The sequence below is a fragment of the Homalodisca vitripennis genome, chromosome 5 (genome assembly GCF_021130785.1).
Source record: "Homalodisca vitripennis isolate AUS2020 chromosome 5, UT_GWSS_2.1, whole genome shotgun sequence".
Classification (NCBI taxonomy): domain Eukaryota; kingdom Metazoa; phylum Arthropoda; class Insecta; order Hemiptera; family Cicadellidae; genus Homalodisca; species Homalodisca vitripennis.
The window spans coordinates 147,337,883-147,482,061 of NC_060211.1; the positions used below are offsets into that span (position 1 = coordinate 147,337,883).

The following is a 144,179-nucleotide window of genomic DNA, read 5'->3' on the forward strand; positions in this document are numbered from 1 at the left end:
TATAAACGAACATCTTAATGTAAAGCCTAAAATGCAGATAAATAATAAGTGCAATAACAAGGATAATTTGTGGTTGTTAATTAATGATTTGCCATTAGCGTTTAAAGATTTAGAAAAATATCAACTTCAAGATAAAGAAACTCAGCGAAATCATTCAATCTGTTAAAAAGCAATAGTAACAATTTATGTTATTTTATAAAAAACAATTTACTGATGTACAAAAGGAATGTTAAAAAGTAAGAGTAAGATATTTTTGCCTGTACAGTTAATTGATTTAGTATATGAATTCTTCCACAGTTCTTTAATAGGAGGTCATTTAGGCATTGCTAGAACGCAAAGAAAAATTAATCAGTATTTTTATAGACCTGATTTAGACGAAATTATAAAGGCAAAAGTCAAAGAATGTAATGTTTGTAAAATGAGTAAAGTGTGCCAAAGAAAATATGAAGGCGAATTAGTAATCTGTGCCATTTAAGAACAATATGGATTGTTTATTCATAGATCTTTTGGGTCCCTTAGTGAGAACTAGAAACAGTAATGTATATTTACTTGTAGTTGTAGATGCCGCCAGTAAATTTCTATGGCTAATCCCTTTGAGGGAATGTAAGAGTGCTGAAATATGTAATAAATTAGACCGCATGATTTTTAACAACTTTTCTGTACCTAAAATAATAGTGTCAGACAATGCCGCATATTTTACATCACTGCATTTTAAGAAGTTCTTATTTAAGAATTTTATTGAACACCGTAGTTAGACTAGCGCCTTACAGGGCTAATGGAAATCAATCAGAAAGGCATATTAGAAACATATCTACATTATTACGTAGTTTCTATCACAACTGTCATAGTAATTGGGATAATGACCTAGGCTATATACAATTAAGTTTAAACACCGCCCATAATGAAAGCACTGGTTTTGCTGCCTTTGATTTAATGTTTAATCATTCCTGTAATAATGCTTTATCTAATTTATGGAAGCTAAATGACCTAATTGGTGAGAATTTGTCCAAGGAAAACTGTTGTAAAACAATTTAAAGAGAGCTGTGGTCAATGTAAAAAGGAGTATAGCACATAACAGTAATAGACAAAAGTACTCAGAGCAAAATGTAAAACATCCCTTTAAGTTGCATTCCTTAGTATGGATAAGAACCCACTATTTAAGCAATAAGGTAGAAAAGTTTTGTGCAAAATTAGCACCAAAATATGTAGGAATTTATAGAATTTTATATATTTTAAGCCCTGTAACTTGTATTGTACAACACACTGAAAATGTTTTGAATGTAAAAAAAGTTCATATTGTAGATCTAAAACCAAATTAAGACCTGTTCTGTATAAAAAAAAAACTTTGTAGCATCCCTAGCTTAAGGAACGCACTTGCAGCCAAATTTAAAATAAAACATAAAACCCAGGAAGTTAATTGTTTGATGATACTAATCGAATGATCGAGTGGAAATAAAATATGTAAAACAAATTTGTAGGTAGTACTTAATATAAAGAAATGAGACAAAGTTGATCCTGACTGTTTGTAATGAGGGAATCAAATATGAAAAATTGTCTGTGTTTTGTATGTATGCCGAAATGTTGAATTTTGTAGATATTTTTGAAGTGTTAAAATTCATGTAGATGTAAGATGTATAGGATGTTGTATGTAAATATGTTATTAAGAGTAATGCAGTATTAATAAGGAATGTGAGACTTAGCTTCTCGTGAGGGGACGTTTCATTCCAAAGTATTCGATCCATATTGGTAACTTGTCCGCAAGTCTCAGGGTATTTAATGGTAAAACACTATACACAAAACACTGGTATGAATGCAAAAAGGAAGTATGAAATGTGGCGCCTATATAACAAAACACTACACTACACTTGTTTACGATTTTAATCGCCTTAAATGCCCTTATTCTTGCAACAACCCGCAAATTCTAAAAACGCTGCAACGTGCACTGCATGAAAATAGTTTGCCTAAATTGATTTTTCTATTTTTGGTCCCTAAGCGAGCAGTCATAGAACTGCATTGGCATGCGATCTAGGCGGATTTCATAGGAAACTTTTGAAAACCCCGCGCTATCGTATTGTTATGGTTGAATTTGAATTTATGTAATGAATAAAAGGTTGAATTAAGTTTGTTATTTAGAATATGTTTAAAGTAAAGCGACTAACTAGGTTGCGAAATCAAAACAGGGGGGATATTCTGTACCGTAAATTAGTTAATTAAATTTCATACAATGTAAATTTCGCAACCTAATCAGCCAGTATAATATTAATATTATTTTACATCCAATGTTCCGGAACTAAATTATTGGGCGGAGTAAACTACCTAATTGGCACGCGTATGAATTTTTTTCTTCTAACCCTTGGTAGCAGCCCAACTACGTAACCGATCAGACCTCGCGCGCTTTGTCCGCGAGTTTACGTAGCTGATTGTATCTCACGTGTTGTTTGAATAGATGGCTACCACTTCCCAACTCTACTCCTCTTCTAGAAATATACCGTTCTTAGACTACAGCTTCAATGTCTCGTGCCAAGACGCCGGACACCCGGGTTGTGAGTCTACCTATTGCGAAGGGAAGTGAAATATTATTGTTTTGTAAAATAAAACGTCGTACGCATAATTCAATAGAACATTGGATATTTTAGGCCCACCTAGAAGATATACTTTTTAGTTATTATATTCTAATTGGCAGCAACGTGGGCATTACATAACTTTTCCTTTACCATCTAAAAGTGGTGCTTTTAAGTTTTCGTAATTAAACTGAACTTATAAGTAAACTTTATATTTCTAGTATTTATTACTACGACCTCAGAAGTCACCACCCCCATGTGTTATCGTCATACGGTACAGGTGAAACAAGGAAACTCGAAATATGGCACTAGAAATACCTTACATCGGAGAGATTTACAAGGGTCTTAAGTATTATTTGCCGATATAGACTTTACAGAACGGTCATGATACATATTCTTGATCATGTCAACACAACAAACTCAACAATGATGTCGGAAATATAATTTATGCGAATCAGAAGTGCAGAAAAACCATTCGAAATTTAGCTTAAACATCTGAAGCTCCTAACAATGAACACAAAAACCATATGCGTAATTCTGCTTTAAAACTACACCGAACCCTACCATATATTTACATTGTAAGTGCGCTAGCTCAAAAACTAAAAAAAACTAAGGATTTCCAATTTAGGAAACCTCTACGAGTACAGAGGCCTAAAATAAATCAATTGTAACTGAAATTGATTCCAAATCAATCATTGAACGAATTTTCGTTCAACGGTTGGACGGACGCCAGTGTGCCGTCGTTCCAATTTATTAAAGTATGCTAGCAATTCTTTTACACGATTCATACCAACCCTTCCGTTAACGAGTGCCCATCGGAGGCGATATTGAGGCGGTGTCTTTAGGTAATCACACCAGAGCTGCAGAGAAGGCCTCCTGTAGGCATGAAGATTCGATGGTGGATATTTCTTTTTGGATTAATTGTTTCTTTTCACTCCATGCCTGTGAAAGGGTGTGATAGCAGAGGACCCACTGTGACGTCTAGTCGGTATTACGTGAGTAACTAATGACGTAACACAGTAGCGGCTTCCTCTTGGTGGGGAAAAAACCCCCCAAACCGAACTCGCACTAGGAAACATTGGCCAGAATCCAACATGGGCCGTTTTGATACGGATTTTTTTTTTTCCACCTTTTTCGATATGTAATCAAAGGATTATTAGCTAGACAGGTAGCCTTATTGTACAGGTAAGTTTAAAACGTTTGACTGCAGGCAAGACCGCCCTCAGCACGGCAAAACCAGATTGAGAGTAGCCCGTGTCCTAAACCAGTATTTTTTTTTTTTTATAGTTGCAGTGAAGATGTTAACTACACGTAAATAGATAGGTAGAGCAAGATATTGTACCAGAAGTTTGAAGTACGGAGGAAACCAGCAACTGTGTTATCCTTTAGCAGGACTACAATGAGTACTTGAATATAATATTTGCCGAGTACTCCTCACCTTAAATATATACATTTAAGTACAAAACACCTGATCAGGGGTTGTAATTTCGAATAATTACAACTTTGCTCATAAGAAGGAAAATTCACCTGATTCGTAAATACATAACATAATGAAATGTGATTATAAAATCAAATATAAACACAAGTTTAACAAGATCCAAACATGGGGGTTGAGTCGTATTTAACAAGAAACATTCAAGTTTTCTAAATTTCCAAGTTTTCTTAACAAAGGTAAGGTATTATCACGGACCTACTTCAAAACTAATAATTGCTTTCCTTTATGATATAGACGTTTACTTGATTGTATATAGTTTTTAAAAATCGTTTAAAAGTAAGCTAGATAAAAAACCATCTAGTGTTGGAGATGTTTCAACTCAGGTAGAACACAAGTCCGTAGCAATGGCGGCAAGGTTTCTTCCTTCGACAAAATGGGGATGACCAATAAAGATGAATTTGAATAGAATGTAAAATTTTGAGGTAAATTACTTTTGTCGAATGAGTTCGTGGTGGGATGTATTACTTTATAGTCTTGTTTTTAATTGTCAATTTGGGGGGGGGTGTGGACAGCTTATTACTGTTTGAAAAAGTAATTATTAATTAAAATTAGTGTATAAAGCATGAAGTAAAAGATCAAAAGTGTATATTCTCTGATGATATGAGGATTTCAAGATTATGCTTCGGAACTACTTAGTTATTCGTCTGATTCCCATTATTGCAAATAAACGAATCTCAAATTACCAGGTTTTTTTTTTTCCCCCAAATGTGTGGTTAGTTAAAATTATCACGATTTTTATTGTGTCTCAGAGCTCTTTTCTCCTGGAACGCATTTAATAACTAAGAGGATTTTCTCCAATTAAAAGCCTTTTGTTAAGTTTCACGTAAACAGCTTTTGAAACGGAATTCAAGAAATACTCAGCTGCTGTTATGTGCAAATGTACTGAAAAGTGCCTTTCGTTCAGCTTGCAGACTAACGGGTTGAGCGATTGGGAACGAGGTTTGTTGTGTTTTAAGACAAGATACAATACACGACATTATGGGACCCCCCCACCCCCCCCCCCCCCCACCCCCCCCCCCCCCCACCCCCCCCCCCCCCCACCCCCCCCCCCCCCCACCCCCCCCCCCCCCCACCCCCCCCCCCCAATCATTAAAGCAATAGAAACCGAGATATAATCATGAAAAAAACTATTTTTATTTACCAAGCAACTTTTAGAACGCAAAAATGTAGGTATATACAAATCTTCAGCTTATCATCTCCCATTCCAAAAAAATTCATTCATCATTCTCCATCGCTAAAATTACTGGACTAAAGTTTTTAACAATTTTGTAATAATACATTATTACCTTTTTCATTTCAAACAATGGTAATGGCTTTTTTAGTATTTAATTTTTATTTTGTTACATAATACCATATTAAAATGGTAAAGCAAAAGCTCTAAGGCATTTTAGAATGTTAAACTTCTTGACTGTTACAAAACCAAAACAAGACACTCATGACTAAGTCTGTGCTCAAATCTTCAGTTACACAATTTCTTAAGGAACAGAAACTACAACATAACGCTTTGTTTATTTTAGTTAATTGTCTTTACCACCTAGACAAAGAGGAATTATCAATGTAAACTCAACTGCAGCTTACGAACCAGATGTCATTCAAGCAATTTAAATTCATTAAGTCAAAGTCAAAATGTTCTTTATTCATATACATCAAGTACAGAGATAGTGTCAAAAATTAATAAACCTAATTGGTGACATAAAACATTTAGAGTAGAATATTAATGTCCATGATTGGTCATTTGGTAAAATTCTTCAAGTGTGTAGATGGCCTGGTGTGAGAGCAGTTTATGGAGTTCAGTCTTTAGCTGTTTCCCCTTCTTCGTTCTTATTTCTATCGGTAGACAGTTGCTCAGCTTTCTTCCTATGTAGGATGGTGTTTATTCATACTGTGCTAAGTGGTGAATGGGCAGTGGATACATAGTTGAGTTGCGGGTGTTGTAGTAGTGCAGGTCTTCAAGCCTTGATAGGTTTTCTCTGTCAACATATAAAATAACTTCTTGTATGTAGAGAGCGGTCACGGTCAAGATCTTTAATGTTGTAAAGACCTCTCTGCAGCTTTCCCGGAAATGAAGGTTTGCAAGTATTCTTATTGCCTTTTTTTGAAGGATTAGAATTCTGGTCATGTTAGCATTTGATGTCCCTCCCCATACAGCTAGACCGTATCTTACATGTGCCTCAAATAGAGCAAAATAGGCAATACATGCTGTAGTCAGATCACCAATTTCTTTAATCTGTTTGAGTGCATATAGGCTTGAGTTTAGTCTATTGCATAGCTGGTCAATATGGGATGTCCAGGATAAGCTTGAGTCAATTGTAATTCTGAGGAATTGTTTGTTCAACCAAGTTAAACTTCTGGTGAGCAATTAAATTGTCTTGTTCTTCTCCCAAACCCTAGTTGGGTAGTTTTAGAGGGGGTTAACCACTAAGTCATTTCCATCACAATATTGATATGCCATGTTGACCACAATAAAAGCATTTACACTAAGGTTTTCGGGTGCATTGTTGTCAAGGATTAAGGTTGTATCGTCAGCGTACATCAAAGTTTTAACATATTCATGTAAGTATTCTGGAAGGTCATTAGTAAAAAGAATAAAAAGCACTGGACCCAGCACGGATCCCTGTGGCACACCTCTATGTATAGGACGGGGTTGTGATCGGAAAGCTTTAGTCAACCCTTTTTCAGTAGACTTTAGTTCGACTATTTGACTTCTGTCTTTGAGGTAGCTTTCGAACCATTTCAGAGCTGTTTCCGTTACACCAAGTGCTTTTAGTTTCTTCTGTATGAGGTCATGACCCAGGCAGTCGAAAGCCTTGCTCAAATCCAAGAAGATAGCTGTAGTCAGGTTGCCTTTTTCTATGCTGTCAGTCACTGATTCTATCAAGCTAATCACTGCTGTAGTTGTTGACTTGCCATTGACGAAGCCATGCTGAGAGCTGCTTAACAGGTTGTTCAACCTGCAATGTTCTAATAGCCTAACAAGAACAATTCTCTCACAAAGTTTTGAGACAGTTGGTAGTAATGAAATGGGTCTGTTATTAGTTAATTCTAATTTACTGCCAGTCTTAAATTTAGGATAGATTTTTATATTTTAAGTGCTGAGGGAAAGTGTCCTTCGTTGAAAAATTTATTGAAGATATCAGTAAGGGGATAGATAAGTTCTTCTGCACAGTGCTTTAGTATTTTTGTGGATATGTCATCAATACTGGCTGAGTTTTTTGATTTAAAGTTTTTAATAATTAATCTTAATTCCTCTTGAGTTGTGGGTCTTAATGAACTAAGTTCATTAATTTGAGTGCCTATGCGTTCAGCTGGTTCGACTGGTTTTCTATGAGAGTTTTTATTAAGGTTAGTTGTGTTTTTTGTCATGTTGGCAAAGTAGTTATTGAATTGTTCAGCGACTATAGATGTATCTTCAATAAGCTTTCCATCAATGGTTAGTTAGTTCATGTGAGCAGTTTTGTTTTTTTGATCAGACAGTATTTATTGTTTCCCAAATTGTTTTAAATTTGTTTTCTGAGTTGGAAATTTTACTAGCAATAAATAGCTTGGCTTCTCAGAGTTTTCAGTTTTTGGTCATAGGTTTTTTTGAGATCCATTGCTTTTGTTTTTATCCTCAAGATTTCCTTTAGTTTCATACTTGTTAAGATGAGTTAGGAATTCATTCTTGAGCACTAGTGCTTCTGCATCAGCGAAGTGCTTTAGTGTTCTCTTTTTGATACCAGCTGTCATAAGGGGACATGCAGCATCTAGGGCAGCTGTCATTAGCTTTCTAAAGTTGTTGTAGGCTTCTTCTGAGTTCAAAGAAGTATACACAGTTTCCCATTTTTCGTTTGTTAGCAAACCTTTCAGTTCATGTAAGTTTCTACTCCCAATAAGCTCTATGCACTGATTTAGGCAAACTTGTTCTCTTCAGGTTGGTAATAGTGCACATCTGGGCAGTGTGGTCAGAGAGCCCAGTATGAAAAACTGTTGTGTCAAGTGCATCAGTGGTGCTATTTGATACAATCCAGTCTATAGATGACTTTGTTGTAGGAGTAATTCTTGTAGCTGGCAAGTTGGACTCTCTGAACATTGTGGTAAGCAAGCATTTCATTTAATTTTTGTAGTATTTCTGTCTGGGTTGAGTATGTCGACATTTATATCACCCCATTATTAAAAGAGGTTTGTTCTCAATTTTTTGTCATCTATTAGATGAGATAATGTAGCCATTGCAACATCCAGATTACTGTCTGGCGATCTGTACTTACCCATAATATAAGTAATATAATTGTTGAGATTGATCTTCATAAGTGCGACCTCACATACAAGTTCTTGGCAGTATTGAGACACATCAATTTTCTCAACTTGATTTTGGAGTGCATTGTCTACAAAAATAGCTACTCCTCCAAGCTTGTGGTTAGCACGGCTGTAGTGGGTAACTAGGATATAGCCGGGTAACCATTGTATGGACTCTATCTGATTTTGTCCGAGGCCATGCTCTGTTAAGATGATGACATCGGGCTTTTTCAACTCAGCTAAGTAAAGGAGGCGATTTGATATATTTACTAGCCCTCTTATATTTTGGTGCAGGGACTGCAAGTTTTCCTTTTATTGAGTTTTTTGTCTCCCTTTCCTTGAAATGTTCAATTCTAAAAAAGGAGCCTCTTCTTCGTCACTGCTATTAAAATCTGTAATTGTTTCTCTGCTTTGGTGGTTACTGGTGATAATTTGCTTATAGTAGTCAATATTTTTGTCAAAGAATTACTCTATAGTTTCATTGTGTGGTCTTGGTTTTGAATTTTCAGGGGGGTGAAGTGATCCCAACTTCAAAGGAGGCGGCTGCTGCTTATTTTTATGGTTAGGTTCTATTTTAGAATTATGTTGTTTTTGATGGTTAATTTTACTTTTTTCAACTTGCAGTGACACACTAAATTGATTTTTCCCCTTTATTACTTTTGGTTTATTCTTTTTGTTGGTGGTAGTAAGGCTTCTAGAGGGTGTCATCTGGACACGCTCTAAAGTAGGAGAAGCTTCTCTAAATTTGTTGTTTGCCAAAGTTGCTGAATGGCTTTGGTCAAGGATTTTTCCAGTACATTCCTTGACCATAAGTTCCAGTTGCTCCTGTCTGTTTTTTAATTGTGCTATGTCCAGCAATAGAGCAGAGGAACTAAATAGTGTGCCAGTATGTGGAGCATTTGATGGAGGCTGATCAGGTGTAGGGGTTGTTTGTGTCTCAGTGTCTACATATTCTTGAGAAGAGGATGCTCTGCAGTGACCTTCCCGTCTCTTTAGCAGCATCGATTTCTCTAACTCCCTATTTTTTAGTACTAGCTCATTGATAATCTCCTCCTGTTTCCTGTCATGTTCTTCAAAAGTGTATTGGATGTCTAAATTAAGCTTTTTCTGGTTGTCAAGTTGTACTTCTAGTTCAGATATCTTTTGAAGAAGATTTTCAATTTTCCTCAGGTAGCTTTCTTCCTCAATACTCATTTCATCTATGTTTGCTTCAGCACTGGTGAGTTTGGATTGTAGAAGTGCAAGTTTTCCTTCTATCAGCTGGTTTTTTTTTAATGGAGCAGCACCAATTTTTGCAGCCATTTCCAATTTATCTTCGTTTTTATCATTTTTTACTAAAAGTTCATTTTCAAGCAAACTATCTTCTAAGATTTTTATTGATTTGTTTAAATTGTCATAATCATTTTGAATAGCATATGAACTCAGAGGATTCTCCTTTGTATTGCAATTGGATTCTAATCTGAGTTAAAGTATTTTCTAGCTGTAAAGAATTCACTCCATGATGTTTTACCGCTTCAATAGTAATGTCGATAGATTTGCACTTAGTGCATTGCCAAGATTCAATGTCACTCTTGGATAGATTTTTAAATTTCTTATCTGACCATTCTAGGCATTTAGAATGAAACCACTGGTTGCAGGATCCTGTACATAAAATACCTTTGTGCTTCATGCCAACAGTGCACACACCACAAGGATACCTGGACATTTTTATTTATATTTTATATTTTTTGTTATGGTGTAAGATCAGTTTTTTATTGGAGGGTTTGGCTGGTTCCTCAAATAAATTAATAGATGGTCAGTTTGAATAATGGGCAGTTTTTTCTGCAGTGTTTGGCTGATTCACTATGTCTGTGGATTTAAAAATATACAGTTTTTTCTGCAGTGTTTGGCTGATTCACTATGTCTGTGGATTTAAAAGTATACAGTTTTTTATTCAGTGTTTGGCTGTTTCACTAAGTCTGTAGAATTTAAAGCCAGCTGCTAGTGTCAATTTATTAATGTACCAGTTTATGAAGAATTTATTAAAAGTTAGAAAAAGTCCAATTATTTAAAGTTTAATCCGATGTGTAGACACAGGTGTTTGGGAGTAGCAGAATGTATGAGGTTAGTTTGATATGTGTTAGCAAGCAGATGCCTGAAGTCAGCTATCAACAGACGCACTGTCAGCGTCAGCGCTGGAGGTTAGTGCTCCCGGCTGCCTGACACACTTGCTCCAGCTGTCTGTCTGTCACCTTGCTGATCAACTGGTATAGTGTTGGAAGTGACGTATTTAGCAGCAATGGATGAGTTGGCTGTGACGTCACACCAGATGTGGTGGTTTTCAATAGTTTTTTAATGTTGGTGTTAAAACTAGTTGTAAATTGTTTTAATTTCTTACTAAAGAGTGTTTGTATGTTATTGAAAAACTTTTAAGAGTGCTTGTATATAAAAAGAAGAGCTTGATGGTTGACAATTGACATTAATCTTGAAGAGTCTTCAACCTTGCGTGAGAAGGTTTTGTTTTTTATGTTCTTTTGAGTAATTATATTATCATTTATTATATTGGAATAGACTTACAAATTCTTAGTTGAGATGTGAGTATTTTCATGAATATTTGTTGGTTAAAAACACTACTAATACATTTACAAAGAGTTAATAAACAAAAATCATAAAAACACTTCAAATAAATCATTCAAACATTTTTTCAGGAATTAGAAATATAAGGAAAAAATATAAGAACTTGGTCCAAGCTGCAAAGCACTTGATGTCTCCAAATCAATTATATCTCTTCAAAAAAACATTTCAAAAAGAACTTGGTGCAACATAAACAAAAGCACAAAAACAAATCAAAATTAAAATTGGGGATAGGTTTAAGGAGGATGAGACTGAGATTGCCAGTCGGTTTAATGGATTTTTCGCATCCGTTGCTGACGGGCAAGGTCCTCGACCATCTGACCCTAAAATACACCCCCTCGTGAAGGCAGAGCCCAGCAGCATCAGTGGTGTTGGGGCCTGTTGCTGAGAATGAACTTCACTTAATTATTCAGCAGCTATTAATAAATAAGTCTTTTCCTTTATTTATTTATTAACTTGTTCTTTGCCCTTGCTTAACTAGCTACTGATATAAATAAATAAACGTTTGATTTACAATTATTATTGAGTTTATTTGTCACATGTATGATACAGGGTTTCGTGAATTATACTGCCATGGGCACATAAAAAAATTATATCCAACATAGAAAAGGTTGTGGTGCATGTTAGATTTGAATTTATACAAAAATAGGTCCGAATTTTGAAAGATTTGGAATCATAAATTGGGTACATCTTACTTGAGTTCAAGTCCAGTTTTACTTTGTGTGTTCCATTGACATTTATTCATCTTCCAATCATCCTTGTCGGTTTAGTATGGATTTAGTACTGGCAATGTTGATCCTTGAAGATTTGAGAGTTCTGGTTGCCATCCAATATTCAAGTGGTCATCATCTAGTAAATGTCTATTCTGTTCTTTTACAAAAATCAAGATTCGCCAATTTAAACACAAATAATAAAATGTATGACTGTATTTAATAACTCAAATGTTGATTAACTTAGTATTTTTTAATATATTTCTTGATGAAAAAAGGTTCTTCTCAGTCTCATATTAAGTCATGATTCAAAAGAATAAATTCTCCATTATTGTAAAATCACCAGCTGATCTAAATTCACTTTATAACTCCAGGTGTTGTAAACTTACTTTGCGTAACAATCTCCTTGTTTTTTATATTAAGATTTAATGTATTCTGTGGTATTTGGTCTAAAGAAATTATTTTATTTTGTCTGATGATTCAATTTTACAATAGTTTATGTATTTCTATCTTATATGTATGATAATTTGTTTTATATTAATTTTTGACTCTAAAATAGGTTGCTAGTTTATCTTTATTTTAAGTTATCAAAATTGTATGGATGTATGTTCTTCTTCTTGTATGGATTCCTGTGTGTGTGTACCTATGTGGTATATACTCCTTTAGTTATTTATTAATCTTTTATAAACAAACATAAATTAATATGAACTATTAACTTTTCAAAACAAAACTGTAATACAGCTCCCAGCCAAAAACATAAAACAAACCTACATCTGATGCCCCTGTGGCTCATTAAAAAATGCTACAAACATTTAGTGAAACCCCTTAACTCAATTAGTAATTATTCATTCCAAACAGAAGTGTTTACTCTGTCCTGAAAATTACAAAAGTTATCCCAAATTTTAAGAATGACGACCCAGCTTCTATAAATAACTACTGGCCTGTTTCTTATTTGCCAGTATTCAGCAGTGTTTTAAAAGCTTTTTCTTATAAGAATGCTTCATGCACTTTTTTTACAGATACGATTCAGCTCTCAAATGCACGGTTTGGGTTCATAAAAGGGTAATTGACAGCCTAGCAGTTGTTTAGTATTGTTGATATAGTTGTAAAGGGGATTGAATGTCGGAACCACACAATGAGTGTGTTTCTGAACCTGTCCAAAGCAATCAACTGCCTTTTAAATGGCTTAGCTCATTTCTAAGCCACAGATCCTAAGTTTCCATGTACCAAATAAATCATTCAAGTCAATAGATCTGATCTATGGAGTTCCTCAGAGGTTTATCTTCAATCTTGTGCTTTTCCTGCCATATGCCAACGTCATAGAATTATTGCCTCTGCATGTAAGAACAGTGCAGTTTGCAGAAGATACGTCTCTCTTTTTCAATGCAAGATCAAGCAAAGTTTTGGAACGACAGGCTGTTTTACATATTAACAACTGTGTCCAATATTTCCACAGCCTCAATTTCACAATAAACTCTTCAAAAACCAACGTTTGAAATTTTTCTTTGTGCACTGCGGGCAACCAATGTGGACCTGCCATCTTGATGGCTGACTCCACACCGGAAGAAGTCAGCTCTTTGAAATTCCTAGGAATGTACCTTGATCGAGGACTGACATGGAATGAGCACATTGACCATGTTTGCACCAAAATCTGTTCAGGCTCTTTTTTCTGAGGTCTTTAGCAAAATACTGCCCAAGTCAGGTATTGATTACGGCGTATTACGGTTTGATCTATCCCCATCTAGCCTATGGAGTGGTCCTTTGCCATACTATGTAATATTGTAACAGCAATAAAAAATATTTGATTTGAATTTGAAAAGAGCCTCGTATACTCATGACAGTGTGATCAAATACTTAAGAAAGAAACCAGAAAAATGTGGTTTATTCACTTGGATAAATCTCAACAACAAAGTGATTATTTGAGAAAATTTGTGGGCCAAACCTGAAATGGTTGAAATGATACAAAAAGAATAGACCAAACAAAAAAGCTAGTGTTGACTAAAGTAACATAAATTAGCTGCGAGACGTCAATGAAAGGCTAGATACACTTCACAGATGATGTTTGCAAGTAAGTGACCGGTGACAAAGAGGAAAACAATTTGTTGTAAATGATGATGCCGTAATACAGAATGTGATCTCAGTAGAACAGAATGAATAAGGCATATATGTGATAACAGCTGTTCAAACAGTATTGCAAAACACAGTCATTGGTTCTTTTGCTATGTGCAATCACCTAGGAAGAAGAAATGATGCATTTATAGTCCAAGAGCCGAGAGTCAATGTTTATTGTATTAGCATACAACCTGGGTTTTTCTAATCATCACCCACCTCTAATTTTGTTGGAGGTTGAAATGAAAGAGTTATAAAATGAGTATAATATGAAATAATATTTTTTTCTCATATATTTATTTATCTTGGTACAATTCAAATTAACTGTCACATACATAAATGAATGTTAAATCAGGATCAACGTATTTGGCTTAAAATGACGATGTTCAATCTCTGTACCTAGTTTCTGGTGGTGCTATAGCTATTATTTCTTACGATAAATTCCTCTATCAATTTCAATAAAAACATTAACAACCAGGTTGTGTTCTTATACAATGCAAACTGGCTATCCACTTCTGGACGAATTGAAAAACAAGATGGTGTCATTATGAAAATGTCATTTGGAGTGAAAAAATCAGAATAAAAGTAACCATTTTATACCTTATTCAATTGAATAGTGAAAGTTTTCAATTTAAGATAGCCTATTAGGTCCATTTTACCCTATACTGACTACAGCTATATGTGGGTGTCATCCTCGTAATCGTCAAAACAACACTACAAAGCCGGCTGCAATAAAACAATATTTAACACAATTAAACCAACCAGGAACACTAAATATATGATTAGGAAGAGTACAGAACCTGTTCAGTACTGCTATCTAGCAGATAACAGTACAGCTATATTAAAATTTCAAGGTAAGACTGTCTCATGACGGCATCATGATTTTGGTATTGCTAATTACGGCAGACAACATGCTTGTCATAGACGCTAATGGGTTAAATGCCTTGGTCAGGTTCATGAATACTTTACATTTCCTGGTAAAAGATTATCTGAATGAAATTCACTGCAGCTGTCTTTATAATCCTTTCTGTTGCCAATTAATCGATTTCCCACCAGAACATCTACAATTCCTCTTTGAACATACAAATTTGTTCAAGTGGGAATTCAAAAATTGGTATAACTTATATCTTGGCTTGAACTGAATTAACAGAACTATTGAGATGGAATGAAACATTTCCAAGTACAACAAAAAGCTGGTTACATAGTAGATGTGTCATCGCCATTCCGTTTCATTTACAATTTTTAGAAGGGTTCTATGTTAAATATACCTTAAATGTTAATAGAAATTAAAATCATTCGATCTGTAAGTTTCCAGAGCCTCGATATGACTCCATATCATAAATAAAAAACACCTCTTATAAGATTGTTTTTATCTATGTCCTATGTATTCTTGCTGTCTCCACATTATTTCAGTACAGAAAGATATTATATTAATTTCTAGGCTTTTTGTGTAATATAGTAAACTGTTTACTGTATTTTTTTTATCTTAACTCAATAAACCAGTTAAATAGTGTTGCAGTTTGATGAATTTAGCATAGCTTTACTGACAGACTAAAATGGTTTTTATGTTTTTCTACTGATACTGAACCAAACGTACCTGAAACTACAATTGCCCAATTGGCCGTTTCACTTATTTTGTTTTTTATAATCATTTAGAGGACATTTGTCTGTAGTGAGCATTCTATAATTGACTGTTATAACTCTTGTGTAACGGTAAATAACCAGACTGCCAACTTTTGCTAACCCACAGTAAACAAAGTATGTTACAACCTAAAAAATTTTATTTATTCCTTCCAATACAAACAAATTGTATACATTTTTATACAAACCTGGTCAATATTACGATTAGTGTGACCAGGTTGAGCCCAGTCCACTTAAATATTATCATTTGTGCCAACTGTATCAAATAACTACCAAAATAATGTCATCTCAACTCTTTGGTACCTACTACACTACTTATGATACTTATATAAAAGTTTACAAAATTTTTTTATCATATTTATACAATAATGTAGTCAGAAAGCACATTCACAGAATTTCAAAATAACAAAAACCAAGATCAGTCAAAAACCAGAAATTTTTATAGATTAAGGTTGAAATAAAAATAAAATAATCATGAAAGTACAGGATAAAGGAGAATTAAAATTTACTTTATTAAAACTACTTTTCAATCACAAACCAGATAATTCACGTAATTATACTTTGTGCTTCTAGTTCTTTCGATAGGCCTACATGGTTTTCTTATTAGACTAAGTTAAAATATTTTTGAACCATAGAAATTCATGATGTATACACAACCAATTTAGAACCGACTTGAAGAATGATTGGAGTGGAGGATTATCCGTTATACGAATGAAATATTTTGGTCCAACATATTGAAATAAATGCCTAAAAAGGTTTTATTTCCTTTAAGTGAACAATATTCTGTTGTTTATTTTTTCTGTTATAAAGGGGTTTTTGGTGCCATTGTTTACTCTTCTACAGCTACAGTAGAACAATTTAAGAACTTTATACACATATAAATGTTGCACCTGTACAAGTTTGGAAATTACTAATTTTTAAAAGGGCTTACACTTTTTGGTTGATTTAGTGTAACTCTTTATTAAATTATTTTGAGTTGTCCTTACCTGATCAATACAATTTTTAAAAGTTTATCAGCATTTTAGTCATTATACACCTCATAATTTAAAATAATATCAGTATACGCAAAAAACCGTGTAATTTATGACAAAGTTGAATGTATTCTTTTAAACTTTGTCTTTGACTTGTACTATTTACCATATGTATGTTTATTTTTATATACTATTGTATATATGTTTATTGTTATATTGTATATATGTATAACCCTTCTGCTATAAGGACTTTGTCATTACAATATATTTGTGGAACAACAATAAATATTCTTGATTCTTGAACCATGTCAACAAACATATTACCAACAGTTAGTGACTTGTGTAATAGAAAAATTTAGTCTGAGTTTACAAAAATATGTCATGCTGCTGCATTGAGACCTGACCACAAATACACAAGTTCACAACCTTAATTACATTACACATAGCTGCAAGTATTAGACATAATTAATATTTTATTTTAACTGGATGATAACAGGATGTGAGATAAGGTACAGATGAAAAATATAAATGAGACAACAATTTGCTACAACAACTTGTTTTATTAATCACAGAAGGTGCTTTGTGAAAAAATTACAACAAAAACCATAAAATAACAAAATAGCACCAACTAGAACCTGTTTGTTGGTGTATAAAATCTAAATAAACAAATACTGAGTAAAATTCTTTGGTTTTAGTTTAAAGAAAAAGGTAAACAAAATTGCAAGTTACGTATAATAATCCAAGGCATACAAAGTATAGTGCAACACTGGAATGGTGTGAATTATAAAGAGATCCTCTTCTAAAAAAGTCAACATTTTCTTTTTTTTTACTTATCTTTTTTAACAGTACAATATTTAAAGACAAAAAAATATCTGGTTAGCTTTAGAAGCAACACTTAAGTGATGTAATAACAGAAAGTTGATAGTATAATAACATATGCAGGGGGATAAACAATGGTCCTGCAGCTACAGAGTGAGTACTGGGGCGAGTTAGGACTTGAACTCCTTGTCGAAGATGTAGATGCCAAGGCCATCCTTGCCAACACGACGGATGTTGGTCAGCAAGTCTCCAATTGACTTGATGGAGTCGACCTGCTCCTGTAGGAACTCGGACTCCAAGTAGTCGCAGAGGTTGGCATCATTGTGTATGGTTCCAATCTGATGCAATGACAGCAAGCTCTGCAACATCAAATGACATTATAAATCAGCAAGTCTCTGATGAACTCAACCTGCTCCAGTAGGAACTCAAGACTTCAGGTACTTGCAGAGGTTGGCGTCATTGTGTGGTGTATTAAAAGATTCTATCAGCATTTGGAGTTTTTCGATAATATTAATAGCATTGGAAAGTGATGATGATAGCATCTACTTATACATGCTATCAAAGATAATGCACTTCCAAACTTGACTGTATTATGCTATCGTAATATGGAAGAGCTAATGGTTCATCAGACATTAAGAGCACTGAAAATCTAAATCTAAATTATGCTTAATCAAAATAATACAGTATCCCTAAGTTGCAAATATGACAATATCTTTTCTTTTATTTTGTAAATTTCGTAACACAACACATTTAGGATTATGATTTTGAGCATAAACAACTCAACACAATAATTGCCATTTAGGAGAAATTGTTGCCCTTAACAAATTTTACTGATCTAGAAGTACTGTAAAACTATGAATAGTAAAAATAATAAAAATGTTTTTAAACACTTATTTTATTTTCTTAATAGTGTAATTCATTATCTGTATAGTAATGTATTAAACATTGAATTGTCATTACACTTTTCATACTATTATTAAAATTAATAATTAAGTCTTTCGATAATAATTTACTAACTAACCATGACAAAACTTCATCCAGAGGAACAAATAACTTTTTCAATTAAAATGTGTTTATGTTATACCATAAATTTATTCATTTTGTTGTTTTTATAAAGTTTGGTACCTATCTCTAAGAAATTCCATATCAATTTAAATATATAAAATAGGTTTCCTGATATTTAAACAAAGACTAAAATCACTTACTTTTCAATATTTATTAAATCAGCATTAGCAAGTTCCTCCACTCTATTTGTAGACCACCCAGATAAATTCAAATTAGAATAATCTACAGGAATTGTCCTTTAGCATCATTGAGAATGCTATAGCTACATTTTTTAAGTAACATAAGTGAAACAAAAGGGCTGCAATTTATCCCTGAGATATTCCAAGTTGAATGGGTTTTACATTTTTATTGAATACATACAAGATTTCTATATATTGGAATGTGCAATACAAACATGATACAAATTATCCTAACTATTTCTAACTATTTCAATATTACTTAATACTTTCCAGATTAGCAAGTAAGTTATTGAAATTTGCCCTGTGGTAACATGACTCAAGAGTTTAAAATGTTTGGATTCATATAAGGGTTGTGCAGTTATCCAACCATTAGATACTGGTAGCTTTTATAACAAGATCCATTTAAGGTCGATGGAACCTGTACATTAATTGCTCTATCCACTCACTACCATTATGGAGGTTTGAGTTTTCAGATAAAATGAAAGACATCTTTTTAACCATATCAAATTGGTGAGCATCCTTCATACGTCCTAAACAGAGACACTGCATAATCTTTTTTAAGACACCAACTATGATATTTTTTCAAACGACAATAAAGCAATTAATATAATTTCTGCCCTACATTTTGCCACTGTAGGCTTAGAAAGAACCTTCCTTCAGTTCGTTTCAATTCGTCCAAATTTGGATCTATAATCTGTAGTGTCAAAAGTAAGGGATTTATTTTTCAACCTCTTACCAAAAATATCACAAAACACAAAGGAAGGAACAGGCTCAGCTCATTGAGTTTTAGGATAGGTATAATGTGGGTTGTACATTGGAGTTAAGGACCTGGAAAACAAAAGACAATTTGATTTACAAATACAGTGCATACAACTGGATATGAACATCATTGTTTTATCTATTAATAAATAACTCTAAACGGACAAAAAATGTATTAATAGTATACAGGTTTTTGCAGCCTTTCCTTGCACAAAAAACTGAATTTTAATTGTTTATCAGTTAAGTCATGCCAGTTTTTGCACTATTAATAAGAGCAACAGTACACTACATTTTACTTGTGACTTGCTGATTAGAACATAATTAAGAGTTTAAAAATAATTAGGTAAAACTACCAAGTTTCCTCAAGGTCAGTAAGTTTACTACTTATATTTTGAAATTAATGCCTAAGTTGTCATTAGAAACATAAACCATACAGTTATGACATTTCAAACACTTGTTACCAAAGAAGTGGCATAATTTCAAGGTTAGCGTGTGTTTTTGTGTGTGAGCAGTTTGGTAGCAGCAGGCCAAGGTCAAGTCAGGTCTGGACTTCCTTGTATATATTGTCACAACAGTTGGTTGATTCCTAGTCAGCTGTTTCCAAGAAGTGACTCATGGTCAGCTGTGGCAAATCACAACAGGAAATGTGATTGTGACAAACAAGTTCATCATTCTTGACTGGTATAAAAACACATTCTTAAAAGACAAACAAAATGTTTAAATTTAATTACGATTTAAACATAACTTATTGTACTAAATGTAATCTATATTTTTACAGACACAAATAATACATTTTATTTTGAGCTTTATATGTAGGTTTTTTTTAGAACAATCAGTTTGTGTGTCCACAAATCTAATTTCGAGTTAGCATATACAACACATGATTAATTCCCTGAAGGAGTATGTTATCATGCAGATTCACATCAGAGACCTGAATGCAAAATGCAGTGTTGAAGTTAACATAGATGATTACTGAAATAGTGACAAAGAAATGTTGAACTGCTAAAACAGTTTTAGACTGTGAAAATAGTCTATGTTTTCAGAATAACATACCAGACTTGTAAACTGATAAATCACATTTTTTGTTTTATAGTTGATTTTCACAAGTATTCTGAGAATTACTACTAATAAACTACTTGGCAAATTTTATAATTTTGCAAATAGTACAATGCCTTTAGAGCTGACCTAAAATTTACTTTAATTGAATATTCTACTTTTACCAAGTAGCAATTTGGGCCTTTTAGGTTTTTGCTTGTCTCTTTTGTACAAGCTAAAAAATAATTTAATTATAAATTTTAAAAAAAGTCTTCCTCTGATTTAAAAACGTGGGTCTTTAATTTTTATTGTGTATAGACGTATGAGAATGTTTTCTTCATGAAATAAAAGGTTTCTATTTTTTTAACATAGAATAGTAGTAAAATCATTGCTATGCAAGACAAAATCATTCTGGATACAGCAATATGTAACAACATGGCAAGTACAACACTCTTATACAGGTGTGTTTATGTGTCATGTAGTTTTAGAAGAAATTAATTACAAATTCACTATTTGCATGGGTTTTATATTTGATTTGTATTATAAAAAACAATGGTATAGGGGATATTTTTTAAATTCTTTGGACCATTATTTTTAAATTATTGAAAAAATTTAACCAAAACATTAGTTTCTTTTTTACATAGATGTTAAGCCCATGCACCATATGACAGAGTTATATTTAGAGCAAATTCTATAACTGTAATCTCCAACAATAATACTGAATACATTTTAAATTTTAACATTAAAATCGTTTTTTAGTTCTCATTCAAAATGTGTTAGAGATAAGAATAGAGTTTAAATGTAAAAACATGCCTCTTTCAAAAACATTTAAAATGTCAAGATACATCATACAACCTTCCATTTAAATTGTTTGAATCATGCCAGTTTTAAACTTTTTCAAAATACTCATTTTTGTGGTGAGCAGACTTTTTGTAAATATGTTCACATATATTAATTCCAGAATAAGAATTGGCTAGTTTTTTTTTTTTTTTTTCTTTTTAGAAAATATAGTTTTATTTAAAACACCAATTTTATAATATTTGTCCGCCATTTAGAAACAGCAAAAACTTTTGAGAACAAACTTCACTATAATGTTTCTGTCTAATACAGCTTTTAAAACAATGTGCCCTACGTCACTGGTTATGCAATAGAGGGCTTGTTATTTATTTCATTGTTACAGCTCTAATCGTTCTCCTACTATACGTTAAGGATACTTTAGCTGGCTCACCTAATATCACTTGCAAAGTGGTAAATATGGTCCGTAAATCCACAAATATGGACTTTTTGATTGCCAGATTAGGGTTAAAGCTAAAGCAGAAACTGGCTTAACTCATTCAAAAAAATATTAAATTAACTTGCATTACACATTCACAACATCAGTGTTTTTCCAGACTTTTTTATTTTGTCATTGAATTTTTCAATAATAATGGCAAAAAAACTGTAACCGGTTTTTTTAAGTCAAACGTCTAAGTATAACGAGAAAGGTATGTAGGCTTCACAATTTTGCACAAAAACAATTATGTTTTTCAATTTTTCATCAAGTACCCCAAGGGATACCTAAAAAAATTAAGCAATCATGCTGTACATGATAGTCAGGAATTTATTTAAGCATCAAATTTTACAAACCACCAAGACAGGGCAAACAGTAAAAACACAATAATGAAATGCATAGCAACATGTAACCCATCGGCCACACAACACACTTTACAAAACCCCAGCGTGTACCCGATCAGGTACACAACAGCAGTTGTGAAAGATCCCATATACCCAATGGGGTGCACGTCGTCATGAACGTGTTAGTTATATAAAATATTCTTCTGTCCTAAAATGATTCGCAATATTGGACCAAAACATATTTTTAAATATTTAAAAATGTATATCAAAATTTCTTTTCAATTAGCAGCAGTATTCAAGCTAGTAATAAAGTTTAATTTAGATTTTTATTAGCAAAATATTAAAAAGTTCTTATCAAAATCTGTACCATAGGTAAAGTGAATTCCATTAAAACTTTTGAAAAGTCCTACTCAAAATGACCTTAAATATTAATACCAGTGAAAATTGAATTTCTTTTTACTGAGTATTTCGGAATAATTTTGTTTCTGTCTCATAAAAAATATTCTTTATAACATATTTAAAAATATGGAGTAAAACATTGGAGGGTCTCTTGTTGTTTCCACATAGCCTAACTAACTTTACAAGAGCAAATTTAACTGTCTTATCAATGTTTGTTTGATAAAGGCGTTATCAACTAGTCACAGCTTGGCGTCAACAATAATTACTGAACCAACCAATCCAAGTATATTGTAATAATTTCTATTATTGAAACACATCATTAATCTGTTCTTGAGATTATAAATAATCTTAATAATGAAAACAATACACTTAAGTGTCTACGGCTATTGAACACACCATAATATACTTTAATCTCACTAGAACCATAAAAACATATCCTTTAGGCTACACTGTGTTTTTATGAATTTCTGCATGTTTCAGGGATAGGATTCAAATCTCAAAATGAACAGAGAACGACTCTGTGTTTTGTTTTGTTTGTCTTACATTAAAACAATTAGTAAAACCTTCATAAATGAAATATTAAACAGTAATGTCTTCACGAATCAAAAGGTTCTTAGATTTTTACTTTAAGATGGTTTTACTAAAATAAGTGAAAAATTTGTATGCCAACAAAAATAATGTCTAGTATATTTCCTAAACATAACAGAATATAAAACACAACTTCCATTTCTAAATAAAAAGTTATTAACACGAAAATAAATTTAAAAAAGAAAATAAGAAAAAATTGAGATACTGAACAACAAAACAACAGTTTTAATAATCTATATCTTAATACTCTGTTATTATAAAAACAACTGTTCAGTAGATGTAATTTGGATGGGTGTTTGCAAGTGGGGGGGGGCATTTAAAAAAAAACATCAAGATTTGTACTTTTTATAATATTGTTTAAGGCAAAACTCGATGTCCAGCATGGAGCTAACATTTCTAAATGTGTTACATTTTTATGTCCTTGAAATATAAAGTATTTTTAATTGTTACTTCAAGACTACAACTTGAACTTTTTAACTGGTGTAAAATACAGTGGAAATTTTATATCTCGTAACTTTAACCAATAGTGACGTATCGTATCTTTATGCAGAGGTCAAAGAAGTCTTAGTGCAGTGTGCAACAATGACCTTGCCCACACGTATCTGTTGTTATTTCTCACAAACACATGACTCATTTGTGGTAACTGAACCTAATCATTCATCATTGACAGCTCTTATCATAACAGTAAACAGGCGTTAGTTTTATATGATAAAAATGCCACGAGGCTTTATCAAGAATACCAAGAATGACACTATCGGGATATCCATCCTCTCAGCGTTAATCTCATTAATCTTGCACAATGTTCAGTCGCAATAACAGTGATAACATTTTATCAGCCCCTTTTTAAATATTTACTATATTACCAATGAACAGGAATGTCTGCGGTTAAAAAAAAATATATATATATATAACACACAAACAGCAATAATGATTGTGAAAATCATAAAAAAGACATAATAAAGTACACTAAAAAAGCCTTGTTATATTCTTGGTTTAATCCTAGATCTGGTGACCCAGTATAATCGCCTTATTTCATTAGGCTACCTTATTAAAATTCCAAAAATATAAAAGCCCTGTTTTGATCATATATATATATATATATATATATATATATATATAATGTATATATCAAAAAATAAAAATTCCAACTTTAGCAGCCCCTTTATAGGTAATAAATATTTTATTTTATTTTTTAAAACATAAAAATTTGTGCATTTATAGAAACTGTTTACAGATATTTATTTAGATGTAAAGAAGTGCCACCATTTATGCCACAAGAATTAAGTTTACATAAAATACAAACCACTTTTTATATAGCCAACAAGGTACAGCTATGGTATGGCTAAGCTAATCTTATCAAGATTTCTTTAAAAAAATTTACAATCATAAACTCTTATAGCATATTGTTACTGAAACAATGACTGTAACATTTCTTCCAAACTATAAAAACCTTTATGAACTATCTTGTTTTAGAAATAAAAGCTTGTCGAAACATTCATGTAAAAAAGTTGTAACCTATGTAAGTGTCATAAGTCATCTATTGCACATTAAAATACATTCATACAGAACAGCAGCATTGTCAATAAATAGGTATATGCTAAAATATAAATATAAATTAAGTTTATAGCAAGGAGATTTAACTAAATAAATAAAATATACTGGCTATATATTGGCAATGTAATCTTATCTGATTGAGCTTAAGCCTACACTAATTTCAATATAAATTTCAATTTTGAAACAGGTTAGAAAACAACATTTTTAAATTCAATTTTCATAGTTTTGATCTAGGATAACAAATGTGTCAAAAAGAATCCATATTATCAGCATTTAATTGTATGCATATGTATAGAAAAGATAAGAGTTGGTACAAATATTTTACTTTTGAAGACAGATTTTTGTACTCATATTAGGTGGCAAAACTATTTTTTCACTATGAAGCTATTCCAAGTCCAGTGAAACTGAAACAATCACAGCTGACAAACTTACCATAAAATTATTATATTATATAATTATTATAGTTTATTGATCATTGGTGCAATCTAAATTTAAAATTAGGCAATAGCTTCTTCTATGCAATCTGCATTACAATACTGATCAAGCACTTTACAATAATAATTTTCAAAATTTTAAATGTAAACAAATGTTTCTGCCTCTTTGATGAACTTCAGCTGAAAGTATTAACAGCTGTTAAGTATCAGTTCGCTTGTCTTTGTATTACGTGTTGTAGCGCAATCTGCCGGATCGAAGGTAAAACATTCCAAAATCAACAACAATTTATAAATAAAACATTAATTAAATAAACAATTTAAATTGGACAGAGTTGTAAATCTAAACCATTCTCGATTCCCCTTCAACACAAACAAAAAATTTCATCAAAATCGGTCGTCGTTTAGGAGGAGTTTAGTCACATACACACGAACACAAGAAATATATATACATATATATATATAATTTCAATAAACATTGAATCGCAAAAAGTACTTGCTCCGCCGGGAGTCGAACCCGGATCTCTCACTTGCCGGGTGAATGTGCTACCATTACACCACAGAGCGCTTACTTTTTCCGATTCAATTATTTTGTATTTGGCCGTATCTGTCACATATGCGTTTAAATAAGCAAACTAACATATGATCGGAAGACCAAACACCTGTCAAACGACTTTTATTTACGTTAAATTGTATAAATGGCAATAGCCTTATTTAATTTCAATAAACATTGAATCGCAAAAAGTACTTGCTCCGCCGGGAGTCGAACCCGGATCTCACACTTGCCGGGTGAATGTGCTACCATTACACCACAGAGCGCTTACTTTTTCCGATTCAATTATTTTGTATTTGGCCGTATCTGTCACATATGCGTTTAAATAAGCAAACTAACATATGATCGGAAGACCAAACACACATATATATATATATATATATATATATATATATATATATATATATAAAACGATAAAGTAACCAAACATGTTTTTACTGCATCACATAATTCATATTTTAGATTGCTATTATTTTTGGCAATTTATTCTTAGCAGATATTAAGTCATCATGTAACGGTTAATGTGTAATTTGGGAAAGGTTCATATATCACTGTAACACATAATGACAAAATGGCAGACGGCCGTTGTACTTACAGTGTTGACATCTTTCTCAAGATGAAGTGCAGCAGTGAAAGCCTCTTCAGCATTGCCCCAATCATTCCTCGGTGGCTGCTTCACATCAAACAATACGATTCTTCCGCCTCGCTTGTTGAGGTACTTCATCAGTTTCTGGGCATGCTCCCGTTCCTCGTCTGATGACTTCCGGAAGTACTCACTGATTCCATGCAGTGCTACATCATCACGATCAAAGTAATATGCCTGGAAAACATCAATTCTAAAAACAAACTTCTACATTATACATAATACGCCATATTATGTTTTTGATCACAAGAAGACCGCAACTCTCTGCGGACCACGGACAATAGCCAATTGAACATAATTATGATGTATGACTGTCTGACGTTTACTGATCATTTCTCTGCACTGCACTTTGATTTCCATCTGTTTAAATATACGAGTTTTTAAACTCATACAAATTCATCAAGGGCACGAAATATATAACAGTGCATCTGGATCTGGGTACAAAACTTGAGCTCCTCCAAGGTCTATCTCACATAAATTATTCACACAAAAAATGATTTTATAGTATAAAGATGTTTTAGTAAACAAATTCATTTCCTACTCCAAATGTGTTGTTGAAAAGAAAAAATGTTAAATAGCCTATTTTTTACAAAATTAAACAAAAGTAAAATCGTAAAAAAACTCCTTACTATATTCTCTCAAACTTAACTATATTTAAGTTTATTTCTCCAAATTAAAATTTTTAAATATTTAATAAAAAGTAATTCCAGGATTTCAATTATAATCCGTCTTTTAAATGCAACCTCTTCCGAATGTCATCTTGAATAATTTATTCAATAATTTCCAAAGTAGGAAAAGGGTAAAAAACATGGCATGTACGAGAGAATGAAACTGAAACCTATCCTGATCAAGCAGAAACTACACTGGGTCTCTTACTCTTACAGAGCTCAGGAATGGACTAATTTTGTACCCTTTCTAATTGGTGGACTCCATTAACTATGGACTTATCTGGACACTTGTATTTCATAAATCGCATAACTCTGGACTTATCTAGACACTTTTGTTCCATTAATAATTAACCTAATTGATCATGTACAAACCAAGTAAAAATCACTTACTTTATTGCACGATAACATGATGTGTTTATCAATAAATTGCTTTTAAACTTAAAAGTGTAAAATTATATATTTTTTAGGTTAGATACTGTATATATCAAAATGAGTTTGTTAACTGGTGAGTATTGTATATGTTTATATCTGCCTACTTATTTAATCTCACATTTCATTGATTACACAAAAAACCAAAACCCAATATATTGGTCTCAGATCTTCTTTTTGCATTTGATACAATAAAAGGAACATATCCAATTATTAGTTTATTTTTTTTAATTGGAACTTGATATAATATGAAAATCCAAACACATATTTATACATAACCCACGTTTACAATAAAAAAATATTAAAATTAATATATGAACATACCTAATCCAAATTTTAAAACATAATCCATGAAATTTAACCAAACTTTAGTTAACTAACTCTTTACCTGGACAGAATCTATGAATAAACCAGCTTAGTCGAGTTTGCATATCAAACTTAGAAATGGTTACCATTTAAAATATTTAAACTTAAAATATCTAAGTATTTTGAAAATGTTAATCTATTAATGTTACTCTGTTCCATTGTGAAAAAACTTTAAATTTGACATCCATGGTCAAACTAAACTTGATGTCCAATATTTGTTATCTGATTTCAACACTTAAAAGTGTTATTTGAAAAATGTTCTACAAATATTATTTTTGTCACTTGTTTACAAAATGAGTACTTTTAAAGTTATTTTTGTCTGTCTATCTTTGTTTTTTATTTAAAAAACTAATCAATCAACATTATTCTAAATTCATCTAATCTGAGTAAACTCCTCATGTTGATGGGATCTATCAATAAAAAAAGTTTGGTTGAATTTAATTCCAAAATTCCAGACATTTTAACTATAACATCTTAAAAAGTGATAACTTTAGAAGAAAGTGATAAAAATAACTTTTTCTAGAAAATTCACCAATAAATGTAGAAACCACATATCTAATTGACTTATTACAAGTTTAATCCCACCATGCATGTCCGCTGAAACTAAATATCAAACAACTAACTTATTGTATGTTCAACCCCACCATGCATGTCCATTAACAAGTTTCTTCTGTGAGGGTAACATGCACTTCAATAATGAAACAGTGTAGGCTAAATAAGTTGACACATTCAAATAATTTGTTATCTCTGTTATTTTTTACGTTGTGAAAATGTATCTTATTGTGAAGGAATTTAAGATTGGACACGCATGGTCATATTAAATTGGCAATAAGTCAGTTGTATTCATTCGGGTTGTAAAAACGCATATTATGTAAGGAAACAAGAGTATGCTCTTGCATGTGAGCTACTGGAAGCGAGATGATATCACAATCAGTTTGCAGATTTAAATAATACACCACACGGACTATTCCATTCCATTTTATGCAGTCTCTATTTAATATAATTATGGCTTAGTTCTTTTGATTTAGTGATAATATTTAATTGGAAATAAATGTACTTAAAACTTATAATGTCTGGAATGCAGTGTTTAGTCATAATTTGTACAGCTTACATTACAACAAGAACTCATTCAAAGGTTCATGAAAAATTAAAATTTTGCGAGATAATGTATTTAGGATTGTTGGAGGACATGAAATATCGAAAGTAAGGGTTTGTTGAATTCAAATTAATAAAAATTTTTTATCCACCATTTAAAAATGTACTGTATTGCAATGATCTCTTATAAAATCTACACTGTTAAAGGGTTTTACTCAATTAAAAATATTTTGCATTAACTGACGTTTATACCTGGAAGAGATAAAAACAATACATTTTTTATACTTTTTCTTATGGAAATAAGCGGGTTTTTGCTAATAGAAAATGTGGCTTGGCAGTTTCACCGATGTCAAATCTGATAGGCCCATTCAGATTACATTTTTTTTTTTATTGATAAACATTACAAGTTGTATTCAAAATCAAGAGAGTAACTTGAAACAAATATAAAGATGAGATTTTAAACTTAAAACAAATACATGAAAGATTTTTGATTTCCGTTTACTGTAAACTAAGGATTTTTTACAATAAAAATGTTATTATCCATTACAGTGAAATTTTGAGTAAAGTATTTTCTCCTGATAATATAAAGGAGAGAATAAAAAAAAGTAAACAAAGGCACACAAATAATTGTTGCCCACTAGCATTACGGATTATATACACAATAGTCAGCCTCCTTATGAATAAACTAGTGTTTCAAAGTTTTCAAAACCAATGAAATATTAAAGAAATTATAAGATAGGCCTAACTATTATGCTGAATAAGACCTAACGTATTTTTTCATATAAAAGAGCATGACTAGTCTAGGGGACATCACTGAAACTAGGCAATTATTTGTTTTTTATAACAAGGGTAGGCTAGCCTATGAAAATTTAGTCTAGTTTTTAACCTTATTCATGCTTAGAAAGTTTTCTCACCCCTAATAACTTATGCCTGGGCTACTCTAATATAACTAAAGTGTGTAAGGCACTTTAAAACCATTAGCCTATAACCTAACTTTTTCTAACCAATGAAACTCTTGTTTCCTTTTGAGAAATGCATAAATTTTTATTTTATTACTAAATAAACATTAATAAGGTGTTTTACTCTAAAGAATTAGACAATCATATAAAGGCTGCCTATTTATTACTGGAAGGTGTTGGCACCATCCAAACCAAGTTTTAGTTTTCACTAAGTATTCTAAGCCAAATGAGAATACTTTAAGGAACATATTCAAATTGTGGTACATAAATGAAAGGTGGTACAGGCTTGCCTACTCTGTACTAAGCTAAGTTTACTAAACTGCTAGACTAGGTGTAAGGACAATCCTGACTATATTATTTCAGACTTTTTCATGAGAAAACAAAAATGGGCTATCTTGGTTCAAACTTGAAGAATAAAACCACTTTTTGGAAATGATAAATATACTAAATCATACAAATAATGGGACAGGCTAGTTAAATAAACATTTAAAATTGCTTGTAGAATTTTTACTCACAATGTAACTTTTTGATTCTAGAATTAAATTTTAAAACTGGATGTAAGTAAGTGCTATTAGTAGCTTTTGTTGTTCGTAAAGCATACAAATGAACTTTATATTTACTCGGATATTGCCACCTAACAGATGTTCATAAAACAAAGCAGTAGTTTATCTTTACACCAAGAACTTACCATAGACAAATATACATAACTTGCGTAGAGTTCCATGTTAATCTGCTTGTTGATGCCATTTTCAGAATCTTCATGGAAGTTTTGACGAACTTGATTTACTGACATGTTGAAATATTCGAAATTGTAGACCTCACTGGGTGCTGACAATTTCTTAGTGATCACTAAAGAAAACCTAAACTGAGAAGAAACAGTAAGACTGGTTGAAAACAATCTGCTCCACGAATTTATACCACTCGCACATACTCCATTACGTCACCGTCACATTGGTGTGTCGTGATAGGTCAACAATTTAATCAGCTGTCTGAGTATCGTCTACAGTTGTTTCATACAGTTAATAAGCAACAGTATAACAAAAATAGTATTTTATTTTACCTTTCTTACGCGTAAAACTACGTAATTAGATATGAGGCGCTAAGCGGACAAGTGGCCTAACCCCAAAACAGCTGTATTGAGTTTATTAGCGTTTAAAGATTTGTCACTTTTTTTAACATTTTTTAAACACATTAAAAACTCAAGCTTTCTAGTTTTAATTGTTACTGTTATATAAGAACATAACCCTTGTATGCATGGTAACCTTTTTATTTAATTATTTTCATTAATTTAAAAAATAAAAGTGGGTTGGGCCACTTGAAAATTGGCATATTTTATACATTAAGTAAATTTATGTGGGTTGGGCCAATATATTAATATAAGTACTGTACAACTTTACTGTCAATTAACATTTTATTACATCACTTAATGATACCATTAAGCTTGTACTTGATATGAAACAAATTGTACACTACTTTAAAACAGGATATAGTAAAAAATTAAACATTAATACAAAAGATACAAAATTTAAACAAGTTCATCTTCTTCCTCATCGACTGGAACGGGTTGACGGAATATCTCCAGAACTTAAAATTGATGTGTAAAATGAGTGTTTGATTGGTGGTATGTATTCTAAAAAGAGACATCAAGTCCTTCTTTTTCGGCTCATCTATTTTTCTTCCATTGGGGTAGAGAACATCTAACTGCATTACTTCCGTTGTTGTCCTTTTTTTGATGTTGACAATGGAAAAGGGGACCTCTTCGTTGTTAGAGTATTTGTAATGTAAGAGCAGAGGCTCTGACTGCTTAAAATTAATCCACTGTATTTTAAGCCCACTCAACCTTTTGATCATTTCCCACATCCCCAGTTTTGACAACTTTGCGGTTTGTAATATTGTTCATAAGCTTTTCAAATGAAAAGTCATCTTTTTCAATTTTTTTTACTTTAAATGGTGGCTTTTTTGCTGACAAGATCACCTTGATCCAATCATCTGGTACATAAACTTCAGAGTGATACTTTTTTTCTTTTTCAATAAGACCAAAATCTTGGTCACAGGCCAAATATGTATGTACCTGAGACTAAAAATTTGTGGTCAATCTCAGTACAAAAATATTTAGGAGACGTTAGCAATGTAATCACATAGTGCAGCTACTTTTATATTGCGGTTTTGACACGCCACATTGGTCACTGTACATGATCAGTTTTGAAGTTTTAACATGGTTTTCCACAAAATGTAAAATACATGATCCCACTTCCTCAGGGCCACGGGAGGCTACAGCCTCATTCCACACATACATGTCTGTCTTTAGTGGACAAATTGTGTATTCCTAAACAATACGTCCACAACTGCCGTTTGTAATAAACTGGCCTGTGGATAGCACAGGTGTTGGCAATGTTTTCATTAAATCAAACGCAATCACGCTAACGTCATTTGAAGGATCCTTCCCTTTTTCAGCATCTACCCTGTAACCCGTTCGTGCTGATTCAGCTAAGCGCCAGTGTAATTCTTGTTCAATTTTTACAGGCCTTTGTTCAGTTTCTGGTAATGATTTAAGTTTGATGTTATATGCATCACACTTACGGCAGCTGTCTGTGACTGGAGCATGAAAGTGATAATTAAAATCATTATTAAAAACCTTTCTAAAGGCAAAGGGTGAAACATGATCAACCTGATTTTCTTCAACATACATTTTGTACATGATTGAGATATTTAAGTTGGGCGAAAGATACTTTCGATTTGGATTTTTTTACCCTAGAGTAGTGGGAATCATAAGCTGGAAACTTAGTAATGAAGTCCTTTACCTTTTGCAGCCTATGATCAGGGGTTTTATTTTTAGGGGCTTTTCCTTGTCCTCTCTTGTCTTTTGGTGGGGTTATGGCGTTGTCTTTATTTTTAATGGCCCGTGAAATTCTGCCATCACTTACTCCTAAAAAACTTTTTAAAAAATACTCCTTACAACCCTGCTTCTTCTCCACTTTCCTTTTTTAAGTTATAACTCCTTGTAAACATTCGTTTCTCTGAATTAGATTTTTGTATAAAACTCTTTGTTTTTTGACAACTGTTACTAAGTTATTTATAAAGGAGGTTTGTAGATTATGGTCCGCTAGGTCATAATAGGAATAAAATATTTTTTTACAGTGTTCAGTCGGCAATTTAAGGTGACACTTACGAGGTGACACTTAAGTAAACAAACAAATGGCTCAAGCCACAACAATGGAACAGAATGTGGGTTAGGCCACACGGCTGTGGCTTGGGCCACTATTCAGTTTGCAGCTGACTCAAAGACCAATAATAAACAAACAAACTAGTGCTGCTATCTATCAGAAAAATGGAAAAGGTGGCTTGGGTCGATATGCAAGTATTTAGAATAGAGTGTTAGAGATATTCTAAGGCTCATATCTCAATATTGCTATTTTGTGGGTTAGGCCACTTGTCCGCTTAGCGCCTCATATGTGAGTACAAATACAATCGAATAATCACTTTGCCCTTAAATTATTTTTTCAATGCCTCTATGATGCTATTAACAGTACTAATCTCAAAAAATTAAATTACATACTTAATGAATATAGGTCCTATTTAAATTTAGTATATTATTTTCAACAGTGAATAAATCATCTCGTTATTTTAAAGGAATAGTGACACAATCCTACTATTGAATTTAATTTTGTGACCAAGTTTGAGAGCTTGTGCTTCAGTGCGTTTACCTATTAGTGAAAGAATTACATTGCATGTAGGGCCTATCCAGATAGTTATATTGTCTTGAAACTTAGAAACAGAAATGCCCAATCGAAATTCTATTCGTTGCGTTACGGTAAATGCACAGCCTTAAAGTTGAAATGCCTCGCCGCTTAAATATATAGGCATAAGAGCTTCTCCTATTTAATGATCTTCTAGATCCAAATCCAAAAAAAATTGACGAAGACATTTCAAAAGCGGCTGAAACTTCCTTTTGAAGTTTAAGAGTAGGATTTTGAAGTTTAAATTCAATAGTAGGATTGTGTCACTATTCCTTTAAAATAACGAGATGATTTATTCACTGTTGAAAATAATATACTAAATTTAAATAGGACCGTATATTCATTAAGTATGTAATTTAAGAGTGTGTGGATAGAAATGAAACCAGTTGACCAGGGAATAATAGGTAGTCCAATGTCTTAAGCTTAGGAAAAAGCAACAAAAGCATGCAATCCAATCTGCTGTTTTTATAGTGCTCTTTTAAAGAAACGGACCCTATAATGTTTAAAGGAATTTACGCTGATTAAAGCTTGCCCTATAATAAAAATACTGAAAACGTTTGCTCTAAAGCGGTGGTTCTTAATATAGGGTTATCAAACCCCCAGGAGTTCGCCTGTAGCTACAAGATGTCATCAACAGATCAATTTATATTGGCGGAGAAATAAATAGCTGCAAAGTGTAGTTTCCTTATATAACATTCTCTAGAATATCAATAAGGTAAATCTGAGCCTTCAGTTTAGTTCTATTAGCATTTTCAGAGTATAGACGAAAATATAACCTATGATACCAGTAGTCACTTTTGGGCTTCTTATATAATGAGGGGCCAGATATACGTATTTGACACTATGGGTGAGATTTGGGGAAATGAGTTTCTAATATTCCGTGATGTCAAAGTTAAAATATGTCAAACATAGTCTTGGTAAGTGAGGTGTAATTGGAATAGAAAGCAAGGATGGGATTGCAGTAGAGCATGAAAAAACAAATGAGTAATTAAGTTTATTGCAATGAAGCTCATTCTTGACATGGTTTCAAGTGCTAAACTGAAGAGAAAGGCCTATATTGAAACCTGAAGCATACAATTGCCTAAAAATTAAATAGATTTATCGGGCCAAATGCCCAGTTATTTTACTCCCCTGCAACTTGAGATAGTTTTATATGGCTGCATATGAATTAATGTTGGGCACATTGATGTGGTAAGTAAATACATTGATTATATATTATTGATTAAAAATAAGATTCCATTGGTATCGTGAGTTCAAAGACTGACTGAAATGGCCACAGGTTCTTCAAGCCCACGCTCAATAGCAACATTGAGGAAACTGCTCAACAGATACTAAAATTTGGGGAATAGTAAAGGTATTTAAATATTTAATTTATGTTAGAGATGTAGCCTCAAAAAGTGTTTTATAATAATTAACATAATATAAATAAACTTTTAACACTTTAACTTTTTATTTTTATTACACTATGTACATTTCGGAATCATTGATTCCATCTTCAGGTACGAATGAGGTTAAGTTAATTATAAAATAAATAATTAAAATCAATTTGTCATGTGTTTTTTACTACCTTGGTGGCTAAATTTGTTGTATTTAATTTTATGTGAGATTATTGTATATTGTTTAAGAGTCTATCGAATAATAAATTTTTTGTTAGAAAGTCTTTGTCATTTAATAATATATTATGATTAATTTTGGCACTTTTGTAAATTTCAAAATGTTCTAAAGTGGATAATAAGCAACTTTTTTTGCTTGTGTGTAAAATTTCAAGATTGTTTTCGATGTTAGTGTATGTATGGCCGGTGTTATTTAAATGGTCTGCATATTTTGAATTTGATGATGTTTTCAATGCTTTTATCTGTTCATTAAATCTAATTTTGAATGATCGGCCGGTTTGTCCAATATAGTGGGATTGACAATCGTTGCAATTTAATTTGTATACTCCACTATTGTTGAATTTTAATTTTTGATTTTGGTTTGTTGAATTGCTTTTGTTTTTGATTAAAAGTCCAAGGTTGTTCGATGTTTTAAATGCCAATTGATATCCTTGTTTATAAAATGATTTGTTAATTTTGTGACAATGTTTACCAAGGTAGTCTGATTGAATGTATTTGATATCTCTTTCTTCTTTCTTCTTATTTTCTTTCTTTTTGTAGTTCTTGAAATTTACAAAAGTGCCAAAATTAATCATAATATATTATTAAATGACAAAGACTTTCTAACAAAAAATTTATTATTCGATAGACTCTTAAACAATATACAATGATCTCACATAAAATTAAATACAACAAATTTAGCCACCAAGGTAGTAAAAAACACATGACAAATTGATTTTAATTATTTATTTTATAATTAACTTAACCTCATTCGTACCTGAAGATGGAATCAATGATTCCGAAATGTACATAGTGTAATAAAAATAAAAAGTTAAAAAGTGTTAAAAGTTTATTTATATTATGTTAATTATTTAATTTATTTGTATATTGCTATTTATATGTACTATTTATTTTAGATATGTATTTATTTTTTGCTTGTTGTCAGTTGTTAAATGTTTATTTACAATGCTTGCTTGTTATCTAGCATATTGTTAATTTAAGATTAGTGCTACAATTTAATTGGATGTTTCTATCTGTTTTGTGGCAATACAAATTGTATAATAAATAAATAAATACTAATGACATCTGACATTACACCTGATAATAACAGACTAAAATGAAGATGTTGCTATTCTCTCTTAAACAAGCAAATACGCTTCCCTATGCTAAGAAATATCCAAAGCAGGTTTTAACATTCTGTGACTGATGTGAGGGAAATTCCAACATTTGTGAAAAGTGTTTCAACAATACCCAAAAATGACAAAAATGTTGAGTGTTAATTGTCAAACTAAACATACTTCTTTACGTGTTGTGTGTACTTTACCTTAAATAAAGTTAAAGTTTATCTAATTTGTGAACCATTCTGAACATAGCTTGTACAACTCATGAGAGTCACAGGTAGAGCCCAATTGAGTGCAACATATCTGCCAGAGCATACATTTTCTTAAAAAAAGTGGCTCAGTTAATTTTAAAGTTATTTTATAAAAATAATGCGTATTATCAGTTATACCCAAGAGACGGAAGATGTAAAATACACCCAACGTGATATTAATAGATAGTACAGTATCAATATCGATATATCATAATATAAGTAGTTATGTGCATTAAGCAAAGAGAAAGACTTTGACTTAGGAAGAGACTGCCTTACTCTTTACTCGATAATAAAATGGAAAAGCAAAACTAAAATATTAAACTAAAATATTAATTTGCTACCTCATTAATTTAGATTTCGTGGTAACAATTCAACAATACGTGTAGAAACTGTTTTACAGTTGTAGTTGTATAAGGTAGGATTTAGTACTGCTCAGCAACCTTTCTTACAATGCATCAGGCACTTGATAGTGTGGCACGAGGGTCACTCATTCAAAATCAAAACTTTATTCCTCTTCATTCCAATTCCCAACCTCTTACCTTTATAAGACATTTCCATATAAATCACTAAAGTAGTTATTTTAACTTCTAAGAAATTGGCCTTGATTGATGCTACTCAGGACAATGTATTGGGCCCAATTCTTATACCCTATATACGGCTCACATTACTTTAAGGCGGGATAAGAAGTGCTGCATTTGTAAACGATACTGCTCTATTGACTTCTCGTCGCAATACTGCTAAAGCGACGTATCAAATTATATGAAAATAAATCTGATTATCTTGCTTGCATTTTGAGGAGCAAAACTTGTCCTCCGGTTGTTTGGAATAAATTTCCAAATTCCGCAAATAACCGAAGATGAGCAGATACATGTATATATATAAAAATGTTTAACATGGTGTTCCATGTATGGGATAGACTTATTTAGCTGAACCTGACACTTAGACGGTTAGCTTAGCTTCAGATTGCACCCTTCAACAAACTTTTACTAAACAAAGTGGTTCTGAAGCTAGTACCTATGAACCTACGACTTAAAACTGAGGGAAAATTCAGCAAACTTTAGAAATTTCAATATAATCTATATATGTATTTCCTAATTTCAATAACATGTTCGCTGAGACACGAATCATGTACCAACTTTAGGACATCCAGGATAGTGGTAGGCTGCGTCAACCGCAGTCAACGTATTAATACAGTACTACACTATAATGCCAACATTTATTTTATAATTGGATTAATTTCTGATACCAGTTGAAACAACAATCAGCCCAGCCTGACTGTATTTTATAGGACAACAGTGACTACATATGCCTAGGTCCGTTTAGAAAGAACCTTGACCATATTATATAGCAAAGACAGTATTTTGAACCTAACAGTTCGATGAAGACAATGATGTTACTCTTCAACAAAACCTGTTAGTTGAATCTATGGGTGTAAATAAACTCAATATGTTTTTCTGTCTGTATTATTAATTGTCATATTATTTACTTATTGTTGAACTCCGAAATAATTGTAAATAAAAGTTTGCTTGTTGAGTTTCGTATGTTGGCTATAAGTGTAGTCTAATTTGTATTTGTCACGTTGGTTAACACTGAACTGAGATCTTATTGGTTGATGAAAAGAGAGAGCAGTGAGAGAATAGTGAAGGCAATGAGGGCATGTTGTCTGTTATGATGAAGTGAATACACTGTGTAAACATTCGAATAAACATGTTACTGTAATAGGGTATATAGACATTCTTAATTAAGGTGTAATAATGTTGGAATTCAGACATTGGGAATTGATTTTAGTGCTTCTTAATTTGTGGCTAGGGACTTCGGCTTCTACTCACTGGGTTGTCACTGAAAATGGGAAAATTCAACCACAGGTGGGTATAGTATTCTCGATAAAAACGTTAAATAGCTACCTCTTAATCTTGTCTTCGTTAAAACTACAGTACTTTTAAAATGATGTTTATCTAGTTGGTGATATGCTTTCTCTAATTTAAATGTAAAATATGGGTTATTTGTGCTAAGAACCAATGTCTAGTCCTAGGTATATAGGTGAGTAATTATAGAATAAATATTTACTTTAGCCACTTCACAACAATTGTTGTTCTTCCAAAAGGAATATGTTTACAAATTAAATTTAAAAAACAATTAAATTTTGAAAAGATTTAACAGCTGTATAAGTGATATACCTAACACATACAGTAACCATGATCTATTAGTGTAGCTGATTGGTAGGCCGAGGCATGGCCAGCGCTGAGCTGATCGTTCAATGTGTGATCGTGGGTGTCAATGCGCAGTGTCAACAACTGCTTATACTTAGAATAAAAATGGTTTCTGTATGTACATTTTAATTAAAAATTAAAAGTGTTATATCGTACTGTTGGAACTTCCCATCATCTTGCAATGACTAGGTATTTGAGATGTGTAACTTTGAATTGGGTTCTCCAACAAATTGTCTTATTTCACTTTCATTATTTTGACTGTTGGCCATAATTAATTAGGTCACACGCCAAAGAATCAAATCATAAAAATCTTCACACATGGAATATAGCTGTTGGTGTTAGTAATGGGATAGAGTACGATAAGCGGAACCAGATCCCCAAAGATAGTACCGATCAGTAAAATATAAAAGGGGAGACTTTAATTTGCGGCCTACACTCGTTATTTGATTGTTATTGTTATTATCGAACCATTCAATATGTTATCCAACTTCGATGTTGTATATTAATCGTTTAGTAGGCAATGCAAAAAGAATTATAATACATTAACATTAAGAATAACTTGGTACATTTTTTGTTGTTTTTGTTCTCTTAGAACAATAACTTGGTTTTTTCCTCTTAGGACAATAACTTGGTTTTTTCCTCTTAGGACAAGAAGCTTATAAATTTCACCTAGTCCTATAAGGACCTAGTTGCGCTGCTTTCAGAGTGCCATGATATTCTGGATGGGTAAGGTGGGGGAAGGGGCTGCCTCCTGTCGAGATCCATGAGTAAGAATTTAGGGCACTAATCTCAAGTTATGTCCCCTTGAAAGAACGGGAAGCCAGCTTTAAACCAGCTTCATCAGTCAAACCACGCAGGGGGTGGTACACAAGAACCTCTGAAGTTACGGAACGAACCCCACCAACTCCAACAGTCATCTCCCACAGTAGGCTAGACCTATCGAACTGCCCTTGCACCCCAGAATCTCTACATTTGCAGTTAGTGATGTGCCGCTCCTGGACATCCATAAGGTTTGCCCAGATATAAGTAACCCGTTGGTTTTTGCTGTGCACAATAGTAGGTTCAACTGGAAGGTAAAAACCAGCCAGAAGTGATCCCTGATGGGTGAACTTAATACATTTAACCATAATTTTTGTAATAAAATAAATTTAAAATTGCATTAAGAATAAAAATACCACTTTGTCCTAGTCTGTGTATCGGAGAAACTTTATAATATTATAGCTGGTCTAGATAGCAGTGAGCAACTACTTTTGTGAGATAGAGGATAAGGGTTCCCTCATGGGTTAACAGAAGCAAAATTCACATCTGGAAACCACTAGAAACAAATCTCGTCACTTAAGGAGACATCTCATATAATTTCCTGATATTCATCGCAATTTTCAAATCCTCCAAAAATTGGTTACCTTTTGGTTACTATATAGTTTTAAATTACAAATTATTGTAATTAATAATTTGGTATCATATTTTAAGTGAAATAAGTTATATGGAAATTATGTAGATACTTTCGTATTATCCGAAGGCCACTATTATTCTAACAGTTTTTCTTACCTGGGATTAAAAAAATTACAATATTATAAAAAACTTTACCTACTGTGTACCTACTGTGAAAATTACATGTCATTATGATGATCGGCTCATGTTTTCTGCCTCCCAAAAAGAAACAATGTCGACAAGAAGTATACTACTCTGTCCCTATCTACTTCTTGTTATTATGCGTTATAAACAGGTTTAGATTAGGTTATCATAAATATGTTACTAGTAGTGCGAAAGTTAAAGATAACCTTTACAAGCGCTCAGGTGATCTGAGCTTGAATTTGGGTACTATCTCAAGGGATGATTTTCTTTTTCTGCCAGAAGTGTGGGATGGTGCCAAATGTGCCCACCGAAGCCTGCACTGATGGCTAGGGACATTTCTGATCAGTACTTTTTCGATCTCAGACCACTTCCCAGATCGTCCAAAACTTTCCTGATGTCAGATCACATTGGGCGATCTGTTACGTGATTTTAAGTCAGGAAAGTATTAATTGAAAATGGCCCTGGCCATCAGTGCGGGCTTAGGTGGTGCCTCCCCGCATTCTGGTGAAAAAAAGAAAAACATCCATTGAGATAGTTCCTAAATTCAAGCTTAGATCACGTGAACAATTGTAAATGTCAACTTTTTTATATTTATAATATGTATATAAAGCCTATAACAAATAGTAGATAAGGTCAGAGTGGCCACCTTCTCGCTGACATCACTTCCTTTCCACATTTTTCTGCTACTGGCCAAGATAAAAGACCATGTGATGTAGTTGGGGGTTCAATGAAGAGACTTGATGAGAGAACAAGCCTACAACGTCCACACGAAGACCAAATTTTAACTGCTTTCCCACTGGAATGGGTAGATGGAAATTTATCTGGAATTAATTTGACTTTCATTTAAAGAGCATTTAAAACTGAGTAAAATTACAAACCACTCTCAATTAGGAGAAAAGCTATTTCAAAATGTGTTTTTTCCAGTTTTTTGGTGGATTTTGAGAAACTTTATGTAGCAGTAAACCATTTCAAATATTTAAGGAAATCTGCAATTTTCCTAATCTATATGAGGACTACCTTCATACCAAATCTCATCAAATTCTGAGGTGGTCATCTTATATCCTGTTTTGATTTGATATGAAACGGCCCTAAGATATGTTATGACAATAAATGTTTATTCTTTGTTCATTTATTCTTAAGAACCATGTATTGTGAATAAGCTTTATTGGGGAAAACACTACTCTGATGAGACCAGTTGATAGGCTAAATCAGAGATTTGCAAACTTTTTAGACCAGCGGCTCCCTTAGTATACATATTATTGTCAGTTGCACCATGAATACAAACTAAATAGTACCATCACTTTATGCTAGTATACACTATAAAACATGGAAACTAAAAATGTGAATTAAAAACAATATTGTTTGTTGTTGTTGTTAATTTTAATTACTATTTTATGAGACTAGATTTCATATAGACTATACATTACCAATATTTACTATAGTAAATATTATATTTATAAAAATATTAATACCTAAAAAAAGAAATCTTACTAAAATTCAGAACCAAAATACTGTTAAAGAAAAAATTCTAAGAATGTGATATTTAATTATTGGATAAATAACAAACAATATATGTCTGATAATACTTTTTAAATTGAATTAAATCAAAATAATATCTTTTTCAAAGCATTTTTCTGCCCTAGTGGGAGGGATAGGTTTGGTTATCATTGATCATTTCATCAAATCTAGGTGTTAATTTTGATAGAACAACACGAATTTCTATTTCAATCTTATATGTAGACTGTAGCTACTTTATATAAAAACTGGCATATAGTATCATTGCTCGAAGTGCCTTCTTACTTTCTACTGGATACACATCTTCTATGCTGCACCAAAATTTAAATAACTTTGACTGAAACTTGGATTTGTGAAAAGTCTGTAGAAATATCAATGAGCTGTTCAGCTTTCTCGTTAGTGAAGGTCTCCGCATTCATAAGGTTATTATTACCCTTGATTTTACTTCATCCCTTGGAAAGTATTGTTGAAAATAGAGTTCCAATTTGGATTAGTAGTAGATGAACACACTTTTCAATTCACATTTCACTATCAGTACATTATTTTACAGTAACTGATTTAAAGAAGAAAATATTGTATTATCGCCTTTTATAAAGTTGTTCATCCATAGTAGAAGCTTCAACTTTATTGAAGAGTTGGAAAATGTTATTGTTATTACCTTGGTAGGAACTGTTCCGGATATTTAGCCTTTCAAACAGCTCAGTTAAAAAAGCCAATTCAGCCAAGAAATCTATATCAATAAACATATTAGCAAGTACATGTTTTTCGTCATGCAAAAATGGATAAATTTTGTTTCTGAGTTCATACCTTAGCGAGGACTTGCCCAGAGACAACCACGGAATAATCACCATTTTTTGGCAAAAAATCTATCTTTGCTGGGTTTGCTTTTAGTAAAGTTCACACCTAGGATCACTGATTTTTGTTTCAATTCATTTCTTTCAGCTGCCAATTTCTCTCTGAGTATAATACAACAAGTCCAAAAAGCATTAGGTGCTTTGGACTGAGTGCTTGATTTTAGACACTGACATTGACAGCGCACCATCGGTACATACATCAACATACTTTTTCCATTTAATTTCGTTCTTTGTCAACAATCTCAAACAAGTCTTTGCCAGTTCCTTCCTGAGTATAATTTTACATAAATAAACTCTTCTGCTATTTTATGAGGCTTCTTACATTGGGCAGCTTTTAGGCCACTTTATGGGAAGCTAAAAGTACATTACTGTTAAGATGAGAATGTCTTGAAAATGCAGCCTTTTGTTTGTGTACTGCTGTTAATTTTCTTGTGAAAAAGTCCCTTGGTTTTCCTGCCATACTCGGGTGAAGAGTTTCCAAGTTTCGTTTAACTTTACATGGAAGCATAGATTCTAAAGATAAAACCTTCATACAAATAACACATTAAGCATGTTCTTCCTTATTTATTTCCGTGCAAGTAAAACCATAGTCTAAATATTTATCATCATACTTTCTGCATTTGGTTTTACTTGTCCCCAACGTAGCACCTACCAAACCCGGCTACACGTCCTTCTTTAGATAATGATGCTGGCACTAAAAATCTGTTCGTTTTGAACACAATGACAGCACTCAGCACTTCACAGTGTAGTTACACACTGATATCTCATTGTGGCTGAGCGTTTTGATACAGAAATAGGAATCACTCTGAAAGAGCATGACACTTCTACACAATTCAACAAAAATAGAACGCTCATTGGTTAATAAAAAGAAGACATGCACTGTTGCCTAGCAACCACTGTTCTTCGTGGAACTGGACTCTACCCTACACTCACACATGAGTTGGCCATGGCCTTTTATTTTGAACAAGTGTTGTTGTCTTTGCCTTAACAGCTTTCTACTATTATCTTCAAATTTTAATATTTGCAGTAATTTACAACAATTAATAGGAGTACAATTTATTTTCAATAAATAATTGTTCAATGCACTAAACATTTTATGTTAATCATAATAAGATATAGTTTGATAATATGTAACTATTATTATTTATTTCACGGTGCCCCTTGTATCCACGGCTCACACTTTAGAAACGTATGGGCTAAAGGGTTGGGAATAACTCTTGTCATTTGAATTATTTAGGTCTACCAAGTCTAGCTTTCAACATTTATGTTTTACTGAACAACAGATTGTGTGAAATTTAGGTTGGAATAGTAGTTGGGGACAGATCTTGATGACAAAGAATACACATATAAAAAAGAAATGTTAATAACTGACAGTTCCAGAATGCCTATGGCCTAGGAGTACTTCCCAGGATTTCTCTGAGTTAGTAGTAGTAATTTCTCTAATGCCCTAGTCCAGATAAATTGTTCAGAATTCTCTAGAATCTATACATTTTATGTGAGAAACCTTTTGCAAGTCAAGGTAGTAATTTATTTCTCTTTACTATTATAATAATCATTATACAAACTAGTAAGTACTAACAATTATGGATGACTTGTTGACAGTTGGACTCTCCTTTCCACATGCGGCGGCCGTACGACCTCCTGTCCTTGCTGGAGCAGGAGAAGCGGGCGATGGAGATAGAGCGACTCTACCACGAAATGGTACAGCGCAAGGTGGCTATAGACGAGGAGTGGGCAGGGCTAGAGAGTGCCACGGAGCTTGAGAACCGCCTCTACACAACTGATCCTGATTGTCTACAAGCAGGCAAGCCCCTGTCGGACATTGATCTGTACACCAGCATAGCAGCAGATGGTCTGGGCAGAGAGGGCATTCAGTGAGTATTGAAATGTAATAAACATTGTTTGTTGTTAGTGAATCACTTAACTGAATGAGCTAACTTTTGGTGAAAATATTTTCCTTTCTTTTATCGCTTTCACACAGCATCTACTATTGATCACATGTCAGATTTGGATGTCTGTTATCCATTAGCAAAATTCTCAACATAAATCCTCTGAAGGTGACATTTTTATTGGTACAGATTTATTCTTAGTTAAATACATAGATATATTTGGATTTCTATTTTTTACCATTAAATAAATTTTAAACCAATTTTATCATACTATAAAAACCACTGTTTTATTACTATCTCACTGAAAATACATGGCGTTTAATTCACTAGGAGCACATTGAAAATCTTTTTGAGTTAAATTTTAAGATTAATTACCATTTTACTTACATGTTCTAACAGATAAAAGTAGTACAATTTAATGAGGAGATGACAAGATGGACCGATTATAGATTTGTTACAAGTACACAAATTTGTTTTTATTCCTAAACTTTAACTCAATAAATGTTAACTAGGTTTGATGGGCCATTTTCATTGTCTTGCAAATTTATTTTACTAACTAGGATAAAAAATACTAAACAGTATCCAACTCTACATTATTATAAATAATTATTTTAATAAAATCTTCTAGTTTTTGGTAAAATATATTTTATATAAATTATTTTCATTGAAAAACAGGTTACAAATAAATAATTTTGTTGAATTTACTTTTACACACTTTTGTTTTTATTTTGATGAAGATTTTCATTATTGCAGTAACATGTAATAATGGAACAGTTGTATCTTTTTATGCTTGAAACTGAAATTTGCAATAAAACACTAGATGTACAAAAGTAAGGAGATGGCATTATATATTTTTTTTAATCATTCCAGATAAATCAGTCAAACTTTACACATTGATACTTTGCATACATACGAGGGTCGTCCACAAAGTAACCTCCGTTTTGAAATAAAAAATAAACTAGTTGAGATACAAAAATTTTATTATATAAATGTTAAAACTGCAGCTTTTCTCTACTTTTCTACATATTCACCATACAAATTCAAGCACTTGTAATGGTCGTACCACGCTCCATAAATTCAACGAGCAAGATGCCCTTAGCATCCCAAAAAACTGTAGCCATCAATTTTCTCGCTGAAAAAGATTGGCGAGCTTTCTTCGGCTTGCTTGGCGAAGCGGTATGACCCCATTGCATTGACGGACTACACCTTCGCTCATAATGTTTGGGCCATACACCGCACTCAATTCACGACGAATTTCAGCTGCCGTGTAACTTTTCGACCACAGAAATCTTATTACACCACGCACTTCACACGTGGCGGGATTTTCTATCACGGCGCTCACGTTTTTACGTTGTACCAAAAGAACGCGCGATCGCACGATGCTCTCTCTTGCACAGCTAGAAGCGTACTGAACGGCTGCGCACACCGATGTGAGAATGGCGGCGCTACCCCCACTACTTATCGCGCCACGCCCAAACAGCGGTTACTTTATGGACGACCCTCGTATTTACTTTATGCAGCAAATATCTTACTATTCATCTTATCAGGTAATGGCATTTAATGAGTCGGAAGAAAATCTTAAATGAGAGCAACTCCTGTAGTTTAAATGTGTAAGCGAGAGAAGTCCAAAAGATTAAAAAGATTAAGTAGAAATCTGACAACACAGTCTCAGCTGAAATTATTCTAATTACAACTGCAGCCAAGAATTGGTCTCCACTAACATATCTCTGCTACTGTCTTTATTTTATAGAATCATGTCCCTCAATTTTGCACCCACCATAGTTATCGCTGTTACATCTATGGCTAGATTATTAAAAGTAATTGTTATAACGACATCTTGTCTGTTTATTTCAAGAAGCTCTTTAAAAAAGTCAGTACTTTTGTGTCTGGTGGTTTGTGGAAATTGATCCTTCTATATTTCTCCCCACACATTTTGCAGTAATATTTGCCTAGTCTGTCCACCAACGTAGCATTCTCCCACATTCGCTGTCATGTCTTTATCAAGCTTCAGTGCCAATCCTTTGATCAATTCACATCATCTCTTCTTCCAGTTATCTGTTATTAACATATACTTCAATTACTTTTCTATGAAATATAATTCTTGCAAGTCGGTAAGATTTGATTTTTACGTTTATTTTAACCCTGCAACTGGCTTTAAGCGATTATCATAGCATTAACTACATTTTCAAATGGCACTAAGCTATTTTTGTTGTATTAACTATGTTGTAATAATGTCTCTCATAGCAAGTCTATTTTTATTTTTTTTTTTAAACTAAAATTAATTTAATGCTTGAGATCCAAGCTTAATATTATACCATAAAACATTTTTTAGTTCAATTAAAAAGTTCAAAAAAATTTTTAACTTGGAGGTTCACATTTCAGATTGCAATTTGTTCACGTAATTTCTGAATACGGAAAAATTACCGCATGTTTTCAAAATTCTGTTGAGAGTTTTGTTTTACATGATCGTGTATATCGTTATTGAAATGGGTATATTCTTGTCTTTCAGAAAGGTCGTTTCAATAGCCTGTAAGCAAATAAATGTTTAGACAATAGTTGTTTAAAAAGATTATGTTTTGTAAAATTTCAAAATGTTTAATGTGTCGAAAAGAGCTCTATTAAATGTTATTATTTTTTTACTCTATCGTTGTCTGGAAGTAGTGAAAATCATATCAAAACAAAGAACTTGTTGCAGCAGTATTGTCACTGAAGATGATGAACTATTATTTTATTTTTGTTCTGTTGCACAATCACAGACTCACTTAGTAGATAAGAAGTATGCATCATGTGGTATAGTGATTTCTCGGTTGTTTTTACACCATTTGTCAATATTGTTTGCTATTTATTTGTATCTTTTAGATTTTTAATTGTTTAATGTGTATAAATAAATGTTTGTGTAGTGTTTTATAAATTATTTTAGTAAAAAACTTGAAAATTAGTGTAAGATTTTACCTGCAGGTTGGCCTATGTTCATAATGGTTAAATATTTTGATTACTGGATAAATAATTTATCGTACATTTCACAATGAGTGTTAATTTGAATCATACATAGGAATGTACTGAGTAGTGAATCAGAAGACAATGTTAGTGTGATAGATATCGATGAAGTTTTATCTGTCTTGGATGAACCATTCCTGTATTTTCTGTAGGCCTATAAATAAATTTTAATGAAAACAAAATTGTTACGCCACCTAAAAAGATTAGGCCTTTATTTCACAGCTATTACTTTTGTAAAAATTTAACAAAAATGTTGCCGTAGAAAAAAGTGTATATAACATAAACTTCTATAAGTATAATTTTTTTCTTCCACACATATTTAAATTTTAGTAAAAACATTAGTTCATCCAATAGAATCCAAACTGTCATAATTATATGCAAAATAGTGCAATAAGAGAATTTTGCTGATTTTATAGATATATTATTAAAAAGTACCGACAAACTTCTTTCACTGAAGTGTTTTTGATAATTTGTGAGTTAGATATATAACAAAACTTTTTATATTTTGGATTTATTCAAATAAATTTCATGTTGGCTGTGAGGGTGCTACACATTTGGGAAAAATGTATTTATTCTTTTTTACTTTAATCAATTTATTTTTAAAAGTCAAATTTCAAATTTAATTAAATTCAATATTTAATTCTTTTGTTATAAAACACATGTTGTATTTCTAAAAATACTGATATTATTAAAATGTCTGTATCTTGAAAATAGATGAACAGTGTTTAAAATTTAAAAGAACCTTACAAAATCGCAAAAAGTGCCTACTGTTTTGGGAGAAATGATGGCCAGTTCCAGGGTTAAAATCATGTTGTTTCTTATCAAACATTGTGTTACAGCTGTATGAATGTTTGTATTTGTTATAATGCATAAATTTAAGCGTATTGCAGTGGTAAGGATACTGTTGTGTTTGTTCAGTCATAAGCTAACCTTAGTCACCCTTAGATATGTATTTTCTTCTCTTTGTAATTGTGGTGTGATCAGATTTTGACAATTCTCTTAATCCCATTATTGTTACAATATATATCGTTATTGTTTTTAATACAATTTCCTTTTTATTATTATTAAATTCAAATATATAAAATTATCTTTATCAGTAAATATTTTCGCCGCAACATTTTCCCAAATGTTATCTTAGACGAGTTCAATAGACACTGTAAGTAATCATACTTCATTGCAATACATGATAAGATTGTTTGTATCTACTTGTTGTCACAACATGAGTTCTGTTCTGCATAAACAACTTAGTATTTTTAGAAACTGTGCTACATAAAATGTTCAAATATTATATAGAAAAATCATTGTTTCCAAAGCATTATTCTTCCTTTTTTATAATATTTCTAACACATTTAGAAATAAACAGAATATAAAGGACATGTTTTAATAGATTAAATACTAGATTTTTTCAAAATTATAAGGATAATTTAATTAAGGAAAACATGTACATATAATTTCTATTTTAATTATGTAATTATTATTTGTTTTATCAGTTATTTGAACCTAATCACATTTTTATTTATCACTCTTCTATGGTTCTACTAAACAATGCAACTACATACATTTTAGCAGGTAGTGACTATGTCAAATTGTTAATTTTCTTAAAAAAATGTATTTTTTTGCACCTCTGATTTTAAATTATTTTGTTTACGAATTTGCGAACAAACTAAACCAATTGATTGGTGGAGGATTAGCGAAGCCTGGCACTAGGGGGCAGGGGATTTCCTCTCTGCCCACCTGTCTGTCCACAAGATGTTTCAAGACTAATTAATGTATAGGCTTCAAATTTTGCATGAAGCTTCATTACAACATAGGCAAAATCGAGTTCGATTATGATTCAAGAAAGTTGATTGAGTGTTAGCAAAGCTATCTCTCAGGGAAGCATATCATACATGAATTGAGCTACAGACCTAAATTTTGTATATAGTTTCATTTCTTTACAAGCAAGGTTGAGTTGGATGATGATGCGTGTCGCCCAATGGGGTTTTGCAGATTATTAACGAAGCCTAACTTGAGAGAGAATTAAGATATAGACTTCATATTTTGCTGTCACTCAGAGGGCTGACAGAATTCCTTTCCTGTCTGCCTCTGTTTTCCACAAGATATCTGAAGAACAAATTGAGCTATAGACTTGAAATTTAGAATGAATAATATTTTCAATTCATTTCTGAAAATAATGATAACTGACGTAATTTGTTGCTATTTTTCCCAAAAAGAGTGCAATGCTGCCATGTAGCTTAATCTACTAGAGGTATAACACATTTAAGTCTCACAGCTATGTGATTCTTATTGGTTTATATTTAAATTATTATTAAAAAAAATAATTTTACACAATGATCAGAAATGGTGCACGAACAATAAATGTAATGATTTTGTAAAGGAGGCTCCAAACCTGGATTTACAATTTATTGTTCATACTCTCGAGAAGGACAAGAATGAATTATTGTGATATAAATCTTACTACTCTAAGCAAAATCTGTTGTTAAAATGTGTTCTTTACACAAGCCACCCACTGCGTGTGGGCAGCTGACAGTCACTAACTCAGGAAGTCAGTCTGACAACTGTTATCAGGGCATATCTCCTCCACAGCGTAGGAACACAGTATTGGTGACTAATTGCATTGCCGACAAGTCTTACTCAATAACTTCCAACATTATGTTTTAGAAAACACTATAAACTGATAAAATTCTGATTCATTATTATTTTTTTTTTTTTTTAGACTGGTTTTTATTCAATATGACAGTGCAACAACTGATTAGGCTATTTAATAACATCCTTGAGAATAAGAAAAGTTATAACTAAAGTCCTTTATACTTCTAAACAATTTTTGAAGAAAATTAAATCTATTAATATTACTTTATACAGTTGAAGTGTATAATAAAATTTTTAGTTTTTAAGATATTTTCTTAGTGTAACTATAATGGGGTACCCATTAAAAATGTATTATTTGATGTATAAAATATGATTAGATTCTTTTTTAATTCTTATAAAATTAGATCCGTCATATTGTAATTATTAATTATAATATGATGTTTATTTAAGAGAAAATGAATTCAGTACTTCTGTTCGTACATGAAAAATAATACTAAATAAATTATAGATAAATATTTTACAAATAAAATCAATTTTATACATTTTTCTTAACACAAAATATGTTTTGGTAGTTTATAACAATCACTTAATTGTGAAGTAGTATTACAATCTCAATTCTTAGGAATACGTGGCCAGTGTCTTAACCATTATCAAGGTGCTAGTTTTTGGTCAACCATTTTTGACTGAAAATGGCTCTTCACAATGAGCTAAAATATTTGAATTGTGTTCTGCGATTGTTACACGCTGTTTGAACCGGAAAACTTTGATGATATATTACAACCACTTAACTTTTTTATGAGTGACTGAACATTCATTGAGTCTTTAAAGCTACTGAAGGAGCAGTCAGGGATTCTTAAAAACATTTATGAGTTTTTGTAGTAATCTGAGGAGAATCTTAAAATATAAAATCTTTTGGTGAATTTCGAGAACAGCCAGCCTACCATAAAATTATACCAGAGTTTCTAATTATGTTCTTTCCTAGGTGTGAAAATGAAACTCAGTGCCAGTATATGTAAACATAGGCAGACATTTAAAGTTATTTTTATGATTAAACCAAACAAGATGATTTTACATAAAAATCTGATATAAAACATGAGTTATCAATTTGTCTTTGTAAAAGATGTGATATTAATTGATGCTGACTACAAGTGATACTGTCTTTCTTAATCACATTTATAGTCTAGGGTCAGTGAAGTTACTAATAACAACTATAAATAGCTATTCTTTTATTTCTTTATACATTATTGTTATATAAACTATCTTAATGCATACCCAAAGGGAAAATTTTCAGAATGACGGTCTATAGTAAATTGAGGTATTATTTTACAGCCTGGAAGAGTTGGTGCCTAGAGAGGTTCCTCAGGACACTCCAGAACAACCGGACTGTGGACTCCTGGATCTAGGCTTTACTATGCGGACGTTTCCTCATCTCCAGGTAACTATGAATGAGACACATAGTGACAACTGAGGGCTCCATTCATTTCCACTTTGTAATCTCCGTAATCCAATCATCCATTACACACATTCTGGATGATATCTTCGTTCTCCGTGCTGTAATTAGTCCATAATACTTTTTTATATCTCATCTTCAGGTTCAAATAGGCTGAATGAGATTTAGATAATTTAATGACTTGAATGTTTGAAGTTATTATTTCTTTCTTTTTTCCAAAAACGTAGAGGCTAATTCTCTCTTATGCCTTATTTAGTCCATCCTCGTGGGGGACTGGCCTGTGCGATGATCTTATCAAATGAAATAAGGAACAGGTTGGTTCAGTACAAAGTTGATGGCACTGACAAAAAGTGCTACAGTCACAGACAGGATTTGTGCAGCCATCGGCTCTCCATAAACTCCATGGTTGGCATTGAATGTTGCAAAGCCTGAGTTGTTTAATATTGAGAAAAATGGTGATGAGATGTTTTGTTATTTACAGGAACAGTGGGTTTTGCATTATGTGTTATAAGTTGTGTTGCGAGAGTTTCTGATGGGCTCTTTTGTCTCTCAAATTAGTAATACTCGTGTTTTTATTTTGTTATCTGATTATTAATTATATAATTTTGTCACTTCGTCTTTTTTTTGTGAAGAAGAGTTATAATCGATCAATACACCAAATGCATATCACATATTATGGTCCCACCAAATTCACCTTTCCTAAGTAAATTATTAATCAATGGAGCAATAAGGCGTTTAATCTTGTGGTAGCTCACGTCCATTTTATTTCTTTTAAAATGTTTTGAGCTTAGTGTCTAAAAAGCATAAGTTTAAAAACAGATTTATTAATGGGTGACATTTTTCTCTCTCTCACTATTATACTATTATGTTAGCACACTGTTGTATTATCCAAGTATAATAAGAGAGACCTTAGATCAAAATTGAAAATAATGTCAACAAAGAAGATAATAACTGAAAATAATAAAAATTGGCTCTTTTCGATAAAGAACCTTTAATGTTCATTGATTGGTCATATTTATTGCTGAGTAGCAGTTACCCGCGGCTTAGCACACAATTCTGTAGGGTTTTCATCTGTATGAGTACTTCCTGTTGAGGGAATTATATGTCCCACACCAATGTTGAGCTTGCCTTCTTGCCACGGCCAAGAAAATATGTTATGAAGAAAGTCTATATTTATGACATAGTCCTAGGGTCAAATCCTCTCTCTTTAACACCTAGACTAAATTCACTTGTGGAAAAATACCATTGAGGCTAGGAAAAACTTGAGAGAACTAACACTAGTCTGTGCCTGTTAGTTAAGTTTGTTATATGATGATGTGTTTGTGACAGGTGTTGTCGTGGAACCTTACAACAGAGCCAGAGCTGTTGGAAGGAGTGGGGGAACTAAGTGGTCCGCACATAGCTGCCGGTCTAGGCCGCAACCACAGTTCCTGGTTCCTACACAACCTTGCAGCATTGTACTGGCGCTCGCGGGGCGATGCCGGCCGGGCACTACAGTGTGTCAAGCGTGCCGTGCATCTGGCACCTCGCCAGTACCGGGATCTGCCACTGCTCAACCTGGGCTGTCTGGTCCAGCAGGCACGCTGCCCCGCCGAGGCCGCCATACTACTACATGCCGCTGTCGACCACGCACCCCATGCAGCGGCCTCACACCTCGCACTTGCCAATGTCTACGCAATCCTTGGTGACTACAACAGGTACCTGCACATATTGTCTTTTTTTCTTAAAAATTTGGTATTCAAAATAATGTGATTATGTGAGAAATGCTTTTACGAGATTCCATAATGATAAAACTCAACTAAATAGTGAATTATGTTTTTACTTTTAGTTAACTTCTGTTTTAATCTTTTATTCCACTAATCTGCATTTACAGAAATAGATCAAGTAAAAAACTAAATAGGTGTGATAAATTAATACAAGGTATGTTCAAAAAGTAATGGGAGTTTGTAGTAAAATATATGTATTTATTCATTTACATTAATTTTGTCACCTTCAAAATAGTCCTCATTAGATATTATGCACATTTGCCATTGCTTCTTCCAATCCTTTAAACACTTCTCAAACCCCATCTTAGGGATAGCCTTTATATCTTTTGGCAAAAGCACTTTAATGTCATGTATGCTTGTAAAATGAAGACCCTTTGAGGTTCTCTTTATATTTGAGAATAAAAAGGTCACGTGGAGCTATGTCTGGAGAATATGGAGACTGGGGGATCGTTATAGTACTGTTTTTTTTTGTTAATAATTCATGAACAGGCAATGCAGTGGGAGCAGGTGTATTGTTAAAGCCATTAATTGTTTTGCCACAAATCTGAGCTTTGAATTGCTTCACCCAAACTGCGCTGAACTTGTTAGGTAGTGCTCCTTATTGACCTTGTGGCAAGAATTCATATGAACTATGCTATAAAAATCGAAGAACCTTCATGTTTCTGCACTCTTAAAGCCTTTTTTGGTCTTGGCCTTCACTGCGATGATTTGAGCCTTAGTTTCAACGTCATATCCGTGAACCCAAGTTTCGTTGCCTATTATAACATGTTTCTGTAATTGTGCATCATTGTTTACTTAATTTCGTGACTCCTGTGCAACTTCCGTTTGCTGGTGGTTTTGTTCAAAATTTTTGAACAAATTTTTCTCTTACATGTCATACCCAAAACATTCAAAAAAATGTATAGCATGAGACATTTGATATACCAACATTATCAGCGGCTTCTTTGATTGTAATAATCAATCGTACTTAACCATTTATTCCAATTTTTTCATGTTTTCATTGGTTGTTGATGTGCTGGGACATCCGGAGCATAAGCATTCATCGTCTTGAAGGCCATCTTTGAAATGTTTATATCACTTGTAAACCGTTGTTTTACTCATAGCTGACTCACCTTTGTTAACATTTCCCACACTTTGTTATACTTTATTTCATTTTTCACCCAAAATTTTATATGTATAACCTTAGCAGCTGCCACTGGAAAAGTAAACAATGGATACAGCTGAAACTTGTGTTATACTTCAGAAGCATGAATACCAATATAATAAAAATAGTCTTGACAGTCAAACTTGTGAAAATTAAAAGTTCCGGTTACTTTTAAAAAACACCTCATACACTGTGCTGTTATATTCAATAACTGTATAGATTTACAATTATTCCAATCATATTGTACATTACATCAATTATGTCAAATTTTCTCTCAATTAGCTTATTTGTTATATTAATTCAAATTCTAACATATTATTTACATTAATTTATTTAATATATTCTAATAATATTGATTAACACTTTGTTCCTAAAATAGTCATTTTATAACATTGCTGGCCGTCTGGGTGAATTTAGAAAAAATTGTAACTCCAAACATACATACATAACATGCTTGGGATTTTTTACTAGTTAAAGTAAAAAATTCTTTATTTATAAAATTCTTGTGTTTTCTTCTTTATTGTGACCTAGAAATTCATATATCATATTTTAAATTAATATGAAAATAAAAAACAGTTGATATCACTTTTTTGAACAAAAAATTAAAATGCATCAACAAAGTTTTTATACAAAGAAAGCAAACCAATTTCTTTACAATATTTTTAATGTTTATTTACGCATAAAACAATAAAGTGTCATAATAATACAATGTTATCGAAGTAGTAAGTTTTTCTCTAAATCCAAGACATCAGCCTGAGCAGGCGTCTTGCCCATGAAAATAAACAAACAGTGCAGGTCGACTGCTGTTGCTTTGTAAACAAACTGACAACTGACATAATACAGCACACATGTTATTAACAACACAAGATGTCAAATTACATAATATGTTATTACAACATAAAATTTATGTTGTGAAATATGCTAAAATTAAAAACATTGATTTTGTAAAATTACATGATTCACATTCTTGTAAAGTAAAAGAATTGATTCTCACAAATTCTCTACAATATCAAATCATTAAAAAAATCAATCATATGACTATGCATATTTGTTTATCTGTTTTGTTTACAAGACCTGTGTGGTTCGTTTTATATGAATAAAATTATAGTTTTTCTCATTAATTATTTTATTTACAGGGAACAATGAATGAAAATTTTAGAACTAGATCAAGTGACTCCGAATAGAGTTGCACTTCTTCACTTGTTTATATTGTACTTATTATAAATACAGGTTGGTTGTATAAATTCATTTATAATACATTAAATAGTTTTAGTTAATTTTTCAACAAAACAATAAATAGCTGTAGAGTTTTACTATTTATTTATTGTATGGTTCATAAAAAAGAAAAAAATAAATTAATACATTTTTATTGAAACAAATACTAAATTTTTCAGGACAAGTTTTTCAAACTATAATGTTTTGAATAAAATGTTTATTTTGGATTTGTTGCTATACACACTTCAATTTATGGTATAGAATTTAGACAAAAATATATATCTTTTAGTTGTTTCCAAAGATTTTAGAAAAATTTAAAATTTTATAAGTAAATAAATACACTAAAATTCCTAAATGTACAAATGATGTACTAATGTTTAAAATGTAATATTTAGAATAGGAAAAACGTCACATAATAGTATTTACATAAAAAACTAAACTGAACAGTGACAATAACCAAGTCCCATTGGGAAAAATTAGTAATAATTTAGACTGTCTCATCATATACCTTGTACAGAGAACATTATTTCCAAATAAATTATTTTCAGACTACTTGGGTTATAATAATATAAGAAAACAAGAGCTAAATAATACCTGTTACAATACAAAATATGCAGAAAAAAAGCTATAATATACAACAACAAAATGTGTCGCAGTTACCTAGCATTTGTCACAAGACAAATTGAACGAACTATAGCACACTAACAGCTGACTAAATCAGCTCACTGTTATTACTGCAAATTTTCAGAATTTTCAAAATAGAACTTCATATTTTGTCAGGGGAAAGATAAATCTTCCTATGTACTTGTAAACAAAGTACAGATTTATTTAGTAAACCATTTGGTCACAATTTGACGAAAACGAACGCATTGCACATGCACTTGGAAGGTTAAGTTTTTGGCCAAACGCATTTCTGTTCCATAAGACATCTCAAGTTTAGTGATCTTTGTAGTGGTGCCCTCTAAACCAACACCCAAAGGACTGGAGCTTGGCCAGATAAGGAAAAGTTTGGTTTGAACAAAAATCACTATTACACACATAAAATATTGTCATTCAGCCTACAGTTATTAAAGTTTTAACCCATTAGCCACTCAATATTCTTGCGCTCAACCTCCTTCTATAAATCCAATTAAATATACAAAAAATGCAAGAGTTTAGTAAAACTCAAAAACACATTCAATTTTATTGCTATTTGGTTGACTGAGCCATTGTTTTTAGCTAAAACAGGTTATAATATACTGTAATTTATGAGCACTAAAGTATATCAAATATTTTTAATTTCGAAGAATAATATTTTAAAATTTTATTTGTTTTGTAAATTTTGAAAGCAAGAAATTATTTTTAGTACAAAACACTGTTATAATCTATGATGTTTGATGTAATTTTATAGGAAATTTAATTTTAAGTGGAAAATTTTATTTTTCAAAGATTTTTTGTAAAATGCGACATTTGGCCAAAACCAAATCCTAGCACAAATCCTAGCAAACAGGAAAAAAGTGCAAGGTATAGTATTATACATTAATTCACATTCTTTTTCTGGGGTTAATACATATTTATATGTATAGTACATGTTCTTTAGTTGAATTTTAATATATAAACTTTCATATTTGAGCCTACACTATCACTTAAACAAATATTTAATAACGTGTGTGTGTTGTCATCACTGTATCGTCTCGTGATCAGTGTTTTGGTACCATGTCGGCCATCACGAGATGGTACCGTGATAAGTGGTCAATGGGTTAATTGTACTGACCAAGGACTTAGTTGTTAACAAAAAGCAGTTTAGGTGCGGTATGTGTTTGAAAAAAAAAAAAAAACATCTAAAATACTATCACAGTCATGCATTTTATTTATCTAATATACAATTAACACAGAAAAATATTATATTCAATAGTGTATTCTATATAATATTTTTCTGTGTTATTTATTTATCAACTATATATATAATATTCAACATAGTTTATTGTAAACAGTTTGTAATTGGTAACCTTTTGGCTGTTTAGTTCAATTAATATTTTGTGTGTATAAGCACACTACTAATTCAATAAATAATATTTCAACAGAAGTCCAATCTCTTTTTAGTTGTAAGTACGATGCTATCCCATCTGTGTAGATCATTGTTTCTTCTTTACTCGTATGGACAAATATTTCCCTTCATGTACTTTTAACCATATTGCAGTATCAACGCTTTCATGTGCATTGTTAAGTAATTGTTCTAAAACCACATGGTACTGAAGATAACCTGACTGTTGTGTTGCCAGGTCTGTTGCCTGCTATGACAACGCTCTCAAGCTGAATGCCCACTGGTCACTAGCAGAGAGGAACAGGTTTGCAGTCCTCTGTCACCACAAGCTGGAGAATTCTCTGTATCAGCTGCACAGGTATTCTTCCATGCAAGTACTTAGGGCTACCATATCCAGAAATTAACCTTCATCCACACAACTCTTGGGCTGTCCAAAAATTAAACCTCCATGTACTTAACTAGAATTATTAGGAAATAATTCTACGGACTTGACAAGAGCTTGTCCACAAAGAAGTCATATTATATGTGTAGCTAGCCTTTTTTAAGGCAATAGTATTTGCTACTTTTTAATTTATATGTTTAATAAATGTTTGGGAGCGCTTGTAGGTATTTAAATGAGGCATAGTGTGGGTGTCTATAGTTTTTTATATTTTTTTCATTGAGTGTCTAAATCTTATTTTACGTTTCTTTAAAATTTTGATATTTTTCAATATATTATTATAATAAATATTATGATAATAATCATAAATTAGTAATCAATGTAAACAACCTCCTTATAATCCTTGAAGCACCAGGAGCAGCTTATGTACCTTCAGGCTCCTCTGGAAGTCAAGCTACTGATCTTCCAACATGAGCCACTTCTGCTTCTTTTTTCTATCAATAATGTAATATAATGTGTTGTAGGTCTCTTCGGGGTATCCTGAGTCAGCTGCATGACTATCACAGTCTCCAAGAGCAGTGGTTGAAGCACCAGAAACAGCTTATGTACCTTCAGGCTCCTCTGGAAGTCACGCTACAGATCTTCCAACATGAGCCACTTCTGCTTCTTTTTTCTATCAATAATGTAATATATATATGTGTTGTAGTCTCTTCAGGGTATCCTGAGTCAGCTGCATGACTATCACAGTCTACAAGAGCAGTGGTTGAAGCACCAGAAACAGCTTATGTACCTTCAGGCTCCTCTGGAAGTCACGCTACAGATCTTCCAACATGAGCCACTTCTGCTTCTTTTTTCTATCAATAATGTAATATATATATGTGTTGTAGGTCTCTTCAGGGTATCCTGAGTCAGCTGCATGACTATCACAGTCTACAAGAGCAGTGGTTGAAGCACCAGAAACAGCTTATGTACCTTCAGGCTCCTCTGGAAGTCACGCTACAGATCTTCCAACATGAGCCACTTCTGCTTCTTTTTTTCTATCAATAATGTAATATATATATGTGTTGTAGGTCTCTTCAGGGTATCCTGAGTCAGCTGCATGACTATCACAGTCTACAAGAGCAGTGGTTGAAGCACCAGGAGCAGCTTATGTACCTTCAGGCTCCTCTGGAAGTCAAGCTACAGTTCTTCCAACATGAGCCACTTCTGCTTCTTTTTTCTATCAATAATGTAATATAATGTGTTGTAGGTCTCTTCGGGGTATCCTGAGTCAGCTGCATGACTATCACAGTCTACAAGAGCAGTGGTTGAAGCACCAGAAACAGCTTATGTACCTTCAGGCTCCTCTGGAAGTCACGCTACAGATCTTCCAACATGAGCCACTTCTGCTTCTTTTTTCTATCAATAATGTAATATAATGTGTTGTAGGTCTCTTCAGGGTATCCTGAGTCAGCTGCATGACTATCACAGTCTACAAGAGCAGTGGTTGAAGCACCAGAAACAGCTTATGTACCTTCAGGCTCCTCTGGAAGTCACGCTACAGATCTTCCAACATGAGCCACTTCTGCTTCTTTTTTCTATCAATAATGTAATATATATATGTGTTGTAGTCTCTTCAGGGTATCCTGAGTCAGCTGCATGACTATCACAGTCTACAAGAGCAGTGGTTGAAGCACCAGAAACAGCTTATGTACCTTCAGGCTCCTCTGGAAGTCACGCTACAGATCTTCCAACATGAGCCACTTCTGCTTCTTTTTTCTATCAATAATGTAATATAATGTGTTGTAGGTCTCTTCAGGGTATCCTGAGTCAGCTGCATGACTATCACAGTCTACAAGAGCAGTGGTTGAAGCACCAGAAACAGCTTATGTACCTTCAGGCTCCTCTGGAAGTCACGCTACAGATCTTCCAACATGAGCCACTTCTGCTTCTTTTTTCTATCAATAATGTAATATATATATGTGTTGTAGGTCTCTTCAGGGTATCCTGAGTCAGCTGCATGACTATCACAGTCTACAAGAGCAGTGGTTGAAGCACCAGGAGCAGCTTATGTACCTTCAGGCTCCTCTGGAAGTCAAGCTACAGATCTTCCAACATGAGCCACTTCTGCTTCTTTTTTCTATCAATAATGTAATATAATGTGTTGTAGGTCTCTTCAGGGTATCCTGAGTCAGCTGCATGACTATCACAGTCTACAAGAACAGTGGTTGAAGCACCAGGAGCAGCTTATGTACCAGCAGGCTCCTCTGGAAGTCAAGCTACAGAGCTTCCAACATGAGCCTCTTTCTGCTCTTCTTAGCCACAGAGGTAAGAGGTATATCATGTGTATTTCCTGCACGTTCACTGTTTGAGATACAGTGATAGTTTTAAAAATATTTATATTTTGTGTTTGGTTTTAACCTATCAAATAGAAGTTTTTGCACCAAACAAATTGATTGCTATGTTCATTATTATTTTATTTTAAACAAATATGGTGTACTTAACCCTTAAAGTGGTGCACATACTCCTTCTAATGGCAATATGTTTAAGGCCAACAAATAGAAGGTTACTTAAACTACAACAACTAAAGCTTCAAATGTAATGTGTTATACATAATTTTACTTATTAAAGAATACAAAAAAAAAATTGTTAAAACACTCCAAAGTTTATTTTGTTCTTAACTTGTAGTGTATGAAAATATCCAGCACATGTATTTTTCTAGCTTTTATGCTGAATTCAGAGAAATATGGTGTAAATAACTTTGGTGTAGTATATTGATGTATATTATTTATGTGGAACTATGAACTATGTAAAAAATAACCCATTTCCAAATGTTGTTTAGTTCATAACTTTAAAAATTTAAATAAAGAACCAACACTTACAGTTTATCTAATATTTTATTATTTCTTGACCCTTTTAGGAGTGCAGAAAAACTACCCCAATAAGGATGAGAAATTTGATCAATTTTTTCCGTTTAACCAATTTGAAATTAATTGAATTAAATTCAAATTTGAAATAAATTTGGTGTCCAATAACTTGCAGATGAGTTTTAAATAAATAGAACAATTTAGTGGCTCTTTACTTTGGATGAAGCACAGGTTGTGGTTTTCATTGAAACAGACACGAATGAAATGAATCAGAATGTCAAACTAAGATTGTATCCTGGTGAAAACTTTAAACATAATTCTGTAAGACTAGTGTTCTTGGTAAAGTTTTTGGGTGTCATATTGGATAGACAGCCTGTACATTTAAAATTATAGCTATCCATCATTAAATTTAGGAGAATCCTAAACATCATCTAATGCCCAAAACTATTATAACTGTACTGTTTTGGGTCAGACTAGGCTATTTTAGCTGTTTAATGTAATATCAAAATTGTATATAAGCTGATTTTACGGTTTTTGGTATTTTTGAGTGTATTATACAGAGTGCTTCAGATAATCAAATCTATGATTCTCTGTGGTAACATTTGTGCAATGGGTGAAATGTAAATGGCCACCAGAGGTGAGGGTGCAGGTAATCTGTTCATCTCTTCTAAGAATGGGGGTTTAATATATTGAACAGGGATCAGCTAGCAGCCAACATCTTATCATTCCTTATATATTTACATCCTTGTTTACCTTAGTTTTTGTTGTTGGCAGCAGACAAGTGTGTGCCCCAGATCCAGGACGGTAGCTCAGTACTCAGCTGTGACAGCCGACTGGTGGCCCACCACCTTCAGATTGACATCACTCTCTCACTGCAAATGCTGTTGAAAAATGTCGAAACTCAGGTCAGAATTAGAGATTCTTAAACACACAAAATATTGACCTCAAACTATATACAATACTAGCTGTTCCCCGCGGCTTCGCATGCTTTTTGTAAGCTTTTCTCGTGTATGAGCACTTCTGGTTCAAGTGAATTATATTTTCAACGCCGATGTAGAGTTTACCTTGTTGACACTATCAAGAAAATCTGCCAAAAGTGTATGTTTATAGCCAATGTACACGTACATGTACTTAATAATAAAGTGGTATAACATTCAAGCTATAAAGCCAAACAGAAATTCATTTGAAAGACAAATATCCATAAAAACTTAGCGCCTTCACATAGTGTGTGGTTATTATACACAACTATCTCGTAATTGTAGTTTACAATGTGCAGGCGCTTTGATAACTTATATATTTTGCAGCGCCTCCTGGTGGTGAGTTACATCAATGGGCATAGCATATAAACCTTCTACGCGGAAAAATACATATACATACAAATTTTCATAATGATCGGTCAAATAGTTTCTGAGTCTATAAAGGACAAACACACAAACATTCATTTTTATATATATATAGATGTTATATTATTGTTTGGGTTCAACGTCATGCAATTAATTCAACTTAAATAAACTGCTGTATTCATTGTAAATCCCATAACAGTCAGAGGAGGAATTCAAATACTGGTTAGACTTATTTTTGTATGTTATGCTATTACTTTCTGATTGTAAAGCAAATATGTATATACAAATGAAGTTAAATATTATTTATTTCATAAAACTATAACTTACTCGACACCAACATTCCCTCACACCTGCTTATGGCCTTGTCATAGAGGTCAGAACTCAATTAACCCTTTAATTTAGGATCAGATCAATGTTTGCTTTCATTAACAAATTTTGTTATGTTTTTGAGCTTTTAGGACCAAATTGATATCTACAAAACTTTAGACTCAGCAGTTTGGTTTTAAACTTATCATGTTTATACTAAAATGATTTATTGATGGAAATAGATTACTGCCATTATAAAATGTAAAACCCTTTAAAAAATGACTGAGAAATTTTGACATCCAAACACATAAGTTCTATTTTTAATATCCATTAAAAATAATCGATTTTTGCTTGTAGAAATGCTTTATAAGATTTGGCATATAATTATGTATAAATGTGTAAAATTTTGGAACTACAGAAATATATATGACACACAAATCTGTAAATAAATAAAGTTTTCAAAGTTTGTTAAAACACACGTGTCAGCATCAGTCTAACTGCAGATAGAACCTTTTACTGAATTATGGAACTAAATGTAAACTTATCCTCATGAAAATGTATCAGTTCTTCAGTCATAATAGTATAAATACTTTTTATTGTAACAATTGCTATTTTTTGTGCTGATTACAAAATTGTGAGACTTCTTTGAGCTAGGTTTATAATTTTTACATTTATTTTACAATAATTTAACAACATTTTTTCTATGCTGCGACAGTTTGAAATACCTTTAACCCTCAGGCTATAGGGTTAACTAATTTTTAAAGTAGTAGCACAGTGGTTCTTTTGGTAATTTATTTTTAAGTTTTGCTTGTTATTAGGCCCAAAAGATCAGTGAACAGATGTCCCGGAGACTGATGACGTCCAATGGGGTGGAGCCTCACAGGTCTGAAGAGGAGGAGGAGGAGGACAAGAGGGACCTGGACGAGGGTGAGGGAGGGTTAGAGATATTTGTGGAAGGGGCCGAAGAGGAACCAGAGCCTACCGTGCAGTACCGCCAGCATAGACTGCAAGCACTAAAGAGAATGGGAGTGAAACTGCAGGGCTCCGTGTTGAACTTCATTGAAGATCTCATGAAGAGCCGAAAGATTGACCAACAGGCAGGTTTAATGGACATATTATTTCAGTTGAAAGAAACTGTAGTAAAGTTTGTTTGGAAAAAGTAAAATGGATGTCATAATTCAGGGTGGCCACCCGACCGGGAAACCGGGAATAAGCTGGGAATTTTCCTGAGAATCAGAAAATTGTGAGTGAAAATCGACATATGTTCGTGAGCTCCATCTGACACCGGTTGATCAAGGTTACCTCCACTAGTGTAGTGGAGTTTATCTTGGTTAGTTCTACTCCTGTGCTGCGGCAAGGCCCCTCCCCCCCTAAAAAAACGTAATAATGCATTGGACAATTAAAATCGGCCGACCGATCATTTCGGACTTTGGCACTAAATAAGTGGTATGTTTTAAACTGTAAAGCGGCAGAGTGGTAGTGACCGCGATACAAAAAGGATTCTTCTACTTAAGTGTTACTCAGTTGCCGAAGTAGGGTCTCTGGACGAAGTTGTCCAACTCTTATTCTTGAGTGAAAATAGTATTTTGAAAAGACGCATTTCTAGATTGATAGCACAGGCGTATAATGTACAGTGTTATAAACAGGCTTAAGGGTTTGGTTTGTTGAATAATATGTTTGACGGTGTTATAAGAGGTGCAGCCTGGTTTTTTGAGTACACCAGAATGTCAGTTGGATTTTTACCAATCCTGATAAGATATCTTTTGAAAAAGAAAGTTTTGGGTTAGCTACAACAAGTTACGCTGAGAATTGGGCACTTGCGTTCTGTTGCCCAGCAATGACAGAATGAGCTGAGGGTTGAGGCGCAGGAAAATATTTAATGTCTAGAATTGGCGGCGTATAAGCACCATCGTGTGGTACTGCCCTGCCACTCACGGCTGCAATGACTTGTGTTGAGTATTCCCTATGCGTACAACATAAACATTAAACTTTAAGTTGCCGCTCGATCCAGCGCTCAGAGTTTACCGCTCGTATCGAGGCCGAGGCTTCGGTTGGTCTATGAACAATTGCTCCTTGTACACGTTCCGATTGTCATCAAATGACATAGGTTGAAAAGAATGGATTTTGGTTATGAGAACCGTGAAATAAGATTTTAGAGGCTCGATTAAGAAGGACCACTTCACACTAGGCAGTGAAGACGCCGAACACACTGATTTTAACAAGAGTTCACCAGGTTACACATAATGAGTTTATGAACAGTGCTTATTCAAATAAAGTGCAGAAAATAAACAGTTACCTTTGTTTTCATGAGGGGTAACCGTAGTCTGCTGTTGTTGAGGGCCAGGTAGTGATCAGGAAGCGTGGAAATAGGCTGCTGTCTTGTAGGCAGGCGTGAAGAGGGAAGATGTCCTTCACGGATTCACTCACGCACAATACGACCGCAAACGAATAGTTCATAACACTGTGGCCAGTCTTGTAGAGCACGGTAGACGCGGGTGTCCGGGAACAGAGACGTTCTGGTAGAGATTGCCAATCCAGAGCACTGACTTTAATGTTAATGTAAATGTACAACAAATAGAGATAAACTAATATTTAAGTGAGAGAGTAACACATGGGGCATAAAGTCACGTGTTGAGTAAGTATGGTCAGCAGTGGCTAGAGTGCTATATAAGTGCCCCAGGCGGGACTGAGCGTACACTGAGCAAGCGTGCAGTCGCTTGCAAGGTGGGCAATTGATAAGTCAACCGTTGTGATTGGTTGATGAGTGTACAGTAAACAGCTGATTCGTGAAACAATGGTTCATTGGTCTGTCACTGTACGTGAATATTTTAATCCAGTAAGGAATGGTATTGTAGGCACTAGGCCGCAGAAAGAGATATAGAATTAATGCAGTATATACAGTTTAGTAAAATAAAGGCAAATATAGAGTATAAATTGCCCAAAAGAAATATACAAAATTATTGTTCAATAAAAGTAGCCTTTTCATATTAGGCAATAAAAAACAAGTTATTCAACGCAATAATACTTAACATAGGTTAAAACAATGATGTTATGTTTTGTCACATCCAAATCTCGACTTAACTGCATTTAAACCAGCAAGCCATTGCGCAAGTTTTGTGTCCGACTGTAAAATTCGCTAGTATAAACAGGCGCAAGAGCTTTTCGCGAGTGCTGCTGCAACCAGTGTCGGACAGTTGTTTGCAAGAACTAGAGAACAGTCTCAGTTATTAAAATTTCAATTATAAACATTGTCGAGATACCACTGCCATGTGTGAACAGACTTTGTATTGACTCTCTCTCGGAACAACCAGCGTTACAACTATTTTTTTATATTTATTTTGGCGCATCGTCGAGAGTCTGCACTGTCTGTCTATTTGTGGATAAAAACGTAGTCGTAAGTAAATATATTCTCTATAAATACGGTTTTACATAATATATTCTGGAACATACCATTTCTATTACTTAAAAGGAGAAATGACTTGTAATTTTAAATATGTTCATTTCCCTGCATCCCTGCCGAATTTCTCGCATATCGATAGCGACGAAATGCTAGAGCACCGCAGCTTTGTGGCATTTCTTGCAAATACTGCTAGTGACATAAACCGCCATCGGCGTAAGGGTTAAATATAGTACTAGAGATGTCTATTTGGTTTAAAAATAGGCTGGAGAATCGGAAATTTTCGATTGGGAAAAACCGGGAATTTGAAGAGAGGTTTTGAGTGGCCACCCTGTAATTATTGTCTTGGAGCATCTAATAGTGCAGGTACTGTACAGAGTGGGCTAGTTCATCTGTCTGTCCTACATACTTTGATGTTGGTTGATTGGTGCATTGCAGATATTTTCAATCAAAAACAATTAATGGAATTTCTCTTAGTCACAATAAAAATATTATTAACACACGACTTAATTATGTTTTCCTTAAGGAAGCACAATTTGTAAAAATACTGCTAAAGTAAAATTAACAATATTTACGGATTTAATTGTGTTACAGATGCTAATGCCAAAGCAACAGTGCACTTCAACTAGTTTTAACGCAGGTAAGTGTCGACATATTATGAATAATGGGTGTGACTGGTCTTTTGTGTAGGTAGGAGAGGGGGGAACGGAAATTGATTCTTAATAATTAACTTATGACTTATTAAGAGTATAGTAATTCAGTTTTAATACTATACTACGGACCTTTAGAGAAAATCTAATTTGAGTTTCTTATTAATCACTAGCAAAATTACGTTTTTTGTCTTATACAACTGCTTAAATAATATAACTAATTGTATAACATTATAATTATGAAAGAAACAAGACAGCAAGAAAAACCTTAAATCATGTAGACACAGATATTTACTAAATCTTTATAGTGTGTGTTTATTTTAGTGATGAATTGAAGCTGAATCTCTAATCCACCAATCTTCAACAAAGATTCAAATTCGAGAATCGATCAATGGGATTCGACATTTGAATCGATGGAGATCTGCCGGAGGTGAAATCAAAAGTACAGAACCTTGAAACGCTGAATGGACCTGACCTAGAAACTTCACTAACCGTAAATATAGAAGTGGAAAAGCATTATTGCATGAAATAATGCATTAACCCTAAGACCGCCAAAAGCCGATCGGTTCTGCAGTTCGATCATAAAACTGTAGAGAGCTGATATGATTGGCCCGCGTATATGGACTAAAATGTGCTGAGGGCTGATGTGATCGGCTTATTATTATAATTAGACTTTGTTCGGTTACTATGGGTATTAAAATAAATTTGTATATTTTAATTTGAATTTTTGTCTTACTATTTAATGTTTTAAACTGTTATAAAAAGTAACTAGAACTGCAATATATGTAACCGGTGTCAAAGGACAGATTTTCTTATATAGAATATTTTGTGAAGAAATTAATAATTTCAATAAAAGTGTTATATATAAACAAATCATTTTTAATGTTTTTAGACTGAAATTATCAAGAAAGGTTGTTTAGATGGTACCCTTCAACAAAATGCATAAGCTTATTAGGGTAATGGATATTTTAACATATTTTTTCTAATTATAAAAATAAAAACTGTATAATAAATAAAAACAGTTAAGTATATTAGGATTTAAATTTTGTATTATTGAAATATAATACATAATTTAGTGCAGAATTTAATTGCCTTCAATACCAAAAAAATTATGCAGATATCTCAATTATTAGCAGAATAATTGACATTTAACCTGTGCAAGCTGTCAATTTTGGCTTTGGCGGTTTTGACGTCTAGTGGATGTAATGGCGGCGGCAGTTTTTAGTGACGCACTACAAAATGCGCACAGCAACTCCTGGCACAAATCGGCGAAATTACTCTGGCGATAGGGTTAAGACAAGATATTGAAAATATTCTAAAAATAAATCTACCTTTGGAGTCAACCTTACTAGTATAGAGGGCTCAAATTGAAAATATTCTATCTAGCAAATGAGGAAAAGTTCATAAATAACTACAACTTGGCACAATTAAGAACAAAAAACAAACAGAACTATGTCAGATCTTTGAAGATCATGACCACACCCAAAGCCAACTGCTTACGAAATATTTACTTAAGATACAAATTTAGAGAAAAAAACTCTTGAGGCTAACAGTAACACTTTTGTCCAAACCACAGTAGACACAATAAACCAAAACCCAAGTGCCAGACAACCACCAATTTTAGAAAACCCTAAGAAACGCCACATAGAGAATATTTTTTTAGTATTTCTCCGCGAGTAGAAAAAAGCAATAGTGCAAACCATAATAATTTATCTTAAATTGAATTTCAACTTTAGTAGTGTAAAGCACGGTGCCCACTGCAACCGGCCCGGCCTGGGTCGGCTCTTGGGGCAACTGTGCCGGTGCCGTGTAGGTCGAGTCTGCCCGGGCCGGGCCGCTCGCAGTGGGTGTCCATTTGATCGTATGCATTTTGACAGAGTATAAAAGGCCGGACCGGGCTGGGCTGGGCCGGGCCGGTTGCAGTTGGCGGGTGTCCATTTGATTGCGTGTATTTCAACTTCACAAAAAGACCGGGCCGGGCCGGTTGCAGTGCGCGCCGTGCTTAAATTGTAAATGTTCTTGTTCCAGATGGGTGTACTGAAGACTTGAACCACTGGTTGACATCTAATTCTGCGGAGGAAGAGGCTCGGCAAGTGAGTGTTTTACTTTTAATCCAAATTGTATTTATCGAAGTAGTTTTAATTGTGTTAGACAATCTAGACTAAGTTTTGTTCTAGTTACAATTAGACTTTAAATAATACCATTAGCACACAGCTATGTTTTGGACACACCTTACATGTAATGTTTTAGATTATAGGACTCAGCATAACCTGTAAGAGTGTCTTTAATTCAGGTCTTTAACAACCACTGGATAGGAAATTCAATCCTTCCCTGGTAGTCATTCAGTGTTGTTACCATTCGAAACAGATGAGAATTACAAGTGTAAATGAAACATTAAACAGATTTTTATTTTTAAACTCCATAGGTGAAGTGAGTGATGTGATGTATTCATCTACGTTGGGTGCTGTTGTCAAGATGAGGGGAGAGAATGGTGCGGCTCACCATATCAGATGGCTATTAGTACCATCATGTCTGAGCAAGAGGTGTGCACCTCTTTTGTTGAGCAATGCACTATTATCACATGTTTGATATTTGAATTATCCTCATAGAATGTTAGGAAAGTTGGAATTGGTGTGGTGAGAGAGCCAATAGATTATACTGCATCAACAGTGGCTGAATCATCAGCTACATTTGGTGAAGACTTCTCTACCTTCAGTCCAAGTATTCTTATACAGTGCCATGACGTTTTCCACATACGTTCAGGCTTGTAAAAGGTGCTAGTCAGATTAAGGGCTTGGCACAACATGATACCCCTGCAATCACAAGTCAGGTTGTCAGAAGATATTGAGCGCTCAGGGTATTTATACAACAATAATTTCCTGTTTTATGTCCATACAATGAAAACAGGAATGGTTTTGGGCACTTTTCAACCAAACTACAATTTTGAGAATTCATATTTCAGACTAGCACCGTTCACCGTATCAAAATAATCAGAGCCCTCAATATCTTCTGATAACCTGACTTGTGATTGGGGAGGCATCATGCTGTTCCAAGCACTTAATCTGACTAGCACCTTTTACCATGTAAAATTCCCAAAGCGCTCAATATCTTCTGACAACCTGACTTGTGGTTGGGGAGTCATCATGCTGTGCCAAGCACTTAATCTGACTAGCACCTTTCAGTGTGGAAATACCCTGAGCGGTTTAATCCATTTGCTTCAGTTGTATAAATACAGAAATAAACAAGCTAAATTTTAATGTTAGTCTTGTTATTGTGGCTTTACTGATTAGTTTGTAGTTAACTTTCAAACTTTATAGTAAACTTTTTGATGTGAGAGCATGATGTGTAGCACTGTACTAGACTTCATGAATAATATTTACATCTTCTGTTTCAGTTCCAAGTGTTGCCGATTGCCCAGTCTCTGGGTATTGTAGAAGAAGGCAGTTGGTTACAAAATACATCTTCACATGTTATTGGTAATCATTGTTGTTGTTTATACTTTCATCTATTCCATATGTAAAAAAAATATTTTAACATTGATATTAGAGATAAATCAGTATAATTACAATAGAAAGCTATTTGTATTTTTGTAGGATTATTTTTTGTAACAACACAAACATAGTTTGTATCATCAGTGTTGTACATTAGAAAAATCATACATACATTTTGACATAATTACAACATACTTAACCCTTAAATCACTGAAGGAAATTTGGCCTCAATTCAATTAGCGTGGATTTTGAGATTTTTAAAAATTAAATTTTTGCCAATGTGAAGAAGAAATTAACAAACAAACAATTTTTTTTTTAAAGAGCTCTATTGTTTTACACATAGATGCACTGTATATATCGGCACGCACCACAGTTATAACTGCATGCCGCATCTCGCTTCATAAGACGAAACTTAAGTGAAAGAATAGCACAACATTTTTATTGATTTTTTACATAACACACAATCCAATTTGGTTTTCGATAGTCATAAATCAATACATTTACGCATTCCTTCACGTTCGCAACATTTTCGTGAATTATAATGTACACAATAAACTTAAAATAAGACAATAGGGATATTCCCATATGCTGCATTAAGCGCAATTCCAATTGTACAGGAACATTACAAATTTTGAAACTATAATTATATTGTATTATTATAATCTAATCATAGTTGGGAAATTTGTAATGTTTAACTCTATATATAAAACAAACATAAATATTCAGATCCAAAAATGGGATCAATCAGCACTCAGATCACAGGGCCCTTAAGGCCCTCCTGGTTAAGCACTCCCTTACCCTTGTCTTGAATAATTTAATACTATTGACTGTTTTATAAGTTAATGCTGGTGAGGTGGAAAAGCATTAAAGATTTTTGGCCCAAAATTAAAAACTGAATTTTGTAGCAATCAAAAGCATTTCTTACAGCTATTCGTCTGACCCAGGCACCAGACGATCTCTAGAGATCTATTCTGAATGAAAAAATCCAATTTATTTATTTATGAATGGATCCATCATTTACAATTTGTGGGTATAGTTTCATTCAATGTGCTTGCGCTTTAGAAACCCCAGATTGACATGTCTTACATAGCTGCCGTTCAGAAAGGCCAGTAAGCCAGTTCGTCTCCACTGAAGTATAATTGGAGACAAAGCTCAGGGCAAATACATCAGAATTGAGTCTCTTCACTAAAACATTCACACTTGTTTCCCAGTCCAAGTGAGAATCCTGATGGACTTCTAGGAACCTAATGAAAGATGCTCGAAACTTCATAGTTAAAAATATAGACTTAGGGAAAGCTATAGATTCTTTTGGAGTGAAACTCTGTGACATAGGGTTTTTAAACTTTACTCATCTTAGTTCAGATTAATGATGTCCACCAATGTGGAACTAGATAACTAAGACTAATAAGCTCCCTGAAGAGATCAGACTGTCAATGACCCTAAACAATTTCAGTCTCGACTAAAACCCTTCCTGGTCTTTTATTCTGTTGATGAGTTTGCAATGGGTGGCTAGAAATGGCATTAGTAACAATGTAAAAAATAAATTTTCCTTTGATTCCCCTTCTGATATCAAAAAGAAAATCGATGACAGTCACTATACCAACATACACATGACAAAATGTAATCTTAACCGGAATAGAGAATATTATTACTATTTTGCTGTAGGATGCAAGCATCCCTTAACTTAATTTATTCACTACATTGAGAATACACCAACCAATACTAATAACTTTTTATTTTTGTAAGGCTTTTCGATAGCAAGGTCTCACAAAAATAAAAAGTTATTAGTATTGGTTGGTGCGTTCTCAATGTATTGAATAAAGTAAGAACAGCCAATACAAGCTCCATCTTCAACATCCCTTAACTTATCACCACTGTATAGCACCTCCTTGTTGAGCCATTTAGATTTACCTGATTTTGTCAAAACCCTTTTAACAAGTGGTAATGAGGCATTGAAGTGATTTGTAAGCACATTAGAAAAAGAGAAAAACATTGACTTTATTGAATTGTTATGAAATACTCTATCCATCCCATGTTTCAGAAGAAAGAAGAGGTGGAATTTTTTCTTGTTCCGGGCATTACAATTTATTACGGGTTAATGTAACTTTTTGTAGTGATTGTTGGGTTTGGCAAGAAGTTGAAAAAGTTTTCTGCTCCTCATGATAGTATTAGAGGAGTGAGTGAGAAATTATAAGATTAGTGCATTCAAGTAAAATATCTAAAGTACTTTTAAAAACTAATTTCTTCAATGATCCTTCTATACCACTCAGTCATGGTAATGAAAATTTAATAGTTAGTTGTGGTTATGCTCTGTGGTTCTTTTTATAAAACGTTGCCAAAGGTCAAAACTTGGTTATAAATAAGTATTTGTGACAATCCAAAATTCGTTTACCTCAGAAACTTAGATTTATGTATATCATTGCTAATACACATTTAAATATTTATCTGTTAATTCATTGGTTTATAATTTTAATTTAATTGTTTTCCTTTATGACTATCTAAAATTAGTATCTATTAAATAAATATTATAATGTATTAGAACTCAGTGTTTATACAATTGATCATTACAAATAGCTTAATGTGTTTTATTTTACAGCCACACTCATCATCACATGCATCCAGCTCAGTCAGTGGGACTCGTCAGAAATACCTGCTACCAAGTAAGTGTAACAGTTTTTTATTTGAGCTGTAACAGATCATTTTGAATAAGTTTGTGATAATGGAAGCACGGAGTCTATCAATATGACATCTTTTAAAACCGACATGAAGATCCACAGTAAATGTTAGGAAACGTTACTGCAGCCAAATACTGACCTTGAATCCACTCCTTACCAGAGTGTAGTCAATCTATTCTCTATCTTACATGACTTATATAACAAGCCTTCTCCCCAAGTTCCTCAGTATCGTCATCCCTAATGCAACTTCTAAAATGTAAATATTATTTTAAGTACTTACAAAATAGATTCCTATATTGCATACCAATCATACTCATGAGTTCATGTAGTCTATGATAATAAAGTCTTGAATGTGAACAGAGAGAGGTTTGAAAATGTTTTTAGTTTTGCAGAGTTCTAAAATTTTCTATTCAAATTGTGTGAGAAACTCAAACATAAATATGGATTTTAGGTACTTACAAAAGCGTTGCAACTACAGCAATTTTTAATTTCACATCAACAGTACACATGGTTTATGTATTACTAGATTCTTTTGAGTTAGCATAAATACATGTGCTAAAAATTTTATACACACTGAAGGGATCATGGAAATTATTAGAGATACAGCCAAGATTAAAAGGACAACGTTGTGTGTTATAAGACTTAACAAATCAATTGGTAAAGTTAATTGATTGCATCGTTCACTCGCTGAGCTCAAAAAACCATTTTTGGTCAAAACTTTCACTTTGTTACAGCTCTCTTATAGTACTGTCAATATGAAACTTGTTTTACATGAAATCTGTATGAATTTTTTTCTAGCATTTAAATACTATAATGAACATTATTCAAGACCAGCAAGCAGGTGGTGTAGATTTCATCAATTGTTTTAATGCAACAACCCATTTTTTTTACTTTAATACAAAAAAGGACTGATTTCAAAAAATACCATTTGTTATAGTTTTTTTGATGGTTTTATTATATAATTCATAAAACCTGTTTTTGTATGGTTATTAAAGGGAATGTTTACTATACTATTTGGATTGTTGGTAAACCTGACCAATATTTCCCCCTGCATTTAGTGTTGGAATCAGCTGTTTAGTGAAATACAAAAAATAAATGACGAAGTCAGTCTAAAATGACTGTTACTGACGCTTCTGTAAACTGATTAGCAAAAACATAAATATTAGTTTGAAATTGTATCATGTTTTATAATCTTATAAAAAATAACAATCGTCATATAAAATGATTGAACAATCTAAATAAATGTTTAACTAAACTTTTTTACTCTTAACTAAAATGTCTCTTGGCCCTCACGTTCGTAAGACTTGACTCAAGTGGGTTTTTATTAGGAAAAAATCACTAAGAAAGTATATATATTCATAGAGCAACATGCAGTGTTGAAATTGTAGGATTTGCGTGATGCAGAGAAGGGGCTATATTGAAAATCTTTTGCAAATTGAAAGCTACTAAAAAACTGAGTGTTTAACGTTTACATTCCTATGACATAAAATAATTTTATTCTTTTTTAGACTGGATAAAATAAGTTGTGTTAAACATTTATTTATGGTCAGTACCTTGTCATATAATTTCTGTTTATGTAAACAGCTGGTTCCAACACTATGTGCAGTGAAATATTATTCGATTTACCAACCATCCGAATAATATAATACAAATTCTCTTTAAACACAACCTTACAAAATGGGTTTTTATGAATTATCTGACAAAACCCACAAGGAAAGTATAACATATAAGGTACGAGAGGTGATCAAAGAGTTCCAGAACTTTTTATATAGTATGAGAATGAAATGTCGCATAGCAATTTGGTTGGCAGCAGTGTGTTTTCTGACTCAACAGTAACACAGCTTGTGTTACAGATCAATCATAACGTCATTGAAACAAAAATAAGCAGTTTGTTAGAGATGGATTTTGGCTATTTCTTGATTAATAAAAATGAATGTGAAGAAGAGCAACGTGATTGTGTGAATTTTTGTTTGAAATGGAACAAAATTTTTTATGGTGTTACAAGATGCTTTTGGTGAAGAATGTTTAAGCCGATCATGTTGTCATCAGTGGTAGAAGAGGTTTAAAGATGACCTTAACTGTAAAAAAGGTCATTTTAATATTTATAGTAGGTGATGCTCATTGGACGCCATTGAACATCAGTCAATGATGACAATGTTGCTAAAGTGAACGCTCTCTTACGTTCAGACTGTTGATTAACAATCTTTGAAATGGCAGAACAATGTAACATTTCATTTAGTTCATGTCAATAAATTTTAAATGAAAAACTTAAAATGCATTGTGTTGTAATAACATTTGTTCCAAAACTGCTGGTTACAAACCACCGATTTCAGGTTTTGGAGGAACTTCTTGAAATGGCAAATGACGACGATCTTTTCTTGAAATATGTCATCACAGGAGATGAGACATCGGTTTTTGATTATGACGTGGAAACAAAAGCCTGATCATCAGATCAATGGACATCAAAAGGCTTTTTTTCCTTCTTGTCCCCGTGCTTAGTCCTAAAAGGACCTTTGCGCCTCCCTTACTTTAATTTTGTGTCCTCAAAGTCCGAGGCTTTTGCAAAAGCCGATCAGATTCGAGGGCTCCTGTTCTCTGATTTCCTTAGGGCTCCCAGGAATCTTTTCCGAGTTTCTAAGATGGCAGGACAATCTAACCAAATATGCTCTGCTGATTCCTCTTCTCCACAGAGTCTACATTCGTTAGTCTGGCTAAGGCCTACCCTCATAAGATGTTTTCTTAGGGGGCCATGTCCTGTCAACATTCCTAATATAGCCTTATATCCTCCTTAATCTGATCTAAGAGCTATCCACTCTTTAACATAAGGAGAGATAAACATTTTGGATAGTCTTAATCCTGAGGCTCTACTCCAATCAATGTTTCTTATCCTCTTTTACCAGAGCTTTACTGTTGGAAATACTATCCCGCAACCTGGCTCAGGCCCCACCATTATGGATTACGCTCCCTTTTTGGCGAGGATGTCTGCTTTTTCATTTCTATGAATGCTACTATGTTATTCATTGCCAGCTGAGCTAGAGCATATCAAAAGGCTTTCCAAGACCTAAGAAAGCTTGTCAAGTCAAATCTAATTTGAGGGTCATGCTTACTCATTCTACATCAGCCACTCTTGGCCAGTCCCGCACTAAGCAGCCATTAAGTCTCACGTCTCTGCCATTAAGTCTCATTTCTCTGCTGGTATTAGTTGTATGGTTATACTACTTTGTTTGTTGCCATGTCAATCATTAGTCTTGCCGATTGTAAAGTGCACTCAGTAATTCGGCTTTTAAATACAAAAACAGTTCGTCCTGCTGAAATTCACCAGCATCTTGTTGATGTTTATAGTGAGGGTGGAATGAACTATTGAAATGTGCGAAAATGATGTAGGATTTTTAATGAAGGAAGGACAAATGTTCATGATGAAGAATAATCTGGACGGCCTATTATCATGAATGAAGACAACACAAAAAGCTGATGAGGAAATTTGCCAAAACAGGCGATTCACTATTGACGAACATCATCCGTAGTTTCAAGTTCTGTAGTTAATAATATTGTTATTAATACACTTTGTTACAAAAAAATATGTGCTGCAAAATGGATGCCAAAAATGTTAACAGAAGATCATAAAGCAAAGCGTATGGCAAATTCTTTGCCCTTTTTAGAGCGCTATCACTAGGATAGTGATGAGTTTTTAAGTCACATTGTGACTGGTGATGAGACGTGGGTTGCGCACTTCACTCCAGAGATTAACTAATCATGTTCCACTATGGCAACATTATAAATTTATAAATCATGCCAAACTATCCCATGAATAAAGAAGAAGCCAATGATGAATTATATTTATCCCTTTATTTACTGTAAAGCAAATTTATACTGTTAAATATATTTTTACAGAATCAAGTACATCTAGATGGGTTACAAATTGAACGTAATGATTCTGATTAGTCAAATTAATTGTAAAAAAGGTCATTTTAATATTCATAGGTAGCTTGCAAAAATAGATTGAACATTTTCATTCAAAAATTAAATGTGCATTTAAGAATAAAAATTGTATTTACAGAGAGGTACCACAGTGCGCCAGCGTACCTGGCCCTCTGACAGAACTGTCTCCCGATAAGTTTCATCACATGGCACCTGAGCCCAGACTACACACAGTGTTCCACTCTTTACTGCTGGATAGTGAGGTCACCCTGACAGACTTCTCCGCCCATCTCTCACACGCACTCAAGGTAATGAACATCTTCTCCACCGGATACCACAGATAAAACTATCCTCAGACAAGTTTCATCACATGGCTCCTGAGCCCAGACTACACACAGTGTTCCACTGTTTACTGATGGATAGTGAAGTCACCCTGACAGACTTCTCTGCCCATCTCTCACACGCACTCAAGGTAATGAACATCTTCTCCACCGGATACCACAGATAAAACTAACCTCAGACAAGTTTCATCATATGGCTCCTGAGCCCAGACTACACACAGTGTTCCACTCTTTACTGCTGGATAGTGAGGTCACCCTGACAGACTTCCCTGCCCATCTCTCACACACGCACTCAAGGTAATGAACATCTTCTCCACCGGATACCACAGATAAAACTAACCTCAGACAAGTTTCATCACATGGCTCCTGAGCCCAGACTACACACAGTGTTCCACTCTTTACTGCTGGATAGTGAGGTCACCCTGACAGACTTCTCTGCCCATCTCTCACACGCACTCAAGGTAATGAACATCTTCTCCACCGGATACCACAGATAAAACTAACCTCAGACAAGTTTCATCATATGGCTCCTGAGCCCAGACTACACACAGTGTTCCACTCTTTACTGATGGATAGTGAGGTCACCCTGGCAGACTTCTCTGCCCATCTCTGACATGCACTCAAGGTAATGAACATTACTCCATCGGGTACCACAGATAAAACTATCCTCGGACAAGTTTCATCATATGGCTCCTGAGCCCAGACTACACACAGTGTTCCACTCTTTACTGATGGATAGTGAAGTCACCCTGGCAAACTTCTCCACCCATCTCTCACACGCACTCAAGGCAATGAACATCTTCTCCATCGGGTACCACAGATAAAACTATCCTCGGACAAGTTTCATCATATGGCTCCTGAGCCCAGACTACACACAGTGTTCCACTCTTTACTGATGGATAGTGAAGTCACCCTGGCAAACTTCTCCACCCATCTCCCACACGCACTCAAGGCAATGAAAATCTACTCCATCGGGTACCACAGATAAAACTATCCTCGGACAAGTTTCATCATATGGCTCCTGAGCCCAGACTACACACAGTGTTCCACTCTTTACTGATGGATAGTGAAGTCACCCTGGCAAACTTCTCCACCCATCTCTCACACGCACTCAAGGCAATGAACATCTTCTCCATCGGGTACCACAGATAAAACTATCCTCGGACAAGTTTTACCATATGAGATTTGAGCCTAGGTTGCTCCATGTTCTAATCTCTGTGTTGGACTGTGTTGTCACTCCTACAGACCTATCTGCCATCTTCCTCTGACATCATTACCTACTTTATCTTTTATGTTAAAAAATGTAAGCACTTCACTCAGAGAAAGTCTATTGTACTTAAGGCCATTAATTTGGACTCAATTCAGAACAATAATCTACACAATATTTATAACAATTTTTGGGAAAACAATTAATATATTTCATTTAAAGCCTGAATGTTGTAAATGTGTTGTGTGAGCCAATGTTATCTGATTATTACTGCAGATCTCTACCACCAGTTCCTTTTTTGGTGTGAGGAACTAACAGTAGTAATAAATACACAAATATTTGTATCAGTTGATACATAAATATCCATCAGAAGGTACAGCACATATAGCCTGTTCAGCTTGAAACCCCCCTTTTGTGCAGGTTTCATTCTAATCATTTATACTATTTAAGTATTACTGTACAAGTGTAGTTGCATACAACAGTGTTAGTTTTGGAATTATTAATGATTAAGAGTTAGTTAAAATCACGTGTTGTTGATTTCAGTGGTTTTTCAAACATTAGGCATATGGATGTTTTCTTTTACATTTGAATGATTTAAATTATAAAAATTAAAACCATCATTAGTAATAATTGTGTGTTGTTTCTAAAATTTTCCAGGAAATTCTAGCTTCAAAAACATTGTAAAAATACATTACAAAACTAATATACTACAATGAAAGGTGCATTGTGGAAGATATAACGCTTGAAATGTATACTTTTTGTAGGCCTAGTTGCCTATCATGAGTGTGTTACAACATCCTCCTGCTCCTTCTCTGTCCTTATGTGCATCATAATTTATCCTACTGACAGTTGTTGAATGGCTAGTAAGCTTAAAACCTGCCGTTGTTGAAGATGTAAATGTGTAAATAATACTTGACTGATATTTGTGAGTAAATCACACTTTGGAACAGGTTAACGAATTGGGCTTTATTACTTATTGTGTAAAATAATTTCAATTTATCTTTTGTTAAAACAGTAAATTTACTTTAATTCCTGATTTAGAATTTATATTTATAATTAAGTTAAAGATGTTTGTGGTACAGGACAAGTCGAGACACGATCCTTCCTCTGCGTGGCTTCTAGAGACTGCTGCTGCCATCTACTGGCGACGGGTGGGTGACACTCATCAGATGGTCTCTTGCCTGCAAGCCGCGGTGCACAAGGCTCCTGCTGACCTCCGAGACATTCCACTACATCATGTAGCACACATGTTGCTCACGTGAGTATCCTGTCCATGTATTTTAGCAACATTTAGACATGTACTAAAATCAGTTTTAAAAATCCAAACTTGATTTTGAAACTTGAGTCTGAGTAGGAGGTACCTAAGGTCTAAATTCTGACCTTTTTGTCAATGTGGTTGACTTGTACTGTCAGTCTCGCCCTTTATTTTGTTTTGACAAAGCCCTTGCACTAGCTTGTGTGTCTATGAGGCAAAATATGGCTTAAAAGAACCAACATATTTTTTAAAAAATTTTAGAAGTTAAAGCTAACTTTTAAAAGTAGTAATGCTTCAAAATATTTAATCATTTAAAAATACTCTGCTGCTGTAGAAATACTTAACAGACCATCACCTGAAATTTCACCTGGCTGAATTTTCAAGGCAAATAACACCAAAGAAGGCTACTCACACCGGCATATAGATTTTGTGTCAGATAAGCCATAGAACTGTCTAAAACTGCTTTGCACCCTTCAGCAGCATTGACTTAATGTATGTAATGTTATGTTCACTTAGGCTAAGAAGATGAGGAAACTCCTCATTGCACTTGTCTTAAAAAGACCTTAGCACTGCTTCCGGGTGACAAGATGTTCAGGATGGGTAAGGTTGGGAGTAGGCCTCACCGCTTGTCAAGATCCCATGAGGAGGAATATCAGGCTCTTTATCAGTTTTACGTCTTGGAAGGGAAGGCCTAGCTGTTTTCCAGCTTCATCCAGTCAAAGGTGGACAGGAGAACTGAATAATCCTTTTATTTAGATTTGAAAAAGCCTTTATTGGGAGCCTCACCCACTCAAACAGTTATCCTCCGCAGTAAACAATACATATGGACCAGCTGTTTTTACCCCAATATCTCAAAATTGCTGTTAATGATGTGCCACTCCTGGACATCCGTTGGGTTGCCCATATTTAAGTAATACATCGGTTTTTGATGTACCCAGGGTCACCTCCTGAGTTACTCCATGTTGAACAACTGTCTGAATCTTTAAGAAAACTTAATATATAACTGCAACCACTTGAAGGAACAAAATTAGGAATTTATATTTCTTATCTTTTTATAAAATAACATTAAAATCAGTTTCGTTTTTTATTACAGAGTAGCAGTTGCTTGCGGCTTGACATGGAATTTTCAAAATCTAAGGCCATAGCATATTCTTAGTGAAAGCATGAATGATGTAATATGGTGGAGCCCTACAATTTTTTTAAACTGAAGTAGATATATCAGTTACATATCATTTCAGTATCCATGGTTGAGGGATTAAAAACTTAAATACAATTTTGACCGATCCTATTTTAGGTTTTGTTGTATGAATAAATAAGTATATACACATAAGTCTCATATACCTAATTTGACCAAACAGTGGTGGTAACTTCTGTCTGTTTAGATTAATTTTCTATCCAAGGTATTTCAAGTGCCTTAGTTGAGTTTGATGATCAAGAAAAACCAACTGTGATTAAAAAGCTACTTTTGGCTTTCTTAAGTTAATTTCTGTCTATGATATTTCAAGCGCCATAGTGATGTTTTGTTTTTTTTGTTCCGATAGAGAAAATGTATGACTAAAAAGTTACTATGGACCAAAAAAGTCGTATACGAACGATTAAATTCACTTCCACTCTAATTTGTTTACGTTCCATAGTTGAGTTTATGTTGTTGAACTCACCAAGAAAATAAACACATATATGGGTTTTGAAATCCAACTTATATTTAAATGCGTTTATTTTCAGTCTGATGGTGCTATAAGTAATACTGATTTTTATCCCGATCAAGGCAAAATGTGAATACAAAAGCTTAAAAAGACTACTTTAGTCAAAATGCATCTACTTCCGTCGCTTGTATTCTGTTTCTATTATAAGGGAAAGAGTGTGCCATCCCTTTGCTTTTCCTTTAACTACAGTAAAATTTTAAATCGAGACAACCAGTTTCAGTAACCTTATGTGCAAAAACATTCACAGCGTTGTTCATCAAGGTAGGTTTTAGAACACTGCTGAAATATTATTTTCAATGCATTAGATGGTTTATTCGTCACTGGTGCAATCTAAAATAAAAATTAGATAGTAACTTTGTCTTTGAAATCTGCATAACACTACTGATCAAGCACTATATCATTATTTAATATTTTCTAAAACTGAAATATAAACAAATGTTTTTGCCACTTTGGTGAACTTCAGCTGAAAGTGTCAACAACTGTTTAGGGTCAGTTAACTTAAGATTACATGCCGTAAACATAATAATTGTTTTCCAGAATTATCAAATTATAGACACTTTTCCATTGTTTCTCACCTTTTAAACCTGCCTTATATTTCTACAAATATTTCAAAACCAAAATTAGCCAAATCGGTCCATCCGTTCTCAAGTTTATGTGAGACTATCAAACGCCATTTAATTTTTATGTATAGATATATCTAATTATTTTAGAATGCTTCAAAATATTATTGTGAGATTCATTATCAAAATGGTCTAGTCCACTAAGATACCTACAGCTTTCTCTTCCTAATCCACTTAATCTTTTAACAAATGGATCAATTCCACCTGAAATATTTGATTTTGCATATTGAAATCAGTGTGTTTGCCTAGCAAATTTGGAAATAATCAAAAATCTAAATTTCTGTGTTCACTAACTATATTTATGTACCGATTTGGCTAAAATATTTTGTTTTTTGGTCACATTTGATACCAGTTATACTGATGGACTTTCCTACTGGTAGTGATAAAAACTGCTCAGTGACAGAGTTTTTTGTGGAACAATAGTATTTTTCAAAAACTAAGAAAATGCTGTTTGTCACTTGATATAGCCACAAGTATATTTTTTAATTAGCTGAAATGTAAAATAAATTTTAAAATTATGAAATATATACATCCAGTGCAGTTTAGTTATCAGGCTCAGTTTAATAATCGATTAAATTTATCAGTGTTCTTTAGATTTCACTTACTTTAGTATACTATAACAATTGATAGTAATAAATTAAATTCTTTTAATTTTATTTTTCTAATTTGCTAAAAGTAATGTAATTTTGAAAATTTCTGAAATTGGCACTGGTGAAAGATTTTTTGCTATAGATGGTTGAAGCCAGTCTAGTGTGAAATACTTGGGAGACCTTAAAATGGATTTTTTTTTTAAAACTAATATAACTTTTTTATCATTGCATTCTTTTTTCCTGACACTGTGAGGGAAGGAAGCAAAAGTGAAGTAGCCTCACCAGTTTTAAATAAAAACACGATACATAGTGATACCATTGGTGTGTTACAGGTTGGGTCACCGTCACGAGGCTCTCTTGTTGGCCAGTTTGGCTCTCCAAGTGTCTCCTCGCTCTATCAATGCTCACATGGTGCTGTTCCACACATACCTGGCTCTGGTGAGTACTACACTTGCCCCCATTAGTATTAGTTTCAATTGTATCAAACCCTCAGACCCTGACATAATTTTCATGAAATCTATAGAGGAATTTCTCCAAAAAAGGTAATGATCATCAGCTGTGTTAATTTTGTGGGTGTTGAAGTGGAATAGTTAAGAGATAGATACATTTATCTGTCTTTAAACCAATAAAGGCAGTCAGTATTATAATTATACTAATACATAGCCGCGGATTCGCCCAAAATTTGCATGCAGCTTTGTGCGTGTATTTGATTGAATAGCTCATTTCAGTAATACTTAAAACTATTTTAGAACGATCTAGAGGAACTCCAGTCGAATTTCATAGCCTTCCATACTGACGACAGCTAAAATCTATCCAAAACAGAAACTGACGGGAGTATTTACATACAGACAGAAAAAGAGAATGCGAGAAAACGTATTTAGAATTATGGCAAGTTTAGGTGACAGACAATTGCAGAGAATATTAACCCTTTGGCCTCAGCAGATCACTAAGTATGGCCTTTAATGACTTGCAGAGTTCTAGTGAGATCACAGTTATCCTCTCAGCTCGGCAGGCCACCGACACAGCAATTGCACAACCACGTACTGACTAGGATTTAAATGTGATTCTGAAACACTTGCAGTGTTTCCTAGCTTTAAGTTTCAAATTTTGTTTATTGGTTATTAATTCTTGTGTTAGAAACATATCAAGTAGTATGTAGTTTTATGTTATGGTTTTACCTAATTTAAAAGGAGTTTTTATTTGCAAGAGAAAAATCCAATTAGTGCCAAGTAGATCTCTTATATGAACAGAATATAAACTTATTTCAATATTTTGATGTCTTGCTCCACGAAATGCACTAGTATCTCTTAAATCGATAGGATATGCTACAACAGAAACAGTGGTACTGAAACTCAGATAAGAAACAACTTCTGCTATTGTATGCGCTTCATATAATGAAATGTTCATTTATTTCCTTATTAGGATAAGAGATTACAGCACTTTGCAGTCACACCTGGATAAGGATTGAAAGTTATAATAGCATAATAAAGTAGTTCACACGTATTAGGCCACATGTAGTGGCCTGTCAAGCTGAACTGGAAGATCGCAAAGGGCCACTAAGTGACAATTGGCTGGCTGAGGGACGTGATCACAATTTTCCGTTCTGACACAAAAAATTGCCATTGCCACACATAATGGTCTTCCAAGCTAGAGGACATGTGAGTGCAAAGAGTTATCCGAGCTTACTGATAGTTTCTTCCATCTACGTCCTGGAAACCATCCTGTACTGTTTGACCAAATATCCCCCAAAACAAAGTGATGTTCATGGAACTACAGAAAATTATATACAGCCAGTCCACAGAAAAGCTATTTTCAGTTAGGTATATGTGGTTATTTGGCTGTAAAGATGGGTAACAATCTATCAGATGATTTGAAATTTAAACCCTTTGACCATGAAGGAGGTGCTAAGAAATTTACTGCAATACAAGGTTTTCTGCACCATACATAATTTTTTTCTTTGGAGAACAATTAAGTATGTTTAACTATTATCCGGTTAACATAGCATATGTTTGATAAGTTGTGTTCCTGTGTTCATTCCGGTAATTGTTGGTTATTCTAGGGTGAACCAGAGAATGCTCTGAAGTATGGAAAGGCTTCACTGGCCCTCTACCAACAAGCTCACAGTACTTCTCCCTGACCTCCCTGTCCTGTCTCACAGGATGTTTCATCTCTGCTACTTAGTCCAGTAGCTCTTGTTTGTCATCTTCACTCCATTTATGATTAAGTTTTATCCTTTGCACAGTAATTTATTCAAGGTCTTTTTTAAAAATATAGGGCCATTGGCTAACGTGAGTACGAAGATTTTATTCGATAGTCTGGTCATCAGATGGATCAAACTTCCTTTCTTTGGATTTTTTGTATGTATACTCATTTGGAGTTCATTATAAAATGCACTTAAATATACATAAAATAATTTGTCCAATCTTAAAATTATACAACGGAAAGAAGAAGAAAAGTATAACCAATTAGCGTGAAATATATTCTGAATATACTTATCTACAACACTTGATATATCATCAGTTTTTAGTTTACTTCATTACTATGATTTATTATAGCTAACAATAAATCAATTAAATAATGGTAAATTAAAAAAAAAACCCGTTAACATTTACAACCATACACAAGAGAACACTAGCTGCTGAACATTCACAGATCAGCGGAACTGAATAACATGCATCTTTTATAAATTTTAAAATCAACAAACTGACGCTTTTATAGTCAGTATAATTATATGAAAACAGTGTATTAAAAAAAAATGTGAAGTCGGCCTCAGCGTTTTCTGCACTTATTGACTTAATTTATGAATCAGTAATCTAAAAAGGTTAAGAAAACTGAATAATACTTTTGACTCACAATTTTTTATATCCTGTATGTGTATTAAAAAAGGGGTGTTTAATTGTGTCGAAAAATTTACATAATTGAAACTTCTTGCTATTTTTTTACACCTAAATACCTTAGAAAATGTAGTTTTTTGTCAAAAAGTAAAAAGTTATAGAGAGAAATATTATTTCTAGAAAACAGTTCTCAATTTAATAACTGAAAAGCAGTTTGTGGCCTTGTTATCTTTCATTAGGAATGATAGGAACAGTTTTTCATTTTTATTATATTTCCAAGAGGGACATGGGCGAAATTCTCCTCTTGAGTAACACTAAAAAATCTGTTTACATGATAAGGGCTCATAGATTGTTATATGGAAGTTTGTTAGAAACAGCACTTTTACTTACAATAATATTGCATTTACTTAACTATTTGTTGAGTTAAAAATTACAATTTTCTAAGGTATTTGTAAAAAATCCTAAAGATTTTTTTAACTTGAAATTAATTAAATTAAATTTTATTTCTAAATCAGATATTTTAAATGTTTTTAGTATATTTTGACGTATTTAAAAATTTAAACCTGGTAGACAGTTGAAACTTTAAAAAACATTGAAACTTGATATTTTTATTTTCAGTGTTTTTGCCAGTTACCTAATGTGTCTCCCCCTTTTAAGACAATGTATGCCATAAATTACATGTATTTATTCAGCTTTTATTAAATTATATCACAAGAAATAGCTAAAACATGGTTACATTTACACTTTTACACATGGTTATCTAGATAAACATTGTATATAATTAACGACTGACTAATTAATTTAATTCTAATAATGCGTAATTTTACTTTATTTATTTGAAATTTGTTTTCAAAGACATAAAGTCATGAATTTATTTGTATATTTATAAGAAAAGAAACAAAAATGACTCAATAAAAACCTTTAACAGTTACCTTCATCTAAGCAAAGAATGGGTGAGATTTTGTGCTGACTAGACTTAACCTTATTTCTATTTTTAAAACCATTACGGTTGTAACTTGACAATATTCAATGCCTTAATGTCACATCTCTGTACTTAAAAACTGCAAAGAAAACCCTTTTCGTAACACACTTGTAAGCGTTGTTTCCAAAAAACGTTAAACTTATTTTCCACCTTTGAGTGATATTTGTGTTTTGTAGCTGTCATAAATCTAATCTTCAATTTACATTAGAAAAAATGTTAAGACGTGTTAATATATTTGTGTGAGACAAATTGTTTTTCTTTGCGAACATCCTCTCAGACATTCCTGTGACCCATGTATCTAATGTACTTAAAAAGTGTTATTTTCACAATTTACCATACTGGACTCATTGTTTTAGCTGTAAGTTTTAGTCATTTTAGTTTATTCTAGTTTACTTTTTGTTATTACTCTTTAGTTGTTATTTATTAGTTTATGTCTGCCACTACATCGATTTATACTTTGTATTTATATATATTTTAATTTTATTATCCAGTCGTAATACAAGAAGCATTTTTATTTATGTTCAAAGTGAAGTATTTTTCTTTATGGTATATACAGTAACTACAATCTATTATAGAAAGTTCAAAGGTATAATATCTACTATTTTTATTTTTCTCTGTTTTATTAAAATGTTGATATTATGGATAATATAAAAGCCTAAATTGTTATTGTCAGAATAAGATTACCAATTTATTTTCCATACGATTTGAAAATATAATTTAAAGCAACTTGCTCGTGGCAGAATTAGTGCCACCTCCATTTGTTTAGTATTTTCTTTTTTTCCTCTCTCATTTCTTCTCATGATATGGTTTAGTTTTAATTATCCTTTGTATACCTATCTTCAAGATTATTATTTAGATGGATATGTTTTATTTGTACCATAATTATTTGTTTTTACATATTTAAATTTATGAACAATATCTAAAAAAAGAGTACTAGGTTTGAAGACAGACTCTTTTGTTTTTGAGAATATGCAAAAATTGATTTTCATTTTGTTTTTTTTTTTTTTTTCGTCAAATAATTTAACCCTTTGATGAGTTTTGACTCACCCATTACGTACACAGCTTTCTGTGCGTTTTGACATACTTGGTTATGTTCTGTAACCTTCGATAGAATTTTGTACATTTTCGTAGTAATTATTTGGATTGCATACTAAATTGTTCTGAATTAAATGAGTAATTGATTTCTAGTACTGATACACGTAAGTAAATTCAATGTATTTCATCTATGTATTCTGTCAACCTCTGTCTCCATCCAGCTGAGAGCTGCTGACGTTGCCGTTGCTCATGAATCACCTGGCCGGTTATTGAATTGTTCCATTCATATTTACATCGTCTTTGCATCGATTTTAGTTTGGATGGAACATCTTTTTCCAGGTGTTACAATTGAAATAATTATGTGGTGATTAGTTTTTGTTGTGTAATCCAGAATTTTGAGTGTTTATATGAACTAGACTACTGTCAGTGGCCAGTCTACATTCCGGTTTTGTTTGATTCTTGTTTCTCTGGATTTGACTAAACATAAATATTTTACGTCGTTCTAAATTTATGGCTGGAAAAAGTAATAAGGGACTGTTAAATTGACAGGACATAATAGACATTCAGATTATGACAGTGAATTTGAAATTGAAGTGACTATTTATGATTTAGATTGTGAGGATGCAAAGAGTAGGCCTAAATGATGATCCTATTTATAGGAATTGAAACAGGCCTAGGCCTCTATTTATAAAAATAATAAACCTTAAATATCAGAAATAATACACAACATAAATTATAATACCATATCATCAAGCCCATACTCAGACTGGTTTTTTCGGACAATTTTTACTGGGGTCCAGGACCTCAGCGGACCGTGGGCCAGGACCCACGACACGACTACCGGGTGACAGGAGCATGGTGGCGGTACATAAAGAGGCCCGTCTGAATATCTTTTGTGGAGCCCGCCAAAGCTGAGTACAGCCCTGTATATCATAACACTAGAGTACATATTATATGATAATGAGTCCAGCCAGTTTTTGAAATAAGTAACACAAGGAGGTGGGTATAAATGAGATAAGACACATCAAAGGGTTAATACTCACTTGTAACATGGAGCCTACCTACTATAAAAACTTGATCAGTAAATTGGAATTTTGAAATATTCAATGTTTAAGCAGTGGTGGGCAGAGTATCAGTTTCACTTTTTCTTTGAGGATAATTCAATGTATCAATTGTTAAAGCAGCAACAGCATTTCAATTAACGATCTTAGTAATTCTGCAAAGTGAAGAAGTTATATATTTTGGAATCTGCTTATCATTCATTTAAATACTCCTTATAAATGTTTATTATTCTTCATCAACGTATGATGTGTAGTTTTAGATTACCATATAGTATTTTATTGCAAGGCTTCTTATTGTATACCTTGCATTGCTGTGTCTTGGCTCTTGGTACATATCATGCGAGAATCTTCTGTTTTTAGTTTCTTCAGATGAGTTCAGTAAGGTAACACAAAACGAAGACTTCAATTTAGTTTTTAACCATTGAAAATTCTTAGTTTACTATTATTTTATACTAGCTTATGATCTAGCCAACATGTTTCTTTACGAATTGTAACATTTTTATTAAAAAACTTTCTTGATGACAGTGTTTGTGTTCTCTATCCTTGCCATTACATCTTTGTGTAGGTAAATATTTAATGTGTTGGTTCAAATATTCTGATTGAGAATTCATGAACGTATTAGTTCTCTGCAGAATAGTTCATAGGTCCAAAAATAAATATCAGACCTAATAATGAATAGTACAGAAGCATATTGTATTTTTGTTTATAGCTCACCATTAGTGAGGGGTGGTTTGAATGAACACCAGAAATGCAAGTATGGTATCTAATTGTTTAATATTTAACAATTATTTTAATATTAATACAATGTAATTTCTTAATTTAAAAATATATAACAACTTTGTCTAGATCATGTAGTGATAAAATAGCAAGTAATTAACAGAGTAACTGAAACATCAACATCACTGCTACTTAAGGTGTTCCACATAGCTCTGAACTGAGTTCTGTGTTATTTATTCTAAGCACCAATGACCTTACTCTTTTCTAACTTTTTTCTATGCTGATGACACTGTTTAAACAAACCATCTATAGTCAAATACATTCAATTAAATTAAAACTCTTTATTCATAATAAACATTAATTTGCAAAGCAGTAGACCTCTTAGTTTTTATTCCTCTAGCTGAAGCTATTTAATAAGGGAAATCTAAACAAAAACTTGTAAATATTTATTAAAACAAGTTTTTACTAACACATGTGGAGCTGAAATCGTTTGACATCTTATATCTATTTAGCACATTTATTGTGTTGCTATACATTATTAAGTTTATAAATAAATAGCATGTAATTTAAGATATACATATTCAGTATGTACAATTTTATATACTCGCTATAATATTTAACTACAAATGTATGCAGAAAACAAGGAGACATCTAGTAGTTAATACAGATACTTAAAAAAAATAACAGTTGTTTCAATATATCATATAAGTATTTTTCTTATTAATGAGCTTAAACTATAATAAACTCATATATGACAAAAATATTCATATTGCCATAAATCTAGTAAAGAACATTTGTAGAAAATTTGTATTTAATATGAAAAGTTTATTAAATAAATTGGTCTGTCTTAAAATGATTCAAAACTGTATCATTTATTCAAAAGATTAACATACATATATGGTTCAGTATTTTAGAATAAAATATTGAAAAAAATAATAACATAAGGAATGTACCATTCCATTGTCCAATAACATCATTCACCACACTTATTTTATTTATTTATCTATTTTAGTTAGGGCATTGGAAATAAAACTGTAAAAATGCTCTACACAATAGAAAAATTGCCCATTTTCTATCTCCATAAATATATATACATTAAATTAAACAGACAAAACACTGTACCTGTAACATTAAAAAAATCAGACACACAAAACAGCACATACACAAATCATGACAGTAAATACACAAATGTGATACACATGATTATTATTTAATTACTAAATAGACAAAGTAACTAAGTAATTGTACGGCATAAAGGCTTTGAAATTTAAGCCATCCAAGCACAGTCTTTAAAATGGGAAATGTTGCATTCACTGAAGGATATATTTGTTTTTCAGTGAAAGCAGTTGGTTACCTGTGAGACGGTCGCTCCCATCAAAATCCAACCGAGATAATGCCTATTAACTATTCAAATTTTAAACTCATTATCTGTGTATTCGTTTGGTTTTATTAACCGTCTCATTAACTCTATCTGTGTAGTAATTGTATTAATGTGTAATCTTTTCTGTGTCCCTTATTTGAGTTTTGTGTTTTCCTTACATGGTTTTTTTCACTAAGTGAAACGAAGTGTCCCTTTTAATTTTGTTATAAGTGTGATATCTGGAGTTTGCCTGCTATTGATATGTATTAGTTTTTTCCCATTCCATTTCTCTGTGTATTTGTGTGTTCTGAAATGGATTAATCAGAACATTGTTTTGAAACATCCTATTATAATTTGTGGTTCAATACTGTTAGCCTTTGTTCTTGTTGTTGTTTGTTGGTCTTTGTTCTGTATATAGAAAATGTTCTTGTTTTTAATAGTGAAAAACTAAACATACATTTGGAAATAAACAAGGAATAGCACACACAAAATCCACATGACTCAAATTTCTTACTCTAGAGTTTTTTTTATTTTACATCTATAAACACAAAATAGACACTTTCATGACACAGCATGTGTTGCCAACTACCAGCTCATCATCTCTCCCAGTACGAAAAGAAACCCTCCTACACAGGCACGAAGCTGCACAATGTTCAGCCAGGATTGAGATGCCTCACCAAACTGAAGACTCCACGTACTGGTTGGCTGGTCAGCAATTCCTTTTAGACACTTAACGAGTTCATTGAAAAAAGACACAGCTTGAAAAACCTAAATATTATATTTAACTTATATAAATCATCTATTTGATGCTATTTCAATACTTGATGTGTTTGAAAATAAAAAGGATTTGTGTACTTAACAAAAATCTTTAGGATCGGTATTGGATTATTTTCATTCCTGGAGTATCCATGTTGATACTCACAGGTGTTGTATTGTTGTTTATCATCGACACAACACCACACCACACTGCTTGCTCTTAGAACAATTAAATTTGTCAGTACATCTAAAGGTATCATGCACAAAAAATATGCACTTTTGAAAATAAATCAAGATGTGGAATTAGACTTTACGACAGCCTCAAACAAAATCCAGTAAAACAGAAAAGATCAGTTAAAAATTGGTGACTGATCTTCTAACCTTGAGACAGCTGTAGTTAGATGTCCTTATCATTACCTCACTGTTACGCTAAGTTTAACATGGAACATTCACCATGGATCTAGAAGTTAGTGGACTTGACAATATACCAAGTGGCAGGACTGCAGTAATTGCCACCTACATTAGAAAAAAACATTCAGTGTTCTTTCCGCTGAACTCCAGCATATGGAAGTAAAAAACTTAAGAGGAGGTTGTTTTGCTAGCAGGGAAAGAAAGCAATATATACAGTCAAAAAATGTTTAGACCATGGGAATGGCCATGACTCCACTATGTAATCAACAAAACTCAAAAGTATAATATTTTTTATTTAATGTAATTTCACATATTTTTTAGATGGTGCTTGTTCTGAATTTTATGCAATTAATAAACTTTTGTGTATTCTAAAGCAATATTTAACTGTATTGAATTAACTTCAACAATGAAAAATTAACTGTAATACGCAGGGATACAAAATTTAGGACACTCAATTACCATGTTGACTGCGGCAGATGCCTTATGGTGCACAAGCTCATAGAGAGTAATTGGCCTTACTCAATATAGACCAGCAGTGAAGGGGTTAGATTGATATAACTACGTAATATTTTGTGTTGCATTAAATATTTCTATAGTTATATTATCTGTGGATATAATTTCTCAAATGATAACTCAAAACTATCGTAGTTATAATTGTAAGTATTGCTAATCTTGTTATGATCACAAACTGCTTTCTTCCTGATCAGCTCAGAATTGGACTTTGTATTCCCTTTTTCAACACTGCTAGCCATACTGTGTGGAGATGATAAGTTGCCAAGTAATTGTGCCATAGTTATCGCTCTAGTTAGTAATAGCTTAACATTGCAAGAAGTGATAACATTGCAGGGTTCCCTAGATCTAGCATTAGCAGAGCTGTGCTTTGCTTTAGATTGATTGGAGGTTTTGAGACGAGGTGGGGATCAGGCTATAACGCAAGTGTCTGAGATGATCGTTTTGTGTTGTATTTGTTAATTGTGCAGTCTTATTCGAACTTCTGTTGAAGTTCGTAATGAGCTTATGAGGTCCCGTGGAGTTAAGATTTCCAAAACCAATTACAAGAAGGTTGCAGAAAGTGGAACTTGGAGTTTGTCACCCAGCTACAGACCCTAGACTGCTACAGCGACATGGGAGATCTTGTTTTGGAGTTTTCTCGAATTCATGTAAACTGAACTGCAGACGAATGGAACCAAGTGCTGTGGATCGATGAAATCACCAAGCCGTAGAGACAGGTTTGCTCAGTGTACTACATCTCCTGGAGAAAGTTTTGAAGTGTCACATTAGTTCTTAAAAATGAAGTGAATAAAATCTATTACTTCAGCTATTATTAGTTTTAAAAAACACATTGATCAAATCGATAAGAAGCAGTGTACATCCACACTTATTTACTATAGCAGAGAGTTTACTTTTATGGACATGACATCATCTCAAGAAAAGTAACTCTACAGGGAATCGCATACATAACAAACAGTTTGTGAGACATCTGCTGAGACACTATTAGTAGACGTACAAACAGCAGAAACTATAAAAACACTACAGTCATAAACACTTTCTGCACAGTGAAGAATTTCAAAAGGATCTCTCTTAGGTTCAGTTCTCTTTGTCAATAACTTTAACATGCACTCAAGATCATAATATAACATGTGTCCTTTTATTGTTCACGATGGATGATTTTAAAGTATAATAGTACTTCGGATATTTGCCATTGTTATATGTTACAAAAAAAGAACACTAGTTTTGGCAGTGCGCCTGTATTATTCAGTCATATGGTTTGTTCTTCTTGTGAATACTTGACTCTCAGGTATATGCTTTAATTTTACAGCTTTTAATGTTGTCAAGTATGATTTTGGTGAGTTCATTGTCATGTATTGATTTGTGCTCGATTAGTTGTTTTGTGTCATGTTTTTTTGACACCTGAAGAAAATGATAGATTCCAATCTTCAAAACGTAGTGTTCTCTTTTCGTAACATAACAACAGCAAATATTCTGTTATCCATACAACAAATGTAGTGGATTGTGACAACACAGAACATTGTTAAAAAAATCACAATGCAGAACTACATTGCTTTGTACAGCTACTCCCGTTTAACTGAAAAAGGCACTAAATTATTGCAAATAATTGACCAACCAGATTTTGAACCCACAAAGCCTTTTAAAATCTTTTCAGTTTAAAAATATATGATTAATATTACAGATGTTAAAAATTACTTCGATCAATTTAGCTATAACTAGGGTTGTCTGAGCAAGTGAATTGTTTACAAAAACCTAGCATTTTAATAAATGGATCACCAACTCAGAATCTGCTGAAAACAGTGAATCAATTATTAGTGGAATTTCTCATGAACATTTGATGAGGGCTGGCTGAAAGACCAAATAAATGTTTTTTGTTCATTACTATACAAAAAAAAAAAAAAAAAAAAAACACCCTAAAATAAAACCTTTTGGTTTTTTCATTAGTTTTTCTACCAATCTAGTAAGTTGCACTGGATTTATTTTTATTGTTTAATTGTATTTTTAATTAAAAATAATATAATCAAGATATAAATAAAGAAATGTACATATACGCGATATAGGCTTACATTAATTTCCAACAAACAACATTAATAAAATTTATGAAACCTCAAACTTTTTTCAACAATGAATTTACCTGTAAAGGAAGCCCAATAAATACTTACAACACTATGGAAAGTTTTAGCTCAGGCATCAGAGTTCAGCTTCATTCTATTCCAATTGCTAACAAATTATCACAACACCAACCTATGGTTATCTGCCAGACATTCATATTTGCAGATGATACTGTTGTAACAAAATAAAATGAGCAACTTGACATGTATGTCTATATTGCCTTTAATCGGCTGTACAATACTTTTACTCAATTGATCTTGTATTGAACAAGAAAACTCTGCAGATGACTTTTAGCATCCAAAAAAAGAAAATTGGAGCTAGACTACTGAATTGAAAAAAAAAACATTGGAACTGTGATAAATGAGAATATTATGTGGCAAATTCATATTATCCATTGTATTAAACATACCTCAGGAATATATGTAATCAGAAGCCTACAAACTACAGGCTGTGGAAGAAGTTTTCTACCAGCAAAAATTAATTTCTGTTGATAGAGAGATGATGGTTGATTTTAGTACTGTAGTAAGAGATTCATGCCAGCTAGGATGACTTGACTATTGGTTAGAGTTTAGTCTTAAATAGTATTTCTTATAATTATGCATTATTATATCATTAGACTATCATAGTACGTTTTACTTAATATTGGTCATGTCTAACTTGCAAACATCATTCTTGGGAGTTAGTATCTCATTCTATATATTATATTCTAAACAAGCAATTGGTTCATCCCGATGTGGTGAGATGGAACTGTAGTCATAGAAAAGAAAAAAAAGTAATGCCTTAAATACTAAAGTCTATCAGAGTTCAAGGTTAGGTGATGAATACCTGCTCTGGTGTGTGCCCAATATTCCTTGTACAGACCGAGTCAGACAGCATGAATCCTGGTGAGGGGAGGGTGACAGTCTGCAACACGGTCCTTCACCAATCAATCAATCTTTATTTGCCTTTTTACATATGACATGCATTGACAAAGCCAGTAATATTGTCTAGATGACATGGTCAGAAACAAGTAATAAAACCAAACTATTCAATTTTTAAGATATCATAACAATTTAAAATTATTCTTTGAATATTAATATCATAATGTAAGACAATAGTTTAACAAAGAGAGATTTTAAAATAATTTAACAACAAAAGATTTTATAAAAGTTTAACAACAAAAGATTTTATAAAAGTTTAACAGATATTAAATTAAAAAATATTTTAACTGATTGCGCGTGAATTACTACAATACTAGCACAACAAATTGAAATCTTAGGTTAACAGGTTACAATATAAGATTCTACAGATGAAATTTACAGTACTGAATAAAAATAAGACAGTTTCTAAATTAAAATTGCACAATTTACTGAAATCTCATTGTTGTTTACAAATATATGTTTTCAATTGTAGTATAACAGATTTAGCAAGCTGTGCAATGGATCCTGTATACATTATTAACAAACTAAAATTGAATATCCTTGTAATTAAAAAACTCTGATAGGGTATAGAAGGATTGTTCAAAAGCCAATGGTACAGTTTGTTTTGAAATATTTTTGTGGGATATTTACCTTCCACAAATAGCCTGCACCTTTCATAGTTCAAAAGTCTGCTCCTAAGCAGTGCTGAACAATATAATGGGTGAAGGGAATAAAAAGAAGTAAATAGCCGCAACAACTACTGTGAAGTAATAGCATTTTATTGAAACAAAGTGAACACAAAATTGAACCTGGAAGTTCTGACATTACTTTGGAAAAAAGCTTTGAAATATTTCAAACCACTCCTAATAAAAATTGTGGATTAGCCGCAGTTTGGAAAAAATTCTATTTATGTGCCTAAGCTTCTTGTTATTGCTTTCAGGCAGCAGTTATGAAATTAACACAATCTTCCTCACACTATAAAAACTGTTCATCAATGACATGCCTCACTATACAACTCATGAACATCGTCCTATATCAATTGAACTGAAATGAATTCTGACATATGCTTAGCTACACAAATGCAAAGCAGTTACTACAGAAAGGGAGTAGTTATCCAAGTTTTATTCACATAAATCTGAAGCACATGCTACAGGATGCAGGAAATGTGAAGCAAACACTATTTCTTTGGTAGCACTTTCATTTTTAATCACTGGAAACGAAGTAATTGCTTCAAAATCTGCATAATGAGGCAAATACTACTGTTTGGCACTAAAATATACTGTATGCTGTCATGTAGAATGGAGAGGGAAATGTTGTGTGTATGGTTCAAGTAAGGTGGCTAGGTCATTAGCATGAGTTATTGGCTCCAAACAAACACCAATAACCTAACCTAGCTTTACTTTCTCACTCTCAGTATCAGTTTCCTCTTGATGATGTCTAAATTCTGCTTCTGCAGTTTCCTGGGTGTGGTTTTTGATCTTGATTATCCAAAAAGTGGAAACTTGATAATGCCCCGTGTTTAATGATATATGGAGTATCGACTACTTTTAATCTGATTTGTAATGAAAAATAATCTATGTTGGAATAGTGCAATTTTTTTAGACAGTTGCAATGTATGTGACCAAAAAATTTTAAAAGCACATACGCTCAAAATATTAGTCAATTTTAAGTAGAAAATGTGTAACCTTTGAAAGAATCTATGAAATGAAAAATATCTTTATTTAAAGAGGTGAAGTAAGGACTTAAAAGTCATGTCTTCTACCTAACCTCCAACACAAATTAAAGAAAAGAAAATCATTCCTATTACAGTATTGAAACTGGCATGTGAAACTTAAATTACATTTAACAACAAATTACATTGTGGATCCAACATAACAATTTGCATTTTAAAAATTAAAATTTAGTATATATATTAAACTCTTAACAAAAATGTATTTAATACAATAGGCAACTAATAAAATATCCTATTCTTATAAGCTTTAATTCTCCTTTCACTCAGCTTACATGCAGTTACCCCAAGTGCGACCACAAAACCGCCAACCATCACTCCCACTAAGTCCTTTGCAGAAAGGCCCTAACTTCGGCTCCAAAGTGATTGCATTTGTCAATTATTCTGATATTATTATCTAAAGAGCATTCCACAATTGACATTCAGAAACAGTGAAAGATATATTATATATAAGGCTGTCCAATGAATTGGAATTGATAATTAAAATGCACCCCCTACGAGTTCTACATGCACCAATAACAGACATAAAAACGAAATTGTGGCCCAAATAACTTGAACAACCACTATGAATTATTGTGTGCAATAGACAAAGTAAATGAAGATCTCCAAGTTCTTTTTATTTTATTAGAGATAATTGCTCAAAATAAGAAGATATATTATAATCAGTCTTAAGTTGAAAATGAATAGAATAAAATAATCTGTGCGTGCTGAATTTTATTAGTATGGTTAGCATTGTTGTTATCTCAATGTAACATATTTACTAAGAGGAAATGGTTGCTGTTTGATCCAGTTTTAAAATATGTTCCACATTAATTTAGACTAGTAAGCATCAATCAAACAATTGTTTAATACATTTAGTTTGTTAGAAAAAATATTGTTACACGCTGAATAGAAGAAAAGGCATTGAAATTAGTTCTTAGTTTGAGTGTTTGAATAAAAGTTTCTTTTTTAAGAGTGTTGTCATTAGTGATTTATAAATAATTGATGAATTAACAGATACTTATGCTATAGAAAACAGTGTTATTGGAGCATAAATATTTTAAAAGTTAAATAAAATAATGTATTTACTTCAAACTGATCTAAAAATCTCAAAAGAATAATTATTACAGTCAGAGGTGAAGGTACATGTGGCGCTAAAACAGACTTTATAGGTTACGTTTGGAATACAGTTTAAAATGCTGGAGGTGGGAAATCCATAGAAATTTATTTTATTTATCAACAAGCCTTGTTCGGTAAAAACCTTTAGATTTGAGAAGTAATCCAGGTTGTTGTTAAGACAGTGAATTATTTAGGTTTCACACTTGACATTTCACCAGCCTAAGAATCGTTTTTTATTGAGAGTAAATATTCAAATATGGCACAAAGACTAAGCAGAGTAAATGAGCTGCAAAAAATATTTTGAACAACGCAAAACTATGAAATGAATATGATTTTACAATCCAAGCCCTTAAGAGCGCTGCAACATGATCACTGACTTTAGTAGCGTGCATTTGGAATAAATCTTGCCACTCTTATAATTTTTTAACTCGAAATTCAAATTGCAAAATCATCTTTGGAAAAACTTGCTCTCTTTAAAAATCAGTTGGTAAAGACAATTTGGACCACTTGCATTTTAACCAGTTTGACAGTGGAACTCATGTCCCTTTCCCATCGCATTATACAGTTGATACTATTGAGAAAATAAGGGAGGAGTCATAAACTTGCTTTGCTTCCTTCGAAGGATGATACTTCCACAGCAGAAAACAAAACAATTTTACAATTCATTAAAAGTTTAAATTTAAAATTCACCTTCAGATTTTAAAACTGATTAAACTTTTGCAAGTGGGAATTAAAAGAGTACTACAATGAGATGAATATTTTCTCAGCTAGAATTAAGCAATTCTGGCCTAACTGTTGTAAGGAATCTAGGAGGGGCCATTCTATGTTTGGTATAACATAATATATTTTAATATAAATAAAATCTATATTAAAGTCCTATCTAGTATTAAGTCTTGACCATTTGTAATTTGACGCTATTTATTGTACCTTTGTACATAATATGAATAAAGAATGTTTGAATCTTGAATCTTGAATGCTACAAGAATGCAAAATACTTCTAATTTCCTGTTAAGTTTTCAAATGTATTTTGTAGTTAAGGTTTATTTATTAATTAAATTTTTAGTCAGTGGGAATTTGCAAGTGGGAATTAAAATAGTATTACAATGAATGCTACAAGAATGCAAAATACTTCCAATTTGCTGTTAAGTTTTAACATGTATTTTGTAGTTGAGGTTTATTTATTAATTAAATTTATAGTCAGTGAGCAATTGCTACTTTTTTCATTTTTCATTCAGGTCTATGTTATGTCTTCAAGAGAAATAAAAACATTTCGTAAGTAGAATGTTTTCAGTTTTGGATTAACATGTATGTACCTGTGAACATTTGTTCTCGAAAATTACTTACGTGAAATCCAAGTACATAGCAAACCTTATTGATGAACACATAAAATATATTTTAGTGATAAGGATGTCAAAGTTCAAGCCAAGATATTGTTATTCAAAAATAATTGCATAAAGCTCACACATACATAAGAAAGATAAGTGATGACTCAATAGAAAAACATAACTAATGTTTTGTTAATTATTGTGAAGAATATTAACTGTAGTGAATTAAAGAATGTGTTTTTTTATGGAAATGGTTTTCTTAAGAAACAAATTACATTGACTCAGTTACTGTAGAACTTTCAATTAAATACATTTCAGAGTTCTTGGTGCTCCTGCATCCTAAAATTGTTCAGTTTGGCCCTTGAAAGAAAATGTCTGGATGACCCAGAGTGCCATTTATTCCTTGTCTAACAGTGTTGTCTACAGCGAGAGGATGTCGTGCTGTGATGACCAGGAGGTTCCACGATAGCCGATGTCACATGCACAAGAGTCAATATCTAATCTTGTGCATTGTCCTGTCGTGCTGTGATGACCAGGAGGTTCCACGATAGCCGCTGTCACACGCACAAGAGTCAATGTCTAATCTTGTGCAGTGTCCAGCAGCTGCTCTGGACCTCCAACTTCTTCTTATCTTAGTCCACCATATCTTCATCTTCTCACATCTCTTCATTTTAGATTTATCGCTATGATTGTTAAGTTAACATGTACCATAATTATTCATTTATTTATTGTGAATACAAATATTGTAATAGCCAGGCGATATTATGTAATACAGGTGAAATTATAACATTCTGTACAATACATTTAGCTTAGTAAATCTCATAAGGGTAAGTAATTATTAGTAGTTGTTTAATTACTCATAATTACTCTCTTGAGAACTGGTTGTAATGCCATATCAATATTAGCCCCAATAATGATCTTTTTTAAACACTTTCACAACCTTTAGTCGTTAGTATGAAGGATGTCTCATTTTAAAGATGTAATCCATACACATATCAAGTTTTTAATTTTTTCCATACTCTATTAGCTATACAGAAAAAAATCAAATATTTTGTTCTTCATCATTTAAATATTCAAATAGTATACACTCCATGATAAAAACTAAAAAGTGTTAGGATGTATATTAATCAAATTTAATATGAGACATCTCCCATACTTCTTTGACAAAAAGAAGAGCATAATAGTTTTTGAAGTTTCATATTATTCAGGGTGAAACTCAAGGTTATTTCAAAACAAGCAGCCCTTAAACAAATGTGGAAAAAATAGTATTAATATATAATACAATGTAGGTACTAGGATAAGTATACAGTTTAGATGATATAATAATTTTTACTAATATGATTCTATTAGTGAATTACGTAAATAGTTTGTAACAATAAAAATGCTTAATTCATTATTTTTTATAAACTAAAATGAATGTATTGATAGTACAAAAACATATCATAAAAATATATAATAATTAACATGTCCCTAAAACAATAACAACACAACAAAAACAATTGCTATCATCATAATAGACTTTTAGATGTTTACTCATGGATATGATTTATTAATCAATATAATATTTTTAACGTGATAGATTACTACACACAGAAAAAAGAATCAATTATAAAACCAGTAACAAATAAATAATTTCGTAAATGATTATTGTAAGATTGTAATATAATAATAACTTATTTAGTAAACAAAATATTTACTGATACAATTTATGATCATTTGATAACGTTACTCATAATATAATTGTTGGATATAATACATACTTTTATAGCGTTGCACATGAATAGTAGAAAGTTCCACAAATGATTGTTTTATATGGTGTGTCATTTGAATGATAGATCCCACACTATGCAACCTTTTAAACTATATATATAATGTTTATATATAAAAACTATATATATAAACTATATATTTATTATATATATATAGTTTAAAAGGTTGCATAGTGTGAGATCTATCATTCAAATGACACACCATATAAAACAATCATTTGTATATAGTTTAAAAGGTTGCATACATATCATAAAAAATAATACATTTTAAAATACATTAAATTTATATGACCCTAAAAAGATATTCTAATTTTTTTAGTAATACAGATTAAATAGTTCATATAATTGTAAAGACAGAGATTTATGAAAAAACAAAATAAATGGATTTAGCGTAATACTTATGGAATCCAAAATTATATGTTACATATTGATATTGAAGTCCCATTCAGAAATATATTTACATAGTTTTTGGGATGAGAATTCTGAAAACAAGTTTATTCCATTTAATTTTGTAACCCTCTTTATTCTAAATTCTTGTTATGAATTTGCATTTTGATAAGCCCCATAAATAAAATTATATAGGTGACAAATAGCATTGTTTTCATAATTTATTAGGCTATACCTGATCAAACCTTCACAATTGTATGTTATATAATTTCTGCTTACATTACAGAATATCCACCAAATAATGGACTACCATTCCTAGAAGATGAAGAGTTACTGATATCAGATAAAAATAGTTTCTATGTAGAATGGTGATGAGTTTTATTTATTTTTTTAAATCTAGATGTTCAAAAGCTATGTTGTGGTTTTGGGATACTTTATACATCATAATTATACAAAGAACAGTTTATATTACGTATGTAAAAATTTATTGTACAAATAAATATCTTTACTGTCCTTAAACCAACTCCAAAATCCATTTTGGCTTTATCAGATTTCCTAATCGAATTCATCAGTATACAATATATACCAATATTCTAGGTAGTAAAATTGACTTAAGCTTGACATTAAATTGTCTGCTTTATATTTATTTTACATTTAATATTATACAAATAATATGTATATATAGTAAAATATTCATTTAAGAACAATACAATAAATAATTAAATGTATTGTTGTTTTAAATAATCCTTACAGTTTAATACCCTGACAAGCGGCAAATAAAGAAAACTTAGAGATAATCATACTTATGGTTACATACTCTACTTGTTACTACAGTATGTGTCTAGCTATATAGTACATGTAGGTAGGCAATGTTGATTATAACACTTATCTTTCTTAGCAATGTTTTGTTTTAATGTTAAAATATATCAACTGTCATAGTAAAATACGAGCAAATACGAGTCTCGTATGTTGTTTAGCAAATAACGTTAGTTACAAGTATAACTTGTCGAAGACAAAGAAAATTATCAAGAGTTTCACTAAATTGTATTGAGATATTTCTCTGAGGTAAGTATGGCCAGTCAACCGAACTTGCTAATGGTTCAGCCAATGGTGGAATTAGAACTAGCCACAAGATAGGTATAGTTTACATCAAAGAATGATTACTTGAGAGACGTCTCACAAAATTGAAATGGATTCTCTCACTGATGTTAGTAGCTGGAACCATTCCACAAAGTTTGCTAGTGCTATATCAGGTCCAGCCAATGGTAATACTAAAACTAACCATCGCTTAGATATAGTTTGTATCAAAGATAAAAAATACTCAAGAAATGTCTGACACAATCATTAATAGATTATCCCACAGAGATTAGTAACTAAGATCGGTCAACTGAGTACACTAATGCTGTATTAGGTCCAGGCAGTGGTATTACTAGGACTAATCACTGGATAGATACATTTTTATCAAAGACAATGGAATACTCAAGGGACGTCTCACAAAATTGAAATGGATTGCCCCAGCGATGTTAGTAAATGGAACCATTCCAAAAAATTTGCTAGTGCCATATTAGGTCCGGGCAATGCTAGTTGTAGAACTAGCCGTCGGATAGATACAGTTTGTATCAAAGACAACAAATACTCAAGAAATGTCTCACAAGATCTTGCCCCACTGAGTATACTATGCTGTATTAGGTCCAACCAGTGGTATTACTAGAACTAACCACTGGATATATACATTTTGGATAAAATACAGTGGAATATTTAAGAGCTGTCTCACAAAATTGAAAAAGATCGTCCCATCGGTGTTAGTAAATGGAACCGTTCCAAACATCTGCTAGTGCCATATTAGCTCCAGCTAGTGGTATTACTAGAACTAACCACTGGATAGATACAATGTGTATCAAAAACAATGAATGCTTAAGAGACGTCTTACAAAACTCTCATGATTGTCCTACTGAAACAGGTTATTAAATGGGATTAGTCAGAGTTCCCTAGTGATGTATTAGGTTCTGCCATCATTAGTACTAGAACTATCCAATAGATAGCTACTAATGTTTACAATGTTTAGGAGATAGCAGAAGGATATAATCCTTTATGAATATATGTTCAAACGAAGTAGTACTGGAGAAGAGTCAGAACTCCTAGAGGTATTTATTTCTTCAGCGCGGCGAGACGGCACCAACGAACTTTGCTGCGAGGATGGCGTGGCGCACGCACGCACGTACACCAGCACTATTCTGTTATTGACTTGAAATTTGAGCCTTTGTCCGATCAGACACTTGTGTATGTATAGTTGTCGGACAGTCACGCACTTGGGAGTGTCTTGTCTTGTCTCGCTTACCTTCTAGTATAATATTTATCGATGATCGATCTCCCGACGCCGCGGACCTCTCTTGAGCGAGGGTCTAGTAAATTAGTGATGATTAATAAAATAGGAGCGGTAATTAGAAACATGAATCGAAACGGAGTTGGAACCTGAGTTAAAAGAGAAAAGTGACGTTTAATAACAAGATAAATAATTGTATATAAGTTTGGAATTAGTTACACCATTCCATCGTGCTCAATAATTAATTGTTCTTGGTGAGGTACTCTAATGCAGTTTTTTTTATGAAATTTGTATATAATTTTTGTCAAGTTTTAAAAATTATTCACACAATTTTAGCGAAGCCACAAAAAAATAAATTATCAAGTACATGTGATTAATTTTATGTAATGACTCGTGTTTCTAAAAAATACTTAAAAATATAGAGGGTTTCCTGATTAGGAAAATATGAGTACTACAGTATGCCATTTTTCTGTTGAATGCTTCGCCAATAAAACCAAATGACGTTACTTAGAATTTAAAATGTTCCACATTAACAAAAACTCATTGATTACGTAGAACTTATAATTTACTTCCAATGTTAGAACGTGCTGTAGAAAAATTTGTTAATGGAGTAGGCCTAACAACTCCCACACGGAAATAAACCTAAGATTGACTTTAAAGCACTGTTATTTGTAATTATTTAGTACATTTTCTAGAATTAAATTAAAATATTTGAGCGCAAACATGAAAGAAATTGTACAATAGAAAGATGACAAAGATGGTAGGTTTCTTACAGATAGCTCTGCATGCAAATTTCTCGTTTCTTCAATCCAAAAATTAATTGGATAGCCCTTTTAGAGCAAGATATGGTGAATAACAATGACTTCCAACTGAAATGTACTACTTTGCGTTCTCTGACAATACAAGTCTTAATGGACTACATAACTGTTGTATCTACGAAAAAAACTAAAGTCTACAAGAAAATATACAAAATTGTTAGGGTTCAGTAAAAGCTGATTAGCGTTTACTTTCTCACTGTCCGATCAATATACGCGTATTTCGATCAATTTTTGGGATAGCCTATATCGCTCTGTGCATATCCAGTGGCGTTGAATTTTCAATATTTAAGGACTATTTCTCAACTATAATACAAAATATTCGTTTAAAGCTGTTTCCTTATTGAGCTTTTGATTTTGTTAATAGTTAGGTCTAAGATACGTAGATCTCGATTTAGAAACCAGTTAAAACCATCTGTATTTACAGCCGAATATAATATAAGTATTGATCTCTGATAGGGAGAATACTCACACCATTTTCCATTCCATTTAATAAAATTTTTAAATTAAAAATATTACTAATGAGTTGTTAATAACATCATAGTAATACCGCAAAATAAAGGAAAGAACATTAAGTGTGTAACATTATTAATAACGAAATGCTCAAATATAAGGTCATTAGATTAAAGTTTAGTGTGAACAATTACTGTAAGTTAAATAATAACCTCCAGTACATCTGGCAAACGAAAGTGGCTTTATCAAGGGATGCACGTGAAAGCGCCTCTGCTAAATGTTGTATATCTTCTATCAATCAAGAGTCCGCTCCATTTACAACTTTCCGTAAACTGCGTTTACAAGTAAAAGTAAAGTTGGTTTTGAATCACAAGTGTCATTTCACTTTACCTTAATATATTTCAATTATACAATAATTACTTGCAGGTAAACTCCTCAGAACGACTCTACCATCTTGTTGGGATTGAAACAGACATGTAATCTGTTATACAAGTTGTTTTTGTTTTACCAACCGAAATCTTTGTTTTTTCTATTCCCAATTGATCAAATGTAGCAATGGTCAGCTCAAACGGTTTAACGGTTTGGTGATATTTCTTTTTTGTCTTACCAATGTACTGATAATCGGAAGAATAAAATTCTGTAGCTCACAATATTTCATACTATACTGAAATTGGGTAGTATTAAAACATTATCTGACTCTTATAAGATTATTTTACCTTATTATGAGTGCGTAAGACATGGAATTACTGGTTTAAATCTGTTTCAGAGTAATAGTCAATTAAATCAACCAATAATTACTTGTCATTACTATTGTAGAATTTCCATTCAAGTTTTAACTCCCAAATTATTGTCTAATATATGGCAAGTTTTGGTATTTTGTTGTAGACGGGTAACTTTCCCAACGTACATAACGATTTACTAAACAAGTTTCCTACAATGCTTTTTTTACCATGCATTCCAAAACAGTTCCAGAATCTTTAAATACCTATATTTTTTACTTAACTAAATTATATTCAAAATGTATATTGCTTAGTGGTAACAAAGCTGGAGGTACTAAAAAATATGGTTTAGAATATGATATCCACCATTCAAGTTCAAAATATGTATCATTGGCTCCAGCAGCTGGAGAAATATTGCGATTGAAAATTTTTTTCCGCGTTTTGGATGCGATACCTTAACAAATATTTTTAGTTAGCAGATAAGAGGTAATGTGGCCTAACGCATACATTTGACTCTGTTCAGTAGTCCCAGAAAGTTCGCGATGAGTCGCTGTGGGTGTCTGTACAGTATATGAATATAATGAGATGCGGTAATGTAAAAATGCTGATACACGCAAAAACTCGGCACTGAACACAACATGAAGCCGGTGTTTAAATTAATAATTTTATCTACAGAAAGGCGAACACCGACCTGCCAATAATGTCCGGCCTAAGTGGTCATCCCTGCGGTAACCTACCTTGTACAAACACTTCAACATTCAGTCAACCACTCGGTGGTATTAAGAGGTTTACTGGCTGCCCCGCTCTCTGCGTGACCAATGACATCATAAGCGTACTGATGCCGTGATCCGTCAGCGTACTCATACTGTTTACCTCCAGCGTACCGTTACGTGCATCCTCAACGTTTTTAACACAGGGGCTCCGTGTACCGTCGGCGTATTGATGTCGTGTACTCTGCATTCTCACGCCTTTTACGTTCAGCATGTTGTTGCCGTGCATCCTTAACGTACTGATGCCGTGCTCCGTCAGCGTACTCATACTGTTTACCTCCAGCGTACCGTTACGTGCATCCTTAACGTTTTTTAACACAGGGGCTCCGTGTACCGTCGGCGTATTGATGTCGTGTACTCTCAGCATTCTCATGTCTTTTACGTTCAGCATGTTGTTGCCGTGCATCCTTAACGTACTGATGCCGTGCTCCGTCAGCGTACTCATACTGTTTACCTCCAGCGTACCGTTACGTGCATCCTTAACGTTTATAACGCAGGAGTTCCGTGTACGTGGAGTATTGGTGTCGTGTACTCTCAGCATTCTGACGCCTTTTACCTTCAGCATACCGTTGCCGTGCATCCTTAACGTACTGATGCCGTGCTCCGTCAGCGTGCTCATGCCGTTTTCCTTCAGCGTATAGTTACGTGCATCCTTAACGTTCGTAACGCAGGGGTTCCGTGTACCGTCGGCGTATTGATGTCGTGTACTCTGCATTCTCACGCCTTTTACATTCAGCATACCGTTGCCGTGCGTCCTTAACGTACTGATGCCGTGTTCCGTCAGCGTGCTCATACAGTTTATCTTCAGCGTACCGTTACGTGCATCCTTAACGTTTTTAACCGTTGGCGTATTAATGTCGTGTACTCTAAGCACAATCATGCCTTATACCTTCAGCGTACTCATGCTGTTTAACTTCAGCGTACTGTTGTGTATCCTCAGCAAACTCATGCCGTTTATCCTCAGCTAATTGATGCCCTGCACCATAACTTGTCAATAATTTTAAATTGAGCGCTTGGTATGCTGTAAATCATCTTAGAAATAGAATTTCATATTAAAAATAGGCTAATCATATCTGGATTAACGTCTTCTTACAATAATTATTAAGCTTATATATTCTAAGATTAGACCTTAATTTAAGATAGATAATTTTAAGGCACCGCTATTACTGAATCTTGAGGTATAGCAAGAACCCTCAAACAACTTTTATATCATAGAGAATATTAACATTGTTGCAAGAGTAGTTATTGAAAATAGTGACTTTTAAAAATCAAGATTATCGCAAAATTTCAGAAAGATTCTGCCAGGATTTTCTTTTTTTGTATCTTAATACAGCTCTTTAATTGAGCTATGATATCACGAAACTTACATGAGACATCATAATAGCATCATCATTAATGTCATGAAATTCAAAACCTAAACTGAACTTTATGTGTAATTGTATGCAAAATTGACATCCTGACCATTAATATTATACTATAAGAAGGTTATTTTGTAATAAACTCCGCAGTAGAGAAAACTGGATAGGGCAAAATTTGTTTTATCTTATAAGTTTATGTAGCTGTAGTTTGAACCTAAGGCTAATAGACAATGCTGTTTCGGTCTCTTGGTATAAAAACGCTTTCATGGACTCTTATATTAAATATGAGTCTCCAAAATGTAGTCTCCGATATTATCCTATTGTGGCAGTGAGTGGACAGCGAATTGCGAGTCCAACCGTACTATAATACAAGCAAAGTAACTGTACGTCTGTCATAAGCAGATTAGGTAATAAATCAGATGTAACAGAGAATGGCTAGTATTATAATACAATTGAACGATTATTCCGGATCTTCAGTCCTCCAAGACTCACCTGCAGCGAATCTACACACACTGGAGTTTGAGGGATGCTAAACCGACTTATCTGCTATTTACACTACTTTGGAGAGGACACTGCGACTCAAAGTGAGACGTGGTTCTAGGTCCATCGTATTTCGCAGCTGCACTGCAGTAAACCTATCAAATTATTATATATCGAGAATTAAAGCATGGGCAAACAAGAACAGATACACTATATCGTTCTATGGAACATCATAAAGCAAACTCCGCAATTATTGATACGTTGTTCATAGCTCTGTTTTAAATCATTAAAACGACTTGGCATTTTGTTTCATTTCACCATAAATCATTCTTAAATTTAAAACATACTTTTTAAATCAATGCATCAAAAACGAAGAAAATTTACGATTTTGATTTTTGCACAGTGTTTTCAATATACCAATCTAAGATTCCAAAGATAAATCGGTACACTTGCTTATGCAAAATCACCTATAGAACCCCTTAGAAGAAAAAGCAATACGACCAACAATGATAATGGGCAAGGCTAGTTACCAGACAGTGGTTACCCGAAGGTGGCTGACGGTGACAGGAGACCGATGTTCTGCGGCAGACCTGGCTCGACTGACAGTGGTTGAACTGTCCTCTGGGCACCCCTCCACTTCCACCACCACCTCCACCCACAGGGGCTTCCTGTAAACTGCTTAGCGACCGAGGATCGATGAGAGGTGAGAAGCGGCTGGTCGCGTGCTCGCTGTCTGGTTGGCGCGATGTCGTCGGTTACGCAACTGTAACTGAAGGAGGGCAATCACCAGACCGACGGCAAGGGCCAACAGAAGCTGTAGAAGGGCTCAGGGCGCATTCTATCCCTTCCAGTTTTAATGTTGAATTCAGTATGGTCTTATTTGGTGGCTGTCATGCTATTTGACTGTTGTCGATATAGTCAAATAAAACATTGATCATAGTGGAGTTCCACAAGGATTGATTTTGGGCCCCTTCTTTTTACTAGTTTATATTAATGACATTACAAATCCCACTGTTCAACTTCTATCTAACGGTTGGTTTAAAATGTGTCAAGATAAAAAATATGATCCGTAAACAAATATATTTATTGACACTTTTAATCCTTTGGATCGCCCATTTCGATTTCTACCAAAACTTAGCGATTTTTTAATTTCTCGGGGAACGTCTTATACTTGGAAATTGACTGATCAGGTCCTGGACTATTAATAGTTGAATTATATTATATAACTTTCAATAATTTGGAAACCAAGATATCAGAACAGTTGTATTATTCTTCTATTTCTGTCTCCTTCTATTACAATTCTTCCTAGATAAAAACAAACTACCCACATTCAATAGATAGTATGATCAGACGTATAAGGAATAAATGGACATAACACAATACCACAGAAATGTACAAGATGGTTAATAGAATTTGTTAGTGGAAACATGTTAAAACTTTCAATAATATAAACTTTTTGACTCTTCTATTGGATAATTAATTGTAAGCCTCAGGTGGCAAGAGATATAAAATGCACCTATTAAGGTGAGGAAATCGGTACATTTGCAATGGCGCTACAGCCCGAACCCAATCAGTTAAATATCCCAGTGGGCAAATACGATACCAGTGATATACAGAACGAGTGTGCCCTGTGAAGTCTCGTTGCAATATAAGGTATGAGAGGAGGAGGGGTTTATACAGTATAAGGCGTTTCTGACACAATAATACTTAAGTATAGTTGTGAACGTATGGGCTAAAAATACAAATTTTAAAGCCCTTAATCTTCATCATTAATTACTCGGGTAGATCAGAGCCCACATTGACAAGAGGCCTTATGTGGAAATGTGTTGTCAAGTACAGTACTGCATTGAGTAAAACACCAACTCCTGAAATCTCTATAGTATCAATTTATTAATATATGTGACATACAAGCAAGAGTCTACACATAACGTAGTTATGGTAGGAACGATTTATTAAATTTGAATTTTGAGTTTAGCTTCAGTGTACCTTCCTTTTATTGCAGCGTCTGGTATCTGACGCTGTCTCAGACTTTACCCCTGAAATCTGGAGTCATGTTCGTCTTAAGAGATCCACAGAAAGTCCGCGACGAAGAAGCTCAAAACGAACCTTTTCATCCTTTCGACGTCAGGGACACGTAGCACGTCACACTCACGTGGCAGTAGCATTGTCTCATCAGGTGCACAATTGAGACAGTGTGCAAAAATAGGAAAGTGTACTGGAGATAAACTCAACATTCAAAACAAGTAAGAGCTTGTGATAATATGACATCTGTATACCACGAATGGAGTCCAGAAAAGATAAAATATCAACATTCTACTGTATTAATTTCATTTTTCCATAGGTTTGTTTACGTCTTGAAGCTAGAAATGTTGTGTTAACATGCCGTTTTTCAATACGGCATTGTCAAAAGTATACTTTTATTAATAAAAACAATTTGTTTATAGGCTAAATACACAAACACTTATGTAAACACAACAAAGAAGGTAATATTTTAATATAGAGGATAGTAGAATTATTAATAAATAACTATCAATAAATTTTACTATTCATGCATGCATGTGAACATATTGAAATATAAAATTGAAATATTAAGGTATGTAAATGGATATTTTCTAATTTTATATTTTATTGCCGGTATGGATAAAAATACAGTATATTTGTCTTCATAAAAAGAGCCAAGATCATATACGATTAATAATTTTAAATTATAAGATGGATACAATTAAGGGTAGTTATTTCTCTGCTGAGTCAAGAGCATATACGATTATAATTGTGAATTATAACATGGATATAATTAAGAATAATTATATCTCTACTAAGCCAAGAGCAAATTGAAGAAACACATTGGTTATGCATTGGTCATGAATAACTATTTAAGGAAACTCTCTAGATTTTGAGCTTAAAAATTCTTGAGTTAAAAACTAAAATATTTCAATAGGAACATTTATTAACCTAGCTGCTACACACGGCTTCATACGCAATTTTCAAAATCGATGTCCTTATAATACTTAGTGAAATCACATATGAAGTAATATGATGGAGACCTACGAAATTTGTCAATCGTAAGCAGGCATACATCAGGTGCATATTGTTTCAGTGTTCATGCTTAAGAGGACCAGAGTTTAACCTGACTCATATCATATTTTGCTCGTGTTAATTATACTTACGCGTTCGAAATATAATTAATTGGAAACAGAAATGCTCATACACGAGTAAAATATGATATAAGACTTAGGTTAAAATCTGGTACTCATAATTACAGCTGAGTCTGCCTTGTTGCACCGGTCAAAAATACAAATACATAGGTCTCGGAAACCTACATCGGCTAAAAAGCTCTTACTTTAATCTTTGTTATAAATTTCCGGTTGAAGATATTTCCAGTGCTATAGTAGATTTTGTCTTATTGTCCCGACGAAGAAAAAATATCTCCATTCATACGTTTGGAAAGCCAACTTTGGTTAAAAGGTGTCTACTTCCCACCGTATAACATCACTTACTGAGCCACAGTTCAGTTTACCTTATTGCTCCGATAAAAGAAACTATATAAACTATATACTGTACGTATGTAGTTTTCAACATGTACCGTACTTCTGTCAAAAGGTGACTACTTCCGGCTCTTGTAATATACTTTATATCTAAGGTATTTCCAGTGCCATATATTTGCTACATACATACGTAGGATTGAGAAGCCTATTACGATCTAGGGAGAAATCCTACCTACTTCCTGTTTACTTCTGGTATAAGGGAAGAATTCTTATTAAGTTCACACAACTTTACAAAATATTCATTTATCAGGTTTTTAGTTAGCAAGTCTTGTTGTTTTTGGGGATGTAGATTGGAAAAGAATGGATCGTTGAGGCATGTTAGTGTTTATTTTTATATTTTTCCTCAAGCCACTGTTAAAATTCCATACCAATGTCAAGGAAATCCACCAGTTTGAGAGTACCATATGTGAAATCATTCACAGCTTTGTTCATTAAGGTTGGTTTTTAAATTTTAAAAAGTATTTAAAAATATTAACAATGCATTAGATGTCATTAGATGTTTTAAATTCATCCTTGGTGAAATATGGAGTAAAAAGTTTCTGTTTGCACTGCCAATTACTTCAATGCACACACTAACTAACCAACCCTTCATTTGCCAATAGTTTTTTCAGTATTCAACTGATAAAGATGAGATCCGAAGTATTATAGGTTGCTTGAAGAGAAGCAGCTCACCTGGAGCGGACGATGTATCTTCTAAATTGCTCAATGATTGCATAGACTGGCCTACTTACTATCTCATATGATAAAGTTTTCTTTCAGTTGTGGTGGTATTCCTTTATTTTTAAAACTGGCCATTATTAAACCTATTTTAAGGAGGTAATAGTTGACAGGTTGTAGTAATTATAGACCTATTTTAATCTTTCTCCATTTTCTAAAGTGTTAAAAAAGTTATGGCTGATAGAGTGTCGCCTTTTTTTGCCAACAGTAATTTGTTGTTTTCTAATAAGTTTGGTTTCCAATGGTATAAGTGTGCAATGAATGCAATTCTTTTTAAAAATAAAATACTCTAGGCTATCGGCAGGAAAGAGCACATTAAGGGTTGTTCGTTGATTTGTGCAAGGCCTTTGATCTAGTTCATCACTCACTTCAGTACAAACTCCCAAATATGGGTATCAGAGGTCAGGCTCCCAAGTGGTTTTCATCGTACTTCCGGCCCACTCAGAACGTCGAGGTGTGTTTTTTCGATCACTTATATTGTTTGCAGAGGCAGTATTCCGATGAATTGCAGGTGGGTATGGTGTCCCACAGGATTCTGTCTTGGGAACAATATTGTTCTTAGCTTTTGATAAACTATTGTGTGAATATAGCTGACCTTTGTCTATTTGCTGATGATACTTCGCTCTTTGTAAATGCCTCTAATATCTCAGACCTTATAAAACATGTTTACTGAATCAAATGCTCTTTTTTAAATGGTTTTTTTTAGAACGGATTAGTTGTAAATACGGAAAACAACTTTTATTATTTAAAATTAGAAATAGTTTATGTGATGATCTACGATTTGCTTCGAATCAGTCAGTTTTCTTGGACTGAATCTTGATTTTCAATTGAAGCTTACCATTAATTTTAGAAAGGTAATAGCTAAACATAGTTTTTTCCTTTTTTCTCTGTGTAAGCTTACTCAGTATTCTAAATTGGTTGTTCTTTTGACTCTTTATTACGGTTGTTTCTACCCACTTTGTTGTGTGTTGTTCCTATCTGGGACTCAGCATGGTATGTGTTTCTAGGCAATAGTAGTATAAGAGAAATTATATATTACATTCCCAGAAGAAAATCTCTTCAAACTGTTTTCGGACTGAATAGAATGCAGTTTTGCAAAACAATGTTTCGTAAAGCTAATATCTTACATTTACCAGCATATATACTTTTAATCATTTATAATTTATTTTAGTAATGTTGTGCTCATTATCATAGTGTGATGCTACGTGCAATGGCTGCCAATTTGAGGACCTCGATAGAAGCTGATCCATTGCGAACGGCCCGAGGGATTGCGCAAGAATTAGGTTCAGTCACCACGCACTCTTAGATTGTTTATTGGAGAGGTGAAAACTCTCTAAAGGTGGGTACCCCACGACCTGAACGTTCGACAGCAGTTGTCACGTTTCGAAGTCTATTCTTATTTCCTTCCGTGAATTCAAAACGACCCTTTTTTGGATCGAATCGTGACGTGCGACGAAAAGTGGATTCCGTGCGATAACCGGAGACATACGATACGATTGGACGCCGACGAGCCTCCCAGCACATTAGTCTTCAGCCGGCGTGATCTACTAGAATTTTTTGGAACCTAGCCAAACCATCACAGCAGAGACCTAATGTGAGAAAATCGACGAAGTGAACTGAAAAGTGGATCCTGTACGATAGCCGGAGACGTTAGGGGTAGTGTTTGGACGCCGACGAGCCTCTCAGCACAGTAGTCTGCAGCCGGCATGATCCACTAGAACTTTTTGGAACCTAGCCAAACCATCATAGCAGAGACCTAATGTGAGAAAATCGACGAAATGAACCGAAAATTGGGTCAGCATCAGCCGGCACTGGTCAACAGGAGAGGTCCGATCCTGCTCTACGGTAACGTCCGTCAGCACGTTGAACAAATCACCGTACGAAAATTACAAAAACTGAACGTCGAAGTTCTGGCTCCTCTAATATACTCCCCAGACATCTCGCCAACCGACTATCAGCATTTCAAGCACTTCGATAACTTTCTCACAGGTAGAACCTGCGTTAATCGGGACCTGGCCAAATCGGCTTTCGTCGGCTTCATCAAATCCCGAACTCCAAATATTTACGCTGACGGAATCGATCGACTTTTCACACGTTTGCTACCAATTAAATTTTTACCAATTAAAACACTGAGAACTCTTCTACCAATATAATACTTTGTCGGATGTTTGATTTCACATAAAGATGAACTCATTTTATCACTGCAATGTGACCTTCACAGCAAGATAATTTGTAAAGTGGGGTTTTAGTTCGTTTTGTTGACTGGGATTACGCATTAAGAGGGATAGACGGAGCATGTATATCATATGAGGCACTTCAAAATTTGTTTACTCACTTTCTTGTCTGTTTCTTAAATGATACTATGAACTGATAAGTAATAATCTCGACTTGAAACGAATTTTGCGAAAACTTAGGGTATGAATTTGGAACATAGCTCAGAACTAAAAAACAACGCTGTAATAAACAAGTTACTACTCTAACTTACTACGTACTTAATTTAATAAATTATGTTTATCACTGTACAATGCAGTTTTTGTTAATTTATGTGATTTTGCTGATGCAAGTGAACTCGTCTTGTATCTACTTGTGTACAGAAGATGTATACAGAAGAAGGACACATTGCAATAAATTTATTAATTGTAAAATCTAGGTTTGTGGCCTTAAAACACATACTTATATTTAAAATTAGCCACATAGAAGTTTAATTGTCTGAGAGTTCAGCGGAGTTTCTGAGGACGAAAGAAGATTTTTTTTGAGCGTGCGTCTTTATGCACGATAAATTTCGAATTGGTTGAAACTGTGAGAAACTTACTGACTTATTAACTTACTGCAATTATAGCTATGGTTTTGTTATTGATGTGCAAAAATTACGGTCTACTTTTGTATACCTTTATCTAAGACTTAGTTTATATTTATTATTAAACATTTTAAACTAACCGGAAGTTAGAAAGCCACGGCCTGATGAGGTAAAACGGAAGTGGTGTTCTATACTCGTGGGCTGACATTTGGGTGATTAACTTTCCCTCGACCAGCCTATCTTTAAAGCTGTTGTGGAATATAATTACTTTAATAAACGAAATAATCTGGCAGTTCTCCATATTGGTTAATGAAATTTAATTAGTTGAAAGAGAACACGATACAGTTTACTACAATCTTGTTTTGTTGCTACAGGTACTTTGAAACAGTTTTAGGTATTTTTAAACCAAGTACGCAATATTTTCTAATCAATCTATTTTAACATCATCATGCTACATTTGCTAACCGTTTAGAAGACTTGATGTATGTATTTACTATACATGTTATAATTAACAATTTGTATACACTTCGAACAGTTTTCGAGGTGTAGATTCGTAAATCCCATACGAATATTTCTGACGTCAAGAACTGACGATTTCTGAAACAAGTTCAAAATTGATACAAACATTTTTATAAATATCTCGACCGAGTTCGTTAGGCAGCTTAGTACACTATTTCGTTTCATTATGGCAGCCGTTTAAACTTTAGTTCACAACTGCGTTTTTTATAAAGCTAGAGAAAATTAAAAAGTGTCCAGAGTGCCTATTACATTTCCTAATCTTTGTTATATGGAATTGTATATTGAATGAGTTTCCTAGTATTGAGTAAATGTAAATCCCATGAGAATAAATTAGTAATATTTTAGTCTTTACAAAATCTACCTATTTTTTCCGACTGTGCCGGAAGGACTACTTTTACTGGTGAAATTCAGCAGACAATTCTAACCGCCTTGACAAAGAATAGAACCTGCGACTTCCCACACTTCAGCAGAGGAGCGTCATGTAGGTCACTAATCCAATACATCAAAGCGAATAAAGATGGCGGAGTGGTGCGGCTGGACAGCTAACCGGGGTAACGCAATCCCGTTGTTGGTAGTGGTATGGGTGTGGGCGGGGGTGGGGGCGAGGGTGGCGAAGCCCCGGGACCAAGCCGCTTACACTTGGCGGGCTGCCGGGTCGATGGGGTAACTTATGCAACAATCCAGTTTGGCTAAGCTCCTGGTAACGTGTATAACTAAAAGAGGCGAATCAGGCATACCACAGGGGATACCGTTGGGACCTTTGTTTATTATGTTTACATAGAGAAAGAAATAACGTTATCAAATTCAAAATGATTATCACTGAATCAGAATCACTAAATTGCTTGAAAACCTATTCAGCAGTCATAGTTCAGACAAAATAATTTCTAGAACTTAAGATAGGTATATCACACGCCGATGTCTAGAAAAATCTACTTAGAAATGAGGAGATACATTAATTTTTTGTAGCATGAAAATGGGATCTTGGAATATACAATTTGGTGTCTTCAAAACTCTCCCGTATCAAAAAAAACTTCCTAAGAGAGCATGATTTCGAGTCTAAATGAGACCTGAATTTAATTAGTCTTTATTATTAAGAATAACTACAAACAAAAAAGGCAGCTAAAGGTACATTTTTAATTGTTGTTCAAAGGAATTGTGATTTATGGCAGTTTTAGATGTAGTTCACAAATTGTGCGCAGCACGGCGCTGTCGCTGGCCATGCAGTCCGTGGTCCCATATGACGTCAGAGCAGACCTATAAACTCACTCTCCTCAAGAGCTTAGCCTACCTACTTTCTTTAATTACACCTTGAGTAAAATACAAGGGTTTTCCCGCGGTGAAGGGAGGGGTCTTAGAATAACCTTACAAACATTCCAATTGTTTTACATTATGTTTTATTATTATTTCTATAATAGGATATTTTTGAAACCATATCTCCATAGTTTATAAATAATGAAGACGGACCTATTGAAAATTAGATTCTACTATCATATACATTTATACGAAAATTAAAATGTAATTCTGATTGAATAATTTAAACTGGCTATCCATGTTTTCAAATATTTTACCACATGTTATTTTTATTATTTGAAAACGTGTAAATATTTGTTTGTGGAGTCGCTTTAAGATGAAATTATGGGTTTGAAAACGCTTCGCTCAAAATTAAAATTGATATAGGAAAATTGTTTGAAATGGAAAATGTGTGTGGAAAATTTTTATACATTTCTAGTTGTATAAAAACATATCTATATACTCAAAATATCACGACGTAATTAATAGCTAACATACAGTAACATCCTAAAACACCGAATAACCGCACGTTTTCATCGTTGTTGAATTTCATTTTCTAGATTATTTTCTCATCTCGTGAAGGCATAAAAATAATGTGAACTAATTGAATTACACTTATATTTTCTTCTCTCTGTATTATGGGCTGAGAAGAGGCGTAAAGTTACTAAGCATAAACAGTATTTTGTATATATGTTACAATCTTGTATTTAAATTTATATACTATACCAAACCTCTCGACTACCCTCAATGTTACTCACTCAATTAAAAAAAATATTAAAAAAGATTATTATTATCGAGTGTTGCACCTGCTCAATGAATAAATTGCTGACCAATTAGAGAAACACAAAAAGCTACGACTCCTCTTAGGGTTTATACAGGTATGTAGTATTTCAAAATATTTTCTTCCACTCGGAACGATCGATACAATATAATCATATACTTTTGACTGCAAATTCATTACCAATACTTTTAAATCATCCACATAAACGTTTAAATTTCAATGTCACATTAATTAAATTTGTATACGTGGCAGTAACCTAATTTACCTTCAAGAAAGATTGTTAAGAATAAATACTCATCGCCAAGCCTGGTCTCTAACCAATGTTAAAAGTTATTTGACAGATAAAGTATTTGGCCTTCCGAAAATCTGATCACACGTTAATTCGCTTATTAAACACATGTGACAGGATAGAGCCAAGTACAAAATAATTTATGGACAAAAATAAGGACTCTGTAGTGTAATGGTCTCTTTCTCGCCAGGAAAGTGAAAGATCGGGTCCCTGCGTGAAAAATTATGTTACCAGGAGCAAATTTAACCACTTCTATGAGAAACATTTTGTTATAAAAGAATACATTTTGCTTTCAAATCTGATAATTTGTAAGGAATAAATTTAATTATCAATTTTACATTATGTAACTTCACATGCATGGTCCTCTCTGAATCTGGCTCCAGCTGTAAATAAAATTCCCTAAACTTAACGCACTTGATTTGCGCCTATCGTGATTGTAACCCCATAGAACAATGTTAAACTCATGCACATTTACGATCTTATTTTCATCCCAATTAATGGGAAATGTCTCATTTCTACAAATATGACTAATATTCATCCAAAAACTTTTTATACTGTTTCCTTAGGTTAAAAAAAATCTCAGCTTTGTACTTTATTGTTAAAATAATATTTAAAAAGTAAACACTGCCAAAAACCTCGATTGTGTGCCTATTTATTATAGCTTTAAAATGAGACCATACAACAACAATAAAAAGTAATGCATAAAGTTGGATAAAATAATGCAGTGAGGTTTTACATTATTCTTAAGGAAAAAATCGAGAAAACAGAATTTGTTCCGGACATTTGTCATCTTTCAATGATACAAAAATATCAGTAACACTACGTTTTGAGATCTGAAATCTGATCTCTTCTAATAATTATATTATGATTTGTCTATTTTTACCTACTTTGTAAGTATGTGTTAGGTTAGTTATTTACCTGAAGAAGAGATCAGATTGCAGATCTCGAAACGTAGTGTTACTGATTTTTTGTATCACTGAACGATTACAAATATCCGGAAAATCCTGTTTCCTTCACAACTATCCCATCGTCAAAAACAAACTTAAAAAAAATCAAAGTCGTTTCTCTACAGCATTATTTTATATTATCCAAGAAGACAATGAGTATAGTGTGAATATTGGTCTCCAGTTCACCTTCCTTTTAGCGAAGCGTCTGGAATCCTATGCTATTACAGACTCGACTTCTGGAATCTGGAGTCATGTTCGATTCTGAAGAGATAAAAAAAGACGGCGACCAAGAAGCTCAATACGAACTCTCTACATCATGTCAGCGTCAGAGTCACCTATACTATAAAATATAGTGTAATCTAGGTTAAGAGGTATTCTCATTGTCTCATCAGTTGCACAATCCATCCTTCCCACCATATCTACGTTATTTGTAGATAAATATGAGTTTTAAATTAATGCCTAAAATGAAATCAGGTGTCTTGTATCTCATTTTTATGTAAACGCCAGTGCTACCAAACCAGTTAAAAAAATTACTCTTAATTTTTTTAAGAAGTAATTTTTTTGAACAAAACTAACATTTTTTCCATTTTAATCAAAGTTGTACGTACAGCGTTACTGATTTAGGCCTAATATTTGATTAGTATATATTAAATTAATTTTAACTCAACATGAAGGAAATACGGTAATTACAGAATTAATGCTTCCACCTCCATGTCATGCAGTTTTCTATACCAGACATTAAATATTTAATACAATTAAACAATGGGCTAATACACACAGCCAAAGATCGAATGTGCCGTAGTACATTTTAACGCAAAAGCCATTATAAAACACAGCTTTTAAAAGTAATCTAGTATGACCAGAACTAAAACCGAGTTTTACTACAAAAATTTGTGTTATTAAATGAAGAAATAAAAATATTCCTAACTGTTTTTAAAATGTGCAGATTTGTTCAAGATATAGATATAGATGTTGTTGAATATATCCATTTCGTTGTAAATACAAAAAATTAAATTAATTCTATACAATTAATTATGGTTATAGACCTACAACAACCATTAGTACATGTGATGTCATTGGCTGAAACAAAGAAAATAGCTTTTCAAATAATTATTTATACATTAAAAAAACTCATGTGCCTTAAAATTAAAAATATACAGTTTTCTAATCGATTTTTCATTACCCTCGATTCGTTCCGGCATCGCTGCTAAGTTTCCTACATTAATATAGCGGACCCTAGACGCGGTGTCTGTTAGAAGGGTTACGTATATGTTTATTACAAGACGATTAATATAAGAACATCGATTTGTTGAATCGTCTCGATCGTTTGGACGCATACATTTACATTACAATATCAAACCTCATGTCCTAAAAACACCCAATCAGCCTAGCCTTCGTATCGCTACAGGATACATTACAGGCCGGTGACAAAAGTCAATAGTTCATCGGTCGCGGTTACCGGTAAGTAGACGGCCACAAGCCAGGGCGAGGACAGGTGTCTGAGGGGTCCGGAAGTACAGAAGCCGCATAGATCACCGGAAGGACGCCTCACTTCCGTCTGTACTAGGAGGCGTGTGCCCCCCCCCCACCCCACTGGAGGTAACCGATACTACCCTAAACTCGGGTCTAGAAGTAATATGCTAGAACTGTTTGTCCCCTTCTAACTCTCTGGAGTACAGACTTTTGGTCAACGTATTTTATGTTATTCTTCCAACGGCAATGCCATAAATGACCGATTATAACAACACATTTTTATTTCACAACTTTGATACGTTCTACAATTCTTGGAAAAGGTTTTTATTTAATTCACGTGTCCTCATATACCCCCACATGTATTGTATCTTCACGTCTCTACCTTCAATCATTATTTTTAATGCAACTCGGGAAATGTATTACGGTAATCTGCAATGTTTTCCCCGCCGTCAGTTAACTAATTAGATTAGAATGTTGTTCTTCTTCACAAAGAAGCACGCAAAGCACACGCTTCTCTAACTCATGAGGTTTATTTTACCGCTGAAGTATAATACAAGTTGTGTGTGTTGGCTTTTAATTCATACTATTCGGTGCTATCTGCCATTGAGGCGTAAGTAATTAGAGTTAAAAACCAATATTTGAGATTTAGGTTAGGTACTATTCCTGAACTCGAAACTGAAATTATACAACCTTACTATACTTACACATTTAATTGACAAAATAATTGTTAGATTATACGAAATAAAGGATAACCGCTGGAGGCCCAGTCTCCATATAATTGCAAATAAAGTTTCATGAAGAATTTAAATTTACATATGAAATACTTCTCGACATATACACTACAAAATAAACAGCATAAACACAGTAATAAAACTTACGGTAAGCTAGTAAGGGTTCTACTAACCCTTGCTGAAATGTACATTTGAGCTTGCCGAAATCATATCTTGTCACCGAATTTTAACATTGTCTTTTAATTCAATTATTTTTATTTTTACTCTGTGAATAGAAATGTTACATGTTAAATCTCATGTGACTGTACTCAATTTTTATTCAAATTTAAATATTCTGCAGTTTTTTCACTGCCATCATGGTTACCCATAAGGTCAATGTAAAAATAATCGCTAACGCTCAGACCAATCCCATGGAGTGACATGTATCATCATCGAAGTCAGTGTTGCTTATATAGAAATGAAACTCCATGTAAAATTTCAAGTAAAGGTCAGATCGTTTTCGCGATATCTTGTGTAAATACAGATAAATTGACAGACATAAAACCGCAATTTTCCAGCATCTCTAGTACCAGGCTTCGCTAACGCTTAGTCTATAAAAATGCCATAACCAAGAGATATAGATGAAAAAAATAATAAAACACAGTTGTTTTCTAGAACGTAACCAGGAAAAAATTTGGGGCTGGTCCAAACAACTGATATTTTTCCGTAGTAAACAGAGAGTAAGGCCCAATTTTGTTCCTTAAAAGGTCCTTGGCTCGTTTCTTTGTTGAGATGAGAACGATATTTCAGCAGTACATGTCAGTAATACTGAATTATTTAAATAATAATAATTGTTTACTAAAATATAATTGAAAAAAATTGAAAATTTGGGGGCCAGGGAATCTGAATGATACAAAAGCTATTGTATTACTGTTGTACTCCCATCTACTCTACAATTACTCATTGAATGAAACGATTAAAAATTGTATTGAACATTGTTTGTAGCAGAAAAGAAGAAGATTTGTGTTGCAACTTCAATACATCTAAAGTTGCTAATATTTTCATTCAAGTACTAAAAATAATAGATATTTATCATCCATTTGTTTTAGTTAAATTGTTTATAAAGCGTAGCTGATAATTTTATTAATTTTCCACTCCGATTATAATATCTTCTTAGAAAGTAATATTAAAACTAAATGTGTTGCTAAGCGTTTTCTCGAGAACGGATGGACTAATTTAGGTAATTGTTTTTTCCAAATATTCGTTGAAGTCAGAGTTATTTTTATACATAGAAGATTGAAAAAGTTTCCCGGAATATTTTACAATTAGAAAAATTAATGATAATATTTACGAAATTTAATCCAAATTGAACTGATAGTATTCAGCTGTTTATATTTTTACCTGAATGAAAAAAATGACCAGATACACTTATTTACATTTAATTTTAAGATAATATTAACTCTAAAACTGGCAGTAATTTTATTCTCAGATGGCAGGAACCTTTTGGCTGTTTTGTACCCGTAATTTAAACATTTTGTAAAAAATACAATTTAGTATGAACATATATATGTGTGATACATTATTTTTCATGAAAATGTAGAGATAGTTATGGTATAAAAACATTAAATAGACGATAAAAAATGGCCACTACATTTTATTTTCAAAAGTAGTGGGACTGCATTTGGTAAAGTGTGATAATATTATAAATATTAGAATATGAGATAGTCAATTTATTCTTCATTTTATCTAGTTAAAAAAATATATAATGGTATCCAGGTTCCCTTGAAGACAAATTGTATGTGTGTTTTTAGTTTTTGTTAGATAGAGATGGAGGGATGGAACTTGAGACACCTTTTTAGGAAATAGAAGTGAAGTTTTTAGTCACGGTTACAACTTTGCCCCATTCCCAAAAATGGGATTATGTAGGCGGGGGCTCAACATTTGTAAGTGATTGATGTAAAGATCATTAAATGACACCTTATTTGAAAGATTTTGATGAAAGAAAAAGAACGGTGGAAACTAGAGCTTTCTATTTCAACCCAGTACTCTCATTGAAATTAATTAAGTTAAAATCATGGATGGATCCTGATCAACCATTAAGGAACAGAGATAGAAAAATGAAACTCAGGACCCCCTTCAAAGAAACAAAAGGAAACCATGGTCTTTTTGAGGGGCAGTTTAAAATTGTTAAATGTAAAGTGACAGTAGCACTAGTAATTACAATTATTATGGTAACAAAAAACGGCTAAAACTTACTAACCTGTGTGTTTTATATCATACTAGCGGACCCGGCGCGCTTCGCTGCGCATTTCAATAAGTTACCCACGGCTTCGCACGCAAATCTTAAGAACCGAAGTCCTTATATTACTTAGTAAATTTTTTTTTTTACTATAATAAATTTTAGATTAAATTAGTTATATCTCCGATGCCACGATTGAGCTTGCTTTGTTGTCTCGATCGAGAGAATATGTACACACGGAGTTTTGAGAACCATACTTCTGTCAAAAAAAAAAACAACTAAGGTTGATTTTATAACATTCTTTATATTTGTAGCCAACGTAAGATAGTAATTATGATATCTGCATTGCTCTTCTGATCAAGCATGAGCATGGTTTATATTAAATAAATATTGCAGTTAAAGGTGAATTTTTACGTCAAATTTGAATTGTATTATCTGGATAGTAAAGTCTATGTTTAACAGTGATTGCAGAAACAGTTTAAACAAAATTTTGTCGTTTCTCTTAAGCTTACTCTATGCTTTAAAACTATAAGTGTAATATATGTTTACAAAGAACAGCTGATTAAAAATTTGAAAAGACTCTTTCACTTAATAACATATGTTTGCTGCAATGCATTTCTTACGGGTATTTCTGTAACCAGTGGGGCGGAATCCTGAATCGGGAAAGGGATAAAAAGTATCCTATAACCTTCTACAGATCAAGACGAACAAATTAAAAAAAAAATTAGGCGAATCCGTCCAGCCGTTTGTGAGTGATGCTGTTACACACGAACAGTTTCATTTTTATATATTAGATGTTCAAACTGTTGTCCCTGGACAGTTTGACAATGTCCAAGCCTGTTGTAGAAACTTAAAACGGCACGCTGTACGGATTCACGCTACATGTTTTGAATTTCCGCTACTATTCTGTCCCTAAGGTCATTAATGCACTGGGGTTTCGTATTATATACGTTGTTTTTAATGTGAGCGCACACAAAATAGTCAAGTCGACATAGATCTGGCGATCGTGGTGGCCACTCGATACTTCCTGCCTATCTAGCGATTTGGGAAAATATTGTTTAAATACTCGCGGACATGCAGGCCATAGTGTGGAGGTGCTCCATCCTGCTGGAACCAAACTCATTACAGTTTTTGGTTTATACTTGAACAGCTGGATAAACATGATTTTGTAACATTTCCTGGTATACCACGGTATTAAGATTAACATCAATAAAAAAAGGACCCAACAAACTGATCCCTCACAATGCCAAGCCAAACGTTTAATTTTTCAGGGTGCTGGACATGTTTCTTTCTCATCCGATGAGGGTTAACATCAGCCCAATAACTAGTTGCTTAAACATATAAAGTTGCTTCATCTGAGAAAGCAATGTTGTTTAATATAATTGTATTATTATCAATGTTCCACATCATCAATATTTCACAAACTTATACTCGACGATCAAAATCGTTCTCACTTAGCTCATGAACTAAACGAATGTTGTACGCTTTATAACTACTGTTATGTAAAACCTTTACAAACTGATGTACGAGATATACCTAATATTTGAGAAACATATCTTGTTGAGGCATGAGGATCTTCTGCAATAGACTGTAAAACGTCAAGTGACAATGCTTCGTTCGTAGCCAATTTTGGTCGTCCAGGCTTGGGGTGGTCTTTAACTATGCCTATTTCCTGGAAAGGTTGGATTGTTTTATTTAATCCTGATTTAGATACAGGGCTTCGATTGGGATAAGTGTCATTACATAAAAGTCCTTACTTCATCATAAGATCCCACCCGGTCTCCGAAGTCTAGCATCATCAGGATCATAATACGCTCTTGTTCACTTAAACACTCCATTCAACGTAAAATATCACAAAAATACGTCTTAACTTTGTCAATTCCAATCATAAACTGAATATGATACTGGACTTCCTCAAAACTGAAGAAAATTTAAAAAGCGAAGTAATACAATGAAATAAAATTCAAAAAGATATGGGAGTCCTGCCCTGCAGCAGGTAATAACTGTAAAACAGGTCTGAGTGTGAAGGAAAGTGGTTGTCTATTGAATTTATTTATCTTCTGAATGTTGATGTTTGTATTTGTCTCAATTAATTTCAATAAGCTGCCATTTTGTACTGGGTTAAGATAAAAGTTCTAGTTTCAACTCTGAGCCGCCCCTCCCAAAATACCATTTTGGGAAACGGGCAAAGTTGTAAAAGTGACTAAACAGTTCACTTCTATTTCCTAGAAAGTTGTCACAAGTCCAATTCCTACATCTTTATTTTTCAAAAATTAAACAGAGTGTATTCATACTTTTAACTCACACTATATAATATATATATATACAAGCGCGCGCGCGCGGGTGTGTGTGTGTGTGTGTGTGTGTGTGTGTGTGTGTGTGTGTGTGTGTGTGTGTGTGTGTGTGTGTGTGTGTGTGTGTGTGTACTGGGTGTCCCACAAAGAGGTTTAAACGTTTAATTTTATATTACTTACTATTTATGCACCGAACATTTTCAAACTCTACAAAATTCATTAAATAGGTTCTAAAAAGAATCTGTGATAATTTCAGCTCTCTAGCAATTGTTAAAACAAAATGGTGGTATTTTGAAAAACTATACTTTAAAAGCATTAAAAATACAGTATTTCTGATTTTGTTAAATTAGTTATTATCAACTATGGAATTTAGGATCTTCCACACTTTCCTTATGCCGGAAGCAGATCACAAGCAACGGTTGTAGACGATTTTTACATATGTACGAGTATATGTTTTCTTGATTGGAATAAAAAAATATCAAAATCAATTTATAGGACTAAATTTTGTATGGAACTATTTCTACATGGACAAAAGTAAGTTCTGCGATAGTCCATATCCAATCATGGAATTTGGCTGAGTGACATTGAAGTTTATCACTCATAGGAATAGCAAAATTTTCTGACGGTTTCTTTCCTGTATGATGTTTATCTGTCCGTAGGAAATCTTGAGAATGAAGTAAGCTGACTTGAAATTTTGCTTTCGAAGCCTGAGGTGAAGGTATGCTGCACGTGGTGTGGTGTACTCCTATCTCGCAATACGTTTAAGAACTTTTTGTAATTTAAAACGTAAAAAAACTTAAACGCCGTTATTGTTAAGTGCACTATTATTACAGCCTGCACATTAAGTTATCAATCATAAAAACTTACAATACTATACATGAATATCTTCTTTTTCATGAAAATCAATGGATGGCTCTTAAGGAGGAAAAACAAAGTCCTAAAACGTAGAGTGGAACATCCAATTAAAGTATTTTGAGAACACAATGCCATAAATCTGACTTTTTTACTGTTCGATCTACAAAAAATGGCGGCTTTTATTGTTCCTTATATCCAGTGTCGATTTTTGGAGTTTTGTTTTATTCTAACTAGTTGTAAGAATTTCACCATAATTATTTTCAACAAGTTTATATTTATTAATTCAAACCGCTGCCATGTTGTATGGCTTGAACTGTTCACTGATAGTGCCATTTTTATGTTTTAAATTCTGTTTTGTGTTCAAAAGTGCAAGAAAATATAGAGTAGTATTAAATGTTATTAAAAAAATATTTTTTCCAATATAGTTTATTTTTTAGACGAGGCCTTTCGACACCAGAGGTTTCATCGTCAGGCGACTCCACGAATAATTATTTTCACGATTTTTATCACAATTAATATTAAAATAACATATGGTGTAGATATGCAAATACAAAAATTTTGAAATATTTCAGCATGTATGAAAAATTAGATATGACTACAGTTTAATTTTTTAATAAATTTAGAATAAAGAAGACTGAAATTTTCACTAGGGTCTTCTTCATTGTTTATGACTTTTCTTCATTTCTGTTAATGTTTGTTGTTTTCCAAGCATTTAAGTTCGTTGGTTTTGATACTTCTTTTATTAATTTTAGACTTTTTAAATTTAATTTTAGAATGTATATTCTGTGCCCTGATTCAATGCAGTCCTTGGCTACAGCATATTAATAAAATTAACTATATTGGAAAAGTATTGTTTTAATACCGTTTACTCCTCTTTTAACATTCTTTTTTTAAATTGCTCCAAGAGTCTTCAAAATGTAGAGCGTTGCTAAGAAATTTTCAAGTTGAAGTTTAAAATCATTCACATTTTAAATTGTCACTAAAAAGTAGATGTATTTAAACTTCTCTGTAAACCTAGTCCTTTGTGACATACCTATTATGGCCAAGATAAAATATTTGTTTTACTTCACAAATTTGAGTGAACTTGCCACTATTTAAGTGTAATAAATTGCTACTTTCATTTTATAACTTAAAGTTGTGATTTAGCGATATGGGTACCATATTTCAAACATCTGGTGTTATTTAGAAAACATAAAATCGATTAGGGTGTTATTTATAATCATAGTTCTTATGCTAAGCTGTCTCTCGGAACCACTATCTCGTCTTTTCGGTATACTGAATGAAATCGCAATTGTAATTTTGAGATATTTCGCTCTCGCTGTTATCTTTTCATTTTAATTCAGTCAGGATTTTGAACTGTAATTTCAAGGCCGAAAAAGTCATTGTGTGGTATTAAAATAGTAACATTTATACATTTTTGTACTAACTGCCACTATTAAATATCTTAATTCTTTAACTCCTGAAACAAATATGAAAAGGTGATCTTTATTTTGAGACATCGTTATCATCACGATAACCATCGTACTGCCTTTAGAACTGTCGTTGATGGTTCTATATATTGCCGCGAGAGCGCAGCAGTTCCCGGTCTCTAACTGTAATAGAGATGGCAGCACTGACCACGCAACAATTGGACATCGATGTTGTCATTATCGATACCTAAAATCGAAGTTGCATTTACATTACATTCGATACTTACAGTAAAATATATTATATTGTATTATTTCAATTAAATTGGCATTACAAAATAGTGCTATAGTACAATACAATTTCATAGTTTAAACATGCTTTTTGTTACAATAATAAACTTAAGACGACGTACTGATAAGATTTTACAAAAAATTATACAGTTTATTTAAAATTTTTATTTTATTTGTTGTTAATTTTACATATTTTAGTAGAAAACATTAACGCTACTATATATATATATTATATATATATATATATATATATATATATATATATATATTTCAACCTCTTGATATTGATTACCTACTTTTGAAATATTGTAATAATATCGGTACATAAGATTTGGTGAATGGACCGACTCCAGTTTTTCAAACATTTTTCGAATTGTTAATTTCAGGGCTTTAAGGCGAGAAACCAACAGTTTTTGGTTGGAATATTTTTTTAATTGCATTGTCATAGGCTATTTAGAAGATTACACTAAAACAGGAAAATTTTAAAATTTCTTTAGTAACTACACGAGGAATAGTACAAGAAGTATGCATTTAAAGTAGTAATTTGAGTAATACTTTGAAATGAGGCCGACGGAAAACTGTTGATGATAAGGGAACGTTTCTCTATAGTATGAAATACGACTTGAAAACATGATATGGTGTTACATGAAAACATACCATTTCTTCAAATCGTATTTAATAAAACTGTCGTCATAAAACATTTATACTGTAAAAATTGGTTTCAACCAGTGTAACAACCACATCACGTGTTGTGTAACAGGCTTCGCTGAGGTTGCACGCAAAATTTCATATCTATAGCGCATTTTATTCTCGAGATGCCCTGCGGACACATAGGTAGACACATAATTATACAAAATTGGCATCAAAGAACTCATTTTGTATAAATTCAGTTTCATGAATAATTTAAAGTATACACACGAAATCACTCTCAAAATATCTTGCCAAATAATACAATCAGATTTTTGTTCATTAGATTGTGTTTCATAGCAGTGTTTAAATAACACAAATCTACACACCCAGTCACTGTGAAATGATGTATGTGTTGGGATAGTTAGGCTACATGTGTTGTTCTATCACATGTTTCAATATTTTATGAGTGTGTGGAGATTGCTTACATATTTATTTACAATGATATTTTCACGTGAACATCATGGTTACCCATAAGATCAATGTAAAAATATTCTCCAACGCTAGGCCAAATCCCACGAAGTGACATGTCCCCTCTTCAAACTCAGTGTACCTCATATATAAATGAAGCTTCAAGCACAATTTTAAGCCTATAGGTTCGTTTTCGAGATATCGTGCGGACAGACAGACAGACAGAAATACAATTTTCCTGCCCCAGGAGTGAATGGCTTCGCTAAAGCTTAGTAGGCTACATTTAAGTCATAATTTCATTTTTCAATGCGTATAAAGCATGAAGTTCTTTTATAGTTCTTAAAATATTATATACAAGGTTTATACTTGAGCCACAGTAAAATTAAATAATAAAATAAATAACGAATATAAAAATAATAGTCCCTTTATTAATTTATTCATCTGGTAAAGTGGCGTTTAAGGATAGAATGAGTTTTAAAAGTAAGCTACATAAAGGGATACCGCTGACTGACAGCACTTAAATAGCTTAAATGTTTGCAGAATCACAAAACTTATACGAGTATTGCAAGTTGAAGTGTTAAAGATGGCTCCCTATCTAACTTCGTCTGGTAAAATAGAACCTACATCCATCTACTTTTTTACGGTCTGAAAATGAGTCGGACAATTTAGGTTTTGCCCTAAATTTATGTTAACTGTTAAAACGTTAACAGTTTTGTAGTTTTGAACTTAGTATCAGCTAGATAATATATATATATATATAGATATATATAGTTTTATATTGATTAATATTAAATAATTTTTACTTTACCTACACATTTTTACTAAAAGAAGTTTTTGTTCAAAACTTTGACGCCAGAGGATGACAAAAGACTCTCTGTCTTTAGATAAGATATTAAACTGACGTGTCTTAGGGATTAAAAATATAGCAGTGTCCTATATTCGGGATTGATTACCAAGCAAATGTTTTGAGATAGTATTTCGTACGATAAAAACTTGTGACATTGCAAAAGGCAAAATCAATGTACGTAACGTAGATGAAATAACACGAGATAAAGATGTGTAGTCTGGGAATAAAAACTTAATTTTTAACCTGGAATTCAACCGTGAAAATCCATTAAAATGCAAATGTATATGCAATTATGCATGCCAGTTTTCAGTTCTTGAATGCAATTCTATTAGTAATAACAGAGAGAGCGACCTTCAACAATATGAAGATGTTCTATTGTCTGGGTTCGCAGTTACAAATAGGTCTCTCCACATCCCCACTAAACAAAATAAAAAAATGATTCTATTCCGGCTAATTTATCAATAAATACCTTTTTGTGTAAATACTTTATTTTAAGCTAAAATATCAACTTTATAAAATTTATCCCCTTGAAAAAAATACTGATAATCGAATACATATTTAGAAAACTATTCTTTTGCGTAGTAACAGTTAGAAACTTTAAAAATATTGTTTGGCTGAAGAATACTGCTTCGACTCATACAGCAAACGTCTATGTGCGATATTTTTCAATGTCCTCATAACACATATATATGTTCTAGTTTGTATAAGTTAATTCCGAGAAGGTGAAGATGAAAACAAAAAGATTTTAACAAAAAATCTAAAGAATTTTCAATAATCAAATTATTTTAAGTATACTTGTATGCCCAGTTAACCAGTATTCTACCAATCATAAACCAACGTTCCATTAATTGGATGATTTTCACACACAACATATTCTGTTATCAATAATTGTTATGATAAATGTTTGATGTAACAAACCAAGCAGTTTTTTTTTAAATGTATATGTGTGTAAGATCATTTAACTCATCGAGTAGCACTTATTCATTTACGTTTAAATCGCACTTTTCAAATGTTAAACATAGTGGGATGAATAAGATAAGTATTATTTATAAACTATAGATAAAGAATGCTCCACGAGGTTAATTTAAAGTTAACTGACAATACTTCACTAGTGGTACTATGCGAAATTAGGCTTTGGTGCGCTGAATATGTTAGTATTATTTGGAGACTATATATACAGAATGCTCCATAAGGTTAATGTATAATTAACTGGCAATACTTCACTAGTGATACTATGCGATGTTAGTCTTTGGTGCGCTACATAAGTAAGTATTATCTGGAAACAATAGATACAGAAAGATCCACTAGGTTAATTTATGGTTAACTGACAATACTTCACTAGTGGTACTATGCGATGTTAAAGTTAGTATGATCTGGAGACAATATATTCAGAATGCTCCACTAGGTTAATTTATGGTTAACTGACAATACTTAAAACTAGTGGTACTATGCGATGTTAAAGTTAGTATGATCTGGAGACAATATATTCAGAATGCTCCAATAGGTTAATTTATGGTTAACTGACAATACTTAACTAGTGGTACTATGCGATGTTAAAGTTAGTATGATCTGGAGACATATATTCAGAATGCTCCACAAGGTTAATTTATGGTTAACTGACAATAGTTAACTAGTGGTACTATGCGATGTTAAAGTTAGTATGATCTGGAGACAATATATTCAGAATGCTCCACTAGGTTAATTTATGGTTAACTGACAATACTTAACTAGTGGTACTATGCGATGTTAAAGTTAGTATGATCTGGAGACAATATATTCAGAATGCTCCACAAGGTTAATTTATGGTTAACTGACAATACTTAACTAGTGGTACTATGCGATGTTAAAGTTAGTATGATCTGGAGACAATATATTCAGAATGCTCCACAAGGTTAATTTATGGTTAACTGACAATACTTAACTAGTGGTACTAAGCGATGTTAAAGTTAGTATGATCTGGAGACAATATATTCAGAATGCTCCAATAGGTTAATTTATGGTTAAACTGACAATACTTAACTAGTGGTACTATGCGATGTTAAAGTTAGTATGATCTGGAGACAATATATCGAGGGGTTCCTGGTAAAATCACCCAAGTCCTAGTTTTTTTAAATTTTTCAGTAGAGCGAAAACAAACATTCGAATTTCCCTGTAAAATCACTGTTGATGTTTAATAAGAAAAGGAACAAAGCAACTAGTAGTTCAACTAAAACTACCTTAAGTAATTTAGTTTTTAACCAAAATATTATTTTGTTTACCTGCTTAAAAAAATAAGAAAAATTGTTTTACGTGGACTTGGGTTGTTTTACCACTACGAAAATGGGGGTTTAAGCACATTACTCAAGAATGGACAACGGAGCTGATTAAGTTAAACTTTATTTTTAGACAAAATAAAAAACACCTAGTTGTATAAATAAAAGTTTACTTATTTGATGTCAATTAACAGGTATGGCGTTAGTAGGTAGTCCGTATACATCTTAGGCATAAGAAATTTCTTGATCTTCCTCAAAAAAGTACTCCTCGGTGGTTGGCTCTGGAGTTTTGTCCACAGTGTTCTTGTGTCCAGATGTCTTTAACTTTTGTATCCAAGAATGGTGCTCTGTAGGAAAGACATTTGACTTACATAACTTCAGCAAGTCCTTTTCTTTGCTTCTGAGATAGAAAGCTGTCCAGAATAGAGATTCTTAAGGATCGCACTGCTTTTACTGGTCGGTCGTGGTTTGTTTTCCATCACGCGTAGTTCTTGATAACTGTTCCCCCTTACAGTTATAACTGAATAGCACAGTTCCAGGTTTTCGCTTTTTCATATCGTAAACGTTTTATTTTCAGCCAGTTTACAGTTTTTCCATTTGAGTCAGTAGTTCTATTTTCAATAGTGTTTTTTGCTAGATCTTTTAAATCAATAAAGTCGCTAAACTGAAGTTCTTTTGTTAAATACCGTCTTTTTTTGGCTTTCTTCCTTTTGTGAGTATGCCTGTTAGATCTGGCCATAGCAAAAACTGTTAACCAATCTCTCATACACATTATAGAAACATTTTGTTGTGCATGCTCTATTGCACTGTGCATTGAGTCCACTTCCATTTTCGTATGCCCCTTCTCTAAAAACTTGTGCTCAATAACATCAAATTGGAAATTATTTTACTATGTACAAAAATAGAGCTGCTACAAACTGATTCCTATTTTTGACCTCCACATGTATCAAGAATACAAAGAAACTTCCTTAAAATGTGCAGGTAATGTTTTAAACCACTGTAGAAGACAAGTTCCGATCTCACAAACTACCTCTCTTACCGTTATTTTCACTCCAACAAAAAAACAATAGGCTTTGTTAGGTGGTGCTGCTTCATACACTGTTAGGTTGTATACACATAGTTTTCTACTATAGTACACAGGACCAGCATTTGAAACAGGAATTTGTAGAACCTTTTGCAAGTCAAAAAACTCGCAGTAACGAAAGCTGGATCTTCAGTTGCTCTTTTTTTGTCATAATCTTTGCTGTCGTTCGCTTCGTTTTTCCTGATTAATGTGTTCGTCATATGAAGCTTGGAGCAGTTTCTTTTCATCGTCAGTAGCACTCTCATAGTTCAGACATATGAGACACCTGTCTTTAGAACAATGAAAAAAACTAAGGTTGTACTCTGTACAAAACACTTTTTCTGTACACATTCTCTTTTGGCACGTTTTCTTCATCTTTGTACAGTTCACTGAAAAGTTCATACATCTTACTTATGGAAAGCAATGAATCAAGGTACTTTTTCTCTGTGTCTTTGCGACAATAATGGCTCTCCATTGTAGTGAAAGTTTCAATATGAGCTTTGATTTTATTAATCCAATCTTGAGAAGTCTTGTTCGGAGGTTTCTTTACGACCTCTGTTATCAGAGCCTTTAAAATTACCAGTTAATTCAGATTGCATAGAAAATGCTGTTTTCAGAGGAGCGTTACTAATTGAAAGGGTTTTAAAAAAAAAACTGTTTACATACCCTAACTTTTTCACCTCTTTCACAAAGAAATAGAAATAAACTGAACATTTTGCCAGGTTTTTTTAGAGTCATCATCTCGTTTTCTTTTTCTTTCAACTACAGATTTTGTAAACAAGGGACAAAATTAAATTTTTTTGTTGCTCGAATGAACTTGATGTAAATTCTGCACAAATTTCCTTTACGGATATTTTCGCTGAACTTGGACGTACATTGGAAAACACACTGTGAGCAATCAACGGGCTTAGGGATTTTAGGTGGCATACTTTTTCCTTTTTTGGCTTTGTATGGTAGGCCTAGTTTTCTATTGGATTTATTTACGTTGACTTTCCAGGTTTCTGGGTGAGGTTTGCTCCATCTTTTTCTTGGTTTCTTTTTTAATGGTTCAGTTTCAGGAGTATCAGCGATAGTAATGATATTTATTTCAGGATCAGCCACATCACCATTTGCTTCATGTAATGTAACCTCTGGGCAAGATAAAGCATTTGGTTAAAGCAATATCATTTTCAATTTGGGTCGGCCTAATAACAATATTGCCAGTAGTCATAGGCGTAGGCCTAGATTCATCGTCAAGCTTCTTTTTTAGTACAGGTCTGGTACTCTGTAGTTTTAAATATTTTCTCAGTCCTTTAGCAATAGGATCGGTTGTTTTTTGGTAAGTATTCTGGATCTGCATCTGAGTCGTATACTAAGTCAGAATCAGATTCTGAGGAAACTAGAAGATTGGTTCAGGTCCTTAGGCCTACATTGTAAACTACAATTATTACCTGGAATTGAACAAGATGAACTTAACCTAGTTGTTTCACCACTGTTTATAAAACAATGATTGGTTAGATTTGTATCATGTTTGGTTAGGTTCCTTTCACTTAGTTCATTATGATTGTTAATTTCCAACACTTCATTTCGTTCAGCTTAGTTCACAAATCAATTTAGAACGTTTCATTTTCACAATTAATTAAAGCACTTTATTAATTATCAATATCCTTACTAGTGCACTTTACTAAAGGCAATGTGATACAGATAGATACAATCACAATGTATACACAAGAGGTAAAATCACTCACATGCCTTATAGGTTAAAAAAAACACAGCTGGCTCATCTAGCCACAGCAAAAGTGATAGAGGTAAAATCACCCAAAGTAACTTGGGTGGTTTTACTTCTACTGAATAGAAAGTAAAAACCATTTGGGTAAAACTTATTTTGCCCATAATTCGTTTACTATTGTTAACAATTGACATGGTTGGTTTTACCTCCTGTAGATCTTGAATTCCACCATCTATAGGTTACAAAATCATGATTTCAGAAAAAAATGGACTTGGGTGATTTTACCAGAAACCCCTCGATATTCAGAATGCTCCACTAGGTTAATTTATGGTTAACTGACAATACTTAACTAGTGGTACTATGCGATGTTAAAGTTAGTATTATCTGGAGACAATATATTCAGAATGCTCCACTAGGTTAATTTTATGGTTAACTGACAATACTTAACTAGTGGTACTATGCGATGTTAAAGTTAGTATGATCTGGAGACAAATATATTCAGAATGCTCCACAAGGTTAATTTATGGTTAACTGACAATACTTAACTAGTGGTACTATGCGATGTTAAAGTTAGTATGATCTGGAGACAATATATTCAGAATGCTCCACAAGGTTAATTTATGGTTAACTGACAATACTTAACTAGTGGTACTATGCGATGTTAAAGTTAGTATGATCTGGAGACAATATATTCAGAATGCTCCACAAGGTTAATTTATGGTTAACTGACAATAACTTAAGTAGTCGGTACTATGCGATGTTAAAGTTAGTATGATCTGGAGACAATATATTCAGAATGCTCCACAAGGTTAATTTATGGTTAACTGACAATACTTAACTAGTGGGTACTATGCGATGTTAAAGTTAGTATGATCTGGAGACAATATATTCAGAATGCTCCACAAGGTTAAATTTATGGTTAACTGACAATACTTAACTAGTGGTACTATGCGATGTTAAAGTTAGTATGATCTGGAGACAATATATTCAGAATGCTCCACAAGGTTAATTTATGGTTAACTGACAATACTTAAGTAGTGGTACTATGCGATGTTAAAGTTAGTATGATCTGGAGACAATATATTCAGAATGCTACACAAGGTTAATTTATGGTTAACTGACAATACTTAACTAGTGGTACTATGCGATGTTAAAGTTAGTATGATCTGGAGACAATATATTCAGAATGCTCCACAAGGTTAATTTATGGTTAAATGACAATACTTAACTAGTGGTACTATGCGATGTTAAAGTTAGTATGATCTGGAGACAATATATTCAGAATGCTCCACAAGGTTAATTTATGGTTAACTGACAATACTTCACTAGTGGTACTATGCGATGTTAAAGTTAGTATTATCTGGAGACAATAGATTCAGAAAGGTCCACTAGGTTAATTTATGGTTAACTGACAATACTTAACTAGTGGTACTATGCGATGTTAAAGTTAGTATTATCTGGAGACAATAGATTGAGAAAGATCCACTAGGTTAATTTATGGTTAACTGACAATACTTAACTAGTGGTACTATGCGATGTTAAAGTTAGTATTATCTGGAGACAATATATTCAGAAAGATCCAATTAGGTTAATTTATGGTTAACTGACAATAGTTAACTAGTGGTACTATGCGATGTTAAAGTTAGTATTATCTGGAGACAATATATTCAGAAAGGTCCACAAGGTTAATTTATGGTTAACTGACAATACTTAACTAGTGGTACTATGCGATGTTAAAGTTAGTATTATCTGGAGACAATAGATTCAGAAAGGTCCACTAGGTTAATTTATGGTTAACTGACAATACTTAACTAGTGGTACTATGCGATGTTAAAGTTAGTATGATCTGGAGACAATATATTCAGAATGCTCCACAAGGTTAATTTATGGTTAGCTGACAATACTTTTAGTGGTACTATGCGATGTTAACCTTTGGTGCGCTACTAAATAGGTTAGTATTATCTGGATACTATATAATTATGCAGAGTGCTCTACAAGGTGAATTTATGGTTAACTGACAATACTTTAACAGTGTAACAAGGTTTTATTGTTACTTCTGATTAACTTCTAAAGAGGGTAACTTTTTGTCAAGACTAGTGGCCGGAATACTTTATATTTTAATATTACTACGTACATGAGCACTATGGTCACCGACTGTATAAAATAGGATATTATTTCCTTTTTTCCTAATCCTCAGTTTTTACAAACGAAATTTCCAATTTGTTTTTAATATTTTTTAAATATCTAAACTATATCAAAGATACTCTTGCTCTCTATTACGGATTTAGGTGGGTGGAAGTGGCAGGAGTCGTTGGACTTTTTTCAAACAACCAAAACAAATGTAGAGGAATTGATTTTCAAAATTATTTAATTGAAATAGACAAAACTCTTTATATGGTTCGATTAATTTTGTAATTTTGTCTCAATTTTACAATATTGGCTCACATTCAGAAACTTTACAGTTCTGTTATATCCTCAGCAGAGTAGACTTACTGATGGTTTATGTCAGACTTAATGTTATTTATTTTTTTTTTTTTTTTTTTTTAAAGTAAAAAAAGATGAAAATGAGTTTGCAAACTGTAGAGGCATAGCACGTCTGTAGACAATATCATGTAACTACAAACACTACTACTGTTGTGTTACAACCAAGACTGCAGCGCCAGCACTTGGAGACTACAACGCACGGTTGGCCTGAAGGTGCCAGCTGCGAAGTCCTAAATAATACTCCCTCCTTCTATTGATAGTGTTGTATACTATTGTCATATTGTTTACACGGTATTACACTTGTCGTAAGATTGTTTGCCAATACACCATTGTGTGTAAAAACGTGGCCTCGATATACATAGATTATTAATGGTCTGATTCATGAAATATCCAACGCCAAATTCATTTTTGCATTATTTGGTTCTTGTGGTTGTGCTGGTAGTTTCAATAGGGTTAGCAAGTTTTCGTAGGCAGTAGTAATACGTTACTAACCAAATAACGTAACTGTGATTAATGAAGCTTTTTATTCACATACCTTAAGGTATAATAATCAAATCAAATCGTACTTCTTTATTCTCAAAAGCAACTTTAACACTGTACCTGTATTGAGACAGATAATATTTTATTTTCTTATTTAACATTAAATTCTAGCCATTATTGTTTAGTTAAAATATAATATTGTCTATTATTCCCGATGAGTGGTGCTAAAAATCACATTCGGTGAATAGAAAGGGTTCACTAATAAAAAGGTCTTTAATTTAGCTTTGAAAGAATGTTCACTGGTAGGTTTACAGGTAAATAGCTAACCCAAGCTATGCTTACTTATAATTCAAGAAAAATAATGAATTGTCTACGTGTCAGCCTTCATTTATAAAAAATAATACAATTCTCAATAAATTGACCAATATTAGTTATCTAGAGCTCCTAGATGGTAAAATTTTAAAATTCTGATTAGTTTCTGTTAGATAATTTACAATTATTCAAAACACGTTTAACTATTATAAAATGTGTATGGTGTCGCTTGACCATGCCAGACAGAGCAATAACGAAATTATATACCTTCATGACCATTATCACAAATATGTATGTGCATGAATGAGACAACCTATACTCATAATAGGACACCTCTTTAGATTTTCTGTTTTCAAACATAACTAGACAATAATGAAGAAATTTGAATAAGACAGATAAATATATATTTTATGATAATGAGCCTATTATAAAATGTGTAGACAGTTAATGTTTGTAGGCTAATAACGTATTTTTGGGCTATATCAGGAACTCTACAATGCTGATAAATGTTCCTCCTTACTTACACTATAAAAGGAAAATACTCGTACAATTAGTTGGGCCATTTTAAAATTACAAATATAATATTCGGAGGATAAAACAAGATTTATTGTTTTTCTTTGTACATTTTTTTAGCGGGTGGGTAAGGCTAAATCGAGTTTGACACAGTTGATGGTGAGGCGGCCCATGACCGACTTTGAGAAGCAGTGACGTCACTGCCCTGTGATGGTTACGCTGGGGGGGAGAGGGTCTGACGTCATTGGCGGCACGTGCCGCGGGACAGCTGAGGGAGAGGGTGGGACTGATCCCGCACCGAGGCCGCCCAGGTCACTCATTCAGGGAGAGCCATTGAGTTGCTGAACGAGAAAAACACGGCAAGTTCTGGAAATAGATGGAAAGATGTGGGTCACAGCAGGGACACAAGTTTTTAAAGTGCAGTTGATGCACTTCGCGAACTTTCATGCACTTTCACGTCGGGAAGTGTATTAACTTCCTGTTACAGAAGTAGTGTCACATATGCAATAACCCTGTTTGAAAGATAAGATGTATGTTGCTCAAAACAACCAAAAATGATTTAAAGTATTCGATTACAAGTATGTGTCTTAACTTTATTACTTTTGTTCAACATTGTAACCGTATTACCTCACACATATAAAATACGCAAACCTATTCCTAAGTCCAGAACGGCTTTTAAATCTGTTTCATGAATGAATTTCTCAAATAATTCTATGAAGAAACTGAAGCAGGGATGGATACTACAACAGTCTAGAGGTGATCTAGGAAGTGTGTTACTGCTATATAACAAATAACAATAAAGTAAATAACTGTAGTTGTATTGCTAATCTACCACACTATTTTATAAAAGAGACAAACCGAGGCAAAAATGAATGAAGTACTATGACGGATAATCGATAGTTTTAATGCAAGTGCATACAAATATTAGACGACCAAACGAATTGCACGTAAACTCGCGGTGAGATCCGGTTTCCTAGGGCTCGATAAGAAGCTCCATTCATTTTCGCACGTTTTGAATGATGCGTGCGATGGCGATGGCCCAGGTTCTGAATGGAGGCGTAAGGTCAAACACGCGTGTTCTCCAAGGGCTGCGATCCCGTGACCTACTTTCGCCCCCTCCCCCACCGACAACCCAGTGGGAGGGGGGTTCTATTTTTGGACGCTAACAGTGAATGGGCCTGCTCTCCCGACAATGCGATTCATGAAGTTATTAATCAAGTTAACATGGAAAACAGTTGATAAAAATTACGCAACATTTTATATATCGTATAAAAAGCGCAGAACACAAGCAATACCATCATTATTTCAAGCTGTTTGCTGCAAGATTAATGTTATCTTCGTGAAATATTTGACCCACTAAGCTGACCTACATTGCATGTTTGACCATAAAATAGACATATATGTTGAAAACTGTAGCCAGATTTTATTTTTTTATCGAATTTCATTTCTTAGTAAGTAAATCTCACTTCATAGTTCTATATTTCCCTCTCAGATCCTCATCTGACGATTTACAGGTAGAGCATACAGTCAATTGACAACAGTCATTATGCCGGTACTCTATTCTGGTGTGGTGGAGAACAAATTTCTTGAACTCGAAATTCTAGTACTCGTTTTAGCGAAGTTTAAGTATTACTTGTACGTGAAATGTTTCATTTAACCTTATTCTATCCGCCCTAATGAGTCACAGCCTTTTGTAACGAGTTGGAAAAATATAGAGCAGATTATCCGGTCATACAGGATTGAAACCTTGGGTAAACCATGTGTTATATATTTGCTGAGATATATAATTTAAGTTGTAAGTTGCTACAGGAGATAAGTGCAGCTGCACTTGTGTTATGAGCCATCGCAGATGGTGGTGATATGATCAATGTCGACCTTGAAAAAATATTGGGGTGGTCAATGGCGAATGGGCTGAAACTAAACATAGGCAAGTGCACTGTGTTACATACGGCGCCACACAACATTGTGCAGTCCCTCAGTGAAAGAGGAGTGATGGTAAGGCTTGATGGCCAGAGTTTGGCTGTATTTGATAGGGCGAGGACTCTTGGCGTTGTGCTAGACAGCGGCCTCACGTTCTCTGACCATGTCACGCATGCCTGTCAACGAGCACTCGGTAGACTGAGGGGACTCTACAGATTTAGAGATCTTTTACCTGAGTCTGCGAAACTACGTATCATGCAGTCACTAGTCCTGTCCGTTTTCGCCTACTGCTTCCCAGCTTACGGGAATAGCATTTCTGGAGAAGACATGCATCGCATTCAAAAGTTGCAAAACTCTGCAATCCGTTTCATTTTTAATTTGAAACGATTTGAGCATGTCTCTCCTTACAGAGATGCCGCTGGGATGATTTCGGTAGAGACCGTCTGCAGGGTCATGACGTGCTGTATGGTCCACAAAGCTCTTGTTAATCAGGAGCCTCAGTACCTTAGTGAGAAGCTCTCATTTCGGGATGAGGTCTCTCAGCGCAGAACCCGCCATGGGAATCTTCTTCACTTCACTTTCCCAAAGTTAGGCTGGAGTTGGGAAGGAGGAGCTTCTCTTACTTCGGCCCGAAATTGTACAACGACCTCCCACCAAACGTGAAACAATGTTCGATAGCTACATTTAAGAATAAGATGAGGCAAAATTTGCTTAATGTATAGATTTTCTTTATTTATTTGTATTTCATTTTCATTTATATGTTGTATGTGACGATAGTTGTTCTGAAAAGCAGGTGTTCTGTATGTAACTGAGAAACGCTTGATGAAAATAAAGACAACATTATTATTATTATTATTATAACCCTTCACGTAAAAATGTAACTTAAAACTCGGATTAAAAAAGGATGCCTCCCCAGAAAAATTTACACTACAAATAAAATTCCGGATGAGGAATACAATTCAATTAATTTTGAATCCCAAAAGGATAAGAATGACAAAATACAGATACAGCCATTTTCACGCTTAGTTCATGCTAATTTCTCAGAGAATCTCAAAGGATAGCCTCAAAACGAGCATCATCCCTTAAGAAACGCTTGTTCACCACATGTATTCAATTTCAGTAATAAAACATAATATTTTGTTTTTAGAATTATTGTATTCATAAGGTGTTGACACAACTTTTCAATTTTAGATTGAAATATTCAACAATGTGTAGCGCCTTGGTTGCAGTTAAGCTGTTACTAAATGCTGACCTATTTTCACGATCTGAAATATTTCTGGAGGCAACCTGAGGGTAAATCCATATGAATGAATTTTGACTGCATCCAAACAATTTGCACCTGATTTTTGTTGGTTATAAGGAAATAAATTAAAATTATATCTCTCGATTCATTCAAGATTACCCTTTTACTGATTCTATCGAGAAATGACTCTTCCACTAAAACACGCGGAACAATAATTTACCATCTGAGTCATTGCTTAGTACTTGGTCCATAATTAAAGCATTGCTTTAAGACCTGTCTATATGAAGCGAGGATGTGCAATCCATTCTTTTGCTACAGTTAACTCTAGAAGATTCTTATCACCAACGAGAGTTGTTGTAGAAAGTTTTTACATGCCGTGTTTTTGTTCTTCTAATCCTTACCTGATTTAGCTCAAACTGAGACTTCCCTTATAGTCAAAATCAAAGTCAAAGAATGTTTTATTTTAAAAGGCGAAGTTAGGGATAAGAAGCCACTAATTAACCAGAAGACAAACGGCATAAAGGTGACTTCCGAATCACCACCAATTGCCGGGCAGGCGGGTGACTGGATCGCTCAACCATCCAAACAGCAGTCAGGCTGGACGTTGCTTGATTCGGTTTCTTGCGATAACCGCTGTACCCGCCACACTGGCCATTCGTAGGAATAGGAATTAATTATAAAGAAAATATGGCTTTTTTTCGAAACTGCAAGTGATGTTTCTCAGATGGCTAATCCTTCCATACATAGGTAGAGAGCATGGACAGGTGGAACTCACATTATACTCTCCTAAAAGAGCCTTTCTGGGCCGGATCATTGGAAGGGCGATGTTGAACTGTGCCAGGAAAATGGAATTGTCATTAGAGTACCACGATTTGCTTTCGTTTTCTGAACTGCAACATACCCGACGTGTGCTATATTGACATTTGCTCGACATTGAGCACTCGAAAATACCAAAGGCCAAACCTGAAGCACAAAGAAATTTTGAAGCGACCCTCCAAGTTGCATGAGATGCAAGTTACACTGTATGTGCCCGGATTCTAAACTTCGCTGCAGGTTTTTGGTCTTAGCTTTTGAAAATCAGGGAGCGTAACATCCCAGTGCTGTGGAAACTTGTTATGTCAAAGAAGGATACAACCAAAATTTCCCTTATGCTTACTGTTGACAAATGTTTTGTTGGGTTAAAAGCAGGAAAGTTTCATATTTGTGATGTTTAGTATTATACTTTAGGTTATAAGTAACCTTTGATGATGCCTTCAAGAGTTGACAAAGTGATAGGAGGTTAGAGCAATATCTTCGGCATCAGTAAACTTCCTCGCCTAGTTAAACTAAATGTCGGTGATGTATATTAAAACATCGTGGTGACAAAACCAGATCACAAGCTAACTGTCTTTAAAGTATCTGATAGAACTTTCCTTGTCATCCTTTTCACTAAGCAATTAAATTAAAGTAGGAAGTAGTAAAGGGAATGAAGTATACTGTGAATGAAGACTTTCCCTTACACTTTCACAGACTGCGGAGAAGTAAAGAACTCTGTTGAGAATTTCAAATTTGTCCAATCATTTTTCAATATATTTAGTGAGAGCGAAAATCACAACAGCTTCGATAAAGCCCTAAAACAGCTTGTTCTGTAATGGTGTTGGAATTGATAGTAGGAATATTCTGTTGTATAATATACTTTATAGCAGTTTGTAATAGGCACTCAGAAGAATTGTCAGATTGTGGATTTTCACTCTTATTGCCTCTTATTGACCCTTGCCGAACTTTAAGATTGCAACAATTTTTTAACTTTAGGGAAACTGTAGATAGTTTGATATTATATGTGGATTAAAGAATCTGATGAGTATACTCAGAATATTAATCCCAATATGTGCTAAGAACTTAAGGAAGACATTTTCAAAGCCTGTGAGAAAATATAGCGACATAAGTTCCTCAGCTGTAATGAGTCCAGAAACTTTCAATGGCGAATATAAAATTTTCTTCTCTTTATTAAATTTTTACACAAATTCTTTGTCAGATTTGTAGCGAG

The 144,179-nt window shown here is 33.3% G+C and overlaps 2 protein-coding genes across 4 annotated transcripts; one reads left to right on the forward strand and one right to left on the reverse strand.

Annotated features, from left to right (window-relative positions):
* Positions 1–16,912: 16,912 nt before the first annotated feature.
* Positions 16,913–30,446, reverse strand: LOC124362996 (soma ferritin-like). The gene is made up of 3 exons (XM_046818030.1): positions 30,217–30,446; positions 25,964–26,188; positions 16,913–17,550 (listed from the first exon to the last, which is right to left on the reverse strand). Exons 1-3 carry the CDS (start codon positions 30,319–30,321, stop codon positions 17,362–17,364), a joined length of 519 nt encoding a protein of 172 aa, XP_046673986.1. The 5' UTR covers positions 30,322–30,446; the 3' UTR covers positions 16,913–17,361.
* Positions 30,447–37,848: 7,402 nt separating this feature from the next.
* Positions 37,849–88,613, forward strand: LOC124362997 (tetratricopeptide repeat protein 17). Of its 3 annotated transcripts, none has more exons than XM_046818031.1 (16): positions 37,849–38,094; positions 43,986–44,257; positions 51,188–51,293; positions 52,638–53,005; positions 57,695–57,814; positions 59,985–60,142; positions 61,456–61,586; positions 63,149–63,427; positions 66,322–66,367; positions 68,406–68,470; positions 69,772–69,853; positions 72,465–72,528; positions 76,601–76,769; positions 79,092–79,267; positions 82,510–82,615; positions 84,237–88,613. In XM_046818031.1, exons 1-16 carry the CDS (start codon positions 37,984–37,986, stop codon positions 84,312–84,314), a joined length of 2,331 nt encoding a protein of 776 aa, XP_046673987.1. In that variant the 5' UTR covers positions 37,849–37,983; the 3' UTR covers positions 84,315–88,613. The 3 variants fall into 3 exon arrangements, with proteins under 3 accessions (XP_046673987.1, XP_046673988.1, XP_046673989.1); XM_046818032.1 differs by having other exon boundaries at positions 61,459–61,586; XM_046818033.1 differs by lacking the exons at positions 37,849–38,094; positions 43,986–44,257 and adding an exon at positions 47,040–47,230.
* The last annotated feature ends 55,566 nt before the right edge of the window (positions 88,614–144,179 follow it).

Excerpts from the sequence above, each read along its gene's own strand:
- LOC124362996 (XM_046818030.1), bottom strand. The coding sequence starts at position 30,321 with ATGTCAGTAAATCAAGTTCGTCAAAACTTCCATGAAGATTCTGAAAAT. Across the intron at positions 26,189-30,216 it reads GTTATGTATATTTGTCTATG|GCATATTACTTTGATCGTGA; the intron begins GTAAGTTCTTGG and ends GATGTTTTCCAG. Across the intron at positions 17,551-25,963 it reads TTGAGAAAGATGTCAACACT|AGCTTGCTGTCATTGCATCA; the intron begins GTAAGTACAACG and ends TTGATGTTGCAG.
- LOC124362997 (XM_046818031.1), top strand. The coding sequence starts at position 37,984 with ATGTTGGAATTCAGACATTGGGAATTGATTTTAGTGCTTCTTAATTTG. Across the intron at positions 60,143-61,455 it reads TGCTCTTCTTAGCCACAGAG|CAGACAAGTGTGTGCCCCAG; the intron begins GTAAGAGGTATA and ends TGTTGTTGGCAG. Across the intron at positions 66,368-68,405 it reads TTCAACTAGTTTTAACGCAG|ATGGGTGTACTGAAGACTTG; the intron begins GTAAGTGTCGAC and ends TTCTTGTTCCAG.